Source organism: Miniopterus schreibersii (assembly GCF_964146895.1).
Source record: "Miniopterus schreibersii genome assembly, chromosome: 14".
NCBI lineage: Eukaryota > Metazoa > Chordata > Mammalia > Chiroptera > Miniopteridae > Miniopterus > Miniopterus schreibersii.
In genome coordinates this window covers 6,610,350-6,747,904 of record NC_138114.1, presented here as the reverse complement: position 1 = coordinate 6,747,904, position 137,555 = coordinate 6,610,350, and the positions used below count along the sequence as shown (strand labels likewise).

The window sequence follows — 137,555 nt, the reverse complement described above, 5'->3', positions numbered from 1 at the left end:
CTAGTCAAGTCCTGAATGCACACACCCCTGGCCTAGCAACTGAGCTGGTTATATATCCCAGAGAAACTTCTGCACACGTTCAGGAGGGAATGTGTAGAAAGATGTTTATTGTAACATTGTTTGTAGCAACAGGGAACTGAAGGCAGCCTGTGTGTCCACAACGGGGACAACAGATGGGTAAACGTGTATTAGCCTTTGTGGTATCCCCACTGTATATGCGTTGTCCCATCTTTTCTTCACGACAGCCCAAGACAGTGGGACTTTAAATAGGCTCCCGTTTTACCGACGAGAACACGGACACTTCCCCCCGCACGCGAACGGCTGCCTAGTTTCTGGTGCACGCTCCTTAGCGTCGGGCACGGACACCGGGGTTCGGGCTGGGCAGTCGCTCAGCCTTACGGGATCGCGCCGGCGGGCTGCGGGAGCTTCTCCCCGCCCCGGCCCCGCGCCTGGGCCTTCAGCACCGCGGACAGCGCCCGCGGCGGGCGGGGTGTCCGCAGAGACGTCACCGCGCGCCGAGCCGGCCCCGCCGTCACGTGGCCCAGGTGCCGGCGGCGCGGCGCACCTCCCGCGCTCACCTCTCCACCTGCAGCCTGCGGCGCGCCCTGCGCGCGGAGCCCGCGGCCGGTGAGCGCGGCGGCCCCTCCCCGCAGGCCCCTTCGCCCCTTCTCCCGCCGTCTCGGGGGCGGCCCATCTGCTCCCCGTTCCCGGGGCCTGGGGAGCTGCGGCCGGGTCTTACGGGGCCCGCGGGAGAGCCGGGAGGGGGAGTGAGCGTGACCTTGGCTCCGCCCTTGGCTGCGGCGGCCTCCGCCGGGACCGCAGCCCTCCGCGCAGGGCCGAGCCTGCGGCGCAGTGTTTCGCGTGCAGGTGTGACGCGTCTGCGGGGGTTCAGGCGGCGCCGGGGTTCTCCGGGGCGAAGACTGCAGACTGCGCGCAGCTTCTGTGGGCCGGTGCGGGCCTGCTGCTCTTGGGCCCTTCAAGGGGCCGGGACTGCGGGGAGCCACGCCGGGGGGAGGGGCCAGCGTTCTGTGCCTGGCGACCCGCAGTGGGCTTCAAAGTCCCTGGACCTCGTGGGGGCAGAGGTCTTCCAGATGCTTTTAACCCCTGTCTCCGTTCACAGATGGGGAAACTGAGGCCCTGATTGAGGCAAGGCTGGCCTGACGTCACAGCCAGCCTGGGAAGTGATTCAACCTGCCCCAGGGACGTGTGGGAGGAGGGGGGATGGGCTTACTCAGAGGTCCTAGCAGGGTGCAGTGGATATGAACCGGACCCCCAGGGCCCCAGTCTGGCACCCCTCCACCAAGGACCAGCCTTGCAGCTCCTCCTGGTGCAGGCCTCAGCTTATTGGAACAGGCCCTATCTACTTTTGTACTTTGCCCATATCTGGGCTTCAGCCCTGGCCCTTCATCTCTGCCAAGTAAATAAGCACAACCTCCCTCCCCTTCTCTTGGGTTCGGCAAACTAGAGTTGGGGTTTATTCCTGAGAAAAGCCCACCCAGTTCTCAGAAGGCGAGTCCAGGCTCCGCTGCCCAGCTTCAGTGTCCTGGGGAGGGCCCTTCCCTTGTGGGGATCTCTGTGTTTCTACAATGGGCCAATTGCAGAGCAGTCCTCAAGGGCAGTGCAGACAGGGCCTGTGTGGGAGGGTTAGTGATTGGAGATGCCTGCAGTTGTGATTGTTCTGGGGATGGGAGTGGGGATGGTACCGACCTTTTCCCTAGAGAAGAGACCCTCGCCCCCACACCAGGAGCTGCCCAGAGCAGCCTGCCTGGTAGTGCACTGGGAGCTGGCCTGGGTAGCGGATGTGCAGGGTGCTGACTCACTCTTTGCCAGTGCCTTCGCCTGTGTAGGTAGGACCTGGCAGGGCGGCAGGGGCTCTGGCTCCAGATACTGAGATTGGCTTTGTCCCCCACCCTCCAGGGCTCCTGGGTCCTCAAGCCCTGCTGGGATGGGGCAGGAATGGCTGGCTGACTGCCCTCCTGCCAGGCTGGGTGAAGGCCACAGCAGTGTCCAGTGGCTGGCCCAGACATTTCATTGTTTGTAAAACACAGTGTTCCTGCACTGAGCCAGGCTGGGTACAGCCAGGCTTTGTCACTGTCCCTTGAGCGGTCCCATTCCCCTGTGGGGGTAGGGGTCAGTGCTGGCAGAGAGAGCACCTCTGGCTGCAGCCTTTGAAAAATACATTGTCCAAGCAAAATCTAGGTTTGTATCTTGGCTCCACAGTGAGAACGGAACAGGCTCTGGAGCCACACACAGCTTAGCCTCTCTATGCCTCAGTTTCCTTGTTTATGAAGTGGGGCTAATCCTAGTGCCCACTTCAGGAAATTGTTGAGAGGGCTAAGTGAGCACAGTGCCTGTCCAGGATCAGTGCTCATTGTGCGCTCTTATTTTTATTCCTGTGATGGATGGTCTTGGTGTCTGCTTTTGGATGATAGAGCTTCGTGGGTTGTTTAGGTTCTTCTGATATCCCAGGCAAGTAGCTCCTGGGCCAGTGGCTCTCTGGGCCAGGGCAGCCCTGTATTTGCTCAGGCCTCACGGGTGATCAGAAGTAGAGCAGTGCTTGGGACCCTGTGCCTCAAGCTCTACTCTACACTTGGAGAGGTGCTGCTCCAGAGAGAGCCACTGCCCCTAGTGGCCCTTGCTACAGGGCCTGGTGTTACTGGCTGGTGGGGCTGGGCATGGGGTCTGAAACTTCAGGGGCTGAGCATGTGGGAAGGAAGTTTGGGGCACTTGGGGCTCAGGTTCCAGCTGACCCCACTTCCTTCCTTCCTGCACTGGGCTATATTTTTGCTCTTTAATTTTCTTCCCTTTAGACTTACCACTGGTTGCCTGAGAAGCCCACTTTCTCTTGCTTGAGGAGATCATCTCCCCTTCTCTTTGGCTCATGTGAGTTTGGAGGGACAGATGGAGGAGCCAGGCTGGGAGGGCTGTACCCTGTCTTGCCTTAGGCCTGACCCTTTGTAGAAGGCCTAGTCAGGTGGTTCTGGCAACTTAGGTGAGCTGATGGAGCAAGAGAGGGGCCCTGTTGGTTGAATACACCAGGCCAAAGGCCTATTGGCTCAGGGCCAGGCGCAGGCAGGACCTGGGGCCAGTTATGCCCCTGGAGGCACATTTCCTGAGTTGTGCAGAGAGTTCCAGGCCCCCCCTGCCTGCACTGACACTGTTGGTGCGCCCCATTCACAGGCTGGGATTCTCTGGGCCAGAGAACATCAGCCAGTGTTCAGGGGAAACTGTTCTATGCCCAGGCAGAGCTGGGCTGGGGCAGAGGAGGGGGCTCTGCTCACAGCTGTGGGGCTGGGGGAACAGAAGGTCTGGGGCAGCAAGAGCCTCGGTGGGCCCTGTCAACCCTCAGTTTACCTTGATAGGGACCCCTGGGTGCTCCTCAGGATTGGAGGAGGCTTGTAGAACTCCTGTCCTCTGAGGGCGGAAGAGGCTCCCCACTGTTACTCAGGAATTTTCCCTGGCGAAGGGCAGGTGACATAATGGGGGTGAGATGAGCTCCAGGCACTCATTCCTCTCCAGCCTGGTGGGCTTCCCGCCTACATGTACCCTCTGAGCTGTTAGCTGTTCTGAGTGACGTTGCTGCTGAGTGTAAGCTCTGGGAAGGGTACGAGAGCCAGAGAGTGGCCTCAGCTGAGATGGGCGTGGGGCCTGCCTTCTGGTCTACCCTCCACTGGTCCCCACTGCCCTTTCCTTCTCTGAACCTCAGTCCTCCCTGCTGTGAAGCGGTCAGTTCAGGCCCATGTCATTGGCCAGGGATGGTGCTCTGGGTCAGAACTGCAGTTAAAGGAAGTCACTTCTGGTTATAATGACCAGAGACCCAGCTGTGCCATGGGCCTCCTGAGATAGTGCAGCTCAGCCAGAACCCCTTTTTCTGGCTTTTTTCCTGGCCAGGCAGGGTACACCTAGCCCCTAGAGGACTCTCTTGCTTAAGTTACAGGGTGGCCAGCTGAGTGGCCTACTCCTTACTGGGCATGCATGTGCCCTATGCCCTCCGATGGGCTCCAGGACCTGGGCTGGGTGCTCCCTGAGGCAGGGCCTGAGTCCTACCTGCCTTTGCACCAGGCTCTAGAGGTCAGCAGGGAGGGAGCACGGGTTGGGGCTCAGGGATGCTGAAAGCTGTCGGTAGAAGTTATTGTGCTGGGATCTCCCACTAGGCAGTGAACCCAGGAGGGCTGGCAGACGGTCTTCTCCATATCATCACTGTCTAGCCCAGGGCCACCTGCCTAGTGGGACGGGCAAATGCCAGATGAGTGAAGGAGTGGCTGCCAGAGCCTCCTTTTGTCCTGATCTTGTGGTTTATGCCTCTCCCTTGTTGCCTGTGTTCAGAATGAGTCAGCTGAGGTTGCTGACATCCCGGCTGGGGGCCCAGGCCGCGAGGCTTCTGGTCCCACATGACATCCAGATGTTCAGCTGGCGCAGCAGGTCATCTGGGCCACAGACCACCTTCCCAAACAGCAGAGGTGGAGGCAGCTCCAGTTATATGGAGGAGATGTACTTCGCCTGGTTGGAAAACCCCCAGAGTGTCCACAAGGTTGGCACCCCCACCCTGCCCGTTGTGTGGGAGGGAAGCTCCAGGGGCCGAAGGAGGGTACAGGGGAGGCGGGAGAGGCAACTTGCCAGCTGTGTGATCTTGGGCAGTTTCTTTGCCCTTCTGTTCCTTCATATCCCTGTGAGAGAGCCTTGTCTTCTTGTTGGGTAAGGAAAGTCTGTTGCTTTCCTGTTGTAGGACCAGCTAGTGGGTGGTGGGCTGGCCTGGAAGTCCTGACAGTGTCCCGTTCAGCCACACCTGGCCTGAGACCTGCCCCTGCCCCTTTGTCATGCTTTGCTGTCCCCAGAGGGCCTCTTGTTGTGTAGTTAGGTGCACAAGTGTTTAGGTATGTATTGAGCTGACAAAATAAATATCTGCTGATTGTCAAAAAAAGAAAAAATCAGGTGACAAGGTACAAGTAAAAAGTGAGTTGCTCTCCCTCCTTTTTACTCACTGACGTGATCCAAAAGCAAGAAGTATGACATTAGACAGCAGAAAGGCTGCCTCCTAGTCTATCTATCTGCTCAGCTCCCACTCATCTGTTTCAATTTATTCGTGGCTGCTTCTGTTTCCTTTCAGAGAAAATCTTCAGGTAAACTTACTGCAGACATAACTGGATTTCCTTTTATACAAAGTGACATGTAACACAGTTTTGCTCCAGGCTTTTCTCAGCACACATGTCAAGCTCTTTCCATGTCAGCACATCAAGAGCTTCATTGTGCTTTTTTCTAGCTGTGTAATATTCCATTGCACGGTTGTGCAACCCCACTCCCATTGGCTGACATCTGGCTCATTCCATCCTCTGGCTGTTATGATCAGTGCTGCAGTGTGTCATCTTGTATATTCTCATCTTGCACGTGTGCAGCTATCCGTAGAAGTTCCCCAAAGTGGAATTGTTGGGTCAGAGATTGTCTGTGTGTGTAATATTGATGGGTTCTGCCAAATTGCTTTCCTCGGGGCTTGTAGCACCTTGCTCTCCCACTGTATGAGAGGAAAGCCCTTTCGTGTGTTCCGCTAGAAGAGCGATTTTCAACCGTGTGCTGCAAGAGTGTGTAAAACATGCAGTACCCGACTAGTCAGGGCACTGACCTCTTTCCCTTAGATTGTCAAATGAAAAACTGACCACAGCCAACACAGGTGCCGTCCAGTGTGAATGAATCAAAATCATACCTATTTTTTTGGTCAGATCGGCAACTATATTTTCTGGTGTGCCGCAGAATTGTAGTGATTAGTTTGTGCCGTGAGATGACAGGTGGAAATTGCTGGGCTAGAGCACGGAGGTGCTTGTGCATGTGCACGTCCGCTTTCACTTCTGCAGAGAGTAGCAAACCCTAACCCTCTGCTGCTTTGTCCACTTTACAACATGCCTGTTTTGTAAAGACTGCAGTCTTCCAAAATCTACAGAATCTAACATGTCATCGTTTATTTAACCAGTGTCCTGTTAATTATCACTTAGATTGTTTTTGTCATTTTTATAAACAGTGCTGCAGGGAGCATCCTTGTACATACATATAGGCACACTGTACAAGTACGTATGTAGAGTAATGACCAGCAGTGGGATTGCTAGTTCAAAAGGTAGATGCCTGGCCAGTTTGGTTCAATGGCTAGAGCATCAGCCTGCTGACTGAAGGGTCCCGGGTTCGATTCTGACCAAGGGCACATACTTCAGTTGCAGGCTGGATCCGAGGCCCTGTTCGTGGCACATGCAGGAGACAACCAATCATGTGTCTCTCTCACATCAATGTTTCTCTCTCTCTCTCTCTCTCTCTTCCTCCCTCTCTCTCCCTTCCACTCCCTCTGAAAAGCAATGGAAAAAAAAAATCCTCAGGTGAGGATTAAAAAAAAAAAGGGTAGATGCATTGGAAATGTCGAGAGCCTGTCTGCCCAGTTGCCCTCCAGAAAGGCCTCCTCCAACCTACCATGTGTGAGAGCACGTTTCCCCCAGGGGTAGAAGCCCCTCTCACATCTCAGGCCTCTGGGCCACAAGTTATAGCCCCATCCCCCTGCCACCCTGGGTCCTGGAGAGCTCTTGGCTCTGGGTTTTGAGGGTCTTCTTGGCCTGGTCCTGGGAAGGCTCTGGGAGCTGTGGTGGTGAAGGACACCGACATCCCCCAGAGCCCAAACCAGGGCCACCTCCACTTCCCCAGGCCCTGACCTGGCTGTTTTCTTGCTTTTCCCCCTGCCCAGTCCTGGGACAGCTTCTTCCGGAAAGCCAGTGAGGAAGCCCCTTCTGGCCTGCCTCAGCCCCAGCCCCTTTCTGTTGTCCCCGAGAGCAGGCCAGCGGCCTCTAGCAGGACCAAGACCAGCAAGCTGGTGGAGGACCACCTGGCTGTGCAGTCCCTGATTCGGGCCTACCAGGTAAGTAGCAGGGAGGGCACGGCCTGTGAGGTTGCACTGGTCCTGGGGTGTGGCCAGGTGCTGATGGGAAGCAAACTCACTCAGTTCCAGTGGCATCTCTTCAGGGAACCTTCCTCTAAGCCCCGTCAGGTGGCTCTCTCTCCTCCTGCAAGTCTTGGTCACATTACCACGCCACTTCCCACCCCCTGGTCTGATGTGCTTGTTTGTGGTCTTTCTGATGGGATGCTGTGTCTCACACCCACAGGCGCCCCGAGTAGGCAGAGGAGGTCTTAGTAAAAATCAGTTTCAGTGAATGTTGAGTGAAAGTCGAGTAGATCGGCCCTCATTAATGTCTGTTTTCTTCTCTCACTGAGCATTGCAAGGGGACAGGGACTGGTATAGAGCACGTGCTCTATGTTTGTGGAATGAATGACTATTTCAGCAAACAGCCCTCCCTCTACTGGTGGCTGTGTTCTGGAGACTTAGACCCCCCGATGGGTTCCCAGGTTGGGCCCCTGCCCTGCCAGAGGGCCTTCACAACCTTCCCTATTCTTGGTCTTGACGGAACAGGACTAATTGGAGGACTGCTCTGGGTGTTCACTCCAGATCTCTGGGAATCAGTGGCAGAAGGCATTTGATAAGAAAATTGTCTTACGGACTTGCAGAAGGAAGGGCAGGGGCATCCTGGGGCCCTTGGCAGGTATTCCACAGGAGGGAGCAGCAAGCTGCTGCAGGAGCTGGGGGTGGGAGGCCCTCGCAGATGGAAATAGGCTGGCCTCTGAAGGAAGCAGCCTGTGGGGCGGCAGAGGGAAGGGAAGCAGGACCGGGGTCCCTGGCTGGGCTGGCCGGAGGGCTCAGGGATTGTGGGACACCTGGAAGCAAACAGCAGTATTTGCAATTATGTTTTTCTTGACTGGATGAAAGAAGCAGAAAATGATCTTAACCATTGATTTTGAAAATAAAGAGCAAGGAACTTAAAACTATATTATATGCAAAGTGACATTCAGAGTGCTGCCTAAGGGCCTCGCCTCCTGGGCACAGTTTCCAGCTTTTGAGCTGCCGGTTATGCTTTTGCCAAGACTAAGCTCCAGAGGCCTTCCTGCAGGGTAGTCTCTGGACTCAGGCACGTTGCTCTGTATCTGCCCGAGGGTGTGCCTGATGGTGAGCGCCCTGGGGTGGGGCTACAGCCCCTCACAGGCAAGTATGGAGAATTCTGATTTGACCATGTGCACACAGTACTGAAAAAACCCCAAACTTATTATTACGGACATTTTCAAGCATAAAAGGTAGAAGAATTGTGTACTGAACCCAGCACAACACGGGGCCAGTCTTGACTCATCTATTACCCACCTCCAGCTCCACCCACTGGCCACTGATTATTTTGAAGCAAATCCCAGACATCATATTTCATTAATTGAACATTTCAGCATATATTTCTAGAGACTAAAGCTCTTTAAAAAACATACCACGATTGCCCTGGTGGGTTTGGCTCAGTGGTTAGAGCGTTGGCCTGCGGACTGAAGGATCCTGGGTTAGATCCCGGCCAAGGGCATGTACCTCGGTTGCAGGCTTGATCCCCGGCCCCAGTTTGAGCACATGCAGGAGGCAACCAATCCATGTGTCTCGCTAACGTCGGTGTTTCTCTCTCTCTCTCTCTCCCCCTCCCTCTCCCTTCCACTCTCTCTGATAAGGAATGGAAAATATATCGTTGTGTGAGGATTAAAATATAAATAAAAATATATACCACGATGGCATTGTCTTAATGTCATCAAACATTCAGTTGGTATTGTTTCTTATTTGTCTTCCGATTTCGTTTTACTGCTGTTTGGATCAGGATCCAAATAAAACCACAGCTTGTGATAAGTTGCTATGGCCCTTAAGTCTCTTGTACTTCATGGGTTCCCTTCTATTTCTTTTTGTGTTCCCCGCCTTTTTTAAAAATTGATTTCAGAGAGAGAAGAAGGGAGATAGAAAGAGACAGAAACATCAGTGATGAGAGAGAGTCATCAATCGGCTGCCTCCTGCCCCCCCCATGGGGATGGAGCCCCCAGCCTGGGCACCTGCCCTGACTGGGAAGCACACCATGACCTCCAGGTTCATGGGTCATCAATCAACCACTGAGCCATGCTGCCTGGGCTTTTTTTTTTTTTTTTAAAAAAGAAACCAGGTTGTTTGTCCTGTAGAATTTTCCTGAGTCTGAATTGTGCCGATTGCATCCTCATGGTGTTGCTCCATCTGCCCCTTTGTCCCATGTAATTTCTGTACATCTGTATTTGGCTCTAGAAGCTTTATTCAGTATAGATCTGACTTTATTTTTGTTCTGAAATCAGCTTCCTGGTGCTGATGGCACTTCATAGACGGCAGCTATGGATGTTTACTTCTGGATGAATTCATTCGTTAGGGGTGATAAAAATGGCAATACTCTAATTCCGCCTTTCTTCATTTATTACCTGGAACACTTCTATCAAAACAGCCCTTTGTCAACTCAATTTATTTCTGAGGTACAAATTGCATAGGAAAGGCAGAATCAATGCTTAATTTTTCTTTTTATTGATAAATTTTCAAAATTATGAGGTGATTCCCTAGCATCCTTCCAAGATGGACAATGAAGATTTTTCATCTTTGTTTTTTTAGTATGATATGAATGCATGCACTTAAACATATTTGAGGAGGTTCAGTCTGTTACAGAAATTATCCTCATTGCTCAGAACGTGTCCTTCCTCTCGCCTCCCCGTGTTTGCGCCCCTTTCGCTACCTGTCGTGACCAGGTGCTCTGAGCTCATGTGCATTTCTGCTCAGCCCTGGGACCGGCCAGCTCTCCAGGGAGTGCTGGCAGTTCACTGCTATTGTTTCGGTCATGACTTCTGGGCCCTTTCAGTAGTTATAGCCCAGAAGTATGTATTTTTTTAAAAAAGATAACGTATTGCTATGGCCAGTGTGGCTCAGTGGTTGGAGCATCAGCCCGGTCACCAGAGGGCCTCGGGTTTGATTCCCAGTAAAAGGCACGTACCTGGGTTGCAGGTTCGATCTCTAGTCCAGTAGGGGTGCGTGTGGGAGGCAGCTAATCAGTGTCTCTCACATCGATGTTTCTCTCTCTCTCTCCCTCCTCTCCCCCTGCCCCCTCCCTCCCTTCCACTCTCTCAAAAAGTCAATGGAAAAAATACCCTTGGATGAGAATTAACAGCAGCAACAAAATAACAGGCTTCCTGGGCTTATGCCGAGGCTTCTGGGTGTCAGGTGTGGGACTTGGGGTCTGTCCTTGACCTCCTCAGTCTCTGTCCCCATTTCTTTTTAAAGGTGTCAAAAACAGAGGCTCTCCAAGACAGCAGTACAATGGCTTACTTGACGTCCTTACAGCCCACACTCGGCAGCCTAGGCTAGAATTCTAGCACCGCCACTGCTGATTGATAGCAGAAATGAGTTTATGAGCCTTTCCCCTGCCGTTCTGTTTGTCTTTAGGGAATATCCTGTTACTCAGCTGGAACAGTTCCTCTCTGTGAGTCATGCCACCAAATGGATTCATTAATTCATTTGTTTTGTTTTACTTTCAATTTTAAAAATTAATTTTGCTTTATAATGATATAAACTATTTACAAGATGCCAAAATCAAATCTTCAAAGCAAGAGATCCTTAAAGGTGTAGCTTCTAGCCCTGCTTCTCTGCCCTGTTTTTTCTTTCCCCATAGGTAGTAATTTTTCATATTTTGTAGTTACTTTATAATTTATTCTGATGCATGTATATATCATATATATACAAATATATACAAATGCCTATATTTACTGCAGCTCCCCTTTCATAGACAAAGGAAGTTTAGCCACACACTTTTCTGTAGTTGGTTTGTGGTGAGACCTCCTAGCAGCTGACAGGGATTTTCTTCCTTCCTTTTGGCACACCCCCGTGTGGCTTTCCCACAGCCGTATGCCAGTCTCCTGTTGATGGACACTTGGGAAATTTCTAGGGTTTTGCAGCTCTAATAATACTGTAGTGACCACCTTTGTGATGCTTCCTTCTCTGGTTTTGAAAGCTGCATGCTGTACCTTTAACCGGAGTTGAGCTCCTGCTGCCCGGGCAGTGGCTGGGTGCTGGCAACACGTGGGCACTTGAAATTCTGAAGTGGGAAGTGAGGGGCCGGGTCCCAGAACCTTGCTCTTGGTGAGGCCTGTCCAGCTGCGTCCTAGCCCTGCCCTGACCTCTTCCCCTTCTCCCAGATCCGGGGCCACCATGTGGCCCAACTGGACCCCTTGGGCATTCTGGATGCAGACCTGGACTCCTTTGTACCCTCAGACTTAATCACAACCATCGATAAATTGGGTGAGTCGGTACCCTTTCCTGCTGCGCTGGTGACGCCAGAGCCAGCTAGTGCCTGTGCACAGTGAGGGGCTCTGGGTACTGGGGCCCAGCAAGCAGCCCAGGAAGCTTTTCTCTGACCCTTGCCCATCTACTGCACAGTGTCCCTGCAAGGGGTGCCTCTCTGTCTCCCTTAGCGGGTGCACCATGCTCGGCAAGCCTGAGAGCCTTGGCCCAGCTCACCCTTGTGGCTGCAAGCTGGGCTCTGACCCTCACTGCCTGTTCCCTGCAGACAGGTTCCCCGAGCTTAGGCTGGACCTGGTGGGAGGGTGCCGGGGTACCGGTGGGAGGTCTGGGGATACTGCTGGGCTCCACCTGGGCCTGATCACCCTTTCCTCCTCTCTGCCTCCTGGGCTCTGCCCTCTGCCCTCTGGGCTCTGCTGCTGGTGCCCCCTCAGCCTTCTATGACCTGCGGGAGGCTGACCTGGATAAGGAGTTCCAGTTGCCCACGACCACCTTCATAGGAGGCTCGGAGCACAGCCTCTCTTTGAGGGAGATCATCCGGCGCCTGGAGGTGAGCACAGGCAGGCGTGTCAGGCAGGTGTGTCAAGCCTGCCACAGGGAGGGAGGGTGCTTGCTGCCTCTTCTGCTCCAGATGCCAGGGCCTTTGTCCCTCTTCCTGGCTGTCACCCCAGAGCACCTACTGCCAGCACATCGGCCTGGAGTTCATGTTCATCAACGACGTGGAGCAGTGCCAGTGGATTCGGCAGAAGTTTGAGACCCCTGGCGTGATGCAGTTCTCCAGTGAGGAGAAGCGGAGGCTGCTAGCCCGGCTGGTGCGCTCCATGAGGTCAGGCGCTCAGCCCCGGCCCGCACAGCCCGAGTGGTGGAGGGCCTGCTCCCGGGCTGTTCGAGAAGTCCAGGCCCTGGCTAAGCAACCAGGAGGGTGCTCGGCAAGGGAAGGCAGGACTGGGCAGGCCTCAGTGCCTGGCTCGGGAGAGACCCTTAGGAGGAGCATTGGGCGAGCTACTCAGGCAGAGCTGGGTGGGTGGGCAGGGTTGGGGCTCCGGGAGAACATGACCACGGAGGCACAGCGAGCAGGGACAAAAGCGTCAGAAAGTGGCTGTGGGAACGTTTGGGCAGAAAGATGTCCCTTGTGGGGCACCACCTGGCTGTGTCTACGGACTTCTCTGAGGCTGGGTCTGCCCAGGGCTGCTGCAGCCTGGAGGAGCAGCTGGCCCAGCCATGGGTGCACAGGGGATCCCTGAGCAGGGAGTGTGGGCTGGAGTTTGAGTGGAGCAGAGGAGGTCTTTGGGGCATGGTGAGAGGGCCCTGTGCAGTGCATGTGCCTGTAGGAGGGCACTGGGCTGGGAGGCGTCTCACTGAAGGAGAGAGGGTGGTAGCTGGGAACGGGTGTAGGCAGAGGTTTTGGTTAAGCTGGGAGGACCCAAAGCTTCCCTCAGACCTGTGCTCCTTGCTGGTGGGGGCATCATGGTTTCTGTGGCAGGTCCTGGACTGTGTGGAGGGAGGTGATTCTGCAACTTCCTCTGTTCAGGCAGCCTGCTCTGAGCCATCGGAGTGGCCCGTGAGCCTCAGCCTCTCCATTCTTTACCTCCTTTCTCCAAGCAGGTTTGAAGACTTCCTGGCCCGTAAGTGGTCCTCAGAGAAGCGCTTTGGCCTGGAGGGCTGTGAGGTCATGATTCCTGCCCTCAAGACCATCATTGACAAATCCAGTGAGATGGGGATTGAGAATGTCATCCTGGGGATGCCACACAGGTGGGCCCCTCCGTCCCCTCCACAACCTTGATGGGAGGGAGGGGATGGAAATCAGAGCGGGGATGTTTGTGGGACATGAGGGTAGAGGCAGAGTGGCCTAGAAAGTTCTCAGAGTCCCTGGGCCCTGGCCTGCTCATCACAGATAGAGCCAAGCACTTGGACAAAGCCACATGGAGCCAGCGACTAGCCAGGCTGCCAGAGTTTCAGTTTCTCTCTCACCCTTTTGCCATTGTCTCCAGGAGGGTCAGGATTTCAGAAAAGGGTTGTGTTGTGCTTGCTGAGTTCCCTGTGGACAAGGAGATGTGCAGGGGGCATGTCCTAGGGAAGTGCGGTGGAGCAGGGCAGGCACCCCTGGTTGGTATTCCCTGGAGTAGTTTCTTTGGAGCTCTCTTCCCCTGGCTGCAAGCTGACTACACGTTTCCCTGTGACCTTGGTAAAGACTCGGGAGACTGGCTTGGCAGTCGGGCAGTTGCTTCTGAGCTGGAGCCTGTGGCCTAACAGGAATACAGCCTGGGGACAAAGGAAGGTGGCCAGGGTCCATGCTGGATGGGCTGTAAGAAGACGTACCCAGCAGTTGGGGGCAAAGCCCCAGCCTTTCCTTGACCACTTCTGGTTGCTCGTGCCTGGGCCAGCCCCAGATTGCATCAGCAGGAGGGCATTCAGGTGTCCCGATACACTGTGGAGGGCCCCTTCCTATGGGCGGGCTGCCAGCAGCTTGCCCGCCACGGGCTCCATGCTCTGAAGGCCTGGAAGTGCCCAGTGTCTGGTCAGAGGGTCAGGCAGAGGTGGCCCCACGGTCTGAAGTGGCATCGCCCATGTGACTTCAGTGGACTGGTGGAAGGGAATGGCACTGGGTGGTCAGCTCAGCTCTGGGACTGTGGGGTGGGGCTGGGCAGGCTCTGGCTTGCAAGGGCCCTGGGAGTGGAGGGTGTTCTGGTCCAGGCTCCATAGTCGCTGAGGGGCCTTTGAGGCTGGAGGGCTTTACCCATGGCCCTGTGGCCCCCATGACCCCACAGAACAGGAGAGAGGTTCACCTGGATGAGGGTTGCCCTTATATCACAGGCCATGTGGGGCTGGAGGTCGGACCAGGGTTTGTGTGTGCCTGGGGCTGTCATCTCTTGCCGGGCTGTGGGGGCAAGTTCTGAGTCATGTGCTGTCCCCCATCGGCTGGTGCCCACCCCTGAATGAAGTGCCCCCCTGATGGGAGGTTGAGTCTGGACTGGAGAATCCCTGGTCCCTAGCTGCTCCCCTGACCCTCCCCCTACCCCTCAGACCTCACTCAGCTCCTCTGGATAGGCCCTCTGGTAACTCCCGGTCTTAGGGTCAGTCCAGTTCCTTCCCTCTCCTGCTCCAAGGTGCTGCTGGGCTCGGGTGGGGGGTCGTGTGTGAGCCACTGTACTGCCTTAGCAGATTGGGGCCAAGGTGTATTGGATTGGGCTTAACTTTTGGATGGGGAGGGTGGGTACTCTGCCATGAGGGCCTTCTGAGTCGGAGATGTATAGTGGTGTCTGGGGGGAGCTGGCTGGCCAGGATCACTCAATGCCTTGTAGACTGAGACAGGATGAGGGGGCTGGGCCTCCCTTGGGCTCCACTGGTTGGGGGGAATCTCCCCAGACTCCATGCTGATTCTGAGGTCCCAGGTGGGCAGGGAGCATGGTGATGCTGGGCCCTGTCAGGGGAGGTGGCCTCTGTGCAGGTGAGAGCCCAGCCCCCTCTGGCTGCAGGGGCAGACTGAACGTGCTGGCTAATGTCATCCGCAAGGACCTGGAGCAGATCTTCTGCCAGTTTGACCCTAAGCTGGAGGCAGCGGATGAGGTGGGTACCAAGCCTAGGTCTCAGGGCCCCTGGAGAACTGGGTGTTTGGGAGGTGGACTGGGGAGGAACTGGGCCAGGAGTATCCAGGCTTGGACAGGCCTTGAAGTGGACAGACATGCAGAAGAGTGGGAGAGAGCCTGGGGTATTTGCATGAGGGCACTGGGGCGTTTTGGAGCAAGTGCTGTGGTCTCTGATAGTGGAAGAGCCCTCCAATAATCTGGGTCACCCTCCCTATTTCCAGCTAAGGATATGGGCCAAGAAGGCGTGGGGTGTCCCAGAGGCATTCACCATGGCTCAGCTGCACGTCTGTGCCCAGAGCTCTGTCCACCAGCCCAGAAGGGCCTCAGTCATTTGTTTGCCCAGGACAGCCTTGGGAGGTCAGGGCAGTTTCCTGTGGCCATTGATAAGCAGAGGAGACATATTTTCTGCTCACACCCGCTTCCTTACGTGCATATATGTTGTGCACGCCTCACACCCATGCCTTGGTCATGCTGGGCTCAGTCCAGACTGCCCTCTCTCCTCTGTGCTCTGCCCCTTTCACAGTGCTCCCTGCCCCCATTTTGGTGGCTCTCCTGCTCCTCCTGGCAGTGAGCCTGTCACTCCCTCCTCTGGGCCCCCTTTGCTCTGAGACCATCCCTAATCCAGCCTTTTCCAGCCTTGCATGTGTGTGCACATGTGTGTATGTGTGCCCATATGTGTGTATGTGTGTGTATCTGTTTTCCCCTCCAGGCTGGTAGCAGGGTGAGGGCAGGGACCTCATCCCCGAAGCCCCAGCACCCAGCACAGGTGCCAGCATCCAGCACATGTGCTTGGTTTGTTACAATGAATCACATTAAATGACTGTTCTAAGGTCCCAGTACATTAGGCCAGAACAGGACAGGAATCCACATCTGCTGGCTCCCAGCCCAGAATGTCCCCAGCGTGCTGCCCATTTGGCTCAGGCACCTTCGTCTCTCTGAGCTCAGTTTGTTCTGTATGGTCGAGATAGCAGCACCTGCCCCAGGATGGCTGTGAGGAATCAGAGATGAGGTGTGTAAACCCTGGTCAAAGGATACTTTAAAAAAAGTATTTACTAGTTTTTTTAATTAAAAAATGTGAGCATTGTTAAAAAAAAACCCACAGCTATACAGTGAGAGTAAGTTTCCCTGGCGAGCCCCCTTCCCTGCTCCGGGGCCCCACCGTGGCCAGTGTGTGTTGTGTTCAGTTGTGTTCTGGAACTGTCCCATGGCAGGTGCAAACATATTTGTCCAGTAGACCTTTTTTGTAAAAGGCCAGGGGAGCAGCTCCTATTCCTCCCTGTTGTCACCTAACAAGCTGTCACTTTCATAGCAGCACAGGGAGCTGCCAGAGCTCCAGCATCCCATCAGTTGTCTCCATCTCCTGCTGGTGGGCATTAGGTGCTGGAGTGAGTGTCTTGCACACGTGTGTGAACACCTTGTTAGGTGGTGTCTGAGAGATGCCCTGGCCAGAGCTGAGAGGGTTCGCAGACAGTAGTGAGTCCACCCACGGTGGGAAGGGCCCCAATCTTCCCTTACTTTGTGGACTTCCCACCTTTGATAATATGATTGGTGCAAAATGATTGCATTTTAACATTTCTTTGTTATGAATTTGCGTATCTTTTTGTGTTTTCAAGCCATGTATATTTCTTTTTCTATAAATTCTTCATGGCTTTTGCACATTTTTCCGTGGGGTTTGGGCTGCATCTCCCTGATTTGTAAAGTGCTTTACAGAGTGAGGGAGTTAGCCCTTTGCCTGCATTTGTCTTACGAATTTTTTTTCAGGTTGATTTTCCCCTCACTCTGTGCATGGATTTGCTTCCCCGTGACAGATTTATTAGCTCTTAGCTGTCTCATCTTTTATAGCTTCTGAGGTTTGTACATTGTTTAGAAAGGCTTCCCGTGCTCCAGAATCTTAAAGTATGTCACACTCTCCTTGGACACTATGGCTGTGTCATTTGTGAAAAGAGGACGGGTCTGATGAGGTTGCAGCTGGTGTGGCGCTGAGCCTTTCTCAGCAGCGTGCAGGGCTGGAGGGGACTGGAAGCGGGTGTAGGCCAGGGACAGCCCAGCCTTTCCAGAGAGCAGGATCCAGGCCTGTTTCAGCCACACTGGGCTTGCATCTGCCTGCCCCTCTGTCTCCCTGTCTGGGGCGGGAGGGCTGGGTTCATCACCGTCCACCTCAACCCCAGGGCTCTGGAGACGTCAAATACCACCTGGGCATGTACCACGAGAGGATCAACCGAGTCACGAACAGAAACATTACCCTGTCCCTCGTGGCCAACCCCTCCCACCTGGAAGCCGTGGACCCTGTGGTGCAGGGGAAGACCAAGGCTGAGCAGTTCTACCGCGGGGATGCCCAGGGCAAGAAGGTGAGCTCACCTGCGCCCTGAGGGGTGAGCCCCGAGTCTCTGCAGTTCAGGGGCAGGGCTGGGGTGCACAGGCGGGGCATGGGGCTCCCCCTGCCTCACACTCTGCTCTGTAGGTCATGTCTATCCTGGTCCATGGGGATGCGGCCTTCGCCGGCCAGGGTGTGGTCTATGAGACCTTCCACCTGAGTGACCTACCCTCTTACACCACCAATGGCACCGTACATGTCGTTGTCAACAACCAGGTGAGGGGTCTGGCTGCATGTGGGGCTTCATCAGCGCTGCCCATCTCTGAGTCCAGGCAGTGTGAGGGGGAGAGGGACACCACCCTGTTCTAATCCCACTGCGCCTCCATGTCCCAGTGTGTGAGCTCAGGCAGGCCTCGGGTTCCTGGTCTGTGGAATCAGGAGATTCATCCATCCACCCATCTGTCTGTCTGTCTGTCATCATGGAGAAAGTTGTAAGGACTAAGGAGTACAGGTCCTGGCACAGAGGCTGGGCACGTGGTTAGGTGCTGCCCATAGTTCCATGTAAATCGGTCAGTCTTAGAACACGACTCTCACGGGCCCTTGCTTGCTTTCAGGTGGCTGTGGTTAGTAACAGCTTTTCTGAGCCCATGAAGCCCTGGGTCAACTTCCTGAATTGCACTAAGTCATCTGTAATCTTCACAGAGTAACCCTGAGAGAGAGTAATTTAGGGAGACCTTCTAATAGATGAGGAAACTGAGGCTTTGGAAATGTAAGTGCCTTGCCCAACATACAGTTTGTAACTGGAGGCACTGGGTTTGCCCAGGCCTGTGCTCCTCCCTACCCCGTGTAAAACGATCGCAGAAAGACAAGCAGGCACTGTTCCCGGGCACTGCTGCCACCCCCAGGGGACCTGCCGCTATGTTTGATTTGGGGCCGCTCACCATTTATCCCTTCCTGTCCTGCTGCCTCCTGGGCACACCAGGGGGGCCTCAAGGCACCGCCCTCCCAGCCTCCACGACCACGGGTCTGGCTCTGAGTAACAGGCTCTGCCACCTCCTCCTGCTACCCCCTCCTACTCCTGCAGATCGGCTTCACCACGGACCCCCGCATGGCCCGCTCCTCACCATACCCCACCGACGTGGCCCGTGTGGTCAACGCACCCATCTTCCACGTGAATGCAGATGACCCAGAGGCTGTGATATACGTGTGCAGCGTGGCGGCCGAGTGGAGAAACACCTTCAATAAAGATGTGGTTGTGGACCTGGTGGGTCTGGGGGCTGAGCCTGGGGCAGGGGTGTGCAGCCTGTGCTGAATGTGCCAGGTCTGCGGCACCTTTGACAGCCGAGGCTGGGAGTCCTCCTGGGAGACAGAAGGTTTGGTGCCAACAAGAGCAAAATGTGCAAAGGCTCGGGGGTGGGACAGTCAGTGAGAGGGGGTGGTAGGGGGTGACCATGCCTGCATTGCCTGGGACGGACTGAGCCCCTTCCCCCCGTCCCCGCAGGTCTGTTACCGCCGGCGCGGCCACAACGAGATGGATGAGCCCATGTTCACGCAGCCGCTCATGTACAAGCAGATCCACAGACAGGTGCCTGTGCTGAAGAAGTATGCAGACAAGCTCATCGCTGAGGGCACCGTCACCCTGCAGGAGTTTGAGGTGAGTGGGTGAGTGGGCAGCCTCGTGAGCACCAGAGATCAGCCTTCACGCAGCCAGGACCCTGGGGTAGTTGCTGATGTTGCCGGCCCCATGTTGGGAGCATGATTTACAGAATTAGCCAGTATGGCCCCTGTTCCCTCTGGTTATCAAGGGGGACAGAGGACCACAGACATGTACAGCTTGCTGGGATGCAACAAACACTGCAGTGGGGAAGCCCAACCTCAGGCAGGAGTCTAGGAAGGCTTCCTGCAGGAGGTGGCTCTGAGACAGGTTTGTCCTGTCAGTTATCTGTGGATATGTCGGTCCTTCTGCCTGGAAGGGGCTCTGAGAGCAAGGACTGTGAGTCTTTTCTGAGTTTCCCCCACGTCCCTTGCTGAATGGGATCCCCCTGAACTCTGAGACTTTGGTCTCTGGCCACAAGGTCCCTGCAGGCCAGTGGGCAGAAAGTTCTAGAACATGGTGAGGGGACCGTATTTAGGAGTCCAGGTTGACCCAGCCTCTGGCTGCTCAGACATCACTGCCTCCATCCATGCCTTCACACCAATTTCAGGAAGAAATTGCCAAATACGACCGGATCTGTGAGGAGGCGTACGGCAGGTCCAAGGATAAGAAGATCCTGCATATAAAGCATTGGCTGGACTCCCCCTGGCCTGGTGAGCGAGAGTTGTGGGGCTGAACATGATTCTCCTGGGCCTTGGGCTCTGGCACTGGGCCTGGGACTGGAGTGGCTCTGTCCGGAGGCCGTGGCTCTGTCCCTGAGGCCCCTGAGGCTGTGTGGAGCTGATACCTGAAGGCCGGGGCAGGCATTGCCCTCAAAGTACCTGTGACCAGCTAATCTCTGGAAAGAAAGGACTGAGCCAGGGCTGGTGGACACCAAAGTGGGGAGAGCCGGGGTTGGTGGGGGGTGGGGGAAAGGGAGGTCAGAGGGCCTCCCTGGGGTGGAGCTAGATGGCTGTGACCCTGGGCTGAGGGAGTGGCTCTCTCAGGGGCCCAGGGGGGTATGTTAAGTAGGTGTAGGAGTCGGAGCTGTGACTGTCAGCTGTTTTGGTCATAAGGATGGGCTTAGTCGTCAGGTGCCAGGTGGGGCCCAGGAAGAGGCAGGCTGGTGGGAGATCTGAGGCCAGGTGGGGCCCAGGAAGAGGTGGGCTGGGAGGCAGGCTGATGGGGGATCTGAGGCCCCACCACCACCCAGAAGTTCACAGTCTCTGCCTTCTCAGGCTTCTTCACCGTGGATGGGGAGCCCAAGAGCATGACGTGTCCAACCACGGGCATTCCCGAGGATGTGCTGACCCACATCGGCAACGTGGCGAGCTCTGTGCCCCTGGAGGACTTTAAAATCCACACAGGTGAGGTTGCTGTGTAGGCTCCAGTGTGGGCCGCTCTCCCAGACCTGCCATCATACCCCAGGAGTCGTGGCATCAGGTCAGGGACGCCTGGGCTGCCTTCCCACTCTGTCGTTGGTGGGTCGGCGGAGCTCTTGGGAGTCTTGTTTGCGCCCTGTGAGGTGCCCTTGATAATAGCTCCTCAGGGCGGGCTGATGTGGATGCCACACTTCCAGCTGGCTCTGGAGACCAGACTTACGTTGCACCCCTCAGTCAGGTGGAAGGAAAACAGGGAAGCAAGAGCTTCCTGCGGAAGGAGGGCTGGGCCTGGAATATGGGGGCAGGAATGCTGGGCCTGCCAGCAGCCTAGATGGGTGACAGAGGTGACTCTGCTGTTCTTGGTGAGCCTGGGATGGTAGGTGGTTGCTGGCTGCAGATCTTGGCTGTGGCCTCTGCTTGGGCACCTGGAGGGCCCCCATGCAGTAGTGGGGCACCTGCGCCCCTACTGACCAGCCTGTGGGTGTTCAAGGGGTTCCTCTGCAGTGTGTGTGGAGGCCCAGGTGCCCTGAGGTGCCCACTTTATGTGCATATCATGGGGTCTGTGTAGGCGTAGGGCTGCCGGGAGCCCAGCATGGCCCGGGCTCCTGGGCTCAGATTCAAGCATCTTTGTAGCTGTCATTGTAATAAATGACTTCCTTCTATGGAGCCTCAGTCTCCTTGTCTGTAGAGTTGCAACAGTCTACTCGTGGGTGGTGAGGAATGTATCCCACTCAGTGCATGCAGGGTGTGCCCAATGCCAGTGCCTGCCCAGTGGTACCTGCTCCTTCCTACAAGAGGGAGGCCAGCGGGCAATGTGGGCTTAGGCCAGCCAATTATATTGGCTGGGGTGTCGGCGCTGGAGGTGCCAGCCAGGGCCTGCTCAGTGGGAGATGAGTACACTGAGTACATATACACCTGGCCCTGGTCCCTTGGGCTATGGCTGTCCTGGGCAGGGTGGCCAAGAGCTGGGTCCCTCAGGCTGGACCTTCCCTCCCATAGGCCTCTCTCGAATCTTACGGGGCCGTGCGGACATGACCAAGGAGCGGACAGTAGACTGGGCGCTGGCGGAGTACATGGCCTTCGGCTCTCTGCTCAAGGAGGGCATCCACGTGCGGCTCAGTGGGCAGGACGTGGAGAGGGGCACATTCAGGTGAGGGCCAGGGCCAGGGCCTGGGCCCAGGCCTCGTGCACACTGAGGGGAGCTGAGGGATCAACTGTGCTTGAGGCCCCCCAGAGTCATCCCCAGAGCTCTGGACCTAGACCTTTTCTGAGGAACCAAGGAGGCCCCTTGTCTGGCTGTGGTGATCACCGGAGACCCCAGCACCTGAGCCTCTGCCCTTGGGCCAAGTCATCAGAGGGACCCTGGGCCACCTCTTTGACCCCCATGGGACAAGCATGCAGAGCTGACTGCTTGGCCTAAGCAGTTGGTTGGTATCAAGCCTGTGGTCGTACGTGGTCCTCACAGTGTGTGAGAACTGCTCTCAAGCCAGCCTCCTTTTTGCTTGTCTTCACTGAGTTTTTGCGTCCAGGTAAGGGATTTTGCACTTGTCAGCTCTCCCCATCACATTTCCTTTCTTTGGGGTCCCAGATGTTTTGGATCCTGGTTCAGTCACTGCCATGTTGGTGAGTCATGGTGCTGTGGCAGCCAGGACTTGACAAGTGTCCTTCTCAGGTCCCAGTGGCTCATCACTGCTGGCCCTGGTCCAGCCATTGGCCCTGAGCTGCATGTCAGTCCTCATGGGGTGTGGGGTTCAGCCAGGCGGTCCTCTTCATTGTGTAGTTCTTGCCTCCTGTGAAGTTGGGCAGAGCAAGTGAGGTGGTGAAGAGGGTAATAGGATGGGCAGGGAGACAGTACCCTGGGGGTGTGGCCTCTTGGGGTCTCCGGCTCCACCCAGCACTTAGTGGGGGGCAGGTTGACAAGGCAGGTTGACAAGGCAGGTCTTATGGGGACCTTTCTGAGGTGGAAGCTGAGACTCTCATGTCTGTGTGGTATGTGGCACTGCCTGGAAGGAGGCTGCCTGGAGGAGGGAACATATTGCTCTGGCTTTCCAGGGCCTTGGTGTCACTATCCTGTGGGACTCTCAGGTTTTCTGGTGCAGTTATGAGGGCTTGCCCGCCTCCTGCTCCCCAGCCCATCTGCTCTGGGGGAACAGGTACCAGTCCACCTGCCCCCATCCCTTTCCTGTCTGTTTCTCTCCAGTCACCGGCACCATGTTCTCCACGACCAGGAAGTTGACCGGAGGACATGTGTCCCCATGAACCACCTTTGGCCTGACCAGGCCCCGTACACCGTGTGCAACAGCTCTCTCTCGGAGTATGGAGTCCTGGGTGGGTCAGACTCTGCGGGCAGGTCGGGCGGGCCCCCGGGGGTACCCGGAGACCAAAGAGGGGCTTACATCCTAAGGTGTCCTGTCTTTGTCATTGTAACTGTGAACTGGTCCTGTGGCTGAGGGGGGTTGGGCATGAGCAGGGCCTAGGAGGGGCTGAGGCCCCTGGGGTGGACCTGGTCCTGACACAACCATGAGGGATGATGCTTGGGCTATTCCTGCCTGAGGCCACAGTGGACTTGAAGTCCTCTCCTATCTGGCCCCTCTGAGAGCCCAGTTGGGGGACCCTGCTTGCCCGGGAGGGGGTTCTTTGGATACCAGAGCCTTATTCTGGGCACCAGCCCCAGCAGGACCAGAAAACCCAGTAGAGCCCACTGTGGACATAGCCACCAATGGGCCCGAGCCTGACCTGGCCTGTTCCACTTTCCTGACCTTGTCTTGCCCCTACACTGCACCCAGCAGCCCTGTCTCAAGGTCCCCTCCCCAGGCTTCTGGTCTAGATAGGGCTGACGCTAGCCACACGTGCAGTTAGGGTTGAGGACAGCCTCTCTGGCATGTTGTCAGTTCCCAGGAAGAGAGATCCTTGGGCCTGAAGGAGTCCCCGGCTCCCCCTGGCCTTCGGGGAGGGTGGGTGGCGCGGGGAGGGAAAGTGAAGAAGGGCTGGGCTTGACTTGACTGGAGCCACTGGCACTGGTGGCAGTGCGGCAGGCGCTCGGTTTCTCCCGTTTAGGCTTCGAGCTGGGCTATGCCATGGCCAGCCCCAATGCCCTGGTCCTCTGGGAGGCTCAGTTCGGTGACTTTCACAACACGGCCCAGTGCATCATCGACCAGTTCATCAGCAACGGCCAGGCCAAGTGGGTGCGGCACAACGGCATCGTGCTGCTGCTGCCGCACGGCATGGAGGGCATGGTGGGTGCTGCGCCCGCGGCCGGGGGCGGGGTGGAGGCGTGCGCACGCCTGGGCCCCGGGGCATGTGGGTCTGCTCGGGGGCCTGGGGCCTGCGTAGGCTGTGTTGCCGCTGCTGAAACGATGACACGACTTCTTACTGGCAGTAGAGGCAGCTGCCGTGCCCGAGAGCCCACTACCTACCGGATTCTGGTTAAAACCCTCTCTGTGTATTAACTCCTCTAATCCTCACAACAGCTTAACAAAGTGAGGCCTGTTCCCACTTTCTGGGTAAAACTGAGCCACAAAGATGTGGACTAGTACGTTCAAGGCCACTCAGCTAGTGGCTTGGATTGGAACCCAATTTGTGCAGCGTTGCCTGTCTTCTGGTCCCCTCCTGGGGGAAGAGGGGAGGTGTGCCGGCCAGCGGGGGACGGGGGAGGGGCAGGGCAGGGCCGGGCATCATGAGGGGCCACGCCAGTGCCCGTGCTGCCTGGCGAGGTCAGGGACAGGCCGGCTGTGCCAGCGGCAGCACTGAGCAGGGCGGGGTCAGCTGTGACCTAGGCAAGGCTTTCCCCTCCCCGGTGGCTGAGCTGCACTGGATGCCCCTGAGGGCTGTTTAGCCAGGACGGGTCAGCCACTAAGGAACTGGCCACTGCTGTCATCACTGTGTGGCTGTTTAGAGCCAGGACTCGCTGCACTGAGCACTTCACATGCCCTGTAAACCCGTGGAATCCTCAGGACAGGACTGGGCGTTAGTTCTGTTCCTTCACACCTGAGGGGAGAAGGGGCGAGACCTGCCCAAGGCCACAGGCTGCAAAGGCTTCTTAGCTGTGGCGCTCGGGCCAGGCTGGATGGGAGCTTTGGGGTGGCCCAGCTGGTGCCCGTGGTACTGGGTCCCTGGTGAGCCCCACTAGGGAGGGGCGGGTGGTGGCCATGGGGCAGGTCACCCTGTTGCACAGGGAGGGAGTTTGGAGGTCACTGGGGGGCTCACTGCCCTCATGAAGCAGAGCAGCCCACACGGGCAAGGGTGGGAGGAGGAGGCAGCCCTGGGTTCGAATCTGCCCCTTCTGGCTGATTGACCTTCAGGTTGTTTGTTAATCTCTTTGCCCCTCACCGTCTTCATCTGTAAAGTGAGGACCCAAGTGTCTGCATCATGGGGCTGCTTTCATGGCCAGTGAATAATGTGTGGGGCCATAGAGCTGCCCGGGCACAGTGGGCCCTGGGTGAGCAGTGCCGCCACTGGAGAAGGCCTCTGCCTGGCCTTCTTGCCTTTTACTCCCACCCCACACATGGCCCCTCTGAGGATGCCTTCCCGACCCTTCTCCCACAGTCCCGGGTCTTTCCTGTGCTCCAGGCTCCAGAGTGAGGGCAACTTCTCCCAGAGCCATCCACACTCTTTCCTGAGACCCGGGTCCCTGCAAGGCCAGGTGTCTGTCCTGTGTGACTTCCCTCTCCCCTCAGGCCAACCTGGACCCTCTGTCATTGCTTTTAGGGGCCGGAGCACTCCTCGGCGAGGCCTGAGAGGTTCCTGCAGATGAGCAACGATGACTCCGATGCGTACCCCGTGAGTGCTGCCTGCCCCCCCAGGACAGGGCCTGGGCACCACAGGGGCCCCCTCCCAACCACACCCTATCCTCCCAGGCATTCTCTGAGGACTTCGAGGTGAGGCAGCTCTACGACTGCAACTGGATTGTGGTCAACTGCTCCACGCCAGCCAACTACTTCCATGTGCTACGTCGGCAGATCCTGCTGCCCTTCCGCAAGCCGGTGAGCCGCCTGCCCTAGTTGTCACCATAGCGGAGCAGGGGCAAATGTGGGAGGGAGCCTGGTCCAGTGGGCCAGCTGGCAGCTGGGCACATGTTTCCCTTCCAGCTGATCATCTTCACACCCAAATCTCTGCTGAGGCACCCAGAGGCCAAGTCCAGCTTTGACCGAATGGTATCTGGTACGTACCTACACATGCTGGGATGCAGCTGAGGTGAGGCCTGGCACCCATGGTGAGGCCTCTGTTCCCAGGACTCTTCGTCCCCACCTCTGTCTATGGCTCTGTGAGCTCTGCAACAACTCCCACTGGGTCCCACCAGTGGCTGGGTTGGGAGGTTGGCAAGGCGGCCAGCTGGACTGGGCCATGTTGGGCTGAGCACCAGGCCAGAGGGCTGCACTGGCCCCAGCAGGGCTGGCCTGACTGTGCCGGGGGAGCTTAAAGGTGGGGGCCTGCCTCATGTACAGGAAACTGAATATCATTGATTCATTCATACTTTTTTTTTCCCCACTCATGATCTGAACAGACATTACTGTCCCTGGGGACACAGTGTCCCCTCCAGGAGCTCTCAGCCTCATTTACTTGGAGTTGGGGGTCAGTCTAATAAAGCACCTGAAGGAACAGGGGTTGGAATTGAGATGAGAGCCAGTGGACAATCAGGAGTTGCAGGCATGGGGCCCTGAGGCTTGGCAGAGTAGAGCTGTCCTAGAAAACTCTCTGGCCAGGAAGGGTCTCAGCAGTGTGGACAGGTGTTTTTTCACCTGTGTGTGTTTGGTGTCCCTCTGATATGGGCCGGTGGCTAGGCCAGCAGTACAGAGCCCTGGCCTTGGGGCTGGACGACCCGGGCTGGACGCCTGGTGCTGGCTTTTCTTTGGTGGGGCTGGCAGCCTTTTACCCTGTCTGCTCACTGTCCTCACCTGGGGGGTGGGGTGGGGGCACTACAGTAGCTTTCCCAAAGGTTTTGCAGCATGATTGGTCCGGTGCCTGGCATATGATATGAGCTCAGGAAGGAAAGATGGACAGGACTTAAGAGACGGGGGCTTGGTTGCGGAGCTGCGGGCAGGAGGAATGTGCAGTGGTCTCTGGAGACAGCTGCTCACCTTGGGTTTGGTGACTGGTTAGCTAGAGTGCACACAGGCGATGGGCAGGCTGGATGGAGCGCAGCTTCAGTTCAGGTGATGAGCTCATCAGATAGGGATGTGACATCACCTTCGCTATCCCCACCAGGGGCTTTTCCCATAATACCTCCACATTGTCTTGATCGCAGATGCCCCAGGGCTCTGCCCTTGGCTCCGGCCCCTCTCTCCACTTCTTTCCCTGTGACATCTCGGGTTTCATCTCTCCTCTTCTCCATCGTTCGGTTAAAGAGGCATCCAGTGCAGCCACAGATCTAAACCTGGGGCTGGTCTTAGTGGCCAGGGGGAGCCTGTGGGTGTGGGGCACGTGGGCCTGGTGCCCCAGCTGCTCCAGCCCTCTAGGAGCTGATGCCTCTGTCATGCCCTGGTCTCCTAGGAACCAGCTTCCAGCGGGTGATTCCTGAAGACGGAGCCTCAGCTCGGGCTCCTGAGCGGGTGCAGCGCCTCATCTTCTGCACCGGAAAGGTGTACTACGACCTCGTGAAGGAGCGGAGCAGCCAGGGCCTGGAGGAGCAAGTGGCCATTACACGCCTGGAGCAGGTACGGCCGCTCAGAGTGGTGGGCGGTCTTAGCCAGCCCCTGGCCCTGGGCAGGTGCCTGGCCTGGTCAGATCTGGGGCCCGTGAGGGAGCTGTGTTGTCCCTTTCCCCTGTCTGCCCCAGATCTCTCCATTCCCTTTCGACCTGATCAAGCTGGAGGCGGAGAAATACCCAGGCGCAGAGCTGGTGTGGTGCCAGGAGGAGCACAAGAACATGGGCTACTATGACTACATCAATCCACGCTTCATGACCATCCTGGGCCGGGCACGGCCCATATGGTACAAGGCGGGGGGCAGGGGATGCCAGCCACCTCTCCTTTACCCCTGCAGGGCCTGCGGGCCTCTGGGGGCCTGAGGCCCCATCCTGGCTTAGCTGCCCCATTTGTTGTGTCACCTGGAATCGGCCACTGCCCTCTGGGCAACATTGGAAACCGTAGTACCTGCTGGCTCTGTGACAGGTAGTGACAGACCAGCTTCCCCATCAGGGACCCCCATCAGTCCCACCTTCTGGAGAAACACCTTTGCTTTTGTTCTGCAGCCAGAACTGACCTAGAGAACCCGCATGTCCCAGATGTCCCACCTTTGACCAGTTACTGTGCCTCATGAAGCCTGAGGCTCTTCATCTCTACAACAGGACAGCGATAGGGGTCAGCCAGGCCACCCCTCCCTCATCTTGTCTCTCCTCCCCTAGGTATGTTGGCCGTGACCCAGCGGCTGCACCAGCCACCGGAAACAGGAATGCTCACCTGGTGTCTCTGAAGAAGTTTCTGGATGCTGCCTTCAATCTCCAGGCCTTTGAAGGGAAGACATTTTAGAGCCGGGCAGGGCCCGCCCGGTCTTCCCGTGGGGTTGGCTGGGGCTGGAGAGGGCTGGGGAGGGGAGGGAGCTCCAGCCCCGGAGGGTCTGTCAGAGGCCCAGGATACAACACTCAACGCAGTGATCGAGGCCCTAGAGCAGGCACCACTGGCTTTGGTCTTGTGCCACCTTGGGCCTTCGTGTTTATTTCTGAGTCTGTTCGGACTGAAAAAGCCAGAGGAGGGGATAGGTGGGATGTATTTGGGAGTGTTTCCCCAGCTGTCCTGGTCTTTCTGGAATTTCTGTGTGGCTTTTTCCATCTATGTCTGCAGGCAGCCACCAGGAGCCCGTGTCTTTGGCTCCCCCCTCCTGGTAGGTCTGGCCACCGCTCCTCACCCTGTCCTTCTTTGTTCATCTGTAGGTTCAAGGAATGCTATCTTTTGTGCTCTTAGAAACAGAGATTTCAGCAATAACCAGGTGAAGGAGAACTGTGCCTGGTGATTTATATGTGCTGCTTTATGGGGTATGTCATAATGAGTGTGAAATACAACCACAGCTCATGTGCACCAAATCAGAAAACCAAATGACAGAAATAAAATATGCTGGAGAGAGATTGTCTGTCTTCATTTCCTGTTGTAAAATCGGGGGGAAAGTCAGATGGTTTAGAGAGGGCATGAAATGGGAAGAAGAAAAATCTAAACATGTAGAAGATAAAATATCTGCCTCCATCGGACAGGTTTTCCTTTGAGCACCCAGCAGTGTTGGCGGATCTATTGATATCTCCACTCTCCAGCTTTCTGTTGGTTTTGCTTCCCTGCAGAGATGCTGCGGAAGCTGTGGCCGGGAGGGGTGTTTGCTTTCTGCAAATCGTTTATTCGTTTATGCCCCTCTCAGAGCACTCCTGTGTGTTAGAGGCTGGGCCGGCTCTTCCAGTTCTGTGTCGGCTGGGAGACGTGCAGCACTTTACTCCGTTGCAAGTTACATTGGAGGTTAAGTGCAGAGGGCTGTGGGAGTACAGGAAGGCGCCCTGGAGGAGGTGGTGTTTGAAGGAAGAAGAATCTTGCAGGAGAATATGGGAGACATGAGCCTTCCATGGAGCAAACCCAGAAATACTGGCCGTGGGGTTGGGGTGGAGAAAGGAAAACCCGGCCTAAAGTTGAACAGAGTTAAGTTCCATCAGCCTTGAGCCCACGTGTTGGAGTACACTTCGAATCACACTGCTCTAGTGACAGAGTGAAAATAATTACAGCTGCTTTCATAGTGTGTTCATTGTGTCCTGGGTCCTCTGCTGGGCGTCCTGCAGATATTACTGAATATTTAACCTTCACTGTGGCTTTGCATGCTGGGAATATGCCCATTTTTAGATGAGGAAATTGAGGTTCACATGAGGCTATTTGTTGAGGGTCACTCACCAGCTGGACTTGGCCTGTGTCCCTAAAACCACGCTGCTTCCCTGGGGAAATAAGCTTTTCCTGTGTCACGCAGCCTTGGCGCCGTGGCGATTGGCCAGCTGGGCTGCACAGGGCGCCCTCATGCCCGCAGCTGCGTGGCGCCCCTTCCTCATCCGCATGTAGGAAGGCCGCCCACTGGCTGGGGGGACCAACTGCTGAGATCAAACTGGAAAACCAATCGCATGAAAAAAGCTGCAAACTACAAACGGAAACTAACACTGGAAGTGAGATGGAGCTCACGGCCAAACAAAGACTAAACTGTAATAACTTCAAGAGGGCAAGGAGGACATTGCTACTATGGAACAATAACAAACTAAAAAAATACAAAATATTGACAAAATAAAACCTCAGAAATGGGCCCAATAGCAGAATGGACACAGCTGAAATGTAAAATAATATGTTTGGACACAAGGCCTAGGAACTCTCCTAAGAAAGTAGAACAAAAGACAGAGATGTATTTTTTAAAATTGTTTAGAGAGACATGGATCCCACAGTTCTGACCTGCATCTTAACAGGAATCCCAGGAAGAGAAAACAGGAGGATTCCTGTGGCGGAAATGTTCTGCCTTTTGACTGTATCAATGTCAATACCCTGGTTGTGATGTTGTAATGTAGTTTCGCAAGGTGTTATCTTTGGGGAAAACTGGGTAAAGGCTACTTGAGATATATTTCTTACAACTGCATGTAAATATACAATTAAATCAAATAAAAATGTTTAAAAATGAATTGTTTGCTCCCTGTTACTGAGTTGTAAGAGCTCCTTATGTAATCGATACAAATCCTTTATCAGATATATATTTTGTAAATATTTTCAGTCTGTGGCTTGTATTTTAATTTTCTCTAAGAGTAAAGATTTTTATTCTAATGAAGTTCAATTTATCATTTTTAATAGTTTGAATTTTTTGTATCCTAAGTAAAAAAAATATTGCTTGTAACTGGTGTGGCTCAGTTAGTTGGGCATCCTATGCACTGAAAGGTTGCTGGTTTGATTCGGGTCAGGGCACATGCCCGGGTTTTGGGCTCGATCCCTGGTAGGGAACATGCAGGAGGCAGCCAGTCAATGCTTTGCTCTCACATGGATGTTTCTCTCTCTCTCTTCCTCTTCCTCTTTCTCTCTCTAAAAATCAGTAAAAATATTTTTATTTATTATTTATTTATTTATTTTTAATATATCTTTATTGATTTCAGAGAGAGAGAGGGAGAGAGAGATAGAAACATCAGTGATGAGAGAGTCATTGATCGGCTGCCTCTTGCATGCCCCCTGCTGGGGATGGAGCCCACAACCCGGGCATGTGCCCTGACCAGGAATCGAACTGCAGTCTCCTGGATCCTAGGCCGATGCTCAACTGCTGAGCCACGCCTGGCTGGGCAGTAAAAATATTTTTAAAAAATCATTGTTTAACCTAATGTCACAAAGATTTTCTCCTATATTTTCTTCTCCGGTATTAGTTTATAGTTCTGACTCTGGAGGTAATGTCTGTAGCATACGCTTAGAGTTATTTTACATGTGGTATGAGGCAAGGGCGAAAATCTAGTATTTTCTATATGATACCAAATTGATCCCCTACCATTTATCAAAAAGACTATCCTTTATTCATTGAATAAACTTGACACCTTTTGTGTGTATAGTAAATTATAGAGCACCAAAAATATGAAAAGATATATAAGACCTATACAATGAATGTATAAAATATTACTAAGATAAATAAGGTCTAAAAAAATGGAGAGTTATACTGTGTTCATAGATTAGAAGGCCTAATGCTAAGAATCAGTTTTTCCCGAATTGATCTCTATTCTACACACTCCCTGCCCAAATTATATTAAACTGTTTTGTAGAAATTGATGGGCCAATTCTCATATTTATATGTAAATACTTAGCCAAAACAGCTCTGAAAGGGAAGAACTCAGAAGACTTACACTACCTTTAAGCAGTGTAATTTCAAGATTTATTATAAAACTATAATAAAGACCTCTGGGATTTTACTGGGACTGTGTTGAATCTGTATATTAATTTCAGGAGAAATACTTTCCAATCCATGCATATGGTCTATATCCCCATTTACTTATTTCTTTAAATTTCGCCCAGCAATGTTTTATAGTTTTGCAGTATATAGTTATAACACATAATTAGTTAAATTTGTCTATACTTTTTTAGCCATGATAAATGGTATTTTTAAATTTTCAGTTTCTGTTTTTTCATTATGAGTATACTGGAATGTAATTTATTTTTACATAATGTGACGAAGCTTATTAGTTCTAATGGCTGTTAAGAAATGGATCCCCTTTAATTTTCTACAAAACAATCATCTCCAAATACTTTCACATCTTCATTTACACTCTTTTTAAAAATATATCTTTATTGATTTCAGAGAGAGGAAGAGAGAGGGAGAGAGGGAGAAAAAAACATCAATGATGAGAGAGTCACTGATCAGCTGCCTCCTGCATGCCCCTTGCTGGGGATCGAGCCCGAAACCCCCTGCATGTGCCCAGACCAGGAATTGAGCCGTGATCTCTTGGATCATAGGTTGATGCTCAATTGCTGAGCCATGCCGGCTGGGCTTTTACACTCTTTATACATTTTACGTATTTTTCTTGCCTTGTTGTACAAGCTAGGGCCTCCTCTAATATGTTGAATAGAAGTTGTAAGAAGTTACCTTGTTTCTGTTCTTAGGGAGGAATCATTTAGTCTTTTATAATTAAGCATCATGCTAACCAAAATTTTTCCTTGGATATCAGCTTGAGCAACATTTTTTTTATTCCTATGTGCTGAGAGCTTTTGAGTTTTTATAGGATTTTAGCAACATTCCCCCATCTATTGATATGATCATATAGTTTTCTTTCTTAGTCTATTAATATGATTACATGGCTTGACTTTTGAATATTAAGCCAACTCTGCATTCCTGGGATAAACCCACCTGGTATGATGTGTTATCCATTTATATATTGATGAACTTGATTTGTTAAAATTTTGGTTAAGATTTTTGCATTAATGTATGAGGAATATTGTTCTGTGGCTTTTTTTTCTTGTAATGTCTTTGTCAGGTTTTGATATCAGTTGAGAAATGTTTCATCATCTCCTGTTTTCTGGAAGAGGTTGTATAGAGATGGTATTAATTCTCCTTTAAATGTTTGGTAGAGTTAACTAGTGAAGATATCTGGGTTGGAGTTTTCTTAATGGAAAAGTTTTAAACTATGAATTCAATTTCTGTAACAAATTCAGGGCTAGTCATTGTACCTACTTTCTCTTGAGTGAGCTTTGGTAGTTGTATCTGGTATGGGCTGAATATTGGCCTCCTCAAATTCTAATGCTGAAGTCCTAACCCTCAGTTCTTTATAATGTGACTGAGTTCAGAGGTAGGACCTTTAAACAGATAATTAAGCTAAAATGAGGACATTAGAGTGGGTCCTAATCCAATATGACTGATGTGCTTATAATAAGGGGAGATTAGGACACGGACCTGCACGAAGGAAAGACCATATGAAGCCCGGAAGAAGATGGTCATTTACAGGCCAAGAAGAGAGGCCTCAAGAAACCAACCCTGGCCCTGGCTGGTGTGGCTCAGTTGGTTGAGTGTCATCCTGTGCACCGAGAGGTCACCGGTCAGGGCACACGCCTGGGTTGCGGGCTCGATCCCCAGTCACAGCCGATAAATGTTTTGCTTTCACACTGATGTTTCTCCCCCTCTCTCTCCCTCTTCCTTCCTCTCTCGGATTCTAGCTTAAAGAATTGTGAGGGGGGGAAATGTCTCATTGATTAAGCCCCTGGTTTGTAGTGCTTGGTTATGGCAGCCCTAGTAAAGTAACAGAGTCTTTCAACGAATTTGTCCATTTCACTAAGTTGTTGAATTCTGTAGCATAAAATTGTATTGGAAATGCAAGTCAAAAATTACAAGACATTCCTCCTCTCATTCGTTAGGATGGCTGCTATCAAAGAAATAAAAAGAAAGGAAACAGCCAGTGTTGGAGAGATTGGAACACTTGCGCACTTCTGATGGGAGCGTAAGCGGGTACAGCCCCTGTGGGAGAGTGGCTGTTCCTCAGAGCGTTAAAATTAGAACTAGCCAGCAGCCCCCGCCGGGGGATACTCAGAACAGCCGAGACCTGGCGTCGGATCTGCCCGCCTGCTTCCGTGGGAGCGTTATTTATACTATCTGAGATGTGACGGCCACCCAAGCGTCCAGGGATGGGCGAGGGAGAAAGAAAACGGCGTAGAAGGGAGCCGGAAAGTTCACCCCAAGGGGGGACATCCTGGCCGTGCTTCAGTGTGGTGACTCCTGAGGGCGTCACGCTGAGTAAAATAAGCCGCTCACAGCGAGAGAGCCGCCCGGTCCCAGCGGTGAGGGGCCCAGAGCAGCCGCCCAGGCGCGGGGATGGAGGGGACCGGGGTTCCTGTCAGTGGGTTCAGAGTCTCAGTTTTGCAAGGTGAAAGGGTTTTGTGGATGGTGGTAGTGATGTACAATATTACAAGTGTAATACCACTGAACTGTACCCTTAAAAATGGTTGAGTTTTATGTAATACCTATTTACCACAATAAAAAAATTGTTCCAATATTTCCTTTATTCTTTTAGTCCTGATTATACCAGTTTGTGTCTTCTTTTCCCCCCCTGATAATTCTGACTGAAGTTGTTCAATTAAAAAATATTTTCGAAGAACTCACTTGGGTTTTATTGATTTTCTCTATTTTTCTTTTCATTTTCCATGCCATTGAATTCTGCTCTCATTTTTATTTTCTTATTCTAAGATTCATTTGCTCTTTTAAAAGTTTCTTCAGGTAGATGTTTGGATCACTGATATTCAGACCTTTGAATGTTTTCTAATATGAATATTTAATTATATGCATTTCCCTCTAAGGAATGCTTTAATTGCATCCCACAAATTTTAATAGGTTGTATTTTCATTTTGTGCGAAATATTTTCTATTTTCCCTTATGATTTCTTATTTGACCCATAGGTAATTTAGGAACATATGGTTTAATTTCCAAATATTTGGGTATTTTTTCATACCTTTCTGTTATTGATACTTAGTTTAGTTCTGTTTTGGTTAGAGAACATGACTTTATTTCAGTTCTTTTCAGATTTACTGAGGTTCGTTCTATGCACCCAAGCATAGTCTCTCTTGGTGATGTTCTACGTCAACCTGAATATTCACCCTGCTGTTGTGTGGACTCTTTCACAGATACCAATTAGGACGGGTTGGTTACGGCGCTGTTTAAGACTTTTAAATTCTTACTGATTTTGGGTGTCTTTTCTACCAAGTAATGAATGTCAGCATGTCCAAATACAATTATGGTTCAGTCTATTTTTGCCTTTCAGTTCTATCAGTTTTTCCTTTATATGTTTTGAAGTTTTGTTCTTAGATGCATGCACATTTAGATTTTTTTTTATCAGTTGATCCCTCTGTCATCCTGGTACCTTTCTTTATTCTTGCTAACATTCCTTCTTCTGAATTATGCGTTGTGTGATACTAACATAGCTACTCCAGCTATCTTTTGTTTTGTGTCTGAATGGTATATATTTTCTAGTCTTTTATTATTAACCCGTCTTGCATCATTATGTATTTATTGTAGACAGCGTATAGTTGGACCTTTATATTTTATCTAATCTGATTTTCTCTGCCTATTAATTGAATTGTTTAGAACGTCATCCAGTTTGGTAGCCAGTAGCACATGTAGCTATTTAAGTTTAAAATAATTATAAGTAAACAAAATGAAAATTCCGTTCCTCAGTTATATTGGCCACATTTCAAGTGCTCAGTAGCCACATAGGGGTGATCTTGGATGGAACAGATTCAGAACATTTTCGTCAACATAGGAAATTCTGTTGGGCAGCACTGGGAGGCCACTCATTTAACGTGGTTACTGACGTGGTTGGGTGTAAACCTATCACCTTACTGTTTGTTTCTTTGTTTTTTTCTTCTGTCTAATCTGTTCTTCCCCCTTTCCTCTTACTCAGCCTTACTGTGGATTAAGTATTTTTTAATATTCCACTTTTTCTTCACTATTAACTTACTAGCTATACCTTTTTGTTTTATTTCTGTGTGTCGTACCTTTAAGGTTTACCATACACATCTGTACCAGCCGCCCATCAAACAGTATTGTAACACAGCATACATAGTTCAGTTATCTGACTACAGTGTACTTCCATTTCCCCCTTTATTCTTTGTGCTGATTTGGTCAAATGCTTTTTTTCACTGTCCATCACCACCTTTCATCTAGGAGGGAGACGGGTTGCCAAGGAGGGAGGCCTAGGGTCTCTCTGGTATCAAACCCTAAAACGAACCCTCTCTACTGAGTACAATTCTTCCCTTTTTTTTACTTTAAAGAATTTTATATTTTTCAATTACAGGTGACATACAATATTATATTAGTTTCAGGTGTGCAACCCAGTGATTAGATGTTATATAACTTACTAAGCGATCCCCCCAATAAATCTAGCACCCATCTGACACCATGCGTAGTTATTACGATATTACCGACTACATTCCCTGTGCTGTACTTTATATCCCATGACTATTCTGCAACTACCAATTTGTAGTTTTTAATCCCTTCACCTTTTTCACCCGCCCCCATTAACCCCCCTCCCATCTGGCAACTGTCAAAACTTTCTCCGTATCCATGAGTCCGTTTTGGTTCTGCTTATTTGTTAATTTTGTTTTCGATTCCACATATAAGTGAAATCATCTGGCATTAGTCCTTCTCTGTCTGACTTATTTCACTCAGCACAGTACCCTCAGGCCCATCCCTGTGGTTGCAGATGCAGGATTCCATTCTTTTTCATGGCTGAGTAATATTCCACTGCACCGCTTCTTTATTCATCATCTGTTGGTGGACACTTAGCTTGCTTCGTATCTTGGCTCTTGTAAATAATGCTGCAGTGGACACACGGATGTCCATGTTTTTCATTTAGTGCTTTGGGTGTCTTTGGATAAATACCCAGAGGTGGAATCGCTGGGTCCTTCTTTGTCTCTTGTTATAGCCTTTGTTTTAAATACTATTTTGTTTGGTATAAGTATTGCTACCCCAGATTTTTTTTCATTTTAATTTGCATGAAATATATTTTTCCATCCCTTTCAGTCTGTGTGTGTCTTTCGAGCTGATGTGGGTCTCTTCTAGGCAGCATATGTATGGGTCTTGTTTTCTTCTCCATTCAGCCACCCTGTGTCTTTTTTTTTTTTTTTTTTTTTAATATATCTTTATTGATTTCAGAGAGAGGAAAGGAGAGGGAGAGAGATAGAAACATCAATGATGAGAGAGTCATTGATCGAGCCCACAACCCGGGCATGTGCCCTGACCGGGAATTGAACCCTGATCACCTGGATCCCAGGTTGACACTCAACCCCTGAGCCACGCCCAGCCAGGCCACCCTATGTCTTTTGATTGCAGCATTTAATCTATTTCCAGTTAAAGTAATTATTGGTAGTTATGTAGTTACTGCCATTTTATTATTCATTTTTAAAATATTTTTTCTTTTTAAAGAAATTCTTTTAACATTTCTTGTAATACTGGCTTTTGTGGTGATGAACTCCTTTAGTTTTTTTCTTGTCTGGGATCTCCCTTATTTTTTGCAATGTCAATTTGCTGGCTTACTTTGAGAAGGATGTTTTGGGGCTCTTGTTTTGTCCTGTTCTGGTTTTTTCTCTCTTCTGTTTTCCGTCTTGCCCATCGGGTTTTCATTTTTACAGTTGTCTTTCACTAAGCCACATCGACTCCCATCTAGGCCGAGCCTTAAAATGGAGTTTTACAGATCCTATTATTTGGTAATGCTAGAAAAATCCTAGGCTCAGACAAGAAGCCAGCAGGCAGCCTTGATTAATTCTAGGTTCTTTGTTTAGACGCCTCTTGAGATCCAGAACCGCAAATAAGCTGGTGCTCCAGGCAGTGGACCTGAGTTTGTTTTAGCCTTAGTTCCTACCACGGAATCCAGATCCCAGCACTTGACTTTAAGCAGAGACGTTAGAGCCCGTCCTCCCCCTGATATGGAAAATTTTGAATTTTCTACCTACCTGTAAATCGCCAGGCTCCCAGGGATGTCACCTTCCTGGGCTACAGGGCTCAGCAGGCTTGTGGCCTCTGCGCCCCTGCGATGTTGTATCACTCTCCTGTTTCTCGCTCCAGACAGATTTATCTTGTTTTACTTTGAGCTGACTGCTCTTTTAAACTTTCTGTCACTGTTATGCATTTGGAGCGGAGGGCTGTGCTGAAGTGGGGGGATTTCTTGAAGGGTGTCTTAGAGTGCTTTCATTCTGAGCCACAGAAATGACCTCTGGAATTTGCACAGGGGAGCCTGGGAGGTGGCCTACGGGGTGGAGGGATGCCCCTTGAATAGACCTGGGGATCTGGCAGCTGGAGCTCATGGAGAGCCTTGTTCATGCTGTTCCTGGATCTAATTCCTAGATTTCTGGTCATGGTCAGTCATTTTGTCACTATAAAGAGCCATATTCCATGAAAGAATGTTCGGTTGGCATTTCATGGGCCAGTCATATTTTTATTGGAATAATTTGATTGATAGCCCATCCAAGACTATGTGCAATGAATAGAGAAAGAACCCCCAAATAAAATGGGGTGCTGTTTTCAGAAGATGGGAATATGCATGTTGGGCAGAAAAAACTGCATATGCCCATTCTACATGCTCTGTCACAAACAGTGTGAGGACAATGACAGCAATATTACCAAGCACTTCCCAGTACTTGCTATGTGCCAGTCACTGATCTTAGTCTCCCCCATCTGATCACACCTCTATATCCTTCCCCTTCCCCAGGAGACATGCGTTGCTTTCATGTCACTGATCAAGACGCCGAGGCTCAGAAAGGTTGAGTAGCTTCTATAAGGTCACACAGCTGGGGTTCACATCCTGCGGGGCGGGGTCCTTCTCCCAGGCCACTGAGCCCACTGCCTCTGGACTCCAGTGCTGCTTTACCAGCCGACTGAGAATTAAGCGAGGCAGTGCAGGGGAGCCCCTGGCACCGCCCAGGCCTCGCGATCCTTCAGCGTCCGACCTGGTTGGTCAATAGGGACCGATTGGTGCTCACTGGGTTTTCTCCATATGTGGGGAGTGAGAGGAGATGATGTGAACGGTTTTTATTTTGAACACCCAAGGAAACTTTCATAATAAGAGGGGATTTTCAACAATTAGAGGGCAGAGTTGAACTGTGTCACAAATTATCTGCATCCCTGAGCAGTTTGTCACCTCTCCTTCCAGCTGAAGTGTGAAATGAAAATACCCTGTGGTCGTTTTCCTCTCAGAGTCGCTGGGCCCAAAGAAAGGCCACAGAAAGCAGGTGCTGCTGCTGATTGCGGAGGGTCATAAAAACCAAACTTTATACTTTCTGGAGGAGAAATGTAATATATGTCCTTCGAGTGAAAATGAGACACTCTGGGCAATAATAAAGCGTGATAATTGCCAACATTTATTGATGCCCTAGCGGTGTGCCAGGACCAGGCCCTGCTCATTACATTGCTTCATTCTTGCTGTCCTAGCAGGGCCACGAAGAAGGCCGTGTTACCACCCTGCTTTACACGAGAGAGCTGAGAGTGGAGGCTGAGGAATTTCTCAGCGGTACAGATTGTGGGGGGCTCGCATTTGTACCCAAGCTCCGAATCTCCACCCTGAACTGTGCATATTGTGTTGCCGACACAACCCCCATCTTTTGTTTGTTTTTTGCTATGGCCGGGTCTCTAAGATGACTCATGCCTCTATTTGAGTAACCTTTAAAGCATTTTCTCGAATGTATATGCGCCAGTGTTGTCTTGTTCAGGAAAGGGGTGTGTGCTTTGAACAACAGAGGCTCCGTCCATGTGCAGCTGCGTCCCAGGGTGGGCCTAGCTCATGCTCCGAGCAAGTCAAGCTGTCTGGAAAACAGTGACAACCCTGGTGACAGCTCAGCCACAAGCTGGGAATGGTGTAACAGCGGCGACTGTAACTCACCCCACTGTTCTTTTGACATTGTTTCTGTCGATGCGGACTCTGACTCACATGCAGCTTGTAGATAAACAGCATTTTTCTATAAGAATCCTAGAATCTACCCTCAAAAGATACAGACTCCGACCTTCAGTCATCCCAGTTCTGGGAGATTTGCTGACCTTCAGCCTTAGAACCAGGGTGATGAAGACCAGGGTGACGCACTGGTAGGTTCACTTGGCCAGTTTCGAGGTCGTGGGAAGGGACCGTGCTGGCTGCACGTGGAGGATTTTCAGCCCCTCCCCTGATCTCTGCTCTGCTTTCCCTCTCCCTCCCTCTAAAGCCCCTGCCTGCCCTGAGGTGGGGAGATGGACTTTGGGGAAAGAGATTTTCCAGCCCCAAGAACCTAGGGAGCTACTTTTCTCCTGCAGGCCAACTGATTCCTAAAGGGAAGCACTAAGAATTGCAGCAACGGTTTGTACTAAGCACTGTCCTCCAAGGCGTGTAAGCGCCTCCCAACACGCCCTGTTGAGCGAGCTCGCTGCCCCAAGCAGGCCTAGGCTGGGGCGGCGGCTGGCGGCAAGGCCCTCAGGTGCTGACCAGTGTGTCTGCTGGGGGCTCGCTCTGTGAATCCTGCTTTGCTGGCCTCTGGGGCAGGAGGCACCGAGATGTAAATGATGACATGGCTGCTGCCTTGAGGAGCTCCATGGCCCTCTCAGGGGACAGATGCTCATGGATACAAGGTGCCAGCATTTGTTCAGAGCCTTTGGGGGAGTGAAGGTTGCAGAGACTAGAGGACAGAGTCGACTGTTCTGTGGGGAGAGGAGGGATGAGGAAAGGCTATGTTGAGAGGAGCCACTTGAGTTGGGTGGCATTTTACCAGGTGAAGTAGGGCATGGGAAATACAGTCAGAGAAATAGAGCTGGGAGCAGATGCGCTGGGTTTACCACAGGTTGTCTGTGGGACATCCAGCTGCAGATGTTCAGAAGATGTGGGACAACTTGTTTTTGGCAACTCAGCATCTGTTCTCCCTCATTCTGGAAACAGATTCTCTATTTTCTTTTTAGGAAACTAACCTCTTTCCCACGCTCCGTTCTCTTGGTTCCAATAGGATTGAGTTCCCCTCCTCTCAATTCCAGAAGTAAGCCTGTCACCCAGGCCTGGCCCAATTGGGTCACAGTGATTGGTTCGGAAACGAACACGTGACTTAGGGGGCCCTGGGGCTTTTGCTGGCACTGTTGGGAGCTTTCTTTTTCCTAGGGCTGCTAAGCTGGTGGAGTGCGAGCCTGGAGCTGCCGGTGGCCATCTGGTCACTACTGTGGGCGAGCTCCTGAGACTGAACCCACACAGAAGAATCCAGTTCCAAGAGGTGGAGAGAGAGCCCTGCTGTCATTGCCTGAGCACTGTCCACAGCCAACCTCGAAGCTACCAACAGACTTTTCAGTTACAGGAAAGATATGTTTCCTATTTTCTTAGGCCAACTGCAGTTGGCTTAAGCCACTTGAAAATTTCCTGACTAGGCCACTGGGATTGGGAATTTAGAACTTAGCATGGAAATCAGGGCTGTAGAAGGTGTTGGGAAGTTCTAGCTGAAGCTGCGGGTGTGACCTCGAGTGTGCCTGGAGAAGAGGAGCCAGGACACGCCCGCGGAGTGAGCCGGTCCGTGGGCTCCGGGACAAGCACACCCAGAAACACTCCACAGCGCTGGCACCGGGACCCTTCTCACACAGAGCTGACGTTTATAACAGACTGAGAGGTTTTATTTAAGGCAGTGAAAGCCCAATAAGACTGGTGTTTTCTTTTTCATTGCTACAGAAAACCGCTGAGATACTATAGGTGTTTTGGAAGCATCTTTCAAAACAAGGGGAAATCGATGTCTCTTTGAGAACAGTTTCCAAGAAGGCGCACACCCTGCAAACACCGCAGGCTGCCTGGCTCCAGCGCCCCTCCACGGCCTGCTTCGGAAGCACAGCCATCAACAAGTGGGTCCAATAAGTTTCCATTGTGAATAGTGCTATTTAGTACATTTAACTCATTTAACCCATTTCCTCGGTGATACTGAATCCTTAAGGAATGTTTAAATGACTGGAATTTTATAAGACAAGAGCCAGCCAAGCCTTGGAGCTCCAAGCCTCCTTGGAGGTTCTTTAGGCTCTTACTTTGTTTGGGTGAGCTCTGAAATTCGTTGCAGAAGCCTCGTTTGTTCCATACGCTCACGTTAACTGCATTACTGTTGTCATCCACTGTTGTTGAAGCAGACACCCAGGAGGTCAGTTTGGGGAACAATTACAAAAATGGTTTGAGCCCCATCCCAGCGATGGGAGGGGGTAGAGGTGGAGTGCTTAGGCCTGGGGTCCCATGGACGAGGGCCCTGCTCCCAGGCTGGTCCACTTCTCATTAGGGTACGAGAGCCTGGTCGAGTCCCTCACCTCCACTGAGACCCAATCTTCCTACCAGTTAAATAGAAAAACCTCTTACTGTGCAGGGCTGTGTAAGGGTCTTTGATGATTAGCTGAGGTCATGTACATCAGAGATCAGAACAGTGATGGCGGGTAGCAAGGGCTCGGTCATTGCTAGAGGTCAGCAAAGGAGCTCAGTTTTTATCTTTTCTTATTTTTTATTGTATACTAACAAAATAACAAGTGCTCATTGTAAAAATTCAAACAACATAGATATGAACATACAGTAAAAAGGGAAGTTTCCCTTCTACCTATTCTTGCTCTCCAGTAGCCTTGGGCAAGGTTCCCGACATGTTTTTACTGGTGTTTTACTTGTGCAGACGTGTGTATGCGCACATGCTGTTCACACTTGTCCGACATGGACATCTGTGCAAAACCAGCACCTGTAGATACCCATGGTGTCTCCTTCTTTTGGAAGTTGTTCAAATAGTTCAGAGGGAAGAGGCAACTGACTTTTTTCAGTAACAGTTTGCAGTTGAACATCCTCATGTCATACAGTTTACCCACTTAACGCGTACAATTCAATTTTTAAGTACATTCATGGACTCGTACGATCATCACCACAATCAATTACAAAACATTTTCATCACGTCAAGAAGAACCCCATACTCTATCACCCCCAATCACCCATCCCCCAGCCCGGTACGACCCACCAATCTACGTCTGTCTCTCTCTGTTTGCCTATTTGGACTTTCCATATGAATGGAATCGTATACTCTGTGGTCTTTTGTAACTGGTTACTTCTCTTAGCACCGTGTTTTCGAGGACCAGCATATTGCGGCATGTACCGGTGCTTCATTCCTTTTTAGGGCTGAACGATCTTCCATTGTACGGATAGACCACATTTTGCTTATCCACTTAACAGCTGATGAACATTTGGATTGTTTTAAACTTTGGCCTTTTATAAATAAATGCTGTGAACATCATGTTCAACTGTGTGTGTCAACATATGCGTTCATTTCTCTGGGAACCATCACCAGGAGTGGAATTTCTGGGTAACTGTGTTTCACTCCTTCAGGAACTGCCAGACAGTTTTCCAAAGTAGCAGCACCGCTTCACCGTCCCAGCAGCAGTGTGCGAGGCTCTAGTTTCCCTGCATCCCCACTAGAACTTGTTCACTTTCTGGTAATGCCCACCCTAATGGCTGTGACGTGGTGTCTCACTGTGGTTTTGATGGGCATTTCCCTGATGACTAATGATGTTGAGCATCTTTTCATGTGCTTGTTGGCCATCTGTATATATTCTTTGGAGAAATGTCTATTTGGATCCTTTGCCAATTTTAAATTGAGTTATTTGTCTTTTTATTATGGAATTATAAGAATTCTTCATGTATTTTAAGTACAAATCCTTTAACAGATATATGGTTTTATTATTCTGTAGGTTGTATTTTCACTTTCTTGATGGAATCCTTTGAAGGACAAGTGTTTTTAATTTTGATGAAGTCCAATTAATTTTGTCCTTTAGTTGCATAAGCAACTAAACAGTTTTGGTGTCATATCTAAGAAACCATTGCCATATCCAGGGCCATGAGACTTACCCCTATGTTTTCTTCTAAAAGTTTTATAGTTTTGGCTCTTCCAGACAGGTCCTTCATTCGTTTTGAATTAGTTTTTGTATATGGTAAGAGTAAGGACTGAACTTCATTCTTCCGCATGTGGCTACCCCACTTTTCCGGCACCATTTCTTGAGGAGACGGACTTTGGCATCTTTCCCCACATACTGGACTCTCTCTTTGATACAGTCTTTCAACTGAGTCTTGTTTTTCATGTCTTCAGTGACCCTCTGCTATGCTTTTTACATTTATTTATTTATTTATTTATTTTAAAAATATATCTTTATTGATTTCAGAGAGAAGAAAGGAGGGGAGAGAGAGAGAGAAACATCAATGATGAGAGAGTCATTGATCAGCTGCAGCCTGCAACCCGGGCATGTGCCCTGACCAGGAATCGAGCCCCGATCGCCTGGATCCTAGGTCAACGCTCAACCGCTGAGCCACGCCCGGCCGGGCTGCTATGCTTTTTAAAAGATTAAAAGGGTGATCCTGGCCAGTTTTGCTCAGTGGTTAAAGCACCGGCCTGTGGGCTGAAGGGTCCTGGGCTCAATTCCAGTCAAGGGCACGTGTACCTCGGTTGCAGGCTCGATCCCCAGCCCTGTGAGGGTTCATTCAGGAGGCAACTAATCAATGTATCTCTCTCACATCGATGTTTCTCTCTCTCTCCTTCTCTCTCTCTCTCTCCCTTCCACTCTCTCTGAAAAGCAATGAAAAAAATATCCTCAGGTGAGGATATTTAAAAAAAAAATTTTAAAAAGGGGTGTACAGTGAAAAGGTCTCCCCTTCACTGCTGTCCCTCTGTTACCCCAGGACTCCCTCTCTAGGGGTAACTGCTTCCTGTCTTGGTATTTTATGCAGCTTCAGTGTATACACACGTGTTGTTCTCCTTTTTCACAAATTGTGACATAGTATATACACTCTTCTATAGCATGCTTTTCATGCTTTTTTTGACTTAAACAATTTATCTTGGAGATAGTTCCAGAACAGAACTCCAAAGATCTCTCTCAGTCTCTTTACAGGACACACAGGGCTCCAATGCATGAATGAACTGTGGTTCATTTAACCAGTCCCTTGCTAGTGCTTATGGGCATTTTCCAATCTTTGGTTACAAGCAATGCTGTACAGAATTTTTGTACATATAGAAATTTTTATGTATGGATATAAATCTTTATGATAGGAATCTATTGAATCAAAAGAGATATGTTTTCAATATTTAATAAATATTGCCATATAGCTCTGCAGATGTGTAATCAATTTATACTGCCACCAGAAATGCATGAGTGCCCATGCCTCACATTCTTGCCAACATAGAAGGCTATCTCAGTTTAAAAAATATATTTTTATTGATTTTTAGAGGGAGAGGAAGGGAGTGGGAAAGAGAGAAACAATGATGTGAGAGTGACACATCCGTCGGTTGCCTCCAGCACACCCCTTGCTGGGGACTGAGCCAGTGACCCTGGCATTTGCCCTGACCGGGAATCAAGCTGGCAGCCTTTTGGTGCATGGGACTACCACGCCCAGCCAACTGAGCCGCACCGGCAGGGCGATCTCGGCTTTTGATTTAGTATCTCAGTTTCAATTTGCATTGATCTTACTATGAGTGAGGTTGAACACCTTTTCCTATGTTTAAGGACCATTTATATCTCCTTTTCTGTAAATTGTCTCTTCATGTTCTTTGCCTTTTTTCTGTTGGGTTGTTTTTTCTTATTGATTGTAGGAGCTCTGTATAGATTAAAGATATGAATAGAAAATGCTTTTTCTTATTTATATTTTAACTTTTGATGTTATTTACAGTTTTTAAAACTCAAAATCATTTTTATTCCTATGGAGTTGAATTTATCCATTTGTTCTATTATGTCTTTGGGTTTTGAGTCCTACTTAGGAAGGCCTTCTCCACTACTTTAGGTTTAAAAAAGATTTCAAGTATGTGATTTTATTTACTATGTTGAACTATTTGATCCATCTGGAATTTATTCTAGGGTGAGGCTGAATGGGGATCCATCTTTCCTCCGGATGGCAATCCAGTTGTCTAACAATTTTTTTAGAAGAAGGACTCGTCCCATTGATTTGAAAAGCTTTTCTCATACCCTACATTGCTGTCGATTACAGATTTCTAGTCTTATTTTTTTACTGCTATTGTTTGCTTATATTTCAATATAAACTTTATCATTAGTTTTTCTTGTTTTCAAAAATCTTGCTGACGTTTCAATTGGGCTAACATTACATTTACACATTAATTTAAGGGGACTTGATACTTTATCATGAGCCCGCCTGTAATATTTCGGAGGGGGAAGGAGATACGATGGCAGGGACTGGGAACTGCCTAGAAACGTCTCCAGGCCCACCACACTCCGCGTGTCACAAGGCCAGGCATCAGAAGCCTTCAGTGGTGACTGGGCCCCTTCAGCGCATTCATCTAGCTGACATCCAGGGGCATCTACTTTTCGCCAGCATGTGGCTGAAGCTTCCAACTGGCTGCCATTACCATTCTTCCCATCTTTTTAGTAATAAGATGTATTAGTGCTCACATCCACTTGACCAAACACCTTCATTCCCCAGTCCCCGTTGCAGTAGCTAAGTCTAGCCATGCAAATGGGGGAGCATGGGGGCTTCTGGGAATTCTTCTAAAAGGAAAGGGGAAACCATATTTATTTTCCCCCCTTCCTCCTCCTGGCTGCTTGCAACACACAGCCGATGGCTGCAACTCCGCAGCCATTATGGACCAGGAGGCTCAAGCTAAGATGATGGAGCAGCCAAGTCCATGGAGTCAAGGCCGCTGGTGACTGAAGAGCGGCCCCCGCAGGGGCTTTTGTGTTAGTCAGGGCCCTCGGGAGGAGCAGAACCAGCAGGAGGTGAACATGTGTCTCCAGCTGGCAGATGGCAGATCGTGGGCCTTCTTAGCCTCCATAATAATGTGAGCCAACTCCTTATAATACATTTATTTATTTATCTATAGATATAGATATATACACACACAAGCACAAATATTATAAATATATGTGTATATATACATATACAGGATATTACATATTTATTCTATTTGTGTTATATATATATAATATATATATAAATTTATTATTAATAATTGGCTTATGTGATTTTGGAGGCTGAGAAGTCCCACAGTCTGCTGTCTGCAAGCTGGAGACTCAGGAGAGCCAGCGTGCAGCTTCCAGTCTGGGTGCGGAGTCTTGAGGACCAGGAGAGCCAATTGCTGGCGTAAGGTCCAGTCTGAGTGCAGGAGGTGGGCGCTATCCCAGCTCAGGACGTCAGGCAGCAGAGCAAATTCTCCCTCACCCTGCCTTTTGTTCTACTGAGGTCCAGGAGCAATTGGGTGACCCCCACCCACCCTGGGGAGAGCCATCCGCTTCCCTCAGTCTACAGACTGAAATGTTAATCTCATCCACAAACGCCCTCATAGACGCCCTCATAGACGCCCTCATAGACGCTAAAGCCCTCTGGGCAGCCCACCTCCCAGTCAAGCTGACACATCAAATTAATCCCTACAACTTCCCCTTTCTAACTGGTATCAACCCCTGGGAGGAGGGCCTCATAGGTGACCACCGGGGACCGAAGGCTGAGCAAGCCTTTGTCAGCCCGAGGACCAGACGGACGTTCCGGAGGAGAAAGCAGGAGGCTGGCAGAGGAGAGGAAGGTGTGGAGGATGCCGGGGACTGCGGGAAATTTGGGGGAGCAGGTTGCGTGTGCAGAGGGTAAAGGTCTAGGTCAGTGGCAGGACGGAAGAGAAATGCAAAGCCGCCACGAATTTGGGGACCAGCTTGCAGCACAGTAGTTACAGTAGGCTAGAAATACACTCCTGAGTTTGAAATAAAAGTTAACGGTGAAAGAAGCACTTTATAGCCGGGGCTCTCCACGTGGTTTTCCTCATTCAGCACCTGCTCGCAGGGGCGAGGGCTCGCTTAGCACAGGCTCACCCCCGGGAGGGCAGCGCGGGCTCAGGGCCCCAGGAGGGCAGCGTGGGCTCACCCCCCGGGAGGGCAGCGCGGGCTCAGTCCCCCAGGAGGGGCAGCGCGGGCTCAGTCCCCCAGGAGGGCAGCGCGGGCTCAGTCCCCCAGGAGGGCAGCGTGTGGGCTCAGTCCCCCAGGAGGGCAGCGCGGGCTCAGTCCCCCAGGAGGGCAGCGCGGGCTCAGTCCCCCAGGAGGGCAGCGCGGGCTCAGTCCCCCAGGAGGGCAGTGTGTGGGCTCACCCCCCGGGAGGGCAGCGCGGGCTCTGTCCCCCAGGAGGGGCAGTGTGTGGGCACACACCCCGGGAGGGCAGCGTGTGGGCTCAGTCCCCCAGGAGGGGCAGTGTGTGGGCTCACCCCCCGGGAGGGCAGTCCGGGCTCAGTCCCCCAGAAGGGCCTGCAGGCGAGCGAGGCCGAGCCTGGCACCCCGGGAGGCCCTCCTGCCCTCAGCCTTCCTCGGCTCGCGGGAACCCCTGCTCTTGGCTGCAGCCGGCCTCCTCTGCCCAGTGAGGAAGATGGATTTTTTCCAAAGCATAAGACCTAGGGATGTAAGCGTAGGTTTTTGATAGATATTTATAGAAAGGAAATAATTTTAATATGTATAATCCAAATGCTCCCTGGCCCTTCTGGGTTCATGGATACAAATGAAAGAATAGCAACCAACCCCCAAGTTCGTTCAGAAGTGTCCTCCCGCATGGTGAAGGACAAGTCCGCACTCTTCCACGTGCCCCTTCCCTGGACAGGTGTGTGGGCAGGGGCACCTCCGTGGTCTCCCACACTGCTCTGGGCCTCTGGGAGGATTCTGTCCGTGTTGCCTGGAGTCACCTCCAGCAGGTTCCAGGACACTGCCTTCTAAGGCCTCTGCTGCTGTGTGCTCACCTGTGGGTATATTCCTCCCCACCTTGTCCTTCCCTCCAGCCCAAGAGCAGGCGTAGACCTAGAAGAAGAGTCCCGAAGCCCCTAAGTCTCCACATCACGTAGATGTCAAGAGCTTGCTGGAACCTCTGGGATAACTGGCCCCACTCATGGGGTACCAGTCACAGGGCACTTCTCAGCCAAATCCCCAACCTACTTCCATGCTTTGGAGATCAGCTTCTCTCACGTCCTAAGAGGTTTCCCAAGCCCTCCTAGGTTCCTTGGAATTCAGACCCAAGAACATGGAGCCCAGAGGGAGGAAACAATCCATCTCACCTGTTTAAGGACAGCCTTTCCACCCCTGTCCAGGATGACTGAGGGGGGCAACTCCATCCCCTTCCTGGGGAAATCCTCACCTCTCCCTATGGGGCTGTGGACTTCTCCTAACATCCCAATGCCACTTTTCTCAGAGTGAGATGGACTACATGATTGGAATCAGCTGAAGCACGTATTAAAATGCAGATTCCTGGCAAGGGAGTGGGGCCCAGAATCTGCCTCCATGACACTGCAACATCAATGCGTTCCTTGGAGCCAGACATGTCTGGACTTAAATGCTATATATGGAGGCATTGGTAATGCAGACTGGCTTGGCTTCCCCCAACCTGTTGCTCCTGTGTGACAAGGGCCCTGGGCTCACCACTCTCCTCTCGTCTTCTGGGTCTTAGCTCTTGACCTTTTCTGAACCACCACCCAAACGGCAACACTCGTGCTCAAAAGGTCCATAACCATGCAGGGAAAGCAGTCCAAACCCTCACTTGGAGAAGAACCGTGCCTATCAGGGAGTGCGATCCTGGGACACAGCTCTGCCTACGGCCGGGCCCCTTGTATTGTATCACAGAGAATAGTAAGCCCTTTAGAGGCTCGGTTCCCAGATGTCTTCATGTCACAGATCTGAAAACAGCTTTTGCTTTTCATTTGCATAACCACATGGTTGGGTCAAGCGGTTTCGCTAGGACAGAGTAGTGGACACACACCAGCATTGTGGACAGGAGGGCTATGGGCCCTGCCATTTGTGGGGATGATTACACCCACACCACAGGTGTAAGCAGGGGGGCCCCAGACACATAGGAACTAAGGGTTGTCCTGCTGAAGGGCCTGATGTGGTGGTTTTACTTTTTGTTTTGTGGTTGTCACTGTGTTTTTCAAAAAATTGAGCCAACGCTACAAAGCCAAAGTTTCAAATAAAAATCCAGATTTCTGGCTTTTCTGGGAAACTCCAGAAGATTGACACCACCAGTTCTGCCTCCTCCTGCACAGCAGCAGCGCCACTGGGCGCCTGTCCCGTGAGGCCATCCCAGCCCTCCTCCCCAGGACCCCCAGCGGGCCAGTGCCCATGAGTGGTCTTCATGCTGTTTCCCTTTACCAGTTTAGTGCCATTCAGCCTGCCGTGCTGAGTCTGTGACCTCGGGGATGAGGAGAGGGCCTCTGGCCCACACCGAGGAGAACTCAGGCCTCCCCTCCTGAGCCAGAACCTCAGCTCACAGCCAGGACGGGAGCACCCGATCACACTGCTCTCCTAGTAGCCACAAAGAGACTCTCTCCCATGAAATGTCCGTGCCACTTGGGAAGAAAATTTCTCCACGCCTATGCCCGCGGCCTGGGCTAGAATTTTCTTTTTTCATCGGGATTTGGCCTAGTGTGTGTTTCTCCTGGAAGCTTGGCAACCACAGGGTATATACAGGGTACATGCTGTCACCTGAGATGTTTTTCCCCATGGTGCCCACAAGACCCACAAGCTAAATATCTGATGCAGTTAAATTTCAGTACCAAGTCCCAGGATTTTTTTGCCTGGGGTATGTGTCCCGGGCGTAGCTTTTGCTTCCACGGGTATATCGCGTCCTTTGGGATCCTCTCCATCCCCGCAGTGTTCAAATGCCCCAGCAGCTTACACTGGGGCATTAAATCTAAGTTTTCTTAGATATATGGCCTTGTCACAAGTATTGTTTGTTAATGTTTTTAAGGTGAACCTACCAAGAGAGCAGGTACAGCCAGTGAGTCCCTAGGCAGCAAGCCCAGCCCAGGGAGGCCCCTAAAAATCTCCATTGTTTAAAAATTTTTAAAACTAGATGAGACAATCTTAGAGATTCCAAATGTCATTTAAAAACTAATAAGATAGAGTTATTCTAAAAAGACACGTTCTTTACATGTTCCAATAACAATTAAATTGTTTGACATCTCACTAAACTTACAATGTGATTTAATTAAGTGATATTTTAAGAGCTTTAAAAGGCACCTGACTGTCCATGTTTTGCCTTTAATTGGGAGCAAGAGTGTTTCCTGTTTCTCTGCAGGAGACAAGTGAAAGAAGACAGAAGACAGAGGGAGGCAGAGGAAGGTGAGGGCACATTTCCTTAGAATCAAAAAATGATTTCATTTTCAAAGAGAAAGCCCTTCTTAACCCATGACAGAGAAGGGTTAGGTCATACAGACAGATGACCTCAATGCCAAATTTTTTATTTATTTTTGGCTTAATTGATTTTATTTTTAAAAATATATCTTTATTGATTTCAGAGAGAGGAAGGGAGAGGGAGAGGGAGATAGAAACATCAATGAAAGAGAGAGTCATCATTGATCAGCTGCCTCCTGCATGCCCCCTATTGGGGATCGAGCCCACAACCCGGGTATGTGCCTTGATTGGGAATCAAACTGAGATCTCCTGGATCCTAGGTTGATGCTCAACCACTGAGCCACACCTGGCTGGGCTTAATTGATTTTATTTTTATGTTTATTCGAACAGTACCGCCCTACCCATCCCCTACCATGCAGGGTAAAAATCAATTCCACTACTGAAAATATTTCCAGTATGGAAGAAATGGTGGTCCTGCAGGCCTCCTCCCTTTGCCCACCCCACCCACCTCTCAGCCCACCACTCCGAGGTAACCCTGTGATTTCTTCCAGCAATGCTGATTTATACATCGTCTAGCTCTGATTTAAACTGGAACACAGCCCCTGGGCACAGGCATCTCCCGGAAGTGCTCTCACCTTGGTTTTTCTGAGAATCTGTGTGCAATCTCCCTCACAGTCCCGTTCTGGTCATAGAGGGGAGGAGAACAGGTCCTGGTGGAAGGGGAGGCTGCTCTGAGGGCACAGATTCAGGCTGGGGGGGCTGTGCGGGAGGAGGGCAGGGCGCTGCCGAGGGGAGAGCGTTACCCGTTCAACGCTGATGTCCGAGTCCAAGGAGGGCTGACTGTCTTTGGAGCTGATGTTACAGCACCAAATGCAGATGGGAAATCTTGCCATTTTATTTCTCAGCAGAAAAGTTTTTGGCAATGGAAGTAGGGATCACTGTTCGAGGAGGCAGAAATTTCTGACTTAAGCTAGAATCTGGAGAGCTGGGCTTAGGTACAGACTTTCACTTCTTGTCTATGTGGCTTTGGGCAAGTCACTTGACTTCTTTGAGCCTCCCTTGTCTATAGAATAAGAACAACAACTTGCTGCTCTACCTCCCTCTGAGGGTTACTGGGTACAACAGGTAGGGGAAAAAAAGAGAGAATTCTTAGACAGTCAACAACTGATTTAGTCACACAGAAAAAGCTCAACATAAAAATCTTAAGTTAAAAAAAAGATATATAATTGATACATGCAACATAATCCCAAATTGGTGAAATCAACTTCTGTATATGTCTCTCCATAAATATTCAGACATAAATAGAAGAAACTCAAATTGAAATATGCCAAAATGTTATCAAACTTATACTTTATTCTTACCTATATTTTTCCATTTACTGTAATGAAAATGCATTTGTTTTATAGTAATATGTTTATATGAAAACAAAGATAGGAGGCTACGTCGATACTAGCTTGCTGGTCTTTGAGAAAAGGGGATTAAGTCGAGGGCTACTAAGTATGTAAAAACCGGCACCAGACACCAGGATGAAGAATGTTTTTCAGCCCCTGGTCCCAGTGAGGATGATAAATATTTCTAAAGAGTCCTAAGAGATTCCTCATCTCTGAGAAAATCTGATTAGGGACGTTTGGGCTGAAAATAAAAATGATACCCTCATTGTATCACGTGTGAGAAAGAACTTGTACAGCGGTTTCATCAAGTTCTGGGGTGCTGTGGGGTTTGGGGCTGCCTGGAGCAGTGGAAGGGAGCCCGGGCAGTGGGGTGGCCACTTCCCTGAGGGGCGAGCTCAGCGCCAGCAGCGCCTGGGCAGCTCTGAGAGCCCTTTTTTCAACACGTGACATCTTCTGTGCCTCTTCCTTCTCAAAGGCGCGGTGTTTTCTCGCCGTCAGCTCACATTTAAGGTCATTAGATCAATACCTGCATCTCTTCCTCTCTTTACAGCTAGGACTATAGGCTGCAGTTTGGAGCACAGACCTGAAAGTAAAAAGAGCTTCATTTTGACATGGTCGATTTTTACAGTGACTGTAACGAAAACCTTTCTTTAACTCCATGGGGCTGTCTTGTCCTCCAGAGGGAGAGGGAGCCACTTTACCTCCAGCCCTGGCCTCCTTTGGGACCTCTTAAGAACAGCCTGTTGGACTGGCGAATGCAAAAAAAGGCAGAAAAGTTCTTGTTTGAAAGGTGAATAACTGAAGATTCGACTTCAGGTAACTGTCTCTTAGCATTTTAAGTAGCATTCTATTGGGAACAAGAAATAAACTTGTGGGGGTCCCAAGGTGGAGGTGGACTGAATGGAAGCTACATTGACACTCTCCAGGGACCAAACTGGAATTACAACTGAAATACAGAAAAACCATCCTGAATAATCAACTGCAACTGAAGATGAGCTGGAGAGTACCCTCTTAAGCAAGGAGGAAAAGTGGAGACCACACAGAGACTGGTAGGAAGCCTGGAGGCACAAGAGGGCTGGTTGGGCTCCCACAGGCAGCAGCTGAAGGTCCAGAGGGATATCTCAGCTGCAGGGGTTCCCACTGAGGACTCTGGGGTCTAAACCCTAGGTTGGGCTTCCCATCCTAGAGCAACAGAACTGAGAAAGTTGCCCACATAACATCCGGCTGTGAAAAGCAGTTGGATTTCTGCAAGCCAGGGAGAGACGGCTGGAAATGCAAGACCCCTCTTAAAGAGCCAACACACAAAGTTTCATGTGCAGCCACTTACTTTGGGCTCCAGCAGAGGGAGAGCAGAGTGGACTGGAGCTGTGTGAGGAGAATCTGGGGTTATGGGTTCTGGAGATAGAGCTCAGAGGGCACCCCTCTGGATTCCTGTGCTGAGTCATTCCCCCATACTGCAGAGGATATCTTTCTCAAGCAGACATTTACCATCCAAGCAGTTTTGCCTGGTTGTGGGGGAAGCAGTTGCCCCACCCTGTTGGAAAACCTCTACCCCCACCCTGTGGAGTTTCTACAGTCTGAGGCTCATTAAGAGACTGAATAACAATCAACCTCTGGGAGCTTTGAGTCTTTGCCTGATTTGCTTCTGGACCCAGGGCTTGGGAAAGCAGACCGTGGTGAACATCTTGGTCCTGTCCAAACATACCTGGTGCCAGCAGAGAAAACCACAAGGTGTGGAGAATAGAAAGCTTCAAACAGGATACTCAAGGCCAGTCACAAACAGTGTCTGACATTGGCCTGTACCAGAGACCATCCCAAAAGACTGTGAGTCCTAGAAGATCTACCTAATACTTAGAAAAAATCCAAACAGGCAGCCAAAATGAGGAGACAAAAAAAAAAAAAGTCCCAAATGAAAGAACAAGAGAATTCTCTAGAAGAAGAGCTAAATGAAATGGAGATAAGCAATCTATCAGATATAGGGTTCAGAATACTGATCATAAGGATGTTCAACAGCATAAGAAAAGAAATGAACACTATGAAGGAAATTAAGAAAGACATAGTAGAAATAAAAAATACATTGGAAGGAATAAACAGTAGATTAGGGGAAACTGGGGATCAGTGAATTAAAAGACAGGGTATAAAAAATCACTCAATCAGAGAACCCAAAAGAAAACACAATTAAAAAACAGGAGGACATTCTAAGAGAGCTGTGGGACAGCATGAAACATAACAATATTCGCATCACAGGAGTGCCAGAAAATGTAGAAAGTAAGCAAGGGTTAGAGAGCCTGATTGAAGAAATAATGGCAGACAGCCTTTCTCACCTGGTAAAGGAAAAATTCATGCAAGTTCAAGAGGCACAGAGAGTCCCAAGCAAGAAGAACCCAAAGAAGCCCATGCCCAGAAACATCATAATTAAAATACCAAAAATTTAAGACAGAGAATATTAAAGGCAGCAAGAGAAAAGCAATCTGTTACCTACAAAGGAGCTCCCATAAGGCTGTCAGCTGATTTCTCATCAGAAACTCTACAGGCTAGAAGGGAATGGCATGAAGTATTCAAGGAAATGAAAAGCAAGGATCTGAAACCAAGGCTACTCTATCCCACAAAGCTATCATTCAAAATAGATAGTGAAAGAAAGAGCTTCCCAGACAAAAAAAGGCTAAACTGGCCACCAAACTAGCATTGCAAGAAATGTTAAAGGGACTGCTGTAATAAGAAATAGAAATAGAAAGAAAAAGAAACATAGGCATAAAGAAATAAAATGGCAATAGATAAATACCAGTTAATAATAACCTTAAATATAAATGGATTAAATGCTCCAATCAAACGACATAGGGTAGCTGAATGGATAAGAAAACATGACCCAAATATATGCTGTCTACAAGAGACCCATCTCAGAACAAAAGACTCACACAGCCTGAAAATAAACTTCTGGAGGATTTTAGGGGAGAGATGGACAGAAATACAGTCACAGTAGGGACTTTAACACCCCACTGACTTTACTGGATAGATCATCTGGACAAAAAATCAACAAGGAAACAGTGACTCAAAATGACACACTAGATCAGATGGATTTAATTGACATTTACAGAATATTTCATCCCAAAGCTACAGAATATGCATTCTCCTCAAGTGCACTTGGGACATTCTCAAAGATAGACCACATGTGAGGACACAAAACAAGACTCTACAAGTTCAAGAAGACTGCAATCATATCAAGCATCTTCTCAGACATTTACCCAGTGGAATACTATGCAGCTATAAAAAAGAAGAGTCTCTTACCCTTTGAGACAGCAGGTGGGACCTGGAGAGTATTATGCTAAGTAAAATAAGCCAGTCAGAGAAAAACAAATATCACATGATCTCACTCATATGTAGAATCTAATGAACAAAATAAACAGATGAACAAAATAGATCCAGAGACATAGAAGCATGGAACAGACTGAGGGATCTCAGAGGGAAGGCAGGGGGTGGGTGGGTGGGGAGAGATTAACCTAAGAACTTATATGCATATATGCACAACCCATGGACACAGACAATAGTGTGGTGAAGGCCTGGAGGGGGGATGCAGGGTGAAGGGGATCAATGGGGGGAAAAGGGGACATTTGCAGTACTTTCTACAATAAAGATAAATTAAAACATTAAAAAACAAAAAAGAAATAAATTTGTGAGATTAGCCAGGTTTCCAAATACTGACATTAACTGTTGGTTCAGATCTTCAAAGGCCACTATTTTCCTTCCCAAGCTCCGCCACCCAACCCTCTTTAATTTTACCTGTTCCTAGTGCTGCACTAACTATAGGGTGGAATCCCAGATGCTTCCGGCAGCTGTGCATTATTAGTAAGAGATGGAGCTTTGTTATTAGATTGCATTTTATTATTTCCTTCAGCTCAACATGTACCTGATATTGAAGGGCTCTCCCTATGGATTTAGATTGAGACATACTGCGAATGAGGTGGTTTATTGTTTCTGTGGACCCAGTTTCCTTGCAGCCAGGTGAGAAATCCCAGCCTGTGCGGCGGAAGGACAGGCTGGTGTTGCCTTGCTCTGACTGCTAGTGCTGGCGTCCATGGCCCAAATGGCTGCTTTTGTTTGCATCACCGAGTGGCGCCTGAGGCAGGTGCTGTTCTTGTCCCGAGGAGGAGATCAGTAGGCATTTAGCACGGCTACCCTGGCCTCTTGGCACAGAGGGTCTAGTTTTCCATCGCCTCCTGGGGAAACAAATAGATTTCTCCTGTGGCCAGCTCTACGTACAAGTTAATGTCATATAAGGACACACCTGGCTTCCACAGGCATGTGAATGGTTAGCTGGCCTTTAATAGAGCATTAATGGGTTGCAAAGGGTTTACTTCTGAGCAGAGTGAGGGAGGCCTGATGCCAGTCTGCCTGCCAGTAGCTCACCAGCAGAAAGAAAGCCTAAGAATATTGCTGACAATACCACGCACTGCTGGTGTAGCAACACTGTGTTACGAAGCCTACACAGATTAACCAAGTGAAGCAAAAGCTGTCTGAAGACAACTAATAATAAACACACGTTATTAAAAGGCAACCCCCAAGCAACTCGTCACCTTATCTGAAGCCTAGGGCTAACGCTTCATTTTCTTTTTGTCCCTCTTCTGTTCCCAGCGTCTGGGAAGAAGCCAAGGGCATCGGGCACCTCACTGTGTGGTTTAGGATGTGCTCGCTCACGTGCCACAGAGCACAGGCCTTAAGGAAGAATTTAAGGCTCAGGAAGAAACCAGTTTGAATCTGGGCATCACTTCAACTAGAATCGGAGGACACTTGAGAGAAGGCAAAATGCTGGGTGGACGGATTTACCAAATTCCAGGTCTTTGATGTTGCAGTGGAAGACAACTTCTCCATTCACCGTGAGCTCTACCACATTCCAGTCTTCTATCTTCTCTAGAATGACCTGGTGTCCATCTGCAGCCAGCACAGCTGGGAAAGAAAGAAGAAAGAAAGGGATCTGGGTGACAGGATAGACTCCCGGTTAACATGACAGGCAGCTTTCTCCTGGGTGGCAGCCGCTGGCCTGCTCTTCAGCTGCTCACGGCTGTAACTCGACCCTCCTGGTGGGCACCTACCTGGTGCTGGCCCAGTGGGCCCTCACCTTTGCTGAGCATAGCTATAGACCTGAGCATTTTGAGATTGGTTGCGATTGGATACAGACCCCTATGACCTGTGAAAATATGAGCTTTCTCTAGGAAAAGTTTTTGAGGTTTCCTTATAGAAACAATACTCAATGTTTTAGGGAATTTGGGAAATTAGGTATCTTCTTACCCTGCTGATGGAAATATAAATTTGTCACCTTTCTGGAGGACAACTTGACAGTACATGATAAAAACCTTAAAAGCCTAAAAAAATTAGATTTAAAAAATGATTCTAATCTCTGGCTCAGGAAATTGTACTTATAAGAAAGCTTCCTAAGGGAAAAAAATAAAAAATATATAAGCAGATTTTTTTCAACAAGAGATTTTGTTCTGTAGTTTTACAATTGCAAAATACTGTGAATAACTTACATGCCCAATAATAAGAGGGTGACCAAGTAGATAGCGGTAAGTCCATAGGATGAGATTTTATTTGGATATTTCAAAAAGTGTTTATAAATTTTTAACAGCAAGAAAAATATTTGTAATATAAGCAAAAATCAGTTTGCAGATAAACTATATATTCAATATTAATTAAAATATGTACATGTAAGAGAAAAAAAAGAAAATACCCAGTGATTATTAGAAAAAAGTGTTTTTTAAAAAGCACCTTGGGGACCTGCATTTTGCTTCTCACATTCAACAGCTCCTTCCTTAGAGAGCAGCTACAGAAGCCTGGTTCGGTTCATTCTCTGCCGGGGAAACGTGAGAGTGTGTGGGCTTAGCAGAAATGATGTGCCCTGAGCAGCCCGGAGCCCCAGTGTTTCCAGCATGTTTCCCCCCAGGTTTTTGGCGTGTTCACCTCCGACACCGGCGTTAGAGTTGGCCTGCCTCCTTTGGCAGTCTTCATGCGTCTGTGAGAATTTGAGTTAGGATGGAGAGAGAAATCAGATGGGGACATGTTTTTTAAAGTCTTAGCATTTCAATCAGTCTGACGTGGAGAAAAGCAGACAGTTTTGTCAGTTAATTGTATTTAATTACAGAGACAATTGCTTTTTCAAAATGTTGGCATGTCCACTTCACCTTTCAATCAGTTCAACAGCAGCAAGCCCCAACTGTGAACATTTTAATTGCGTGATTTTGATTTCACCTCTGGAAAGGAACTTCAGAAAGGAACTCAGCGAGGATCTCCATTAACAAGATAGCGCTCCTTGGGCACCCAGTGGTGGCCCTAATTGACTTTGCGTCAGCTAACCCACTCTCTACAGAACTCCTGCATCTTTCTGTTTGGCATAATTATGTTATTGTATCCCATTTAAATGTTTTGTTCTTAAATATCTTTGGAGGCAGGCACTCAGCTTGGACCAATGACTTGTTTAAATGAAGCAGACCACCCAGTTTGGAATGGCCAGTGGTTCCTCTAGGAAGCACAGATCTCTACAGGCAGGGATTTCTGGGGATCACACACTCCCCCAGCAGCACCCTCTCAGGAGTGGGGAGGTGTAGCTGGAGAGGGAAAAGCTCCCAGTGGGTAGATAGGAGGCAATTCAGCCTCTGAGACCTTGGCTTTCCCTTTTCTGAATATGTTCATTGGAAATGTTGTTCAACGTGGTAGGAAAAATAGGGAACGAAACAGCTTCTCCACTCCCACTTACCCCCACCTCTGGGGGCTGGGGGCCAAGGCCTGGGATCTCTGGACAGGAAGGTGCAGGCGCTGTCTGGGGCTGGTCACAGTGAATGCAGTGTAAGTGAGGAGGGGTCTGCAGGGGACACCTTGGGCAGGTGTGCACCCTGTGGCTGCTGTGACCCTTTCCCTCCGGCCCTGTCTGACCAAGCCTCATGCGGCCCGTGAGCTTGGGGCTTGTTTTATGAGAACAGTGGCACTCTTCATGGCAAGGTAGACCTAAGAAGCTGGATTTGATCTAATCAACCCACCCTATGGAAGCGGGGTCTGCATGAGCGGATGACGCCCAACAAGAACTCCTAAGAGATCAAATTACTCCTCTCTATAGCCTCTATATGGTCACAAAGCATAGGCTCTCGGGCATATGTCTCCCCCACTGACCACAACACCTTCTTAGTCCCCCAGGTGCCCAGGGTTAGTAAAGTTCATTGAACAAACAAGCTCATAATGGCGCTGGGCACCTCCAATGACTCTTTTGGACCCTGAGTGACCTAAGTCTGATTCTGGTTAAAGTGATAAGTCTCAGCGTCTAGGTCATATATCACCCTCAGTATACCCATCCCTTCTCATCAGCCCAGGACGCGTTGAGCCCTGAGGGTGGCCAGAGCGGGCTTAAGGGCTATAACTCGAAGAAGCACCAGAGTTCCTGCAGCTCATCCAAATGCCACCTTCTCTACATGGAGGACCCATTTGTTCCTGGGAACTGCCATGGAGTTGTCTATTCAAAGAAAGGTCAGATAAATATACTCCCTGCAACAAAGTCTTTGCAAAGGCGGTGGCTAAACTCCAGCATAAATCAACCAGGAGCTGTAAGGCCACCCGCAGAACGCCTGCTTCTTTGAAGTGGTGCCTCATTCGTCAAGTGGGATCAGGGTAAACTGAAGGGACACGGAAAAGCCTCCCTGTTCTCAGTGCCGGGGGAACCGTGCACCATCTGCGAATGATTTAAACGCTGCTGGCTAGGAAGTCAGGCAAACCGACCGGCAAGCACCTCCCCGTCTCTGCTCTGCACAGAGGCAGCGCTGAGGGCGTTAATGCGTGTGGCTCATGCACAGCTGGGGGGGGGGGGGTGCCACACAGAGCATCGTAACTCGGTAAGGCAGACGGGATTCTTATGGGTCAGCTTCAGTCCCTCTAGCTCCCTGTAGCAGGTCATCTGGCAGACCTAGGCACAGCAGGCAAAGGGCAACATGGCCAGGGGAATTGCTTAGAACTTTTTGTTAAGCATTAGTTTAGTTTCATCAGTATTGAGGCCATAGTAGAGACATTTTTGCTGAGCTATTATAATTCGTGGGTAATGAAGAAAGAACAAAAATGATCAGATTGCTTAAGGCACCGTAAGGTCAGGAAAGATCAAACATTATTTCCAAAGCCAGCAGGGCTTCAGGAAATGATAAAGAGCTATAATTTTTAAAGAAACACACAGAATTCAGTTGCAGATTTTACAGATGAAGGTGTGCAGATGCACTGCTCTGTGCTTGGTGTGATGTACGGTTGATCTACAGTGGTGGGGAGTGTGGGACGGGAGGGTGGGACAGGGAGGGTGGGGCAGATGCTGCCTGCTTGGCTTCGGTTAACACTCTGGCACTTGTCACCGGCCCTCAGTAAATATTGCTGCCAGTATAATGTGAGTCATCATTCAGGAATATACAAAGCTAATTTTAAAAATCAACCACCTGCTGATACCTTGCAATACTCAAGTCTCCCCCAACGGTAAAAATTCTCCCCTTGATCTCAAAACACTCCTCTCCTCCCCTACTGTGAGAAGAGCTGCCTCTGCTCTTTGCTTCCTCTGCCCACTCCTTTGTCTCCTGCACTCTAGGTCCTCAGCCCACCTTCTCCTGAACTTGTGTTCAGAGGTGAAGAGCCATCAGCATTCAGAGGCTCACCCAGTGCTCCCCTGCCCCTCAGGAGATGGACGCTCTGACCCACCTCCTTTATTGCTTTAAAATACTTTTACTCTAAAATTTTATCAGGTTATAAATGTAACACAGACCCGCAATTTAAAGTAAAACCTTAAAAATTATAGAAACGGACAAAAAATTTAAATCACCCATAATTCTCTCCCCTCCCCCCCTTTGTCTTATTCAGTAGAGGTGGGATCACAATGTACATGAAATTCAGTAACATACTTTATTCCCTTAACACTGTGTCGTGGGGATCCCGCCCTGTCAATATACATAGACCTGCTGCATTGCATTTCATGTGACAAATGTACTGCAGTTTATTCAGCCATCCCCTTCTCTAGTTGCTTCCAGAAAAATTTTCACTGTCACCAAGAACTGTAAAGGAAGAGCATGCCTCTGGTACATATGCACTGTGTGTGAGTGAGCGTGTGTGTGTGTGTGTGTGTGTGTGTATGCGTGTGTGTGTCTAAAATTAGAAATGGAATAGCTGGATTCCACAGTATATGATTACATTTTGAGACAATGCCAAGTTGCCCTCCAAAGTTACTGTGCCAGGTACCCCCCACCTCAAGCCTTTGAGGACACTTTTTTCCAGGCCCTTCATCAGCCATGAGTTCATCCTTTTCTAGAGATAACTCCTGCTTAACAGTTTGGTGCCCATTAGCCATTTTCTTCTTGAAATTCTCTCTCATTCGCTTCCTATGCCTCCAGGTTCTTTCCTGCCTCAGCACCCTGTGAGGGACCACTGCCAATGTCCTGCTGTCTGCCTGGTTCTGCTTTTCCTGCTTCCTCTGCAGTCTCACCTCCTGTGGTTTTAGCATTCAGCTCCATGCAGGTTCATTTTAATATTTATTGATCTTTAAAATATGCCAGGCACAGTTCCAGAAACAGGGAATAGCAGGAAACAGAACAGAGAAGAATCCCTGCTCCCTTAGAGATTGACAGTAACACAGTCATAGTGGGGAATTTTAACAAACCACTGACATCAATGGATAGATCTTTTGAACAGAAAATCAACAAGGAAACAGAGCCTTAGATGACACACTAGATCAGATGGACTTAATTGATATCTTCAGAGCATTTCACCACAAAGCTGCAGAATATACATTCTTTTCAAGTGCACATGGAACATTTTCAAGAATAGACCATATATTAGGACACAACACAAGTCTCAGTAAGTTTAAGAGGATTGGAATCATATCAAGCATTTTCTCTGATCACAATGGTATGAAACTATGAAATCAATGACAAAAAACCCCCCCCTGAGAACCACACAAACACATGAAGGTTAAATAACATGTTACTAAACAACAAATGGGCTAAAAATGAGACCAAGGAAGAAATCGAAAGATACCTTGAAATAAATGAAAATGAGAACAACTCCAAATATAAGGGACACAGCAAAAGCAGTCCTAAGAAGGTTATCCATAGCATTACAGGCCTGCCTCAAGAAACAAACTGATGGTTGCTAGATGAGAGTGGGATTAGGTGTAAAAGGTGAAGGGATTACAAAGCACAAATTGTTAGTTGCAAAATACTCATAAGGATGTAAAGTACAGCACAGGAAGTATTGCCAATAATATTGTAATAACTATGTATGATGCCAGGTGGGAACTAGACTTATTTAGGGGGATAGCTTTATAAATTATATAAATGCCAAATTACTATACTGTACACCTGAAACTAATATAAAATAATATTGAATGTCAACTGTAAGAAATAAATTTTTAAAAAGGCAACTTTAAATAGGTAAGAAAGCATTGTAGCATCTTTGCCCTGGCCTTACCTCCTTCCTGGCTCGGTGGCAGCCCTTGTTCATAGTGTGAGCCCTAGTCCCTGTTTCCAGAGGGAGCATAGGAGACCTTATTTGTAAATTCTTGTTTGTCTGTTCTAACCTGTCTGGGGACTACCTAAAGGATTGACACAAGATGCTCATCTTTGTTCCATCTAACTTGGAACTCACATAGAGTATGAGCAGAGCTCAAAAACATTGTAAGGCAAGTGGAAAATTTTTAGCTGTCTGGGAAAAGACTGTTGAGACATAAAATACATTTCATAAAGCTTGGGAGGAAAAGCTGGGGAGAGAGTTTCTTTAGGAAGTTAAAGCATTTAAAAGCACTTATGTAGACTGGAGAATTTAGCAAGCCAAGGCATGCCCAGAACAAGACACAAGTCCAGAAAAAACTTGAGGAGATCCTAAGATTTCGCACTGGTTGTTCTATAGACTCAGTGAAAGCAGGAAGTAAAGGCTAAGGCATTGTAAATAGCTTAATTGAGTGTTAAAGTAATGTCTCAGTATAGAACAAATACACAAAGAACAGGAGAGGCTTTCATGTTTTGTTTTGATTTGTTTTAAGGCTACTGGCATTCACAGAGATCTCTGTTGAAACACTGGCTGAGCACAAGCTAAACCTTCAACAATTAAGAACAGCAAACCCTGGGGGCTGGGGGGAATCTGACTTCCAGAGTTACCACCTTATAATATTCGATTATCTGGTTTCCAACAAAAAATTAAAAAGCATATAAATAAACAGGTAAGTATTAGACATTCAAAGGAAAAAAATAAATTGATGAAAACTGTCTCTGAGGAGATCCAGACATTAGGCTTATTTTAAATGAACTATCTTAAATATGCTCAAAGACCAAAAGGAAACCATAGACAAACAGCTAAAGGAAACCAGGGAAATGAAGATGAATTAAATGAGAATATCAACAAAGGTAGAAATTCTTAAAGGAATCAATAGAAACTCTGAAGTTGAAAAATACAATACAGTAGTCTTCCCTTTTCTGTGGGAGATACATTCCAAGACCCCCAGTGGATTCCAGAAAGTGCAGATAGTAATAAACCCTACATATACTATATTTTTTCTATACATACATGCATATGTTAAAATTTAATTTATAAATTAGGCAGAGTAAGAGATTTACAACAATACCTAATAATAAAATAGAACATTATGACAATATACTATAATAAAACTTATGTGAATGTGGTCACTCGTTTCAGGGGATACCTTGCTGAGGTCTTCATATGGTCTTAGTGCTTTCTGGTGCAACAGTTGCCATCAATCAAAACATGTTTTCTGTTCATGTCTTCCACCCACATTCTGATACTTTTTCCATCTTAACTGAGCACTTATCAGACACTGTGACTGTAACTTTTGCAGTTTGAAATGTCATAGGAAAACTAGCACAAATTTTGTTTCCCCTTTTCACAGAAAAAAGATGAAATGGAAGTACTCTGTCAACTGGATAAAGAGTTCAAAGTAATAGTCATAAAGATGCTCATAAAACTCTGCAGACAAATGAATCAACTCAGTGAGAACTTCAACAAAGATAAAAATTATAAAAAAGAACTGAAGAATATAACAACTGAAATGAAAAATACACTGGAGGGAATAAACAGCAGATCAGATGATGCAGAAGAATGTATCGGCAATCAGGGAGACAAGATAGTGGAAATCACCTAATTGGAAGATTTAAAAATAATTTAAAAGAATGAGGATAGCATAAGAGACCTCTGGGACAGCACCAAACATACTAACATTCAAATCATAAGGTTTCCATAAGGAGAAGAGAGAGAAAGGTACAGAAAACCCATTTGAAAAAGTAATGGCTGAAAACTTCCCTAACCTGGCTAAGGAAACAGACATCCAAGTCCAGGAAGCACAGAGAGTCCCAAACAAGATGAATTCAAAGAGACTCACACCAAAACACATTACAATTAAGTTGTTAAAAGTTAAAGATAAAGAGAGAATCTTACAAATAGCAAGAGAAAAACAACTAGTTACATACAAAGGAATGCTCGTAAGACTATCAGCTGATTTTTCAACAGAAACTTTGCAGGCTAGGAGGGAATGGCATGATATATTCAACATGATGAAAGGGAAAAACCTACAACCAACAATGCTCTACCCAACAAGGTTATCATTTAGAATTGAAGGAGAGATCAAAATTTTCCCAGACAAGCAAAAGCTAAAGGAGTTCCTCACCACTAAACTGACATTACAATAAATGTTACAAATAATTCTTTACATGGAAAAGAAAAGGCCAAAGATAGAAATAAGAAAATATATGAAAGAAAAACATCTCACTAGTAAAGGCAAGTATATAATAAAGGTAATAGAACAACCACTTATAAATCTAGTATGAAAACAATTAAAATTACAATAAGTACATACTTATCAATAATTACTTTAGCCCAGTCGGGTTTGGCTCAGAGGTTGACCTAAGATCCAGGAGATCGAGATTTGATTCCCAGTCAGGGCATATGCCTGGGATTTCAGGCTTGATCCCCATCTGGGGGCTTGCAGGAGATAGCTAATCAATGACAACTCTCTCATCATTGATATTTCTCTCTCTTTCTCTCTCCCCATTCCTCTCTCTGAAATCAATAAAGATATATTAAAAAAAAAATAACTGATATATTAAATGTAAATGAACTAAGTGCTCCATGCAAAAGATACAGGATTACTGAATGGATTTAAAAAAAGAAGAAGACCCTTACATGTGTTGTCTACATGAGACTCATTTCAGATCGAAAGACACACACAAGCTGAAAGTAAAGGGATGGAGAAAGATATTTCATGAAAATGGAAACAAAAAAGCTGGGATAGCAATACTTATATCAGAAATATTAGTCTTTAAAACAAAGGCTATAACAAGAGACAAAGAAGGACCCAGTAATTTAACTTCTGGAAACTTACCTGAATAAAATGAAACACTAATTTGAAACGATATATGCATCCCTGTGTTCACTGCAGCATTATTTACAATAAATAGCTAAGATATGGAAGCAACCTAGGTGTTCATCAATAAATGAGTGGATAAAGAAGTGGATATATGTGTGTGTGGGATATTACTCAGCCATGAAAACCAATAAAATCTTGCCATTTACAACAACATGGATGCACATAGAGGGTATTATGCCAAGTGAAATAAGTCAGAGGAAGACAAATACTCTATTATTTCACTTATATGTGGAATCTGAAAAACTTAAATGGACAAACAAAACAAACAGACTCATGGATGCAGAAAAACTGATAGTTGCCAAAAGGTTGGGGGTGAGGGAAGGACAAAAGGTGAAGGGGATTAAGAGGTACAAACTTATAGTTATATAAGTCACGGGGATGTAAAGCACAGCACAGGGAATGCAGTCAATGATATCACAATAACTTTGTATGGTGATGGATACTGGACTTTTCATGGTGATCACTTTGTAAGGTATATAAATGTGAAATATCACTATGTTGTACAACTGAAACTAATATAATATTGTATGTAAACTATAATTCAAAAGAGCTTTACATTCCAAAATAAAAATTTAAAAATAAATAAATAAATAAAATGTACAAATTGTTTATTGAATTGTTTATTTCTGGAATATTCCATTTACTATTTTTGGACTATGGTTGATTGTAGAAAGTGAAACCACAGATAGGAGGGGACTACTAAAACTAAAAAGGAAAATTGTCTAGAGAGGTGATATAGTTGAACAGGTGAGCTGGTGTGGAGTGAGGTGAGTAGTGGCTGCTGTGTGGAGGCTGTGCATTAATAAATGTATCCATGGAGAACACTGAAAACTCAGGATTCAAAGTCCATTAAAAATTTAGAAACATACCTCTTACATGGAAACAAATCAATAAATTCTGGAATAACCTTGGACAATAGTTACAAAATTTATTATTATGAAATGGGTTTATGTATATTAATCAATAATAAGAACTTTCAAAAAATGCTGGAGTGGTATCTTGGTCTGCTACAGATTTAGATGCAGCAGACCTCAGGGAAACATTCACCAACTGAAATACATAGTCAGGAACAAAAATGACCTTACGAGTCGAGAAATTATAGAATGATGCACAGTGTCTCTAAAGAAGATGATATCAAAAGGAGCAATTTTATTTGCGTGCTTCTAAGCCACGGTGATGAAGGAATAATTTTGGAACAAATGATCTGAGAAAATTAACAAGTTTTTTCAGAGAAGATTATTGTAAAATCTAACTGGAAAACCCAAACTTTTCATTATTCAGGCGTGCCAAGGTACAGAAGTCGACAGCGGTATTGAGAATGACATGGTGTGTCAGAAAATACTAGTTGGGGCAGACTCCTTGTATGTGAAAGTCAAAGGATGAATCCTGGACCACCCAGTCACTTTGTGCTGTGCTGAAACGGTACGTCCACGAGTTGAGCTTATGCACATTCTCCCTCAGGTTAACTGAAAGGTAGCAGCAGATGAGTCCTTTTCCCATGACTCTACTTTTTGTGCAGAAAAGCCCAGATTCCATATATTATGTCTATGCTCACTAAAGAACTGTACTTTTATCACTAAAGAATGACTTTTTACCACTACAGGATGATTTTTTTTTTAGTTCATATGACAAGTGAGGGAAATGATATAACTGATATTGCATTTCCCTTCATTTAAATCTAATCTAATACTCCAGTTGGTACTTTGAAACTACCATGAAGCTACCTCAAACTCAGAATCAGGTAGTGGAAATTGAATTTAGTTAGGAGTACATACATGGCTAGTGGTAAAATCATTATGAGAGGAAATTATTGTAAATTAACAGCTCTCATAATTAGCAAGTTTCAGTGATGCTATGTTATGAATTTTCAAGTAATTATGGAAAAAGTTAAACATTGCTAGTTGTAGACTCTGAGAAAGAAGATACCTACTAAAAAGGACTTCCAGTGGCTAACTGGGCTAAGGGTAAGAGATACTTCTTTTTTATAGCTGCATAGTATTCCATGGTGTAAATGTACCACAGCTTTTTTAGCCACTCTTCTACTGATGGACACTTGGGCTGTCTCCAGATCTTAGCTATTGTAAATTGTGTTGCTATAACCATAGGAGTGCATAGTTCTTTCTGATTGGTGTTTTGGGTTCCTTAGGATATATTCCTGGAAGTGGGATCACTGGGTCAAATCGCAGGTCAATTTTTAATTTTTTGAGGAAATTCCATACAGCTTTCCATAGTGGCTGCATCAGTCTACGTTCCCATCAGCAATGTACTAGGGTTCCCTTTCCTCCACACCCTCACCAGCACTTGTTGTTTGTTGATTTGTTGATGGCAGCCATTCTGACAGGTGTGAAGTGATACCTCATTGTGGTTTTAATTTGCATCTCTCTGATGATTAGTGACTTTAAGCATTTTTTTATATGTCTCTTGGCCATCTGTATGTCCTCTTTGGAAAAGTGTCTATTTAGGTCCTTTGCCCATTTTTAAATTGGATTGTTTGTCTTCCTTTTGTTAAGTTGTACAAGTTCCTTATATATTTTTGATATTAACCTGTTATCAGATGTGTCATTGGCAAATATGTTCTCCCATAGTGGCCTCCCTTTTTGTTTTGTTGATGGTTTCTTTTGCTGTGAAGAAGCCTTTATTTTGATGTTGTCCCATTGGTTTATTTTCTCCTTTGTTTTCCTTACCCTAGGAGATGTATCAGCAAACATATTGCTATGAGAGATGTCTGAGATTTTACTGCCTATGTTTTCTCCTAGGATTTTTATGGTTTCACGTCTTACATTTAAGTCTTTTATCCATTTTGAGTTTATTTTTGTGTATGACATAAGTTGGTGATCTAGTTTCATTTTTTTTGCATGTGCCTGTCCAATTTTCCCACCACCATTTATTGAAGAGACTGTCTTTACTCCACTGTGTGCTCTTGCCTCCTTTGTCAAATATTAATTGAACATAATGGCTTGGGTCAATTTCTGGGTTCTTTGTTCTGTTCTGCTGATCTGTATGTCTGCTCTTATGCCAGCACCGGAATGTTTTGATTTTAGTGGCTTTGTAGTATAACCTGATATCTGGTATTGTGATCCCTCCAACTGTGTTCTTTCTCAAGATAAGGTTATTATCTATTATCTAATAGATACTTATCTATTGCCATTTTAATTCTTCATGCCTATGTTCTCTCTCTCTCTCTCTCTCTCTCTCTCTCTCTCTCTCTCTCTCTCTCTCTCTCTCTCTCTATTTCTACTTCTTATTATAGCAGTTCCCTTTACATTTCTTGCAATACTGGTTTGGTGGTAATAAACTCCTTTAGCCTTTTTTTTTTTGGTCTGGTAAGCTTTTATTTCACTATCTAGCTTGAATGATAGTCTGGCTGGATAGAGTAGTCTTGGTTTCAGATCGTTGTTTTGCATTACCTTGAATACTTCATGCCATTCCCCTCTGGCCTGTAGAGTTTCTGATGAGAAGTCAGCTGACAGCCTTATGGGAGCTCCTTTGTGGGCAACAGATTGCTTTTCCCTTGCTGCCTTTAAGATTCTCACTTTGTCTTGAATTTTTGGCATTTTAATTATGATGTGTCTGGGCATGGGCCTTTTTGGATTTTTCCAGCTTGGGGCTCTCTGTGCCTCCTGAACATGTGTGACTTTTTCCTTCACCAGGTTAGGAAAGTTTTCTGCTATTATTTCTTCAAACAAATTCTCTATCCCTTGCTTATTCTCTTCCTCTTCTGGTATCCCTATAATGAGAATATTGTTACATTTCATGTTGTCCCACAGCTCCTTTAAACTATCCTCCTGTTTTTTAATTGTTTTTTTCTTTTTGGATCTCTGATTGAGTGATTTTTTTTTTTTCTACCCTGTCTTCTAATTCCTGATCTGATCCTCAGCTTTCTCTAATCTGCTGTTTATTCCTTCAGTGTGTTCTTTATTTCTGCTATATCATTTTTAATTTCCTCCATAGTTTCCATATCTTTGTTCATGCTGTTGAGCATCCTTACAATCAGTATTCTGAACTCTGTATCTGATAGATTGCTTATCTTCATTTCATTTAACTTTTCTTCTGGAGACATCTCTTTCATTTAGGGCTTTTTTTTTTTTTTTTTTTTTTTTGTATCCCCATTTTGCTTGCCTGTTTGGGCTTTTTTCTATGTATTAGGTAGATCTGTTAGGACTCTCAGTCTTTTTGGATTGTCTCTGGTTCAGGCCAATGTCAGAAGCTGGCATTGTGACTGGTCCTGAGTACCCTGTTTGGAGCTATCATCAACCCTCAGCTTGAGGTCTCCTCTGCTGGGACTGGATATGGTTGGACAGGACCAAGATGCACACCAAAGTCTGCTTTTCCAATGCCTGGGTTCAGAAGCAGATCATGCAGACTCAAAGCACTCTGAAGTCTGCCTCTGTCTGCAGACTGATTAACCTAATTCTCTTAACGAGCCTCAGGCTGTAGAAACTCCTCTGGGTAGGGTGAGTTTTCCAGCAAGGTGGGGCAATTGTCACCCCCCCCCATCAAAAGTAGCAAATTTTCTGCTGGAGAACGATGCCCTCTGCAGTATGGGGGAATGACTCAGCACAGGAATCGACAGGTACCTTCTGAGCTCTATCTCCAGAGCCCACAATCCTAGATTCTCCTCACACAGCTCCAGTTCACTCTGCCCTCCCTCTGCTGGAGCCCAAGGTGAGTGGCTACACATGACACTTTGTGTGTTGGCCCTATAAGAGGATGCCTGCAGTACTAGCCATTTCTCCCGGGCTGACAGAAACCCTGCTGCTTTTCACAGCCAGATGTTATGTGGGCACCTTTCTCAGTTCTGGTGCTCTTGGCTGGGAAGCCCAGCCTGGGATTTAGACCCCAGAGTCCTCAGTGGGAACCCCCCACAGCTGAGATATCCCTCCAGACCTTTAGTTGCTGCCTGCGGGAGCCCAGCCAGCCTTCTCGTGCCTCTGCATTTCCTACCAGTTTCTATGTGGTCTCCACTTTTCCTCCTTGGTTATGAGGGTGCTCTCCAGTTCACCTTCAGTTGCAGTTGATTATTCAGGATGTTTTTTCTATATTTTAGTTGTAATTCCAGTTTGGTCCTGAGAGAGTGTCAGTGTAGCTTCTACTCAGTCTGCCACCATTTTTAATCCTTCTGTCATTATTTTTAAAATAGGTTTTTAATTCCTTGCTCTCTCTCTTCTCCTTCTGGTATCCTGATGATGTGAATGTTGGTATGCTTGAAGTTGTCCCAGAGGCTCCTTACACTATTGTAATTTTGTCTTCTTTTTTCCCCTGTTCTGATTAGGTATTTTCTGTTTCCTTATCTTCAAATCACTGATATGATCCTCTAATTTATCTACTCTACTGTTGATTCCTTGTAATGTATTCTTCATTTTAGTTAGTGTATTCTTCATTTCTGACTGGTTCTTTTTTATGTTTTCTGTCTTTTTGTTAAAGTTCTCATTAAGTTATTCTACTCTTCCTCTAAGTTCACTGAGCATCCTTATAACCAGTGTTTTGAACTCTGAATCTGATAGATTACTCGTCCCCATTTTGATTAGTTATTTTTCTGGAGTTTTTGTTGGTTCTTTAATTTGGGACATGTGTCTTTATCACCTTATTTTGGCTGCCTCCCTGTGTTTGTTTCTATGGATCAAGGAGTGCTACTACATCTCCCAGTCTTAGTGGAGTGACCTTATGTAGTACAATCAAACCTCAGTTCTTGAATGTCTCCCAACTTGAACAGTTTGGCTCTTGACTAACTTTGTTCATGGAGTGTCTCAGTTGCCAAACAAAACTTTGATTCTTGACCCAACGACCTTTTCATGCTGATACCTGTATGATCAGTCACATGTCTCTCGGGTCACAAACAGGAGAGAATGTGTGAGTATGAGTCAGTTTACTGCTAAATCTTAAGTCATTAACCTCTCAGGAAATTGTGCTGTGAATATTTTCATGTTTTCTTGCTACTTTTTATTATTAAATATGTGTAATAAGTCACCATGGGTCCTAAGAAGGTTAGTGATAAGGGTAAAGTGAAAAGAAAAGTTATGAGAACAACAATAGAACTTAAAAAAGAAATAACTGCAAAATAGGATAGAGGTGCTCATGTGTCTGATTTGGTTACCTAGTATGGCATGGCAAAATCGACTTACCACAATTTTAAAGCATAAAGGGGCCACCAAGAGTGCTGATGTTGTTAAAGGTGAGAAAGTGCTCATGAAACAATGGTCACAGGCAATTAAAGAAATAAGAAAATTATTGTTGATTTGAATAAACAGAAAACAGTTAGCTGGTGAAAACTTTTTGGAGGCAATAGCTCTCAACATGAAAGTTAAATTCTAGTTTTTACATAAATTTTCATCTTTTTCTGTACATTTCATTTCCTTTTTGTTAAAGTTTCACATCCTTTTGTTTTTAAAGTGTTTACTTGTAGATTAAATGGTACATTAGACATGTACCATATATAAGGTTAAAATGGAATCATTTGGGGGTCTGGAACAGACAAATTCAATTTATATTATTTATAATGGCAAAAAATGCTTCTTTTTTTTTTTTTTTTTTAAACAAATCACCTCTTGAACAGCCTTCTGGAATGAATTAAGTTTGAGAAGTGAAGTTCCACTGTAGATCTCATGCAGCATCCCCTAGTCACCTGAGCTGAGAGCTCCAGGTGTGCTGTCCATTTTGGCTGTGTGCACACTCCTGGTGTAGTTGAGCCTTGATTGCTGTTGGCATATCAGTGGGATGGATTTTCCTCTAGGCTGATTGGCTGTGCATCCTGGCTGTGACCACTGTGAAGAATCAGCAGTGCAGGGGCCTACCCCACAGAACAGAACTCACTTCACTAGGTCTCAGATACCTGCCAAGTCCACCCCTTGAGTGTGCTGCTTGTTGAGGTGGTTGGGTAGTGCTTCAGAATCTTCTGAAGCTGTCCACTGTATGAGCTGGTTCTGGGGCCTTCTGGGAGGTGTGGGTCAAGGTCAGCTGCCACCTGTGTCCTTCCCAGGGCCACCTGGCATGAGCTCCAAAGAAATCCACAAATGGCTGCTACTTATACTGGGCTTGGAGGTGCCTGGAAAAGCCCAAGCTGAGAATTACAGCCAGCAGCCTCTAGCACTGAGCTTGGAGTCACTTAGCAAGAGGTACAGGGCATGCTGACTTCAGGTGCTGCTTGTTTGAGAGGTTTAGGAAAGTTGGCATCATGAGCCAAGAGAGATCATTAATATGGAAATGCACTGGAAAGGGCTTGGGTGGGTCACAAGTTGGGTGAAGCTGGGTCTCTGGGAATCACCTGGGTAGGGCTAACAGTGTTGGGTTGATGGAAACTCAAATATGGTGCCTGTCTGCTAGCTCTGCTGGGGGAGGGCTCAGCAAAGGAACAATGGCCTCTGCCAGCACTTCTGTCTGGGAGAAAGCTGCCGCTCCAGCTCTCATCCCAAAGCCAGACAATTCCGTTCCTCCCATATGTCCCTGGTGCCTTTTAAGCTGCTGCCCCAGTGCTGGAGCTCAGAGCGAGTGAGACCTAGAAAGTCTGCGTGTGGGCCCTTTAAGAGGCTGGTGACTCCAGAAGACTTCATCTCACTCGGCGACAATCTCCGCTGGTTTTTATAGCCAGAAGTTCTGGAGATTTCTCTACCTGGCACTGGAACTCTGGGCTGAGGGTTCTGGTGTGGGGCTGGAACCTCTGGATTCTCAGCGGAACCTTGGCAGCTGAATTATTCCTCCTAATTTTTAATTGCCACATGTGGGTGTGGTGCCAGCCTGTTATGTGTCTCCACCCCTCCTGCCAGACTTGATGTGGTTTCTTCTTTATACCTTAGTTATAGGACTTTTGTTCAGCTAGATTTCAGGCAGTTCTGAATGATGGTTCTTCTGTAGTTTAGCTATAATTTTGATGTGGTTTTGGGAGTTTCCAAGTACACCACCATCTTGATTGGAAGGCAGATCTACCTTATTTTTAAGGATATACTGTAGCTGCTTAGTCTCATCATGAAGACTCAGTGTCAGGCTCTCTTCTCATTCTATGTGTTCTTCCCAAGTCAATGACTCGTACCTTTCTATCTCCAGCACAGATTTTTTTTCTCTGAACTCCAGAACTGCAGGGCTGACTCAGAACCTCTACCTACATAGCTGAAAGCACATGAAGTTTAATGTCCAAAATGAGGCTTTGTTCCTCGGATGAACATCTTTGGTGTTCTCAATTTTAGTGTACAGACTTCCATCCATGAGCACTTGGCTCAAGCCAGACTAACTAGATCCAGAGAGCAGCCTCTTGACCCTTGCCTCCCCTCTACATTTATTTAGGGAATACCATTGCTTTTACTTCTTTATGGAAGCTACTGTCATGTCTCCCAAGGACCACTCCAACAGCCCCGACTTGTCTCCATGCTTCCATTCTTGACCCCCTTTAATCTGTTCTCACAGCAGCTACAGTTTTATCTCCCTGCCTAAAACTTTTCTATGGCCCTGCAGGATCTGGTCCCTGTCTACCTCTCCCACCTCATCTTCCTGTCAGTCCAACAAATACATCATTTGCTCATGTTTCCAGGGTTTACAGATATTAGTCCCTTAGTTTAGAATGCTCTTTCTTCTCTTTACATGATTACTTTCTCCTTACTCTTTAAAGCTGAACTAAAATATAATTGCAGCAAATAAATCTTTCCAGATCTTTCCCCTCTCCCCTCCAATTATGGCCAGTGGCAGGGCCCACTATGACTATGTTCCTCTGTCAGATTCCCCGCACTATTGTCAGTTAGTAGTCAGCAATGAGAAGGTTACTTCAAGGACATATATCTTTGTTCACCAGTATGTTCCAGGTATCTAGAAGAGTGTCTGACACATATTAGGTGCTCAATAAAGGTCTGTTGCATGAATAATCAAGGGATAGACCCCCACCATTTTTCAGCCAGCCCTATGACCTTGGAAAAGTCACTTACCATTCCTGATCCTGTTTCCCACTGTGTAAAGCAGAGTATGTAATTCTTTCTATCCAGGTAACTTGTGTACACTGCCTGGCACCCAGTGGGCCCACAGAGCATGTTTGTTTGTTTGCATTCTTATACTGAAGCAATGGAAGCCAGAGGAAGATACTAAATCATCCCAGGGTGGTGAAGGTTCAGGAAAGACTTTCCAGAGGAGGTGACATTTAGTCTGATCTGAGGAAAGAAGGAGGTCTAGACAGAATCCACAACCTGCACAGATGCTCAGAGGCTAGGGTATACCTGGGCACACACAGGTTGGTGGCCCTTGGCACTGGCGCTTGGCTGCCCACCTTGCAAGCCCTCCAGGCGGAAGGTGCGGTGCTCCACAGATAGGCCAACAGCACTGTATGGGCCATAGCGCAAGATGACCACCGCATTCTTGGGCATGGCTGGTCCTCCTGCCAGGGCTATGATGCAACACACACTGCTAGGTAACTGCTCTTCAAGCCCTTAGGAGTGGGCGTGGCTGGGCGTGGTCGGAGTGGGTGAAGGTGGAGCTTGAGGATCCTCCATACCACTCTGCTTCTCCCCCCCCCCCCCCCCAGTGCCTGGTGTAATGGGTGAGGGTGAGGAGTTTCCCTTCCTGGACACCTGCACCACCTTCTTTGTGCCCACTGCTGTGGTACACTGCTGGTGGTTGGAGATGACTTGCTTTAGTGACTCTCGCAGCCAGTTAAACATGGGATTTCAACCTGGTAGGGAAAATGTTGATAAATAACAACAGCCAATATTTAGAGCCAATTACAGAAAGTTTGTGTCAGCCAACACACTAACACTTTCCATATGTTATCTCATTTAATCATTTCACCATCCTTATAAAGTAGGTCATATTTTGTTATTTTGTATTTACAAAACTGAAGCTCAGAGGGGCCAAGTTACCTTCCCAGGCAATTCGGGGGTGCAGCATCAATTGGAAACCCTTGTGAGGTGCCGATATATAGATTTCTTCTCATTTATCTTGCCTGGGATTTGTTGAGATTCTTGAAACTGTGAATTTAAGTCCTCCATTGGGTTTCAGAAAAATTGGAGCTGTTATCACATATTGCTTCTGTCCCATTTTCTCACTTCTCAGGGACTCCAGTTAAATGTATGTTAGACCTTCTCACTGTATTCTTTATGTCTCTTCTGTGTTTTTCTTCCATGCTCCTTTTGGTCTTGTATGTATGTACGTGAGCATTCATTCATTTTTACCTGTAACCCAGTTTACTAATTTTTTCTGCAGCTGTGTCTTAACTGCTGTTAAAGTCATCAATCAGATTGTTTATTTCAGTTATTTAATTTTCAATTCTAGAATTTTATTTTGGTGCCTTTTCAAATACCACTTTTTATAATAAATTAGAATGATATTATTATTTTTATTCTTTAAGCTGTTGATGAGTAAATTACAATTAGATATCTTCTAATATTAAAATATTTTGCATTCTTGGATAAACCTGACTCTATCATTTGGTGTATTATCTTTTCTATATACTGTTAGAATTTGCTAATATTTAGTTTAGGATTTCTGGATATATATACATGAGTGAAATAGGCATGTAGTTTTTCTTCATTGTATATCCTACTCTGGTTTAGATATTAAGTTATACTAGCTTCATAGAATAAAGGAGTATAGAAGAGGAAATATTCCCTTATTTATTTTGTGTACAATTAAAATGACCACTTCTTTGAATGTTTGGTAAAACACTTCTATAACATTTTATGCCCCCCCTTTTCATTGAGTGGGATGATTTTAAGGTACTTCTTTAGCTTATTTAAGATTTATAAGAATATTTAGAAATTTTCTGCTTGCACCAGTTTCAGCAAATTATGTTTTTCTAAGAATTTTTCTATTTTAATCTGTTTTAAAATTTATTGGTATACAGTGGTTGATGTATTCTTTTATTTTAAATATCTACTTTGTTATAGTTATGTCAAGTTTTTATTCATAATATTATTTATTTCTGAGTTTCTTTTTTAAAATTTGTTTTACCAGAAACATGTCTATTTTGTTAGTCTTTTTAAAGAACCAACTTTGGCTTTGTTTAGCTTCTCTATTGTTTTATATTTTTTCTTTCATTGATAGCTGCTTTAAAAAAATTTTTTATTGACTTTATTGGGATGACATTGGTTAATAAAATTATATAGGTTTCAGGTGTACAATTCTGTAACACAATTCGGTAATACTGTATACGGTATTGTGTGTCCACCACCCCAAGTCAAGTCTCCGTCCATCACCACTTATCCCCCCTTTACCCTCTTCTACCCCCCCGAGCCCCTGTCCCTGTGGAAATCGCCATACTGTTGCTGTTGTCTGTGTGTATGAGCTGTTGTTTTCTGTGTGTGCTTAACCCTTTCACCTTTTTCACCCAGCCCCCCAACACCCCTCTCCTATGACAGCTGTTCGTCTATTCTCTGTATCTATGAGTCTGTTTCTATTTTGTTTGTTAGATTATCTTGTTCATTAGATTTTACATACACATGAAATCATATGGTATTTGTCTTTCTCTGACTGGCTTATTTCACTTAGCCTGATACTTTCCAGGTCCTCCTAGGCTGTCGCAAAAGGTAAGACTTCCTTCTTTTTTGTAGCCGAGTAGTAGTATCCCATTGTGTAAACGCATCACAGTTTTTTTATCCACTCATCCACTAATGGACACTTGGGCTGCTTCCAAATCTTGGCTATTGTAAATGCTGCAATGAACATAGGGGTGCATATATTCTTTCTGATTGGTGTTTTGAGATTCTTAGGATATATTCCCAGAAGTGGGGTCACTGAGTCAAAAGGCAGCTCCATTTTTAATTTTTAAGGAAAATCCATACTGCTTTTCACAGCGGCTGCACCAGTCTGCACTCCCACCAGCAGAGTATGAGGGTGCCCCTTTCTCCACACCCTCGCCAGCACTTACTGTTTGTTGATTTATTGATGGAGCCATTCGGAAAGTGTGAGGTGATATTTTACTGTGCTTTTAATTTGCATCTCTCTGGTGATTAGTGATGTTGAGCACATTTTCCTATGTCCACTGGCCATCTGAATGTCCTCTTTGGAGAAGTGTCTATGGAGGTCCTTTGCCATTTTTTAATTGGATTGTTTTTCTGGTGTTGGGTTGTATGAGTTCTTTATAAATTTTGGATGTTAACCCCTCATCAGATGTATCATTGGCAAATATGTTCTCCCATTCAGTGGGTTATATTTTCATTTTGTTGGTGGTTTCCTTTGCTGTGCAAAAACATTTAAGTCTGCTGTAGTCCTGTTTGTTTCTTTTTCCCTTTGCCAGCGGAGATATATCAGAAAAAATATTGGTATGAGAAATGTCTGAGATTGTCCTGCCTATGTTTTCTTCTAGGATTTTTATGGTTTTGAGTCTAACATTTAAGTCTATAATCCATTTTGAGTTTATTCTTGTGTGTGGTGTAAGAAGGTGGTCTAGTTTCATTTTTTTGCATGTATGTCCAATTTTCCCAGTACCATTTATTGAATTTACTGTCTTTATCTCATTGTATGTTTTTGCCTCCTTTATCAAATATTAATTGACCATAAAATCATGGGTTTATTTCTGGGCTCTATATTCTGGTCCATTGATCTGTCTGTTTTTATGCCAGTACCATGCTGTTTTGATTACAATGGCCTTGAAGTATAGTTTGATATCAGGTAGTGTGATTCCTCCAACTTTGTTCTTTTTTCTCAAAATTGCTGTGGCTATTTGGGGTCTTTTGTAGTTCCATATAAGTTTTTGGAATATTTGTTCTAGTTCTGCATTGAGAGCTGTTTTTAATCTTTATTACTTTGAGTTTACTGTTTCTTCTGCTTTCTTTGAATTTACTGTTCTTTTTAAAAATTTTTACTTTTTAAGTTACACTTAGCTCATCAATTTTCAGTATTCTTTTCTGATGTAAGTATTTTAAGCTATAGATTTCCCTGAAAGGGTGACATTTGTTGTATCCCAGAGGTTTGTTTTTTATAATCCTCACTGGAGGATATTTTTTTCATTGCTTTTCAGACAGAGTGTGGGGTGGAGGGGGGTGGGGGGGAGAGAGATAGAAACATTGCTGTGAGAGACATCGATTGGCTGCCTCCCACTCGCACACTGATCAGGGCCGGGGATCAAGCCTGCAACTGAGGCCTGTGCCCTAGGCTGGAATCAAACCAAGGACCCTTCAGTCCGTGGGCTGATGCTGTAACCACCGAACCAAACCAGCCAGGGCCCAGAGGTTTTGATATGAAGTATCTTTACTATCATTCTGCCCTAAATTTAAAAGTTTTTTTTTTCTTTCTTCTTTGAACCGTGAGTTTTAGAAAGATCTGTTTCTCTGATTGTGGAATATTTTTAGCCATTTTCTCTTTGAATAGTGCTCTCCACTCCCATCTCTAATCTTTCCTTTTTAAACTCCTACATGTATCTTTTCTGTATTTTTATTTCTTTTTAATGTTAAACTTACTTATTGTATAGCTTTTTTTGAGTCATCTGTTTTCTCTCGCCTTTATGATGTTAATTCTCCTGTTTGTTGGATCTACGGCTCCCCCCCCTGAGCAATTTCTTAGGCCATTTGCATGTTTTGACTGCTAGCTCACCTTCAATGGAGTATTTCCCCCCCCCCCCCGTGGGGTTTGGTGTGCTCAGGGTTGTGGAAAGTGGTTTTGCATTTGCTTCTGAGACCTTCTGGGTCTTAGTGACCCAGACAATTAAAAATCATTGAATTGGAATTCCTGCTTTACATTTAAGTTGTATAAATTCAGACTCCACATCCACCTATGACACAAGCTTCCAGTTTAATTCTCACTGATGTCTTTTCCCGTTATCTACAGCTCTGGGTGAAAGGCGCATTTTCTCAATGCTCCCCTGGGTTGACGGGAAGAGGTTTTCTAGACCTTTTTATGGGGTGGGGACACCTCGGCGAGGTTAGGGTTTCGTGTGGGAAGTTCGGCTGCATGTCCCACCTTGCCGGGGCTGAGCTGATGTCCTTTTTAAGTGGCAGGGGTGTCCGCCTCTAGAGTCTGTGTCTGGTTGGATTTAACTTTAGCTCCTGCTCACCGCTTTGTTTTGGGAATCCTTCTTTTGTCCCGGCATGGGGGATGCCTTTCTCAAACGGATCTATATGTTTGAAAGAATTTTCTCTGTGTGTGTATGTTTCCTATAGGTGGAGGGGGCCCGTCTGCATCAGCTCAGCCTGCCATTCTGCTGCTCCTTTAATATAAGAAATTAGAGACCAAGGACAGAATCCTGGGACCTAATGACATATAAGGTACAGAAATAGAAGTGAAATCCCACAAGGAGATGGAAGAAGCAGTAAGAAAAAAACAGACAAGGGAGAGCTGACCCTTAGGGAGCAGAACAGCAGAGCTTTTAGAAAGGTTCTGCTACGTGACGGGAGGCCAGCTTTTCCCAGGGGTGGCATATCGTTCATCCTGCACACGTGAGAGGTGTGTTTAGGAGGACAACTTGGAGAAACAAAATCGGGGAAATAGCTGAACTTATAAAGGAAGCCCAAGGCACTGGTTCTCAGCCCACCCCTGAGGAGAACTGCATAGGGGTAATTTGGAAACTTCTGGTTGCTCTTATGATACTGGGAGGGACTCTTCCCTGCATTTTTTACCCAAATGTACCAGCACCCACCCCACAGGACCTCAGAGACAACAGGAGTGGGTGTTATTTTTTCGTATGTTCCCTGTCATACTCTTCTCTGTTGTCCACATCTGCTTATTCCAGGGCCGAGTGTGGTATATGTGATAAGAGCAAACCCACATGGCTTAGGTTCTGAGCCTTCCTACCCCCTCCATTCCCCGGGAGCACTCTGGGCCCTTATCTTTTGGGATAATGCCTTTTCTGCACCCCAATCACACACCATACACTTCGAGGATCTTTTTAGGCTCTGACTGGAAAGCACTCGGGCTTCTGCTTGGAGGAATTTGAGTTCTGGTGCTGCAGACTATTGTGGCTCGGAGCAGGCCTTGCAGCTTGGAGTGCATCTTTGGGCCGAGCCGGCTAAGGGAACCTGTGTGAGCAGGTACTTGTGAATCTGCAATAGGAATGCTAGTTTTTTATTTCACTTCCTAAGTTTTCATACAATGACCATCTTGTGTCATCTCATCACAACCTTGGAAGTGGGTAGTGCTAATACCAACATCCCCATTTTACAGATGGGGAAACTGAGGGCTAGAAGGTGAAATGGCATCCCCAAAGTCCTTGGTAAGTTAGAGAAACAGCTGGGTTCGTATTTCAGGCATCCCATCCCTGTGCCTGGTGCTTTTCCCTCCACTCCGTTCTACCTCTGCATGTTTGGGCAGGCTTACACAGAGGCACTCAGCCCTACACCCCGCTTTCTGCCAACCTTATCACGAACACCCTGGGAAGCTTCTCTGTACCACAGCCACACACTAGGGGAGACAAAGTTCCTTCCTCCTCCCTCCCTCCTCTCTCTTGGTCCCTGTACCTAGGACATCCACTGCTGCTGACAGACCTCAGACAAAGGCAAGTGAATTGCTGACCCAGCTCACAGAATTTATGCCAAAAATTTAATAGCATTTCTGTGTAGAAACAATGGCCAACACCATCTTTCTTGGCATTACTTTTTATTGAATACAGACTTACAGTTTTAAATAATTTGAATATAGTGTTTTCAATATACAGTTCTTTAGTTATATATATTTATTTAAAGCACAAAACTATAACTTAGAATGGGGAGGCTATAAATGCACATGTACATATTGCCATAAATCTAAAACTATGTTATAAAAATAGAACTCAAATAACTATATATTTTGGCAACATAGCAGTATTGTAAGGTGGCCACATACACTTTTATTATGCAGCACTGTCCCAAAATGACTGTCTCCAGGTTTCATTTCTCACCTCTTTAGAGACAGTCTCCTTCACCAGGGTCCCCACAGAGCTTGCCCATGGCCATGGCTCATTGCCACCTTTACATAAAGACTCTGTGCACCCACCTGTGCTTGGAGGCGGAAGACCAGCTTCCAGTGCCTTCCTCCAAGAGTGTAGGTATCCCTCCTGTCAAATGCCCCCATCACACTTCTCAAAGCCCCCCCAATGCATGAATATAGAGTCAGTTTCCTTTCTCTAAACTTGGAGAGTGGCAGATGTGAGCTTGGTTCTGTCAAATCAGTTAAAGAGATTAAAATAAAAATCATTGGAACAGTTGCCACTGGGGAAATGTCATCTTGACAGTGGACACCAGTGCCCACCTGCTTGTGCAAGGCCCTATATACACATGATCTACAATCCTTACAGCTTCGCAAATTTGGGACATTCTAGCCCCCATTTGATGAGTCTCTTGGTCAAAGTCAGCAGGGATCCCCCAAAAGCAGAGATCTCTGCCTTTCCAGAAATCCCTGGAGGGAAACCAGAACAGAACTCAGAGCTGCACTGTGGTCATTGGATGAGGACAGACAAGTGGCTTTGAGTCAGCTTACAGCAGGTGGACAGCAGTCCCCAGGCATTCTTGAGACTCCTGGGCTGCCACTTCCCAAGCGGAGCAGGCAGGTGGATGTCTGAGGGCAGGAGCGAGGACCTACAGCCCAATGACTTTGATGGGCAGTGCCAGAATTTCCCAGACTACCAATAGGAGTCTTCAGTCTAAAACCAGGGGCTCAAGGAATTGACTGCATGGGGCTGCTTGTATTTTCAAATAGCTGAGCAAAAGACAAAATGAACCCCACCCCCAGCCCCATCTATGCCCTGCTTGCTTCCACCATGGTCAAAGTGCAGACAGCACATACAGGGCCCGAAGAAGGGACCGGTGCAGGGTCCCTGGGCCAGAGTGGAGTGCTCAGTGTCACCGTCTTTCTTGGCATTACTTTTCATTGAATACAGATATACAAACTTTAAATAATTTGGCTACACTGTTTTCAAATTATCAGCACAGCAGGGTGGGGATGGCTTTTTCAGGACCCCCTGGCCCCCCCCAGGAACCCACAGGGATGTGAGCTGAGCTCTGCGCCTTCTCTGGGCGGGGGCAGGCTGCCTCAGCTATTTGCAGTGTTTTTCCTGGTTGCTTTCCCACTCCCCTGTCATTTTAGATTTCCCATAAAAACATGCCCCGGGGTGGGGTGGGGAGATCTCCTCCATCAGGGCAATCTCCGCTCTGGATGTGGCCATTCCCTGCTCCGGGTCCACTGTCAGCCCGCTGTCCCCTCAGCCTCTGAGGCCAGAGGAGAGCCCTGCCCTGGGCTCCTCCACATGGGTTTTAGTTGGGATCCCGCGACTGCATCCTCCACATAAAGGAACCCAGCTGTCCAAAGACGGTCTGCTTGGGCCACGAGATCATTTTCTGAAGTTAATGCCACAGCAGTGTTCTTAAAAGCTCTTAAGGATGAACAAAACCAAAGAATAAACAACAGGAAACTCCCAAAGCTACCCAGTCTCACCTCCTCTGAAAGGCCGATCAGCTGCCCGCGGGTTCTCAGTGAAGGGAGGAAGCAACCAGAGAAAACGCCGGTGGCGGTGGCGGGGCCTTGGGGAGGCGGCCTGGCCCGCCCTCCGCCCCCACTGCTTGCTGCTGACTCGCCCTGGACTGGGCCGGGCCCCTGGGGCCGCAGGGAGCAGCGGCTTCTCCAGGGCAGGGGCAGGGACTTTTTCCTTCTGGAGTAGCTAGATCAGAATCTGGCCTCCGCGGAAGGCTGCCCTGGGAGGCGAGAGGTGAAATGCGTCGGTGGGCCCAGGTCACTGTACCTTACATGACCTTGGGCTGCGTGGGGGGGGGGAGTGCTTACAGAGCTGTACGGCTCAGCACAGGCCACTCTGAATGATTAGACTGCTTCCAATCCAAAAACAAAGCCCCCTCCTCCTACCCCCCGAAAAGGATTAGCCTCTTTCATATTCATTAGGCATGTTGCACTTAACAGGGTGACCCATTCTTCCTTCCGTTGGCAAAAACATGACCTGGCCGTGCTAGGTCCTGCTGGAAGCAAATACCGACAGGAAGCTTCCAGGCCGTGGAGGGGAGTCGGTGTGCGCCCCCTCCTCCCGCGGCCACTCCTGAGCCAGGATGCTCTTATTTCCTCAAGTTTCTCGGTGCACGGGCCAGCGGGCAGCTCAATAACTAGTGACAATTCCCATGCACAATGAGGGCCGCTCTCCCGCAGACACTCAGTGCTGTGTGACCTCCCAGTGGTGTGTGTGTGCTGGGTCCTGGGGACGGGGCAGCTGCAGAAAGCGAGGGCGGGGGTTGGGAGCAGGGGTCGGGGGGGCCTGGCAGCTGCAGAACGCTGGGTTTGGGGAGGTGGCACGTAGAGGCAGGAGTCAGGGTTGGTGGCACTGGCCGGGCGTTGCTGCCGTTTCCCCTGTGGCCAGCGGCTCGCCCGCTGCGGGCTGTGGCGCGCGGCAGAGGCCAGCCATCTCGGCGAGGCTCTCCCCCACGGCCTTCGCGAACCTGGCCGAAGAGGTCTCCTGGCAGCTGTGGAAGCTAGACACGCAGAACAGGATGCTCTCGGGCTGCGGGTTGTAGCAGGCGCCATACCCGTTGGGCACCACGGGCCCGTAGCAGCAGAACATCTCCATGGTTGTGGGCACCTGGAGGAGAGGACAGGTCAGGAGCTGCCTGTTCCGAAATGCAGCCTGCAAGCCTGCTAGAGGGAAGGGCGTCCTAACAACCTGGGGCCTCGACGGGGTGTTTGCTTCACTGACTGTTTTCCACTTGGGCGTTTGACTGAATTAACCAAATCAACAGATGCTTCAGCCTGGATGGCCACGGCCTGAGTCAGAACAACAAACCCATCTAAGCGCTCGGCGTCAGAAGAGGGGCCATAAGCCGCTCCCTGGTGTGAAATCTTCTCTACTTGTGGAGTCAGAAGCTACTGGATTCACCTGCTGCTGGGTCTTGGCTGAGTCTCTCTTTTACCTGGGGGCCTTTTGAGGCACTGAGGCAATCAGGGTAATTTACTAAATGGCACCCTGGTGACACCCACCGGTTCAGTGGCTTCCCTGAGGAGGTAATTTGTGAACTGGAGGAAATCTGGCCTGTCTCCGCTGTCGAATCCCTCCATATCCTTAATTACTGTCAGCATTGCTCGGCTGCTCTGACTTTTCTCCCCACAGCCTGGCCACGCACAATTACCCAGCACTGGGGTTTCAAAGTTTGCCATCAATTGGAGACTTAGTTATGCACCTAATATGTTTTGAATTCAGAGTGCGGAGATTTTGCAGTCCAGATCACAAACCAAGAAAATGTGTTTCTAAAGGCATTCAAGACATAAGTGTCCATTTCCAGTTGGGGGAAAAAAAAAAGACCACACCCCAGTTAATTTTATTAGCTGGTATTAGGGGGAAATAGACCAGATTTGAGGGCAGATGCAGGCCGGGTTTGTTTTAAATGCACAGGTCTGGCCGGTGTACTCAGGCCTCAGAAGCGACACTGGTTGTTTTAACAGGTGGAACAAACCATTAGTCTTGCTAATAGTAGCCTCATTGTCAGATAAGTTTGCCATGCAACAGCCGCAGGACAGAGAGCCGCTCAAGGCACTTTTGCCCATGGATGGCTTCCCAAAGAATTTACGTTGTGTTCTGCCCTCGTTTAGTCACGTCTGTGGTCTGTGAGCTCACTGCAGTAATGAGAAAATCAAATTACTGAGTGAGCTTTTATCCCCACATTCAATATTATGAGCTCCTTTTATTGCCCCATCCAGCCTTTCACAGATGAGGTGGGCTTTTAGTAAATTGATGTGGGGGGGGGGGGTAGGGGGTACTTTCTCTCCTAAACTGCTGCCTTCCTCTAATGGATTTCATTCTGTTTTGTGACAGTGGTCCTCTGACAGGACACGCCTGTGGTGCTGGTTGGGAGACACCAGGCTGGCAGCTAATTGCCTGCTGGCGGATGGGTGGCCGTTTATAATAATGGCTGTGACCTGCTTGGAGGCCCTTTCCGCCAGCACTGGGCTGGGCTTTCTCCCTACATCATCACACCCAGCGGGGCCAGGGCTGCACTCTAGGCCCGTCAGGCTTCAGAGGTGACAGATTGGAAGGTGGTAGCCTCATGGTTAGGGCACCGGAATGGGTGTGTCCTGCCCTGTCCACCTCTGCTAAAGTGGCATCTGTGGTTACTCCCATTTAGAAGATGAAACGCAGCATTCTGATCAGTTAGGTCATTTTGCAGAAGGTCAAGAAGTTCATGAGATTCAGACATGGGACTTGTTTGGCTCCCGCCAGTGGGCTGTACTCCCTGAGCTCTTTAGAAAGCCCACTCGTTCGTTAGGCCACCTGGCTTCCTGGGTGACGGCCACAGTAAGGCTGTACCTGGCTGGTGGAGAGGACAAATCGATTGCTCATCAAGTATGTTTCATCCGTGAACATGTCAGGCAGCTCCTTGCACACGTCCCGGGCCAGCTCCCTCAGCCCCAGCAGATGGTTGTCGATCGCCATCCCAGTTATGGCCTGGGCGGTAGGGAACAGAGAACAGTAAAGAGACGTGGGCTCCCACGTGCCTCCTCCCACCTCTCCAGTCCACATTGCTAACCGGGACTCCCCTGGCCACAGTTGCTCAGCGCTTGCTGGGGACAGCGAGTGTGGGCAGCAGCCAGGGCTGACCGCTTCTCCACGTGGCCTCTGCTCCTTGGGCCCTTGTGCATTTTTGTGTGCACAGGATGAGCCCAGATCCGGCTGCATTCTAACATGAGTCTGAGTCCCCTCCCACGGTCGCTGCCACACGTACCATGTATAACCACTTGGTGCTCTAAGTGGAAGGAGCAGGCTGGCCAGGCCACCCCCGGTACCTTCTCAGGTAGGGGAGGAGTCTGGGAGAGGGACAAGTGCCGGGTGCAGGGACAGCCAAGCCCCATGCAAGCATGGCGAGGGACGCCCAGGCTGTCACCCGGCTGTCTCTCACCACAGCCAACACTTTAGCCTCCAGTGGGAGCCCCAGGAATTAGGATAGAGGGTGTTAAGACCTGTTCCTGAATCGCGGCTGCTATTTCATGGGCCCAGAACAGTTCAACTCAGCTGGATTCAAAATCTAAGAAGTCATCTTGAGACAGAAAGTAGGCATCTTAGTAGAGGCTCAGCTGACGTTTACAAGGGGAAAGCCTGTTAAATGAAGGAAGGTTTTTTTTATTTATCACCAGATATTTGAGTTCTTCGCAAAGGGTAAGATAATAGCCATGGGGCTCCAGAATCTCTGTGTAGGAGGCGCTCCGTGTGGTGGGGAGGCTGGAAGTGGGGCAGTGGGCCAGGGCACTCATTCTACATCTTTCCTACTTGAGGCTGCACATGCAGCGCACACACTGGCTTTGCTTGAATTGCCTATTTATTTGGGACAGTTTGGAGGGGGCCACCTCTGGCCTTCAGTGACAACCTCTGGGTCAACATCAGAGGAATTGTGGGTAACTCTTGGAGTGGGGGTTCACAGTTACCTAGGCTGGCTGCTTAGCTGTTAAGCCCCATATCTGAGGAAACCTCCCATCAGAGAGCTTTGTTCAGGTTCACAAGGCACGTTTGGGGATTTGACGGCTGCTCTCTTTCAGTTGGGAATGGGCGCATAAGGAGGACTCGGAGGCCCCAGGCTCTCCAGATGCACTAATTATAGGCTGGTAGGACATGTGATGCAAACACCGTTCACTTTAGACGTGCCCCATTAGGACGGGGGAAGCGCTTCTGATTTCTCTGGTTTCCTCTGTTTCGTCACTGACTTCTGTAGACCTATCGAAGCAGCTACTCTGCAGCAGCCACCCCACCCCTGTTTTCACCACCTCTGAACATACATGTAGCACCTGGGGTTGAACCGGGGCTGATTTAACAGACTGTTTGGATCAGAGCCATGAGAAGTAATGAGTAAAACAATTCATCATTCAGTCTTTCTTTCATTCAGAGAACCTTAACTGAGTGCCTGCTATGTGCCTGATGTTGCTGGGCACTGGAGTGACGACAGAGGACAAAGCAGTCCTAGACTCAGCCTTCATGGAGCCTTAAGTGTGGTGGGAGGCAGATATTAACCAACCATTCAAATAAACTGTGATCAGCCACTGAGGTAAGTGCTATGAAGGAAACCACAGGTGCTGTGGAAACGTGGGGCGGAGGTCTGGGCCAATTTGCTCCTTCGCTGGAATTTCCTTTCTCCACCACCACTGCCAGATGCACTTGCAGAGATCTGGAGGGTTCCTTGGTCTTTGCCCTGCCCCTTACTCTGCATGGCCAGCCAGGCACCAGACCTACCTACGAAGCATCTTCACAGCTCTCCTCTGCCACCCTATCTCTTTTTTCAGTTGTCCTCATCAACTTAAAATAGTTAACATAAAATAACCCTATGGCAATGCTTTGGAGGACAGTTTTCTAAATGTTTTCTTAAAAATTGAAATTATTATCAAACATATTTTTATATGTCACCTCGCCAGCATTGATTCCCACTCCACAGAGGCAACCACTCAGAATACTTTTGGCATTTACTTTCTTAGTTCTCAATAACACACTCGGACGGCTATTACTGCATTTATGTTTTACCTACAATCTTATTATAGAAGATGAGCTTTGACTCTTGTGTACCCCTGCTCCCCAAATGCACCTGAACTCCCCCATCTTCCCAGTAGTTACATTTTAACTCTTTGTTGCTTGACCAACACTCAGTGTTTACACAATTATAATTATGCAAACATTCACAGCTGAGTCCTCAGTGTGTTATGATGAGATTTCCTCTCTTACCTTTTTCTTTAGAATTGACCATGTTTAGATGATTAAATTATGATTTTTCCCACTTGTTGAGACTTCTGTGTATCTATAACTAATTGATTCTTAAATTCTCAGCCAGAAGTACAAAACTTCCCTCAATACATTAAAATGTCTGATAATTTATTAGTTTCATTTCTCTTCTCACTTCTTGCTCGCCTATGGACTTATTGCTTCCTAATAGCTGCCAACTTGGGACCTACCTTTACTACCATTCTCTTTCTCTACCTCTTGTAGTGAATCTTCGGATTTTTGGATCCTCTGACTTTTTTGTTTTTGTTTTAATCTCTTACTTTAGTGGTCTATATCCTCCAATAGCTTTTAAAACAAGAGAGCTTAATAAATAAAAATTTTGAGACCTTATCTGTCTGAAAATGTCCTTATTCTATCTTCAAACTAGATGATAGTTTAGCTGGATATGGAATATATGTTAAAATCTTTATCCTTCAAAATTTAAAAGCATTGCTTCACCATCTTCCACCTTCCAGAGATGCTGTTGATAAGTCCAATTACATTTCCACCATATTTTCCCCAAGAGTTATTTTTATTTCTTGAAAAAGAAATAAAATTTTATTTTTACTTATGGGTGCAATAGCATCCCTTATCTTTCAGAGGACTTCAATTACAGTTTTTAAAAAGTCTTTCTGTTTCCTGCATTGTTTTTATTCCCTTTAAGTTTCTTCTAAATTCTTTTAAAAATTTGTTTGGAATGGTTTTAGTCTTTTATGTTAGCAGTTCTCCTCAATGTCTGATGATTTATAGCAATCTGTTTATATTTAAGAATAAGCCGGGACGGCATGGCTCAGTGGTTGACGTTGACCTAGGATCCAGGAGATCAGAGTTCGATTCCTGGTCAGGGCACATGCCTGGGTTTCGAGCTCAATCCCCAGTTGGGGACATGCAGGAAGCAGCCAATCTATGACTCTCTCATCATTGATGTTCCTATCTCTCTCTATCCCTCTCCCTTCCTCTCTCTGAAATCAATAAAGGCATATATATTTTTAAAAGATAAAGCATTGAAAAGATGAGTAGAAGAGTGAGAATGTACTTGTCAACTGGTGGGCTTCACTGTGAGGTGAGCTGGCTGGGCTTTTTCATCGGAGACCCCCACTCTCAGTATCTGTGACTCTGTTCATTGGCCTAGTCCATTTCACCACAGAGAAAACCTTTAATCTCCTGCTTCGGTAGAGGTAGTAATAAAGGTGATTACCAGTCTACCTGGAGCTGAGTGGCTGGAGAGTTTACTGTTAAGTAAGCAGGCTTTGATGAACCCCTATTTTGGGGACAGTATCCATTCCCTCAGCTGTACTTGGTGTCCCCAAGACTAGAGTCTTTCTTCTTCAGCCTCTCCAGAAGATAGGTTTCTAGTCCTCCCTTGGGAAGGGGAGGGCAGCAGCCTGGATCACAGGGTGGTAGAGAGGAACTGGGGGTGTAACTATTTCTTATATAGATCATCAACCAATCCTCTTCTTTCAGCCCCACATGGAGCCCTGCTTTTGGTGGACACCTCCAATGTCTGAGGTTCTGCAGTGAGGTTCGCTGCACTCCTGAGCCTCCCTCACGGTCTGAGTGGGTTTCAGCTTCCTCGGGTCTGCTAAATGAGTTGCCATGTGTTTCACTTTTCAGCTCTAAAACTTTGCAGTCACCTCCTTTCCTCTTCTCTTTGTCCTAGTGTATTTGTGGCTTAAAAAATCCCTTTGCTGATATTTTTGAGGGTTTCAGGGGGAGTGACAGTATACTCTGTATTCAACTCACCATGGCTTTTTAATCCCCACTCGAGGAGATGTTCTTTTGTTTGTTTTTAATTTGAGAGAGAGAGAAAGAAACATTGATGTGAGAGAGGAACATTGATCAGTCACCTCGAGTATGTGCCCCTACTGGGGATCAAGCCTGCAACCTAGATATGCCTGACCGGAACTTGAACCCGCAACCTTTTGGTGTATAGGATGACGCTCCAACCAACTGAGCCACCCAACCAGGGCTCAGTCCACCATGTTTAATCAGAGGTTTGTGCTACTGCTTCAACCCCTGCCCCTGTTCTACTTCAGTCCCTACATTATCTCTTTCTAAATATACCGGTTCCTGCGTGTAATCAGTGTTGCTGCTTCTTGGCGGACCACCCCATGCTCCACCCAGCCCTCCTTCTACCTGGTCATCAGAGTAGCTCTGTGACAGGAAACCCCAACATTATGAGTTCTCTTGCTCCTCTGTTCTTTGCACACACTGAGCTACTTGCTTTTCCCCCAATGTGTCTTATTCTCTCAAGACCTGATCTTTGCATATGCTGTTCCTTTCTGGGGCCATCCTTCCCTTCAATGTCTGTTACAAGCACCTCCTCATCCTTCAAGTCTCATATTAAGCACCACTTCCTCCAGGAAGCCTTCTTGGCTTTCCCAAGCAGAGGAACAAGCTAGTCCCTCCATGTTCTCTACTACTTCCTGAGGGCTCCTTTCAAGTGGGATTGGATTTATCATTTAAGGGCCTCCCCTCCTAACTACACAGTAAACTCCCTAATGATGAGGCTTATGGACTATATTTTTTATTTCCTAACACCCAGCACTTTAACCAAAAAATACCCACTGGATACATGAGAGTGAGCTTGATTTCTCCCAAACAGAACAAACACTTGGCTCTTCGGGTGAGTTAGGGACCTCGATTAGAGAATAAACTGAATTAGAGGAAAGTCTACATTGGCTAGTTCTAAAACCCGGTTTGCATTGTACTTGCTCTCGACTATATAGAGTGAAACCTGTATCAGAATGATCTGCAGTTAATATCTTGACCACCAGCCCCGGCTTATTCTCTGCTGTTTGTATGCTGGCTTGCTGTGCTAGAAAAGAAATCATTTCTCTAAACTAGGGGAACGTTTCCCTTACAATTTTAATGTCACTATTAATTCTGAGAAAAGACTTTACACTTACAGGCAGTATAAGTAAAAGCGTGGAGAGCAAGACAGCAACGAGCAGCCCCGGGTGGGAATGAACGCCGCCTCGCCTGCCAGGCCCGGCGCCGTCCCCTGCATCTGACTCCTCGCGTGTAAAGTAGAAATTGCTATGCCTATCTCGTGCTATTATTGTTGTTGTTTCAAAGACCATTCGTTGTATTCTTGTGAAATCTATGTAGAAAGTAGGAGTGGTGTTACCTAGGTTCTAAAAATAAGGAGGCGGCTCTGAGAGGCCAAGTTGTCGGACAGTTGGTAGCTCAGCTGTCACCCAGCTTGTGCTGTGGCCCTGCTCTGGCACAGCCCGCAGTTGTGAACTCAGACGAGGCAGGGCCTCCTCACTTACCATGACTGTGTACTCGGTCTGGGCGCGGATGGCATCCCTCAGGAGCAGCAGCTTCTCCGAATCCTGTGAACAGACCAGGCGCGAAGCACACGGGGTTTTAAGAGGCTGCTCAGCGACAGTCGAGCGGACGGGTGGACTCCTCGAGACTCCTCAGACGGAGCAGGACTTACCGGCACGGTGGCCTTGTGGTCAGTGATGGCTCTCACAAAACTCAGTGCCTCTGGAGTGGCCGATCGGATGTTGTCCACCCGTCCCTCCTGGAATCGGCGAATGGATGCGCTCTCGTAGGTGGGCGCGAGTCTGCGATGGAGCCTGCACAGGAGGGATGCGAGGCGGTGGGTGATGCCTTCTGGGGACTCAGAAACGCCGGGAGAAAGATAGCCCCAGCCGGCCTTATTTTTACAGTGCTGACTTTACTTGGCATAGTATTTCATTTTAATGTTAATAGAATTCTACAGGAGGTTTCCCAAAGATGAATGTAGGGAGTCTCTAACATTAAGGGCTATGTGCATTCCCATACATTGGTGATACTGCCCAGATATAAAATAAAAAAGTGACTGGTAGCTTTAAAAAATCCCAATCTGGTGGGAAACCTAGAATTTCCTGCAAGACCTGATGAATGTTTGATTAATAACACAGAATGGAATAATTGTGTAATTAATCATCCATACCTTTGAGAGAATCCTGTTTTATTTAAAACAATTCAAGTATGAACTATGGATGGAGGCAGGGAGGGGCCTCAGTGATCATGTGTGTAAACTGCTGCACCATCCGGGGAACCTGGGCTTCCAACAGGCTCATGGGACTATGGGCATGCTCTCCTCCCTAAAGCCTGTGACGCGGGCAGCAACGGCCACTCCCCCCACAGCCAGGGAAGGTCTCTTCCTTAGGTACGTGAACCAAGCAAGTGCTCTAGGTCTTGTGTACCTGGCTGGCACACACCTTTCTTTACCAGTCAGTAGAGTCCTTGTTGTTGGGGTTGCGGGAAGGGAAAGACACAGAACTCAGAAAAGGGCAGTGACAGCCCAAAGTCGCACAGCAAGTCATTGTCCTGGGCCTTGGCCTTCTCAGGGCACCTCTCCCATGCTGGGTGAGCTCCAGGAGGGCAGAAGGCCAAGTCCGATAGGCACAGTGCTACGCTCCGTATTGCTTGGTGAGCAAGCAAATAAACTACCATTACACTTATATCTCATTTCCCCAAGACACTGGCAGGGAGCTCATTTCCTGTGTCTCTATGGCCCCTGGAGGCAAAAATAGATACAACCACTGGTTTCCAGGTTTTTGCTGAATCTAGGAGCAGATTTTTTTAAATTCGTTAAAGCTTAGACTCTGAAGAATGTTCTCCATGTTTTAGCTATTCAATGAGCCCAGAAGCCTCTGACCACGTCCATTCCTGGCCATGTCCAGTGACAACAATGATCACATGAGGAGAGGGTGCCTTGTGTAGGTTCCTCTTGGCTGTGGATCTTAAGCTCTGAAGTGCTGAGTGGTGACCCGGTCATGGTTCCAGCTGGACCCTGACCTCATGGCCCATTTCAGCCAGTGGCTATCCGAGTATCAGGATGGCATTGACTGCATTTCCAGACCCCAGGTCCTGCCGCAGTTCTAAGCCAGCAAGGTCTGTGTCCCGGAGATGCAGGGTGATATCAGACTTTCCCAATGAGTTGTAAGAGGACAGATGCTCACAGTGGCTGCTCCCTCCCCCAGGAGCCCCACAGGGACCCGAGGATCCACACACTGGGCCCACACGGGTGCTGCCTGCTCATCAGTGAGACTTCCTTGCTCCAGCTTCAGACAAGGTCACTTCATGGTCCCCTGGATGTTGCATTCGGAAAGCAGATCTGGGGAGACGACTGCTATTTGCTAGTCATGCCAGTTTATGAGCTGTTGCTTCTGGAACTCTGGAGCCGACTGGAGCCAGCCCTGTCTTGAGGAAGATCTACTTTGCATGTGAGTTTTAGTGCCCCATAAAATGTGAGTCAGGGGCCCTACTCTGCATCCAGCCCTACCACTGTAGAGTTTTCCTAAGTCACAGACCTGACCTCCACCCCTAGCTGACACCCGTGCAGTGTCTTCTCATGTTTGACTCAGTACCTGATGCCTACTCTGTGCCAGGTGTGGGAGGTACCCAGAGTGTCATGCTTGGGGGAGACAGTCTAGAAAACAAAGTCCATAGAACACTGGACACAGTAGTTCACATGAATAACAACTGCCACGAAAGAGAAAGAGAACACAATTGGTGCTTTAGAGAACTGGGTGGCAGGGCACCTGAGGGGCATACTTTCCGTTCACGAAAGGCCTCTGGGGGCCAACACCTGAGTAATGGGAAGGAGCTGGCAGGTGAAGGGTGGTGGTGACAGGTGGCTAGACAGAGGCACAGCCAGAGTGAAGGTCCAGAGACGGGAGAGAGCTTGCGGGAGTACTCCAGGGGAGGCCAGCCCATAGGGAGCCTTTCTGAGCCTGGACTTTGTCCTAAGCCTGGTGGTAGATGATAGAATCTGATTTGCATGTTTCCAAGTTCATACTTTAGGAAGGGAGGGTACAGTGGGCAAGGCTGGAGGCGGAGACCACCGGGGCACGCTGCAGCTGACCAGGCATGAGGCAGCAGGGGCTGGGAGAGGTGGCCATGAAGGGCAAAGAGACGCATGGAAAATAACTGACACGGGGGGGATGGGAGATGGGGACAGGAGGAAATGAGGAGGAGCCTAAAGCCTTTGACCTGACCCGTCGAGGGATGCTAGTTCCATTTCATTATTGAGGCCAGAGAAACAGGGAGGTCAGGTCGCAGCTGCAGGGGCCCGGGTGGGCTGGATGAGCTCAGGAGGCTCATCTTCTCAACCCGGTGTCCCCATCGCCTGCCGGGCCTTGCTTAGCTCTGTCCCTGCCTTTGAGCTCTGTGCCCCTGAGCCACCCCCAGGCAATTGCCTCACTCTGACGCCTACCTTCTCCTTTCTGAGAGGGTTCTACCTCCAAACCCAGTTAGGTGGCACCTCTTTCCAAGCAGGCTGCCCTGATCACCCTCCATCCTCTAGGCCCACAGAAAGTTTTCCTTCCTCCAGGGTGCTTCTAGACTCTAGAGTCTACGACAGCTTGTCAGCCAGCCCCCAGGCAGGCCCTGCTCACCTGTAGAAGGCCAGTTGGAGGGCCACCTGAATAAAGGCGTCAGGGCTGCATTTCTGCTTCTTAATGAACGTTTTTCCATAGGTGTCAAACTTATAAACAATGAAGTCGAGATTCTTTACTATTCTGTGGGGGAAAAAGAAAAGATGGTTTTATTTCATGCAAAACAGAATGCACACATCCCAGAGTCTAACCAAGTCTCTCGAGCCTGCTCTCTGTCCCAGCACTCCAGAAGTTCAGGACAGTCCCTGCCCTCCAGGAGTGGGCAGTGGCAGAGGCCAGGCTGGACCAGGGCTACTCTGAGCTGGAGGTGAGGCTTGAATGGGCAGGATGGTGGCCCTGCTCTGGGCTCGAGGGAGATGGGCCTCGCTGCATGGAGGGACTTGGGGGCAGGAGAGACATTTGCAGGGGCAGGGAGAACACTGCTTCCGAACAGAACCATCAAAGCCCACTGCTCACAGAAGCAAGCCTGAGAGAGGCCATTCATTTGACCTGTCTGGGAAGGTGTGTCCAGCTTCCCTGTGGATTCTTTTGGCATCCTGGTCATTCTGCCAGATCCGCAAACCCTCTTTGTCGAGGGAAAAGCCCATTTCTCAGAAGTCTGCAGGGAGCACTCCTCAATGAGACTGGTCCTGTTCCACTTTGGGAAGGAAGCCTGGGGCCTGACGGGGGTCAAAGTCACCACAGCAAAGGCTGCTTATGGGTCACTAAAAACCCACGTTACCCAGAAACTGCTGCTGTGGCCGCTATGACATACCCAGGTCCTTACTGCCCGTGAATCATTGTCACAGCAGCAGGAGGATTCCCTGAGTCTACAATGAGACCCCTGAGCACTGGTCTCTCCCTTCCTGCCCCCTAGTAATGACCAGCCTCCTCCATAATGAGCTTGGGGTCTGGGTTGACTGCCCACTGCAGCAGTGTCCAGCAAGGCCCACACCATCCGTCCACGAGCTGCGTGTGAGGTGGAGCCCTGGGAGCAACCGTGGGCCCCACTCACACACTCGCTCCCTCAGGACTTGGGCCCTGCCTGACCTTCCTTGAACATTGCTCCTGCCTCACATGACCTCAGCTCTCGGTGGGGCCATGCCAGGTTCTGGGGCTCAGCGGAACTCAGAGAGCCAGTTCCCATGGGAACTCAGCCCTCAGTCTGGACTGCTGACTCACGGTCCCCACACAGGCTGAGCTCATAGTCACAACGGCCCCCTGGAAACCTTTTGCCCACTTGGACCCCACCTTCTTCCGTGTGCAGCTCAGGAACCTCCTGCTTCCCCACCTACAGGCCTCTCTTGGGCCTCCGGTCCTCCAGAAAAATGAGCCGGGGGCCTCGGGATCAAGTGCGGCCTGTTGGAAGCCCTAAAATGAGCAAGCTCCTCCTTTTTCCCAGGGCTCAGCAACCAACTCACCCTCCTGTGGCCTGCTTATCCCCAAACAGCTGGGTAAGGCTGAGACACCAGCACCACCTTTAGCTGAACAGCGAGGGCCACTCCTCCGCGAAGGCCAGCCAGTCTCTCCAGCAGCTCGCAGTGGACTTTCCTCTCTCCGCTCGGCCCCTGAGCCCAGCCACACTCTATCCAGCTCATCTACCCTATTCCCACAGGCCCCTCCCTGGCTCCGAAACCCCTGGACAAACCTCAGGCTCCTCACAGCTTCCAGGCCCTGTGATGGAAGGAGCTTGAAGCTCCTTACAAGGTGGCCCCAACTTCCCTGTAGTGCCCCCAGCTCTGGCCATTCTCCCACTTGCAGGTCTCCAAAGCCGTCTGCATCTGTTATGAACCACCCTTTCCCCAGCTGCCTGCAACACAAACTCCTCTCCATCCTTTGAGGCCCATCTTTCAAAGCCCTCCCTCAGTGTCCTGGCAGAATTCAGCTCCTGTGTCTTCTGAGGGTTCGGGTTATTGCATTGCATATCCTTGCTCTAGGGCCCACTTCCCCCACTAAAGTAAGAGGGTAGGTCCTTGGCACATTCATTTCTGTGTCCTCAGAGCCTCACCACAGGCCTGGCACAGACTGCACAAGCTAGTCGAATGAATGAACGAATGAACGAATGAATGCACTCATACTCACTCAGTGAGGAACGAACAGCCGAGGTCTGATTCAGTTGTCACCCCGCGGCTCCCTCTGCACCTTGCCCTGCCAGCACAGCTCCCCTCCCCAGGGGCCCACACCCGTCCCTGGCCCCCTGCCTGGGTCCCATTAAGGCCCAAACTGCCTTTGGGAATAAAAGCCCCCTTGTCAAGTTGCAGTGTAAATTCAAGCAAATTGAAATAGCTTGGATTCAAATGGACTATTCAAAGCAGTTGTTTATTCCCCTCCGAACAGGATAATTTCCCCGCCTGGACTCTGCTCAGTCGGGTGAGACCCTTGGAAATAATAGCTCCACGTTTGTATTTTATGGAAATGATGGAGCCTTCAGCAAGGCTATTTCCCTGAGAGTTATAACTCCCCTTAGTTTGCCTACATTTCCATGCGGGGTGGGGGGCGGAGGAGCTGGGGTCTCTGGAGCCTTCCAGGGGCCTCAGTGGTGGGGTGGGGGGGATGCAGGGTGCAGGCGGGCTTTTCCTTACCGTTGGAGTTTCTCTGCTGAGGAGGCTAAGAAGCCTTGAATTACGGGGGAGCACTTCCACCTCAGCCTCCGCGGGGCCGGCAGTTCACTGACCGAGTCGGCGCGCACCAGCTTCTTGCTGCTGCTTGTCCTGCAGGCACAGGAGGTGACCCCTGCAGCCGCGCCGGGGCTGCGGGCGGCGGCCCCTGTGCCCTCTGCAGTGGCCTCAGCGGTGGAGGCTCCGTGGGCAGGAGCGGCCCCAACCCACTGCACTCACTGAAGACAGTGAGGCTCAGGGGGGCCATCAGATTAGCAAGTGCAGAGCCAGGCTCCATCCAGCTCCCCTGACTCCAAGGCCTATCATCATCATCATTATTATTATTTTGGGTTTTCCTGTTCGACTACATGACACCACTAACAATCACAAAACATTTGGAGATGAATTGAAGCAAACTGTGTTGTTCCGTCTGCAAGGGTTGGTTTGGGTTTTCAGAGATCCTAAAGAGTTTCTACGTCATGGGAGAGGTTTAGAACGTAGGCTCTGGGAGAAGATTCTAGAAGGAGCGAATGAGCAAAGTTGTAAATGGAGGAAGGAACCAGTGTGTTTATAGGTCAGGGAAGCCCTCAGTCAGGCCATCTCGGAGGCAGGGAGAGAGGTCCACCCGGGAAGATGGGAGGAGGCGCAGCTCGCGCCCTCCCCTCTGTGCTGGTCACAGTCCCTCCATCCTGGCCTCCTGGGGCACACAGTAGGGGTTGATCAGAGCCTCCCTGGATCAAAGCAGATGTTCCTTTTTAGCTAAGAGGTCTTTGCCAAGCCTCTCCCTAACTGCCCCAAACCCTGATAATGCCTATAATGTCTCATTCAAGCTGGTTTGCAAATCCATTTTTTGCTGAGACACTTTTGGGACTAACGCAGCCCCCATAGGGCCACTGATTTTTCATGGCGAGGCTTGGCAGCTGCCGGGCAGTCTGGCTTGGACGCCATGGCTGCTGGGGAGCGCCCTGCCCTCCGACTCACATGTGCTTGAGCAGATGCTCCACGCACTGCACCAGGACGATCCCGTCGAACGGGGAGTGCTCGCACACCACGCCGCAGGTGCCGTCCCGGCCCACCACAAACTGCAAGAAGGAAGAGACGTGAGCGGGCCTCTGGAGGAGTCAGCATTTCAAAGCTGCCCGTGGCTCCAGGCCCGGTGCCCCTGCCTCTTAAAGACACCAGAGAGCATTATCTCCTGAAAAGAACACTGCACGCAGCTCCAGGGCTGAGGATGTGGGCGTCTCATTCTCACCTTCAGTGTGGGCACTGAACTGCGGGACTCCTTTCCCAGAAATGCTCTAGGCGGGATGGCGCGGCCTGAAGCTCCCTGGCTAAAGTGTCCCAGCGACCCCTAGGAGGCTGCACACTCTCCGAGGTCCTGGGCAGGTTCCCTCGGCATCCCTTAGCCCTGTTTCCCCTTCACAGTGGGCGGTAGGGCCACGATCCTGTACTGCACTGTACCAGGGTGTGCCTGGGGGCCCCTGTGTGCCTGGGCACCACTGATTTTATTCCCAGGATCTAGATGTGTCCATGCATAGCAGGTGCTCGATGATTTTGTTAGATGACCAAATGAAAGATAACCCAATCTGGACAGTGCAGAGATTCCTAGGGAGAAATAAAGCCACCCCTCATGGGAGTGAAGAAGGGTGTGCTGAGGGCGCCCCATCAACTGCTCCTGGGCTTCATGTCAGGGACCCAGGTTCCAGCTGGGGCTGCGGCCCGCCGGCTGGGAGAGCACCCACAGGCACCCAGCTCTCCGGCTTAGGCCTGCTCTCCTTACATGCCTCCCCCAGGCTGGCTCACAGGACTGGTATGAGGCTTAGAGAGAAAGTACAGGAAAGGACCGTGGGAACTGACTTGTGATTTTTTTCATGAACTTACAAAAGTTGAATTTAGCTGACGTGGAAAAGGGACATACTTAATGCACAAAAGTACTGGGAGAAAATAAGAGAGTTGACTCTTAAAGCATCACCCAAATAAAGTCGGGCCACCTTGCAGCTCAGCCAGCACAGCCTCACACTCAGAACTAGCCTGCCAGCCCTAACCAGCCAAGCAAACAAACTCTTGAGACCTTTACGGACCCCCTGCCGGGCGCACAGCACACAGCACTACCGGAGCGCACAATCTCCGGCGACTCCCCGGTCACTCACGGAGCTGTCAGCTGCCCAAATCTTTGCTCCCATTCTTTAAACTTCCCATAGTTTCTCTCAAACCGCGGGCTCTTCTCTGGATCCCCCAGTGTCCTCTGCTTTCTGTCCTGTGAAAGCCCCCAGTCCTCTCGATTCCCGTCCATGAAGCCAGCTCACCCGATAACCTGTCCTGCCCAAAGGTGGGTATGGTCACCACGTGGGGCAGGGAGGGGAGGACCGTGCCCGCTCACACAAGTGCTTTTCTGTCCCTGTCACTAAAAGCACGGGAGGCAAGCAGAGCCTTTTCAAAACTACCAAGCCTCGCTATGTTTCAGGTCCTGCACATCCGCCACATCGCCTTGCTCCACAGCTGCTCCGTGGAAGGTTACACGCCATTAGCGCTGCTGGTGAGGCAGCCGGCAGCCGGCACGGACCAGGGAGGCGGCAGAGCCATCAGCGCCGGTGACAAGGGGACATGCCGAAGGCGGGGCGCAGGGAGAGCCAAGCAGCCTGGGCTCACTGTGCGGGCGAGGCTACCCCAAAGCACAGACCCGCTGCTGCCCAGTAAGGTCCCTGTGGAGGTGGCTTTAGAAACAAGCCCGACTAGATTCAGGGCTGGCAGCTGGGTGTAAAGGGTGTCAGAACAGGAGTGAGTGCCCATCTGCAAGAGCGCTTTCCTCCAGGCCAAAGTGAGTGTCTCGTTTCTGAGCTGATGTCATATCAGTAAAAAAAAAAAAAAAAAAAGAATTGCTTTATTTTATGACTTTTCTTCTGTGGAGGTGCTGGGCTGCCCTACCTCCCAGGGATGGAGGGAGATGTGTCCAAATGGCCAGGCCAGGGTGACAGAAACAGAAAAGCTGACATCTCAGGTGTGTGTGATTCTTGTTGAACGTGTTGAGGATTTGTTCAGTGGGAGCCCCTGGCATGCCCCCACCTCACAGTGTGTGATGGGCAATGGGGAGTGAGACCCAGGTCTGACCCAGGAGCCCCTGCCTGGCACAGGCTGCAGGAAGGTCACCGAGCTTGAGTGGGGTTTGCCCACTTGCTCCTGGAAAGAGTCGTGGCCAGTCCAGGGATGACACCAATGTCACACCTCCAACCCCTCAGCTCCCTGGGCCCCACATGCAGCATCCTGGGCAGCAGAGGCCAGCGAGTGAGTCTGCCCGACCTGAGCAGTGCTGACTCAGGCCACTGGCCACTCTCAGGGAAGGCTCACCTGCAGGGACTTGTCGTACCAGCGGTTGGCCCCATTCTTGCCGCAGCCTCCGCCGTGAAGGAGCTGGAGCGCCCTGTTGGTGTCACTGGGCTCGCAGCCCCCAGGGGCGTCCAGGCACACCAGGCAGACGCAGCGCTCGATCATGTCCAGCGAGTCCCGGTTGGTGGAGTCTGCAGGGTGACCAAGCAAGGCCTTATCACTTGTCCCACTCCGGGCCTGAGGTCCCCTCTGTACCGACTCACACACCACAGGCAGACACACATGGACACCCAGATCTTGAGCCAGTCCTGACCCCTCCCCTATCCAGTGCCAGACTGTCCAGAGCTTCTGCACTAACCCCAGGGCCCAGTTCAACCTCAGAGTCCCTCCATCGGTGGCCAGTTCTGCCTCCAGATGTGTGGTCACTGCCCTGCTTGCCAGGATGAAAGGAGCTGGTGTAGGGCCTTCTCCATGGACATTAGACTCTGCGCCAGGGGAGGAGCACCAGCTCTCCCGTTCAGCAGGGCCCACGCTCCGGCACCAGAACGCCGAGCCTGGCACACAGGCATGTTTATTTGTTCTGAACTATGGTTTTCAAACTTAGTTTCCGGAATTTAAAATTAGTCAATTTCATATGAAAATCGGAAGTAAGAGAGCAAGGGTGCTGCTCTCCATGCCCTGCCCTCCAGCAGTTAGCAGATGCAGTGGCAGATGGATGGGCCAGTCTGCCCTAAGCCTGTAACCAGATGAGCCCACTGGGGCCACCTCAGGCCAGTGGAACTCATCAGGACAAACAGATTAAATGCCACTGAGTTGTGCAGGAGGCGTGTTGCCAAGGGAGCTGAATCCTCCACAAGGGCTTCAGGAATGGGGTTCTTCCCGGAACAGGCTAGGCCGGCCAGATGGGCTGTGGGGCTTCCTCCACCAAGCACAGAAGCTTCACAAAGCCTGCCCATGGGGCCAGGGCTGGCCTGCCGTGCCCCTTCTCCCAGGCAGGAGTCTTCATGGTGGTGGCTATGTTCCTCTCCACAGTCCTGCACAGGGTGTGGCATCCGGGCCTGATGGGGAGGCAGCCGGGCACTCAGAGATCCAGGCTTCTGGGCTGGATACTGTACCAGGAGGAGGGTTACCATCACCTCCCCAAGTCCCAGAATATTGCATGTGAGGGAAGGTACAGTGTGTGGTATTTGGAGGCAGAGGGGCTTCAGGGTCAGAGGTTGCCCGTTGCATATTGCAATATCCATTTTCCCTTTGGCCATAGGACACCTGGTTTCAGCTTAGCACAGGACAACCAGAAGTAAAACTGCATTGCCCAGGCTCCTTACAACTAGGGGTAACCGCGAGCTTAAATTCTACCAACAAGATCTAAAAACACTGTGACAGCTTCTAAGAAACCTTAAAGACGACTAGCATGCGTTCTAAGCCCTCCTCCCCCCTTCCCTCCGTCCTGCTGCCTGGAACACAGGAGTAACAACTGGAGCTCTGGCCTCCACTAGGGCCCATGAGAGCGAGGGCCACACCCTTGTAGTGAGATGGAGGAACCCTGGACCCCCTGCATCAGCCCTGGCTCACGGCTGGTACTCACGAAAGAGAAGAGAACCTCTGTATTGTTAAAGCCACTATTATTTTGGGTGGCTATTATTATTGTGGCCATATCTAACCCTAACTCACATGGTTCTTGATGCGGGGCTCACATTCTTACAGCACAGGAATGGGCTGGAGCTAAGAAGCTGTGCCCATGATTTGCCACAGTCCTCTCAGAGTTTAGCCCCTTGGGTTCTGCAGGTATTGACATTCAAGGTCCTTGTCCAGAAGGTTATTTTTTTTGTCGAATCCTGGGGGCCGATGACCCCTCCCAGAGGACAGTCAGTTCCCTCCTTTCTCCCCCTTGTCTTAGCATCAGAGCAGGCACTTGGCTGGCCCTGGTCCTGAGTGCGGGCCCTCCTGTTTCCTGCGCCCCTTGGTCCCGAGCCCAGAACACAGCCCTCTGCACGTGCAGCCACCTGCACTCTCAGCTCCTGCCCTTTCCTTCCCACTGGGCTCCCCTTTCAGAGCCCAGGCTCAGGAGGCTTCTTTTCTTCCAGAGCCTCAAACCAAGAATCATGCCCACCATCTCTCACAGCCATCGGAATCTGCCTTCCTGAAGACCAGGGAATATGTGGGAGCAGGTGCAGCTCCCACTTGCTTCCATCCTCAGGCTCAAGGTCTCCTCACAGGCTCTCTTCACCAGCCCAGCCCTGCCTGTGGGCTGGAACCAAGCCCAGCAGCCCCTTCCCCAGGCAGTGGGAGGCTGATGGTGCCAGTGGGAAACCACACCAGGGATGTGCCTGTCCTTTCTTCTGTCGAGCTGGGAACCTGGAGTGGTCATAGCTGAGGTCCTGTCTGCTCCTCCTTACTCTTGGCCTTGTCCTAGCCTCTCTGGCTGCTCCCTCACTCAGGCATGGGGCAAGTCCCCTGCTGGTGCTGTCGGCCTCTATGAGGCATCCTAAGACCCTCCCTTTGGCCTCCTCAATCCTGCTGGGCACGAGGATGCTAAGGCCACCTGTGCTGTTCCCTGTTCTGCCCAGGTGATTCCTCCAGGTTCATGAGAAGTTTCCACATGTCCCAACCATCCCCTTCCTCCTACTTTTTGAAAATTCTGGGTGAAGGGGCCATTGCTCAGAGAAGAACTTCCACTCTGAGAAGGAAGGTGACCAGCAAACCCATTCTCTGCCATTCATCCCCCTTCCTGTCTGGAATAATGAGGATTTGGGGAGCACTCTCAGGATGTCTCTTGATCCCTATGGGGCTACTATGATTCATCACCTTCCACAGGGCCTCTTCGGCTCTCCTGCCTCAGTCTCATGAACTTCAAAGCTTTGAGCCCTGCCCTGAGGAGCTAAAGATAAGTTTTAGAGCCGTGGCCTTGCCTTCCCTCTGCTCCTTAAGTGTGGTGGCATCACTGTGTCACCTCTTCAACCTGAAACAGCTCCTCCTGCCCACCAGGTAGAATCCAAACTTCTAAACTCAGCTCCTGGGCTCCAGGGCTAACCTCTGCTGCCCCCAGGCTCAACTCCCTTGGCTCTTTGCATGGACCTCACACTGACCTCCTGCCACTCCCTAGACACCTGTGCACATGTATCCTCTCACCACTGGGAAAGCTGTCCCAGGATGGGGCCCTCCTCCCACGCTGCCTATCAAAGCTCTGCTTGTAGACCCCTCCCAGCTTCCCAGTCCTCTAACAGTGCTGGCCTTATGTCCGGGCATAGTGGGAGCAGCCCAGAGTTTCTGCCCTCAAGGACTCCTCACACCTGGAGCCACCTGCTCAATGCAGATGAGGAACCTCTGCTCTGTCCACCAGGCCAGCCTCACAGAGCACCTGAGCCAGGGCTGGTCCAATTCCCTCCATACCAACTGTCTCCTACCACACAACACATGGCTTTACAGTGTATGACCCTGCCACTATCCCCAGACATCCAAGCTTTAAGCAGTCACTGCCAGTCCAGCCCCAGAAGCCCTGATCTGGTTCTCTCCCCTATCTGTGAGCTTGCAGAGGGTACAGCCTGGGCCTCTAGCTCAGGCAGGCAATGTCCATGGCTGGCAATGGACCTTATAGTGCTCGATCAGGTAAGGTTGAGACCTGTGTGCACAGCTCAGAGAGGGAGCCCAGAGGAGCCCAGCTGGCCAACAGGAAGGTCCATGGCTCCTAGAGGGTCAGAAAACCACTACTTTGGGGGAAATGGAGCTTCATGGCAGGGGTGAAGGACGGGAAGGAGATAGGAAGGGATTCATGATCATTTGCAAGGCTCCAAGCTCCACCCTTCTCTGCTCCAGTAGGAGTCCTGACCAGTAACCATGGGGCTTGGCCCTGCACCATGTGGGTGGAGCTGTGGTGAAAGGCAGGTAGAGTTTTTGTGAGGCTGCAAGGACACAGTGCAGTGATGCTGTTAGGTAACCTCTTGTGAGCACCTGCTATGTGTGAGGCATCAATCAAGCACTCATACAGATGACTATTGAATAGGTGCATTGTCATCACCACACACAGTGAGGAACAGAGGAGTTGCGTGTTTTATCTATAGTCACCCAGTAAATGGAAGGCACCGACCTTGATCCAAACCTAATGCCAGGGCTGGGAGCAGATCATCAAGGACCAAATGGCAGTATTGGGAATGTGAACTTCATCTAGCACCAGCAGGGAGCCACCGAAGGATCCCGGCAGAGGTTGATGTGGTCAGAGAGAGTCTAGGTTGCCTAGCAGCTTGGGAAGACATGGGCCTGGGGGCCAGAAAAGGAGCTACTAGCAGCCCAGTGCTGCCCACCTTAGCCCTGTTGGCCATGTCTCAGTGAGCTCTGAGAACCCAGGTCTGGTATCTGTCAAAACAGAGGATTCCTTAGGAACAGCTCCAAGGCCAGGGTAGAGTGGGAAGGCGGCAGATCCTAAGAATTCCACAGGAGTCCAGCTGAGAGGACTAGGGAGCAGGCCTGACAGAGCCCCTGAGTAGGAAAGTGGAGGCTTGGCACACTCCTTCCCAGCTAGGCAGCAAAAAAACCCAGTTTCCCAGGCATCAGTGCCTCACTCTCCTCCCGACAGGAGAGAGGGACTCCTGGGAGGGGCTGAGCCATCACTCCCCAGCATGCTGGCTGTGCAGGGCCTTGGAGCTCAGCACCAACCAACAGGAACCAGGTCCTGGCTCATTAGACAGAGTGAAATGGGAGTAGGACAGCCGAGTGGGGATGCCAGGTGGCCTTGCAAATGAACTCCCTGCATACAAGGAGCTGATCGGTCAAATGCTGACAAGTTTATCGTGTCAGGCAGAAAATAAACTATAGCCAAACTCATCCACCATGACTGGCCCAAATGTGTTGGAAACATAGAGCAGTGGGCTGGAGGCACACGGCAGGGGCCGTTTGTCTTGTGACATCGTTATCGAGCTCACGGAGGCTCATTTAATGTGGTAAATCAATCTTCCTCAAGGAGCCCCTGCTTAATAGTGAGAAGTTGGAGTTGAGTAATAGGAGGAGCTTGCTCTGCCACCCACGCCTGGGGAGTTGACAGCTTTGGTGATGTAGAAATTCCAGAGGCCACAGGGCCTTGGACGTAGAAAGCTTACAGACCGTGACCAAGGTGAGCAAAGAGAAAATCGACATGGCACCTCTACCTTTGGACGTCTGCATTTCTCTCCGGTGCTGTACACACACACACATACACAGCCCTCTCTGACACACTTGTTTGCTCTGATCTATGCCCTGGGAAGTTGGCCCGAGTCAGAGTCATATGTTCTAGGGAGATGGAGGCACCTGGCACCTTCTCAGAGGCTTAGCTTCTAAACCATTGTCAGCCCCATCTGAGCATCTTTCCTCCCCAGATGAAGGGATCTTATCTCCCTTGGGAGGGAAATCTGCCATTACACATCCCACATACTTCTCTACTCTATGGCTTATGGGGGGATCTTTATGCTCCCCATCCCCAGAGGTTATGAGAATTCTAAGAAATGTATCTCTTGCCCAATTAAACCTGGTTTTTGCAAATCAGAACTCCTTTGACTTGAGTTACAAATGTCTTTTTAAAAAGCTCAAGAAGGAGGAACTTCTGCTTCTAGGAAAATCAAGTGGACTTTTCCCTATTCCTCCCACTACACTTAAAACAAACATAGAAGACTCTGAAAGATGGAAAGAGGAAGGCAGAGCGACTAAGAACCTTAGGACTCAAGGAAAACACGGTAGTGGGTTTCCTGGCTGTTATGGACTGAATTATGTCCCCTCCCTTCATCCCCAAATTTATGTGTTGAAGCCCTACCCCCAATGTAACTGTATTTAGAGACAAGGCTATTAAAGAGTTCATTAAGGTTAAATGAGGACATAATGGTGGGGCCCTAAACCAATATGCCTGCTGTCCTTCTAAAAAGAGGAAAAGACACCAGGGATGTATGTGCAAAGAGTAAAGGCCATCGGAACATGCTGTGAGATGGTAGTCATCTGCAAGCCAGAGAGAGTGGCCACAGGAGAAACCAACCCTGCCAACACCTTGATCTTGGACTTCTAGCCTCCAAAACTATGAGAAATAAATTTCTGTTATTTAAGCCACTGAGTCTTTAGGTTTTCTGTTTTAGAAAACTTCAGGTTTGGAGCTGAAGTAGCCAGCAACATAAAAGCACAAAGTGTGTACAAAAAACAAACAAACAAAAAACACCCCAAAAACCTCCCCGATAAAAAACCTGCTCTCTTTAGCTAAAGAACTAGGTAAGGGACAGACTAGCAAGACAGAAAACTTTTAGATAACAACCTACACCTCTCCCCACCCCCATGCCAGCAAAGAGAAAGTGGAGAGCCTAGACTTCTAGCATCACTGGTCTGTAATGAGGCATCTCATCTTGGGTGGTTTCAGAGAAGGCATGGTCTCAGATGGAAGTTGGGACTTTCATTACCACAGTTACCCCCCACTTGGCATCAGTAGAGACCATGTGGGGAGATCAAATTCCTAACCTCCCACCAGTAGCAAAGAGTACCCTCCCCTGGGGAGTGAATATAGACTACATGAAGAACCTGAGCTTCCACACCCCCTTCCTGTAACAAGGAAGCACCCACCCACCACTGCCCTGGCTGGAGCAGTGTCAGAAGATGCCAACTAAAACAAAAGGTTTAAATGTGGTCCACAGTCTCAGAACATAATATATCCAGGTTTCAATAAAAAATCACTTGTCATACCAAGAACAAGGGAAATCTCAAATTGAATTAAAAAAGACACTCAGTAGATGCCAACACTGAGATGAAAGGAATGTTAGAATTATTTGACAAAAACAATTGTGGGCACATTTGAGACTAATGAAAACAACAACAACAACAAAACAACAGCAAAGAATAAAAAATACGAAGGAGATCCAAGGTGGTGGTGGAGTAGATTGAAGTTACACTCACCTACTCCCAGGACTAAACTGGAATTACAACCAAAATATAGAGCACTCAACCTGAACAACCAACTGAAGACTAGCTGAACAGAAGTCTTATAACCAAGGGTATACAGAAGAAGCCACATAGAGACTGATAAGAAAGGTGGAGACCCAAACAAGGCTGGCCCTGCTCCCACTGGTGGCAGCTGAGATTTGAGAGGGATATCTCAGCTGCAAAACTTCCCCTTAAGGAGCATGGGGTCTCAACCCCACATCAGGCTCCCTAGTCTAGAGTACTAGAGCCACGAGAGGCTCCCATACAACATTTGACTGTGAAAACCATTGGGGAGTCTGTCTGCCAGGGAGAGAGAGTCTGTTAGAGACGCAGGCACCCACCCTCTCAAAGGTCCAACACACAGTGAACTACAGTCACGTGAGCAGAGACTGGGGTTGGTGGCTCTGGGGACAGAGCTGAAAGGACACCTGCCAGAATCCCTGTGCTGAGTCCCTCTCCCACATAGCAGATGCCATCTTTCTTGGGTGGAGCATTCCCCTCCTTATGGCATCAGCATGAAGGAAGGCAATATTCCTACCCTCTGGACTCCTTGTTGCCCGACACAGCCAAGCTCACACCCTGAGGAGGAGTCAGCTGCCTGATGTAGAGGTCTCAGCAGACTTAGGGGTCGTCAGTAACTGAGTTGTGTGGCTCTGGGGCAGGAGCCATTCCCCCCACCTTCGTATTAGCCTGACTGGTGCAGCTCCCTCACAGAAGATCCAATAGAACCATCCTCTGGGCTACTGGAAGACCCACCTTCCCAACTCTTGGTGACCCTCCCCTGCCAAGTTCTGACCCTAAAGAAAGTTGAGGCAGACTCTGAGACAGACTGAGTTGTGTGGATGTGAGGCAGGGGCCATGCCCATGTCACAGTCTGACTGGTGCCTCCTCCTCACAGGATATCCACTAGCCCTACCCTCCTGATTCCTGATGGCCCTTTCCTACTGAGCTCAAATTTTCCAGGAGGTCCCATCAGAATCTTGGACAGACTGAGTTGTGTGGCTCTAGGACAGGGACCATTTTCCCCTCACATACCCATCTGGTACAAAGCTCTCCCTTTACGCAGGTAAATCTTGGTCTGTTTGGCCTGATAAACTCTGCTAGCCTTACCCTGATGACTCCATGAGACCCTGACCCACCACACTTGGGCACTTGGTGGGTGACAGTTAGACTTGTTATACCTTGGGACTTTTGCTGAATGGCCTCAGACCCCAGCACTGGCATCAAGTTTGAACCTGTATCAATTGGTGAACACTACTTGCCACTACCTGGTGACTCACTAAGAACCCACCTTATACAAATCTAGTACAGCCAGGGGCTCTTTAAGTGACTGAACCTAACAGGCAGCTGGCAAGATGAGGCAGGCAAAGGCAGATCTTGGGGTGCCTTGGGCCTTTTGCTTACCTGCCCCTGGGCTCAGTACTGGTGGAAGGCAGCCTTGGTGTGCAACTTGATCTTTTCCACACATAGCTAGGCCCAGGAGAGGTAGTAAAAAACTGTGGATGGCCTTGTAGTTCCTAACAGTTTGCCCAGGGCCAGTCATAGGCCGCATCTGACAATGACATGCACCAGAGTCCCTCCCAAGAAACCCCCAAACCATCACACTCAGTTGCCAGCTTCAGACAACATCAGAACAGGATCCAATTAGCTTCACAAGCAGAATATCCAAAGGAAGATCTCGGCAGGAACCAGACCCTGCTGAGGTGAATTCTGCTTCATGTGCTCAGTACCTGCACAAGAGCTTATACACTGTAGTCAGGGTCGATCTTCAGAGTCAGCCAGCCTGAGGGTTGACTACACGTGTGAATGGAAATCAAGACCCAATTACAACAGGAGGGCTCACAAAACCAACAGAAGGGACATTCCTAGATCACTTAACTCAACTGGGTCCCATAGGACACCTACTACATAAGGCTACCCTACCAAGACTAGGAGACAGAGCAGATCTACCTAATACATAGAATCAAACACAGAGGCAGCCAAAATAGGGAGACAAAAAACATACCCCAAAAGAACAGAAAAAATCTCCAGAAAAGGAGATAAATGAAATGGAGGCAAACAATTTACCAGATATAGAGTTTTTTTAAAAATGGTTATAGGGATGCTCAAGAAACTTAGTGAGAACTTCAAAAGCATGTAAAAGAACACAGAAACCATAAAAAAAGAACCAGTCAGAAATGAAGAATAAAATAGACAAAATGAAGAATACACTAAAAGAAATAAACAGTAGGTTAAATGAAACAGGGGTTGAATCAGCTGTTTGGTAGACATGGTAGGAAAAAACACCCAATCAGAGCTGCAAAAAGAAAAAGAATTTTATAAAATGAGGATAGTTTAAGGGACCTTTAGGACAACATGAAGCACAACAACATCCACATTATAGGGGTACCAGGAGGCGAAGAGAGAGAGCAAGGAATTGAGAACCTATGTGAAGAACTAATGACTAAAAACTTCCCTAACCTGTTGAAACAAAAAGACATACAAGTCCAGGAAGCACAGAGAATCCCAAACAAGATTAACCCAAAACGGCCCACAGCAAGACACATCATAATGAAAATGACAAAGGTTAAAGACAAAGAGAAAATCTTAAAAGCAACAAGAAAAAGAGACTAAGTTCCCTACAAGGGAGTTCCCATAAGACTGTCAGCTGATGTCTCAACAGAAACATTTCAGGCCAGAAGGGACTGGCAAAAAATATTTAAAGTGATGAAAGCAAGGACCCACAACCAAAACTACTTTACCCAGCAAGGCTTTAATTTAATATTGAAGGAGAAATAAAGAGCTTCCCAGAAAAGAAAAAGCTAAATGAATTAACTACCACCAAACCACTATTAGAAGAAATGTTAAAGGGTCTTCTTGAAGCTGAAGACAATGAAGAAGAAGAAGACAAGGAGGAGGAGGAAGGGGAGGATGAGCATAGTTATAAAGAATAAAATGGCAAGAATTATGTTCCTATCAATAATCAATTTAAATGTAAATGGCTTAAGTGCTCCAATCAAAACAGATAGGGTAGCTGAATAGATAAAAAAACAAGATCCATGTATGCTGTTTACAAGAGACCCACCTCAGAATAAAAGATACACACAAAGTAAAGGGAAGGAAAAAAATATTTCATGCAAATAAAAATGAAAAAAAGTTGGGGTAGCAATACTTATATATGACAAAATAGACTCTAAAACAAAGGCTATAATAATAGACAAAGAAGGACTCTACATAATGACAAAGGTATCAATCCAGTAAGAGGACATAAACCTTGTAAACATTTACGCATCCAACACAGGAGCACCTAAATATATAAATCAAATCTTGATGGATATAAAGGGAGGGGTTGACAGTAATAGAGGCATAGTAGGAGATTTTCACACCTCATTAGCATCAATGGATAGATCTACAGACAGAAATTCAATAAAGAAATAGCTACCTTTAATGACACACTAGATTAGATGGCTTTCATTGATATCTTCAGAGCATTTCACCCCAAAGCAGGAGAATATACATTATTTTCAAGTGAACATGAAACATTTTCTGGAACAAAACACATATTAGGTCACAAAACAAGTCTCAATAAATTTTAAGAAGATTGAAATCTTATTAAGCATCTTCTCTGACCATAATGGTATGAAACTAAAAATCAATCACAAGAAAAAAACTGAAAAGCACACAAACACATGGAGGCTAAATAGCATGTTACTAAACAATGAATGGGCTAATAATGAGATCAAGGGAGACATCAAAAGATACCTTGAAACAAATGAAAATGAGAACACAACAACCCAAAATCTATGAGACACAGAGAAAGCAGTCCTAAGAGGGAAATTCATAGCATTATAGGCCTACCTGAAGAAGCAAAAAAAATCTCAAATAAACAATCTAACTTTACACTTAAAGGAGCTAGAAAAAGAACAACAAACAAACCCCAAAGTGAGTAGAAGAAAGGAAATAATGAAGATCAGAGCAGAACTAAACAAAATAGTGTCTAAGAAAACAATGCAAAAGATCAATGAAACCAAGATCTGGTTCTTTGTAAAGACAAGATTGATAAAACTATAACCAGACTCATGGAGAGAGAGAGAATCCAAATACATAAAATCAGAAATGAAAAATGTGAAGTAACAACTGACTCATAGATACAGAGAAACAGACTCATGGATACAGAGAACAGACTGAAAGCCGTCAGAGGAGAGAGAGTTTGAGGGACTGGGTGATGAAAAAGGTGAAGGGATTAAGAAAAAAACTCATAGACACAAACAACAGCATGGTGATTTCCCGGGGGAAAGGGAGAGTGTGGGAGGTATAAGAGGGTAAAGGGAAATAAATGGTGATGGAAGGAGACTGGACATGGGGTGGTGAACACACAATACAATATACAGATGATGTGTTATAGAATTGTACACCTGAAACATATATAATTTTGTTAACTAATGTCACCCCAATAATTTCAATAAAAAATAAAAATAAATTTTAAAAAGAGAGTAAGAGAGGTCTTGGACATTTTGTGCCTGAAGTGTCTGTGGAACATGCAGAGATCTCCAGGAGTCAGCTGATGTGTGGGTCTGAAGCTCAGGAGGGGAGATCAAGATGAAAGAGAGGATTGGAGAGACACTGGCATTTTGTGGTAACTGACACCTGCAGTGAATCAGATGGCTCCCCCGGAAAAAGACTGAGGAGGTGAAAGCACAGGTACTGAATCTGAGGGAACGCCACACAGGAGCCCGGAAGAAGAATAGGCCATGAAAACTGAGAAGTTATCTGAAAGGTAAAAATAAAGTTAGCAACCTACATGAAACATGTAGCTCTTCACTTATGGAAAATAAATAGAAAATAAAAAAGCAGAGATGTTTTAAGAAGACCAAGGGCATAATGGTAACAACTAAGTCAATCAAAACCGAATGCGGAAAAAACAAAATCACAGCAAATAATGTCACAAAACCTTCCTTTGATTCCAGTGAGTGTGTTTGTATGTGTGGGGGGAGAGAGAGACAGAGAGAGAGAGAAGAAAACTGTTTAAAGTAAAACTGACTCCAGTTACAAGGAGTCATCAAAGAACAAGAAAGAATTCTCAACAATCAAAACTTGACTGCTAAATTGTGAAAATCAAAATTCTCAACTGAAAAAAAAACACCACACCTTTCAATTGAAGGGCTGAAATAAAATGGACATATAAAAAAAATTGTACACATCTCCTAGAACATGAGAAAGGATAGAGAATGCCCAGTATACCTGGGAGGTCCCAAAAATACTGAGTCTTCTTTCCTGAGCATTTAAAATACTGTAGTTACAGAGTCCAGTCCAAGATGGCAAGAGAGGAGGCTCCGGAATTCACCTCCTGCAACAGACACGTTGAATCTACAGAAACAGCAAAGCCATTCCTTCCGAAAGAAGTCCAGAATCTAGCTGAGTGACTCCTGCTTAACGGGTAAATGAGAGAATACCCACATCAAAATGGGTAGAAAACACTGAGACACGACCCCACTCTACATCCCAACCCCTGTACAGCATCATACAATCAGAAGTGAATTCCCAGCTCCAAGCTTATGTTTGAGGAGCAAAGGCTCCAGTGCAATAACCGCGGAGCAGGTAGAATAGGGCCAAGGGGGATAAATGGTGATGGAGGAGACTTGACTTGGGGTGGTGAGCACACGATACAATATACAGATGATGTGGTACAGAATTGTACACCTGAAACCTATATGATTTTATTAACCAATATCACCCCAATAAATTCAATAAAATTTTTTTGAAAGATAAAAAGTAAAGATAATAAATGATAATTTTAGAATTAAGAAATATAATAGCCAATATGAACAGGTCAGTGGATGGGCTCACCAGCAGAATGTAGGGGGCAGAGAAAAGAATATGTGAACTTGGAGAGAAAGCAATAGAAATTAGCCAACCTGAACACAAAATATACTATTAAAAAACAACAGAGCCTAAGGGATCTGTGGGACAAAAGATCTAACAGGACAGGAAAGTGCTAATAGAAATAATGGCTGGAAACTTCCCAGACTGGGCAAAAGGTATAAATCTAAAGATTCAAGAAGCTCACTAATATCAAAAGAATAAATTCAAAGAAATCCACACCACCTGGCCAGCATGGCTCAGCGGTTGAGCATCGACCTAAGATCCAGGAGATCACTGTTCAGTTCCCGGTCAGGGCACATGCCTGGGTTATGGGCTCGATCCCCAGTGGGGGACAGCCAATCAATGACTGTCTCTCATCATTGATGTTTCTATCTCTCTATCCCTCTCCCTTCCTGTCTCTGAAATCAATAAAGACATATTAAAAAACAAAAAACAAAAACAAAAACAAAGAAATCTACACCAAGGCATATTAAAGTCAAACTTCTGAAAACTAAAGACAAAGAAAAAAAGTCTTGAGAGCAGAAAGAGAACTGACACTTTACTTGTAGAGAAAAACAAAAACAATTCAAATTATAGCATATTTCTCATCAGAAACCATGAAGGCTGGTGGGAAGTGGTGGGACCATTCTCAAGTGCTGAAAGGAAAGAAGCATCACCCCAGAATTCTACATCCAGCACAGTACCCTCCAGGAATAAAGGGACATAAAAATGCTAAGAGAATTTCTCACCAGCAATCTTAGTAAACAAATTTTCATTCTTTTTTTGAGTTTTTTAAATTATATTTCACTGTTGAAGCAAAAAATATAACACTGCCAAATGTGGTTTTAAATTTATATTAGAGGAAATATTTAAGACAATTGCAATATAAATGGAGGACAGTAAAGGGAGGCAAAGCATGGTAAACTTTCTACACTTCACTAGAAGTAACAACATTTTAACACCAGTAGACTATGAAAAATTATATGTAAACTAAAACCTGTAGAAACCACTGAAAAAAGCTATACACACAGATACACTGAAAACACTGCAGATAAATGTAAATTGAGTTCTAAAAAATGTTCAGGCAACCCACAGGAAGGCAGGGAAAAGAAAGCAAGAACTGAAAGAGAAAACAAAATAATAAAATGCCAGCATTAAACCCCAGCATGTCAATAATTACATTGACAGAAATTGACAAAGTAGATTAAAAGCATGCCCCAGGTATATGCTATCTACAAGAAACTCACATAAAAAATAATGATATAGGTTGGTTGAAAGTAAAAGAAAGGAAAAAAGATGTATCAAGCAAACATTAATCAAAAGAAAGCAAGAGTGGTTATATTAATATTAAATTAAGTAAACTTCAGAGCAAAGAAAATTACCACAGGTATTACATGTAAAAAAATACCAAGAAGATGTAACACTTCTAAATGTGTATACATCAAACACACCGCAAACATGTGAAGCAAAAACTGACAGGACTGAAGGGAGAAATAGACAAATCCACAATTGCATTTGGAGACCTCAGAACTCTCTCTCGATAATTGATGGAAAACTAGACAGAAAGTCAGCAAGGATATGGAAAAACTCCACAACACAATCGATCACCAACATCTAATTGGCATTTATAGAACACTCCACACAACAACAGCAGAACACACATTCTTTTCAAGTTCCCACGGAATATATATGCCAGGGTAGACCATATCCTAAGCCATAAAACACCCTTAACAAATGGAAAGGAACTGAGATCCTACCAAATGTGTTCTCTGGCTGCTGGAATCAAAGTAAAAATAAATAGTAGAAAAAGTTCCAAATATTTGAAAACTCAACAACACTCTTCCAAATAACCCGTGGGTCAAAGGGGAAGTCTTAAAGAAAGTTTTCTAAAAATGGAAATGAATGAAAATAAAAACGCACCCTGTTGAAATTAGTGAGGCACAGCTGACACATTGTTGAGAGAAAGAGGGGCACACAAATGTTGACATCAGACAAGAGGGAGAGTCTCGTATGAATAATATGAGCTCTGGCCTCAAGAACCCAGGAAAAGACGACAAAATAAACACAAAGTGGGCAGGAGGAAGGAAATCGATGACACTGGAAACAAAATGAACAAAAAATAGAAAATCAGTGAGAAGAAAGCTGGTTCCTTTAAAAGATCAATCAAACTTCTAGCAAGTCTCACAACAAAAACAAATGAGAGAAAAGACAAATCAGGATAAAAGAGCTATCGTTATAGACCCTGCGTACATTGAAAGATACTCAGGAAACATGCTGAACAACTCTACCGGCATAAATTTGACAACTTAACTGAAATGGACCAGTCCTTTGAAGAGTATAAACTACTATAATACACCAAATATAAAATATAAAATTTGGACAATTCTATAACTATTAAGGAAATTGGATTTGTAAGTTTAAAACTTCCAAAAAAGAAATTTTCAGGCCCAGATGGTTGCACCGGAGAATTCTACCAAACATTTAAGGAAGAATTAACACCAGTATACACAATTTCTTTCAGATATTATAAGAGGAGGAAACACTTCCTGATTCAGTTTATGAACCCAGTGTCACCCTGACACTAAAACAAGACAAAGTACACACACACACACACACACACACACCACTATGGACCAGTAATCCTCATGAATATAGATGCAAAAATACTAAGCAATATATAAGCAAATAGAATTAAGCAACATATAAAAAGAGTTATACTCCATGACTAAGTGGGCCTTGTTCCAGGGACCCAAGGCTAATTCAATATTAGAGAACCCATCAATGTAATCCATCATATTAACAGACTGCAAAAAAATCTTTGATTATATCAACTGAGGCAGTGAAAGTATTTGACAGATTTCAATATCTACTCATGATGAAATCGCAGACAACTAGGAATAGATGGGAACTTTCTCAACTTCATAAAGAGCATCTATAGAAAAGCCTTTAGCTGACATCATACTTAAAGGTGAAAGACTGCGTGCTTGCCCCCTGAGATCAGGAACAAGAAAGGATACCACCAACATTTGCCAATGCTGTTCAACATAGTGCCAGAAGTTCTGGCCAATGCAATAAGGCAAGAAAAGGGAATAGGAGGAATACAAATCAGAAAGGGGAAAAACTCCTACCCCTATGTTCACATGACATGATTGTTTATGTAGAAAATTCTAGGGAATCTACCAAAAAAACTCAACTCTCCTACAACTAATAAATGAGTTCAACAAGTTTGCAGGATACAAGATAAACATATGGAAATCAATTGTATGTGACAAACACGTGAACACCAAAATTAAAAATACAATGCCTTTTACAATCAAAACAAATGAAACATTTTGGTGTAAATCTAGCAAGATTGTATAGGAGTTGTATGCTGAAACTACAAAATACTAATGAAATAAATCAAAGAAGGTCTAAGTAAAGGGAGAGATACACTGTGTTCAGATATCAGAAGACTCAACAGAGATGTCAGTCCTCCCAAATTTATATACAGGTTCAACAGAACTCCCATCAAAATCCCAGCAAGACTTTTTATATATATATAGACAAGATTATTCTAAAGTCTATGTAGAAAGGTAAAGGAGCTAGAATAGCTAAAACAATTACGAAAAAGAACAAAGCTGGAGAAATCAGTATATCCAATTTCAAGATGTTATACAGCTACATAACCAAGAATATGTGGTACTGGCAGAGAGCTCAATACATGGACCAATGAAAGAAAATAGAAAAACCTCAAATAAACCCACATAAATATCCCCAACTGATTTGTGTAAAGGTGTAAAGGTAATTCATTGAAGAAAGGAGGGCCTTTCCAACAAATGTTGCTAGAGCAATCATACACCCATAGGCAAAAAATAAATACACAAATAAAAAGCCTGGACATAAGTCTCACAATTTGTAGAAAACTAATTCAAAATGGATCATCAATTTAAATGTACAATGTAATATTTTAAACTTTTAGGAAAAATAAAAAAGAAAAGCGCTGGGATCTAAGGCTAGGCAAAGAATCCCTAAACTTGACACCAAAAGGAGAACCATAAAAAGGAAATTTGATAAGTTGAACTTCATCAAAATTAAAACATTTGCTCAGTGAAACATTCTATTAGGAAGATGAGGAGATAAGCTACAGATTAGGAGAAAATATAAAACCACATATCCAATAAAGGGTTAGTAAGGAATATATAAACAACTCTTAGAACTCACAGTCAAACAAACAAATAGACAAGAACCCAAACAACCCAATTAGTTAATGAACAAAAGACGTGAAATGATATTTCACCAAAAAGGATATACAGGTGGAAATCAGCACGTGAAGACATTCAGCGCCGTCAATCATTAGGAGAAACGTAAATTAAAGCTACAATAAGATATCGATACAGACCTAACAGAACGGCTGAAATAAAAAACAGCAACAAACCAAATGCTGATGACACGGAAAAAGTGACCGGCTCGTCGGCCGCTGAGGGGCATGTGAAATCGTGCAGTCCCTCTGGAAATATGTCAGCAGTTTCGTCAAAAAATTAACATGCAGGTATCACATGACCTAGCGATTTTATTCCTGGGCATTTTTCCCGAAATAAATACTTATGATTACACAAAAACCTATACATATACGTTCATAGCAGCTTTATCTGTAACAGTCAAAATGAAGGAAGAACGAGACCTCCTTCAGCATGCGAATGGTCGCATTGCCTCTGTGCTGCATTTGTACCTGGGCCGCAGGACAGGAGCGAAGCGCTGCACACACAACCTGATGCGCCTCCCGAGAACGATGCTGGGTGAAGAAAAAGCCGGTCTCGGAAGGTTAGACGGTTTAATTCCATCTATGGAACGTTCTTGAAATCGTACAGGTTAGCGGTTGCCCGGAGCTAAGGAGGGGAGGGGGCGGGAGGAAGTGGGTGTGGCTATAAAGGGTCACACTTGGGGTCTTTGTGGGAATAGAAAAGACTGCCCTATATCTTAACTGCCTCAGTGTGGACATCTGGTCCTGATGTTGTACTAGAGTTTGGCAAAATGTTAGCACTGGGTGGGGAAAGGGTACAGTCAAGATTATTTCTTACAAGTGCACATGCATCTGCAATTATCTCCAAATATGTTTACAGTAATTTAATTTTTAAAAAAAGAACTCATGAGCCAAGAATCCTCCTTCCTCTGTGTTCTAACCACACTTCCCACAAAAGCAGGTGTGAGGAGCTACCCTACTTCTGGAATCAGGGGAGAGGTGGCTAGTAAAGAAAGGTAGGAGATACCAAAACCCAAAACGTCTCCCAGCTGCCTTCTACCCCAAATACCCCTGTGCCGCCCAGAATTTCATGGAAAGTGAGGGCCAGGAAGACGGCAACCAGGGCAAAATGAAAGAAGAGAAGTGTCTGTAGCCCATGCACACAGGGCATGTGGTATGTGGGGGACCTGAGGGAAGCAGAAGAGCACCCCAGAGTTAATAAAGGTTAGGGTTCCACCAAAGGTCAGGCCATTCAGCCTAGGGCCACGGGCCACTGTCACTGACTGCATGGACAGTGCCCATTCAACAGATGCCTAGTTTCAGTTTACCAGATTTTTCCAGAGAGGCTGCTTCCCCAAATCTAATAAAACTTATCATTTAGCAAACGCCCTCTGTGTGCCAGGCACCAGACCACTGCTTTGCAGCTGAGCTGTCCTTGGTCCTGTCCACAGGGAGGGGCTGCCATCTTCATATCCTAATCTAAGGAGCCAGGTTCCAGGGGACAACGGGGACGTCAGGTTAAGGCCAGCCGTCTTGCCCTAGACCACGGGCCTCTTCCTGGCTGGATGCTCTGGTCCATGAAAGTCTTCATGCATCCACTGTGGGAAGGAGGCATTGGCTCAAGCCTCACCTCCCCCCAAGAAAGAAAGCAGCATTCGGCCTCAAGAGCCCAGGAGGTATTTCTGGGGCAATTAAATCAGAGAAGCTGTTAATGTGTAATTGGTTTTAAAATCAGCAGACTCGCTTATCTCTGGATGACAATATTTAAATAGTAAATGCCCCATCCCGAGTGGTTCTTGTAAACTGTGACAGAGGCCTTCTGCAGAGGCAGCCACCTCCTGTCAGCTCCCTCCTGGAAAGCAGGGCCTCAGCTCTGATTGGCTGCTGGGGATAAATATTTACGGGTCTGTGTAAACGGAGGCATCTGCCTCGAGTCTGTTGGCAGGACCTCCACAGCAGCACCCAGGAAAGCCAGCAGGTGGGGGCCGGGGGCTCTCCGAGCTGGCTATCCTTTTCATATAAATTGACAAGTGCTGTAGTCTTCCAGACTCAGGGCCGAGTGTCTAATTAAATTTCCAAACCAGGATAACAGTGTTGGCTCCTCCTGGGTTCAGAAAGCCACAGCTTGCTGGGGAAGAAGGTCCTGAGAGGATATGAACATTCCTCCTGAGGCCCTAAATCTTATGCCTGCCTGCCAGGCCCTGCAGATCTCACACTTGGGACACAGATACCTGTGGGTCAATCCTAGCTCCTCAGCTGACACCTCTAAGGGTGGAGTTCCCTCAACCTGTGGGAGACACAGCCTCTTCCGTTCCATGGGGATGAAATACCCCTCATGGGCTATAGTGAGGACCTAAAGCAACAAGGGACAGAAAGTGCCCAGGACAGGGCCCAACATCAAGGGGAATGTCCACGCACAGAAGCAGCTCACATTTGAGCAAGGGGGTCCCAACCCAGGCTGCACATGATGGTGCTTAAAACGCAGATTCCTGGGCCTCACCTTGTCCCACTGGAAAACCACTGGGACTGAAGGATCTGTTCTATGGTCTTTTTTTTTTTTTTTTTTTTTTTTTTTTAAGGAGCTCACTAGAGAACCCTGATGTCACTGGCCGACCCCAGTAACATGAATGTCAGTTGGCATGAGTTTCAAGACTCAGTTGGCAGAGGAAGCCCTCCTGGGCTACAATGGGCAGAGAGGTAAGGCCCCCAAATGCCCTCAGAACTCATTTTGAAGATACTCCTTTGGTTTTATCCTGTCCACTCGTGTTCTAACAATTGTCTTTAGCCCTGTCTCCCTAAAAAAGACTGAAGTGATGGTCCTGGTGGGGCTTGTAGCCCTGACCCCCCACAACAGCTCCCAGCATTGGCTGTGGGTGACCAGGCTACCAATGGCAGGGACAACGCACACAGGGTTGTGTACTGCACTCCTAGCGAGCTCTGTGAGAAGCGCTGTGGGAGGGGCTGCAGAGGCGTGGGAATACTGGCCCAGAGGGAGGGCATGGGCTTTGTAGCAGGCATCTGGCCCCACTGATTGTGGGCTGTGCCATGGTGGTATCACTAGACCTCTGTGAGCTCTGCCCTTTCAATGGTGTAGCAGGGAGGCTGGGCTAGGAGCCTGGGGTCTCACAGAGGGAGCCAGCCTGGCAGGGGGTGGGGTGGGCCACCTTTTTTCTTGAGAAGAGAGGGTTAATGACATCAATTGCCCCGCTGGGCCTCAGTTGACCCTATGAGAGTTTAGGGGCAGGTTTCACTTGATCTCAGCTTGGTGGGACCTCCTGCAGAACAATAGCTGCCTGGGCCCATGGCCACGGGCACTGGTCTCTGCCCAGTCCCAGGAAGGGAGGTGGAGATCTTGGGCCTTCAGCAGAGATGCCCTGAAAAACACCCACACCATGGTGTTAGTTGTGATACTGCTATGGGCTGGAAAGATGTCCCCCTCCCCATAACCACAGCCAGGCAGGCATTCCTGGAATGAGGAGAGAGTAGCTTCCCAGGAGTTAAGGATGTGGGAGTATTGTTTGCAATGATGACCACTGTCCCCGGGGCTGTTGTTGGCACTCCCATGCTCCAGTGCTCCAGGGTACCCTGCAAGGGCTCAGGCCTCACCCCCTCTCCTTTCCTCCTTCCTGAACCCTTCATGATGCCTGACTAGTGGTGGTTGGTCCCCCTGCATCGTTAACCTCTTCTGAAAGCATTCTCTGTTCACCTTCTGCCTCAACTGAAGGGTGGCATCCCCAAAGGTTACATGTCCCCGGGCCCTTTCAGACTCTCTTCCTTGACGCCCAAGTACCGGGCCAGGTCAGGTAGGAGGCTTTCTTCTCCCGGTTCCCACTCCTAAGTGACTCCTCTCCCCCTTTCCCTAGGGAGCTGCAGCTGCTAGACTTTTATCTTCCCATCACCGCCACCCTCCTTACTGCTGTGTCCCACCAACCTTCTCACAACTCACCACCATGCAGGTCTGGGCCCCCGGCTCACCTTCCTCCTCCCCATCACGACTCCCAACATTGTCCTGGTGGCTTCAATGCCTGTGTGGATAACCCCGCCCAAATCCTCCTCTCTTAGACCCTTGACTCCCAACATTGGCAGTCTAACCTCAGCACCCACTCCCGCAATCAACCTGGGAACTCATCACTACCAGGAACTGACACCCCCTGAAATCTCAGTTTCAAGCATCCAATCTTCTGACCATACTCGTGACCTTTTGGTTCACACACTCTGTTATCCCCACTGCCACATGGCTCATGTCACTGACATCCCCACTACGTGTTTCCTCTATCCATTACCCACCTCTGTCTTTCACTTCCCTCTTGTCATGGGCTGAATTGTGTTCTCCCCAAATTCCTAAGTTGAAGGCCTAACCCCCAGTAACTCAGAATGGGGCTGTACTTGGAGGTGGAGGAGTCTTCACTGAAGTAATTAAGGTAAAATGAGGTCATTAGGATGGGACCATATCCAACTTGACTGGTGTCCTTATAAGAAGAGGAGATTAGGACACAGTGGAAAGACCATGTGAAGACACAGGGAGAAGACAGCCACCCTCAAGCCAAAAGGAGGGACCTCAGAAGAAACTAACCCTGCTGACACCTTGATCTCGGCCCTGTAGCCTCCAGATCTGTGAGAAAATAAATGTCTGTGTGTAAGTCACTCAGTATGTGTGGTACTTTTTTATGGCAGCCCTAGCAGACTCAGTTTAGATTCCAACATTATAACCGCTCCCTTGCCACACCTTCCCGCCTTTCCCTCAGTCAAATTCACTAACCTTGGCCGAACCTGGTGACCTACCTCCTCCTTACCTGAACCTGAGGAGCTGAACATTGTGGGGGGAAATTGCAAAACAATGCTAATTAGCTTTTCCTAAATGTATGACCCCCAAGTCCTCAAATATGAGCTCAACGCAGTCCGTATATCTTATCGAGTTCATGAGTAAGCTCTCTTCCCCACCTTCCAAGAGACTATCACATGCGTTCTCTTTGGTCTGCAGGATCCCATCCTCTGCATCTCAGCTCACGGCCATGGCTCCACCACCACAGCACAGTCTATGGACCTCGGGTCCAGGTTTCCATTTTCCTGGCACCAACTGAAGGCCTCTTATTCTCTGGGTTCCATCTCCTTCTGTCTTTGCAAGAATTTTACCTCTCCATTTATCTCCTCTCTCCTCATTAACAATTCCCTTATGGGTTTATTTCCATGTATTTGTCTGCAGACAACCATGCCCTTAAGTTTTCCACTAAGCACTTCTCTTGATCCCCATCGTCTGTCTTCCAGCAACTCCCCCATTTTCTGTTCTTTTTAATACCAAAATGTCTGAAAAGAGTCAGCCACACTTACTGATTCTGCTCATTGACCTTCTCAACAATTTCCTCCCGCTGTTGGACCACTTCCATCAGCAACAAGCATTTGTTCTTCCCGTTACTCCGGTCTGGCCTTTGTGAAGGTCGCCGGTGACTCTTCGCTGGGCTCTCAGCAGCACTCGGTGTGGCTGGCCACTTCTCCACTCCATCTTGGGTCATTGTGACTCATCTGGTTTTCTCTTGACTTCAGGGCTGCTTTCTCGACGCCCTCACATCTTTCTCTACCTGACCTCAGAGGCCCCGCTCTTCTGCTTCTAGATGATCTCATCCAGGTCCGTGACTTAAAATATCACTTACGTACTGATGGCTCTCAAATTTATATCTCTGTACTGACCTCTCTCTTGAGTTCCAGACACATAGATCTAATTTGATGTCTCCACTTAGATGACTCAAGGCATCTCAGATCTGACATACTTGGAAAGGACTTCTCCATTTCATAGCCACTTTCCCAACCTGGCTCCCATCTCAGTGTACAGAACAACCATCTATTCAGTTGCTCAAAGCCAAGCCATAGGGACATTTCTGACTTCTTTTAACTTCCTATTCTACTTGAAACATATCTAGACGCCACCCATGTCTTTCCGTCACCCCTCTCAACCCTAGCCCACGCTACCATAGCCTTTTACTTTTATACTGAAATTGTTTCCTAAATGGTTTCCCCTTTCGCCTTCTGTGGAAAAGGGCTGCTCCAGAGAAGAGGGCTTTGGGAAGAACTGGTTTCCTGACACATGGATGCCACAGTCAGTGCTAACTGGATTAATCGGATTTCCAAATGGAAGGCATGCGCCCCCTCCTTTCTGTCACGCTTCCCACAGAAACAGCACTTCCATTCAGAAAGCCAGATCAAGAGCCATTAACAAATTAATTCCGATTAGTGCAGCCCAAGCACTGAGACCTCAAGGCAATCCCTGGCAGTCCTGCAGGGAGATGGCTTGGCCTGGCCTGCTAATAAAGTGGAAACCGTACTGGAAGCAAAGCAATTATTTTGATGCCTGTCACTGTCCCTGGAGGGGAGAAGATGGGATTTGATTACACCACAGTCTACTGAGGGAATTAACTCACTTTCAAATGATGTTATTAATTCCCCAACTTGGTGGCTAGGTCCGTGAGGACAGGCTCAGCTCTCAAACTTCCCTGTGGCCTGTGCAAGCCCAGATTTAGAACCAAGCATTCACAGGTGCCCAATACTTGAATGAAAGAATAGTTCATCCATAAGTGGGAAATAAGTGTGGGGCCCAGTAGCCTTAATAACCCTTCATTCTTTTATTTAACAAATATAACTGGGGCCTTACTGTATTTAGCACAACAGGTTGAAAGTGAAACCAAACAGATCAGGGCCCCGCTCTCCCGGGCTTACTGACTGGGGGAGGGAGGCACATCATGAGCATGAATCAGACAATGAAAAGCTGACTTCAGAGAGTGAAAAATGCAATCAACGTGAGGAAACAGGACACAGTGACAGGATATAATGGGGAGAGATGCTCAAGGAGGTCCTGAGGCGGTGACAACTGAGCTGAACTCCGGATAGTGCAAAGAGCCGGCCAGCCCTGGGGAAGAACTTTCTAGGGAGAGGCACCAGAAAATGCAAGTGCCTGTTGCCAGAGAGCCGGGCCCCACTACCTCCTCGCCCTCCCAGTGCGTGCCAGCCAGGCTGCTCTGCTCATGGTGCAAGGCAGGGCAGATGTTCCTCACAGGCGGTCGGCTTTGCCCACAATCGGCCTGGCGGCCTGTGTGCTCCCCCCCTCCTGCTGCTCCCACTCATGTCATAGGCTTTGTACAATCTCCACCTCTTCCAACAAGGCCCTTTGAAAGCTTCCTAAGGAGGAGGGCTCCCTTCCCACTCTGAAGTCCCGAAGCACTTATTTGGCACCTGCTGTCTCTGTTGTCTTACATGGGTAGACGTCCCGTTGCCGTGTATTTGAACCTGCTCCCCACGCCCTCTTCCCCCCTCTTCCTATCTAGCGGGCCTGAGGGGCTTCGTTCTCTGTCTCTTACACTCCCAGGCCTAGCCCAGGCCTCAGCTTACAGACCCTGGGAGGCCAGATGGACACCTGGCCGGGTGAAGGCCTGAGGGGCGGATGGAGGCCACGGAGGTCTCACCGCTCACCCAGGAGTCTCTAACAGGCAAGAAAGGGAGGCTCTCCATCCATTGGGAATAGAGCTGGCTTTGGATTTGAAAAGTAGTTTCCAGAAGGATGATTTAAAAATGTTAAGACTGTAACTGGATTTCTCATAGGGATGCTTGGTAACTTTCAGCTTAACGATGAAAGGTTTCAGGACTGAAAATTCATATAAAGAAGGCAGCCAACCACCCTCCCAGAGGTGAGCGTCACCCCAAATCCTCATCTGACAGCTCTCCCAGTGACTCAGACCCCTCATGTGAGAACCATCCCTGCCAACGAGTAAAACACAACTGTGTAATTGCTGTGAGCCTTCCTCCAGCTTGAAATCTTCCCGTCCCCAGTGTTCCCCAACACCCCAGGATTCCAGGGCTAGCCAGCGTCACCCAGAAAGCTGGAGTATTGTCAGAGGAGACAAGAGGGTATCAAAGGTGCCTTCAGCATCCAAAAACCTTGGCCGGCAGCAAGATTTGCCACCGGGTCCTGAGTTGGAGGGAGGCCTCAGCTCCCCGGGCGATGGCAAATGGGGATGAGGCATGGTGCCCAAACCTGGAGGAGGGAAAGCCAATGGGCATGAGGGTGAGATGGCGTGGAGATGAGCTGAGCGCCGCCGCTGACCTTTCATGAGGACTGTCCTGGCCTCAGCCCACTGGCTCCTCCCGTCTGATGTCAGCAGGCCGATCGGAGGCAAGCGTTCGTCCTCGCTGGAAGCCATTTTGACTATTTTTCTCAACTGAGTGAACAGATCCCCCTCACTGAGACGGCGGAAATTAATGACAACATCCAAGACAAAGAACTGTGGGGAAACAGGTCAAACACGTCACTCATGGCCGCCGGTCCAAGGTGCAGGCCTTCACTGAACCTCGCATCTGAGAATGGCGGAGATGCTCAGGCTCAAGGCTCCCAAGGTGTGTGGTGGCTCTGAATTGTCACTATTTGGGGACCAGCTCAACTCTGTCAACTGTGCTGGACTCCAAGCTGCTCCAATTCAAAGGAGTCCAGATTAAATTTAGCTAAGAGAACACGTGCTTTTGTGGTTCTTAGTTCATATAAAGTCATTATGTTTGTGAGGAACTGAGTATAAATTGGTAAAACCACTTGGAGGACAGTGTCTATTAAAACTAAAAATGTGCTTACCCTATGACTCAGCCATTGCTCTTATAAATACATATTTTAGCCTAAGGCTTAGGGAAACATATACCCTTGTGCCCCAAAAGACATATACAGAAATGTCCATATAAGCAGTTTGCAGTAGCAAAACGGTAGAGAGCCTGAGTGTCTCCAGCAGGGATGGCTACGTAAAATGTCGTGTGCTCGCCCAGGGCACGTCTGCCCAGCAGTGAGACGGAATGGACTAGCTCTTCATACAGCCATAGGGATAGATCTCAAACACACTGGTGAGCGGAGAAAAAAAGGCAAGGGGTTTCCAACACAACAGTCTGTAAAGCTGTCTGTCTGTGCATGATTTCTGGGAAGGCCATGGCCTGGGCGACTCCGTGTGGAGGGCCTGAGGCCACGCTGGACCTCATTAACGGCCTGAGTCCCTCTGTCGAGGCAGCTCTTTCTGCCTGACCTGGCTGGCCAGGGCCCGCGCGGAAGCCCACTGAGCGTGTCCTCAACTGATGCCTCTCCTCGTTCTCAAAACCCAACCAGTGGAGAGAAATGGAACTGACGGGGAGTCAGGAGGTCCCAGTTTGGGGTCACTCTGCCCAGCTCACTGTGTGACTCTGGGAGGGGGCTGAGCACCGTTGCAAAAGCAGGAATGGATGAGCACACATGTGTCCTCCCCAAGCCCAAGAGGCTGCAGCAGCAAGGGGTCACTTACCTGGTTGCAGCAGGCCACAATGATATGCTCGGGCTCAGGCATGACACTGCTCTTCTGGGCCACCAGTGTGTCCTGGGTGTGGCCAGGGAGGCGGTAAGAGGAGAAGAGGCCGTAGTATTGCTTCATACAGAGCTGCTGCCCTGACAGCTGGCCCTTGGCACAGTCAGTGGGGATGGAGTGACTGGAGGGGCAAGTGGGGAAGGAGGCAGGAAATCACAATTGGCTCAACTGTAACTTGATTAGCAAAGCAAGGCACAGAAACCAGATGGCATTATGATGGCAGCCAGAGAGACTGACTCTCCACTCTTTACAGTAGTCGAATGAATGCCCATTTCCACGGCCAAGAAGATCCTCAGGGTTTTCTCACGCCTTCGTTAGCCTCCCTCACCCCTGACTCATGCATCAGAGTGCAGATCCTACCATTTTAGCCCCCTTTGCCTTGGCTTATGCTAATCTTTACCTAGCACGCCTTCACCTTCACCCTGCACTCAACCAGTTTGTTTAGAAAGCCCCTCCCACTCCTTCATCACCTCTTCTGGAAGCCTCCTCTGGGTCTGAGGCAGAAGATTCCCTTCTGGGCAGTCTCAGCGTGTCTTGTGTCCTCCCTCCCTCCTCCTCCCCCTCCCCTTTCTTGGGGTTTCTCTCCCCTTCCTTCCCTCCATCCTTTCAGACAACAATGCTATTGAGCACTCCTTTGTGCCAGACCCCATTCTGGATCTGGGAGGCTATAGCAGCAAACAACACATGAATTTCCTGCTCTAACGGGGTGCAGGTTCTGGAATATGTGGGTGGGCACAGCTGACAAACAGCAAACTGGTAAATGGGAGGGTTTCAGTTAGTGAGCCAGGGTGACAAGGAGGAGTGGCCAGGGACAGTCTCACTGGTGACCAGATGTCTGAGCTGAGCCCTGAGCATAAGAGGCAGCCATGAGAAGAGCTGGGGCCAATCAAGGTGGCTGGGGGGGGGGCCCATCACCCTGCTGCTCCAAGTGGGATATTAAACTGAATTATAAAGACCAATCGACAACAGGGTGAGCATGGGAATTGAGAGGGAGAGTTCAGAAACATTTGTAGCAATCAAACAAAGGAATTTTATGCCTTTGAATCTAATAATAAAAATGGTCTCATCACATGTTAGAAGTCAATAAATTTAAAAAGATTGATCATGTCTGGGATCTTCTCTGACCACAATGTTTTGAAGCTAGAAATCAATTACAAGAAAAAAAAACTGAAAAACACACAACATCTGGAGGCTAAATAACATGCTACTAAACAATGAATGGGTTAACAATGAGATCAAGGAAGACATCAAAAGATACCTTAACACAAATGAAAATGGGAACACAACAACCCAAGATCTATGGGACAGAGCAAAAGCAGTCTTAAGAAGGAAAATCATGGCATTCAGGCCTATCTCCAAATAACAGGAAAAACCTAAAATAAACAACCAAACCTTATACCTAAAAGAACTAGAAAAAAAAAAAAAAAGCCCAAAGAGAGTAGAGGAAAGACAATAATAAACATCAGAGTGGAAATATATGAAATACAGTCTAAAAAATATAAAAAAATGCAACCAATTTCTGAATATTTATATTGTATCCTGCTACTTAACTGAATTTATTTATCAGTTAATAGTAGTTTTTGGTGAAATCTTTTAGGTTCTCAATGACACTGAGAGCTGGTTCTTTGAAAAGATAAACAAGATTGGCAAACCTTTAACCAGACTTATCAAGAAAAAGAGAGAGGACCCAAATAAATAAAATCAGAAATGAAAATGGAGAAGTAACAACCGACACCACAGAAATACAAAGGATGGTTGGAAAATATTATGAACAACTAACTATATGTCAAAATATTGGACAAACTAAAAGTGGATGAATTCTCATAAACATACAATCTTCCAAAACTGAGTCAGGAAGAATCAGAAAATCTGAATAGACCACTTAAAACTAATGAAATTGAGGCAAGAATCAAAAATTTCTAACAAACCAAGGTCCTGGACTGAATAGATGGCTTCTCAGGTGAATTTTACCAAACATTCAAAGAACTAACACCGAACTTCCTCAAACTATTCCCAAAAAATCAAGAGGAGGGAAGACTCCTAAGCTCATTTTACAAGGCCAGCATTATACTAATTCAAAAACCAGGTAAAGATACTACAAAGAAAGTTATAGGCCAATATCCTTGATGAACATAGATGCTAAAATCCTCCACAAAATATTAGCAAACCAAATCCAGCAATACATTAAGAAGATCATACACCATGATCAAGTGGGATTTATTCCTGGGATGCAAGGTTGGTATAATATCCGCAAATCAATAAACGTGACACATCACATAAACAAATTGAAAGACAAAAATCACATGATCATATCAATAGATGCAGAAAAAGCATTTGATAAAATCCAGCACCCATGTATGATAAAAACTCTCAGCAAAGTAGGAATAAAGGGATCATACCTCAGCATAATGAAGGCCATATACAACAAACCCACAGCCAACATCATACTCAGTGGACAAAAACTACAAGCATTTAGCTTAAATTGGGGAACAAGACAAGGAAGTCCGCCTTCACCACTCTTATTAAACATAGTAATGGAAGCCCTAGCCATAGCCATCAGACAAGAACAAAAACTGAAAGCACCCAAATAGGAAAGGAGGAAGTAACACTGTCATTATTTGCAGATGTCACGATACTGCATATAGAGAACTTCATAGGCTCCACCAAAAATTACTAAAACTATAATATGAATTCAGTAAAGAAGCAGGATACAAAATAAATATTCAGAAATTGGTTGCATTTCTATATACCAAAAATGAGCTTATGAGAAAAGGAAACTAAGAAAACAATCCCACATACAATTGTATCAAATAAAATAAAGTATGTAGGAATAAATTTAATCAAGGAGGTAAAAGACCTGTCCTTGGAAAATTATAAAACACTGAAGAGAAGATACAAATAAAAGTAAACATATACCATGCTCATGGATAAGAAATATTAACATTGTAAAAATTTCCATACTACCCAAAGCAATCTATAGATTCAATGCAATTCCTATTGAAACAGCAAAGTTGTATTTCACAGAACTAGAACAAATAATCCTAAAATTTATATGGAACCACAAAAGACTCCAAATAGCCACAGCAATCTTGAGAAAAAAGAACGAAGTTGGAGGAATCATACTACCTGATATCAAACTATACTACAAGGCCATTGTAATCAACACAGCATGGCACTGGCATAAAAACAGACATATAGATCAGTGGAACAGAATAAAAAGCCCAGAAATAAACCCACACCTATATGGTCAATTAATACATGACAAAGGAGGCAAGAACATAAAATGGGTTAAAGGCAGCCTATTCAATAAATAATGATGCAAAAAACGAAACTAGACCACTTTCTTACACCATATACAAGAATAAACTCAAAATGGATTAAAGACTTAAATGTAAGACTCGAAATTCTTAAAATCCTAAAAGAAAACATGGGCGGTAAAATCTTGGACATTTCTTGTAGCAGTATTTTTTCTGATACATCTCCTTGGGCATGAGAAATAAAAGAAAAAATAAACAAACTAAAAAGCTTCTGCACAGCAAAAGAAATCATCAACAAATAAAAAGTCAACCCACTGAATGGGAGAACATATTTGCCAAGGATGTATCTGATAAGGGGTTAATTTCCAAAATGTATAAAGTACTCATAGAACTCAACAAAAGGAAGACAAATAATACAATTAAAAAATGGGCAAAGGACCTGAATAGATGCTTCTCCAAAGAGGGCACACAGATGGCCTATAGGCATATGAAAAGATACTCAGCATCACTAATCGTCAGAGAGATGTGAATTAAAACCACAATGAGATATTACCTCACACCTGTCAGAATGGTTATCATTAATAAATGAACAAAAAAGTGTTGGCGACGATGTGGAGAAAAGGGAACCTTCTTTCACTGTGCATGGGATTGCAAATTGGTGCAGCCACTATAAAAAACAATATGGAAGTTCCTTAAAAAATTTAAAACTTAACTGCCTAACAACACAGTCATTCTACTTCTGGGAATACATCCGAAGAAACCCAAAACACCAATTCGAATGAATACATGCACCCTTATGTTCATTGCAGTGTTATTTACTATAGCCAAGATATGAAAGCAACCCAAGTGCCCATCAGTAGATGAGTGGATAAAGAAGTGGTGGTACATATATACAGTGGAATATTACTCGACCAAGACAAAGGATGCAATCTTACCATCTGTCACAGCATGGATGGACCTAGAGAGTTTTATGCTAAGTGAAATAAGTCAGTCAGAGAAAGTCAAATACTGTATTATTTCAGTTATATATGGAATCTAAAGAACAATATAAGTGAACAAACAAAACAGAAACGGACTCATAGATAGAGAACAGACTGATAGTTGTCAAAGGAGAAGGGAGTTGGGGGACTGGATGAAAAGGTGAAGGGACTGAGAAGTACAGGTCAGTAGTTCAAAATAGTCCCAGGGATGTAAAGTGCGGCACAGGGAATATAGTCAATGACATTTTAATAACTATGTGTGGTTCCAGGTGGGTGCTGGAAGTGTGGGGGGAACACTTTGTAAAGTATATGATGGTCTAACTACTCATCTTTACACTTGAAACTAATACAAAATAATATTGAATGTAAACTATAATTTTAAAAAATAAAAAATAAAATTAAGACATTAATTAACAGTAAGTGGCTCCTACTTTGTACCTTTGTACCATTTTCTACTAATTCATTTTTGTAGTGTTGTACAAGCATTTTATAAAATTTACAAACACCACAGGTTGTTTGGTTGAGGCGTAAAAGGAAGCGGTCCTGCAGCCATGTGAGCAGGCTCGGCCCGAGGAGGCCTGCCCCTCGAGCGGCAGGTGGCAAGGCCGAGGCCCCTGTCTCGCTCCTGCAACTCCTGCTTCTCCCTTCCCGTGTGTTCTCTGGATTCCTGACGCGCATCCTCGTGTGTACACGTCAGGTACGGAGGAAAGGGAGCGTTTTGAAAGGATAAGGCAGGACAGTGCTCACACTAGGAAAGTAACTATCAGTGGCGGGCCAGCTGGGGTAAAGGTCATCCTGATGCTGGGGTGGGTGTGGCCCCAGGGCCCTGTGACAGGCGCCAGGGACAGGGAGCTGAACAGAGGCCCGGAGCCTGCCCTCTAGAGGTCCTTGTCCACCGCGGCAGGGGCGAGGCGAAGGGACAGGCCGCGCCAGGGCAGGGCGCTGCTTCCCGGGCCGGGCGCGGTCCTACCTGTCCAGCAGCGCCTTGTAGTCCAGCACTCCGGAGATCAGGCTGGCGGCAAACCTGCAGACAGAGGCGCGGCCTCAGCCCGTCCTCTCAGCGGCCAGGCTCCCCCTCCCCCCGGCCTCCCTGCCCCCTTCCCCTTCTTTCCTTCTTCCTTTCCTTCTCCCCATCTCCTCCCCTCCCTCTCTCCCCCTCTGTCACCCAAGCTCAATGACCACTCACCAGGTGCCCGGCCTCCGCGGTGCCCTAATAGGACAGGAAACCTGCTGCCCCCCGCCCGCCTCTGTGCTGTCAGTCCTTCGCAAGCTTTGGATTAAAAATGGTCCCCCTGGGAAGAACTTCGGGGAGAAGAGGAAACTAGAATGTGAGTGAGGAGGGGAGGAGGGAGAGGGAGCCGGGAGAGGCCACCGAGCAGGCAGAAAGGGCTGGAGGATCCGGGCTGGGCCCTTCCTAGGAAGGGCTCATGCTGGGGCTGGGCTTGCCCAGGGCCCTGGGGCTCTAGGAAACTCAGCCTCCTGGGAAAAGTCAGTAATTTGGTTCCCTAAGTGCTAATGAAAGGAAAGCGGGAGCTGGGGGAAAGCACCAGAGAACTGCCACGGGATCGTGTCACCTCAACCGTTCATGGATGAAGACCCCCGCTCAGCTGCACCAGGAGGAAAATGCGCGCTCGGGTGCAGCCCTGAGAACAGTTCTCGGAAGTCGTTCATCCATCCACACGCTGCCTTTGGCCCGCGGAGGCCCTGGCTGCAGGGGAAGGGGGAAGGCTGCCCCAGAACTCTGGACTGGTCTTGGTGAGGAAGGATGGGCTGGGGTCTCCCAAGCATGGCTGACCCTGCCTATAGGCGAGATGGGCTCTGCCTTCTGGTCTTTTCCTCCCTCTGAACTGTCTCCACACTGTGCCCCTTCAGGCCTTAAAACCAGAGACCTGGATTTGGGTCTGCATGACTCTTGCACGGAGATCCTTCCTCCCTGCCCTACCCTACCCTTGCATGAATGGTCCCTCCATCATCATCAGTGGGCCAGTGAGCTGTGAAATTTCAGCAGATGGCACAGGCTCTGGCAAAGGTAGCTGGCAGGAGGAAATCTGTTTAGAGCTGGGGGGCTGGAGGGCAGCAGGGGTTTGTCAGATCACCTGGGACAGTATGTTCCCCCAGACAAGTCTCAGCCTCAAGTACTGGCACGATCAGAGGGGACCCGTCTTTTCCTAGGGCCTCAGCCAGGTCAAGACTGTCATGGGGACAACTGGGGGTCCATGTCCTCCATTAGTGCCCACCCATCCCAAGTCAATGCATTCTGAGGTATGCATTGGTGTTTGTTCCTCACGTGCAGTGTCACCTAACCTCCTTCCAGACCTCATGGCTTGGATGCCCCCTGTCTCAGGGCCACTTGGCCTCAGAAAGCTCTGGCCTTTCTTTCCTGGTGTGGGGTCCAGGATCCCTTCCCCAGGCAGACTCCCCAGCTGCGTGCCCAGGAGCACAGTGACCTCACCTTAGCTGGTCATTGGAGTCCTGGAAGTGCTGTCGGGAGAAGATCACAGCTGGGCTGGAGTTGACAGGCAGGGCCAGGCGGTTATTGAGATACATGTCGTTCAGCCAGTACTCAGACACCTGTGGGGGGCAGGGAAGGGGAGCCATCACCCACAGGGGCCACGTACACCCCCTCCAAGAAAGGGCATCTTGCCTGTGGTGCACACCAATCCCATCCTGGCAGCCCTGAGGGCCAATCGGGGCACTTCACCGGATCATGCATTTCATTCATTTTACAAACATACACTGAGCCCCGGTATGTGCGAGGACCGTGTTCCAACCACGTGCCTGCCCTGCATCCTTGCCCTGTACTCCCGCCTTTCTTCCTCCCCAGGCTCGCAGCCTGGTTGGTTGGTGCTTCACCCAGGTCCCTGCCCGGCCTTATGGGGGCCCCTCCCTGCCTTCCACCCCTCTCTGCTTCCCTGACCTCATCAGTATCTTCTGCTGCCCCATCCCTGTCACTCATCTGTCCCCCAAACATGTCCCCATCCTTGTCCCTGTCTGCCCCCAACCCTCCCCCATCTCCCAGCCCTCTGTCCCCATACCAATCTCATATTTCACATCACGTCTGTTCCTCACCCTTGCCCCTTGCCTCTCCCCTACCTCTGTCCTCCATCTGCCCTATCTTTGTCACCTACCTGCCCCTCATCAAATCCCTCTGTCTCTTAGTCTGCCTCCTGCCCCTCCCGCCCCATGGGTCCCTTGTCTGTCCCCCAGTCAGCACCCTCCCAACAACGCTTACCCAGTTGGCCGTCTTCTCCTGCCGTTCCAGGAGCTTCTGCTGCAGGGTCTCGCCGAGGCCACCAGGGGCCCCAAACTGCTGCACGATGGCCTGGCTCCTCCTGAACTGCTCCCTGGGCACCAAGTGCTGCATGCAGCGCAGGTAAGTGGCCAGGGTCTGCTGCAGTGGGGGCACTGGGAGTTTGGGCATCTCCTGGAAGAGATGTTCACAAGCACTTGCTGTGTCTGTCCTTATGTGTGTGGCCCATGCTTGTCCTCAAGTTGAAGCCTAGTGTCTGTCTCCGTCTGCTGCCACCCTTGTTCCCTGTCCTGAGACTCATCTGTTTGCAGGGCTCAGCTCAGCAGAATTGTGAACTTAGGAAGCTCCTGTTTGCTTTTTGCCGTACTCCAGCCCTGACCCCAGAAGGGGACAAAGTGCAGAGGAAGAGACCTTGATGTTGATCCCAGACAGACCTGGATTCATCCCTGACCCTGCTGCTGACCAGCTGTTTGATCTTAAGCATATCACCCCTACCTCTGTGCCTCAGTTTCCTCCCCTACCAGAAGGGGGTAATAGCCTCTACCTCTCATAGGATAAAGAGACATTGATATGAAAGTGCTTATCACCCATAGCAAATGGTCTAAGATGAGCTGGTCCTGTTATTGATAGTCACTGAAGATCATTCTTCATTTAGGAGCTGTTCCCGGCTGGGCTCTAGAATCAAACTGGACTCTGGACCAAAGGGCGTGACTCAGGAGAGATGTGGACAGGTGAACGATGGTGGTAGATACAGGTCATTGCTTGTCCTAATGACCAGAATTCTGTAAGATGCTTCCTGGGAAGGCGACTCATGCCCTGGGCTTGTCATTAAATCCCCATCAGTTGTGAAACACAGAGAGGGCCGTTCTGCTCATGTGGGTATGGAGGTGGGGTTGGGGGGAAGTGGAGGGGAAATTCTTCTTTTTAATCTTTCTAAGACTCAGCTTCCTTGCCCACAGGACATAAAAAACATTTCCTACCTGAGAGGGGCCCAGAGAGAATTAAATGAGAGAAGCAACTGGCCCCAAGTAAGCACGTGATGGAATGCTTTAACATTAGTGTCCTTATGCCTCCAGAATTCCTAAGAGGAAACTCATAACCTCTGGGAGCCCCAAAGTGTGGAGAGAGTCTGGGCCCCATGCTTCCCAGTCTACCAGCTGTGCTCACCAGAGGTCTCACATCTTATGTCTCAGCCCATTGACAGATGAGGAAACTTGGGCCCAGAGAGTGGAGAGATAGTCCGAGGTCACCCAGCAATTTGGTGGCAGAGCTGAGACCTAAAACCAGTCTTCATCCCATATTCATCCCGCTCCTTCCTGCCCGGCTGTTCTCTTCTTTCTGCCTTGCTCTCCTTTCTCCCCCTTTCCTTCTCCCTGACTTGGTGGTCACAGTTGGAAACCAGGAATGTTCATATTATTGCTTAAATTTTACAAAGTGGGCTGCCTTCTTTCAGGGTCTGCTCCTCTCTAGGGTGTTGGGGGCAGTGAATTTCTGTCCCAGGCAGGCTGTGGAGTGAAGGGGCCTTTGAAAGCTTTCCTCCGCTCTGCTCTTACTGAGGGGCAGGCTGGAGCCCCCACGTTGCCCTGGGCAGGTGGGACTGAGTGAACATGTTCTGTGAGTGAGTGGGATCCTCACCTGTCTGATCCTGTGTCTAGAGCTCACTGTCCTAGGGGGAGGGAGTAGGCTGTCAGTGCTAACTATGTGCTGTTGCTAACCTGGGGACCACACGAGGACGGGTCTGGACAGCATTTCAGGTTATCTAGCCCACTCCAGAGAGCCAGGTCCAGGTGCCCCACCCAGCTGCTCTGGTTCCCTCTTCCTTCTGTTGGGGCCTGGGTATCTGTGTGGTGGGTGAGTGGGTAAGTACCTACAGAAAGCGCAGCCCAGTTGGTGGCCTGGTCAAGAGTGCCAGCAGGTCTGGCTGGAGCCCCTGCTAGAAACAGGCCACCCTTCTTTGGGGCCCTGACAGTGCCCTGGGACTCAACCTGGCTCACGGGCAACTGGTGATGCATAAAAAGGAACGAGGCAGCAATCCCTGCCTGGATGTCTCAGCCCCTTGGGGCTCCTCCCTAGATCTCATGGGCTTCTGGTCCACAGTGGGAACAGAAGCAGGGACTATTACTAATGAGGGTCTTTGAACCCTGGGGTCTCAGGCCAATACATGTTTCCTGGGCAGTTCATGTGAGCCAGGCTCTGGGCTGGACTCAGTCAGGTTCGGTGGAGAGACAGGGAGCCATAGTCCAACAGGAGGGACACGCCATGGAGCAGGAGCAACAATAGAGGTGTCCCTTGCAGCCAACAGGACAATGGGGTGAGCTGCTTCACAGGGAGGAGCCAGAAAGCTCTGATCAGGGTTTCAAATGAAGCTGGGGGGATAGAGAGTGGTATGGTTGTCAAGGAGGTGTCAAGAAGACAAGTGAAGCAGAGGACCCAACATATGCAACACTGTGGAGATCAGATGTACTGCTCCGTCACTCTGGGAGGCAAGTGGGGTGGGAGGGAGGAGGCCTGCCCAGGGAGGAGTGGCTTGTCTGCAGCCAGTGGGAAGATGGTGCCTCCAGAGCTGGACTAGTGACAACAGCTGGGCCTGGGAGACAAAAGGGTATCTGGCCCAGGTCAAGGACTCTTCCTGGACTTTGGGATTAGGAAGTGTGGCTCTCAGCATTCCCTTAGTGCTCCTTGAAGCTACTCCTAGAGCCCCAACCCCTCCTAGGCTCCTCAACAGGCTCAGGGCAGGGCTGTAGCCTGGGCCTCATGCGCAGGAGAGGGGAAAGCTGGGGGTCCGGCAAGCGCTGGCACAAATCCCACTAAGGACTGTTTTGGAAGCTAAGGGCATGTGAGTGGGAGAGTAGGGATAAGAGAGGGGGCTGCAAAAGTTACTCACAGTCTCCTCACTGCTGAGAGTTTTTGCTGCCATCTTCTGGGTTTTTTTTTCTAGGATAGGCATCTTGGTGACTCCTGGTTGAGGAAACAGAGGTGCAGATCAGGGGATCAAGAAGCAGAGAGACATCAACTCAACAGCCACATAGACCTGCCACGGATCCTTTACCTCCCATAGTATGACACCCACCTACACCCTTCGAGGAGGCCAGAGCTGGACAGTAGCATACGTGGGTCTCATTGTAGGCCAGGCCCCAATCTCCTGGCCTCCAGACCCCTTCCTCCCCCCACCACAATGTCCTCTTTGAGCCCTCAGATAAGAGAGAGTGGGGCCTGAAGTGAGCCTCCACCTGGTACCTGCTCCATCAGATTGTTGCCCAGGCCCAACCGACTACCCCAGGGCAGTGTGGGAGGAAGCAGTGTTGGGCTTGCTTTGCCCCTGCCTGGGGCCCAATAGATGTGTGCTCTGCAGATTAAAATCTCTTGTTCCCACTAGACTGTGAACTCCAGGGCAAGACTGTACCTGCCATGTTCAGTGCTTTGCCTTTGGGACCTAGCAGGTGCATGGAGTAGGATTAGTGTTGGGGAGCTGAGTAAAATAAATGCACACATGATGAATGCATACCTCAATGAGTACATTCCTGAATATGCAAGGCCCTCTAAGGCCTGGGCTCTAGGGGACTGATTGGGAGCCTGGCCTGTGGCCATGGCAGGGAGGACCCTAGTGTCTGTTGGATGGGCTGTAGAGGACCCTAGTGTCTGTTGGATGGGCTGTAGAGGACCCTAGCATCTGTTGGATGGGCTGTAACTTAGGCAGTCTCTGGTCAGTAGGTTCCCAGTGTAGGTGGAATGGGAACACTGAAGGGGATAGTAGAGGGAAGCTGGGCAGCCCTGTCCCCTAGGGGCCACCTGATAGCTTAGAGAGTAGTGGGTTAATTTTGAAGGGGCATAGAAGTGAGCCAGACCAAGGGGGCAAAGGCCAGTTTTTAAGGCTAGTGGGGCCCAACCT

General features: G+C 48.2%; 3 protein-coding genes and 1 pseudogene across 4 annotated transcripts; 2 read left to right on the top strand and 2 right to left on the bottom strand.

Annotated features, from left to right (window-relative positions):
• The first annotated feature begins 358 nt into the window (after positions 1-358).
• OGDHL (oxoglutarate dehydrogenase L) lies at positions 359-28,150 on the top strand. The gene is made up of 24 exons (XM_081157561.1): positions 359-627; positions 2,811-2,883; positions 4,327-4,531; positions 6,716-6,886; positions 11,074-11,176; positions 11,611-11,726; positions 11,848-12,002; positions 12,782-12,928; positions 14,653-14,743; positions 16,932-17,111; positions 17,225-17,353; positions 18,162-18,341; positions 18,579-18,731; positions 19,282-19,384; positions 19,949-20,077; positions 21,092-21,242; positions 22,293-22,420; positions 23,150-23,328; positions 24,800-24,871; positions 24,949-25,074; positions 25,180-25,252; positions 26,582-26,745; positions 26,867-27,021; positions 27,434-28,150. The coding sequence occupies exons 3-24, from the start codon at positions 4,328-4,330 to the stop codon at positions 27,555-27,557; spliced, it is 3,033 nt and encodes a 1,010-aa protein (XP_081013687.1). The 5' UTR covers positions 359-627; positions 2,811-2,883; position 4,327; the 3' UTR covers positions 27,558-28,150.
• Positions 28,151-55,658: 27,508 nt separating this feature from the next.
• On the bottom strand, positions 55,659-74,279 carry LOC308566960 (UPF0728 protein C10orf53; the record flags this gene model as incomplete). The annotated part of the gene is made up of 3 exons (XM_081158036.1): positions 55,659-55,723; positions 56,331-56,450; positions 74,183-74,279. 3 exons carry the CDS (start codon positions 74,277-74,279, stop codon positions 55,659-55,661), a joined length of 282 nt encoding a protein of 93 aa, XP_081014162.1.
• LOC308567162 (caspase-3 pseudogene) lies at positions 65,744-66,521 on the top strand (annotated as a pseudogene). Its single transcript has one exon. The product of its transcript is annotated as a caspase-3 pseudogene (transcript).
• An 8,846-nt stretch (positions 74,280-83,125) lies between the features above and the next one.
• On the bottom strand, positions 83,126-136,613 carry CHAT (choline O-acetyltransferase; the record flags this gene model as incomplete). Its single annotated transcript, XM_081158583.1, has 14 exons — positions 83,126-83,395; positions 85,115-85,252; positions 90,820-90,882; positions 90,990-91,131; positions 93,943-94,065; positions 96,504-96,632; positions 97,500-97,600; positions 99,864-100,033; positions 124,913-125,090; positions 126,120-126,300; positions 131,387-131,440; positions 132,869-132,987; positions 133,649-133,840; positions 136,551-136,613. 14 exons carry the CDS (start codon positions 136,611-136,613, stop codon positions 83,126-83,128), a joined length of 1,923 nt encoding a protein of 640 aa, XP_081014709.1.
• Between the last annotated feature and the right edge of the window lie 942 nt (positions 136,614-137,555).

Coding starts and splice junctions, on each gene's coding strand:
- OGDHL (XM_081157561.1), top strand. CDS start 4,328: ATGAGTCAGCTGAGGTTGCTGACATCCCGGCTGGGGGCCCAGGCCGCG. Junction 14,744..16,931: donor AGCTGGAGGCAGCGGATGAG/GTGGGTACCAAG, acceptor CCTCAACCCCAG/GGCTCTGGAGACGTCAAATA. Junction 24,872..24,948: donor ATGACTCCGATGCGTACCCC/GTGAGTGCTGCC, acceptor CTATCCTCCCAG/GCATTCTCTGAGGACTTCGA.